The sequence below is a fragment of the Ochotona curzoniae genome, unplaced genomic scaffold (assembly GCF_017591425.1).
Source record: "Ochotona curzoniae isolate NIBS_2020 unplaced genomic scaffold, NIBS_Ocur_1.0 scaffold_4506, whole genome shotgun sequence".
Taxonomy (NCBI): domain Eukaryota; kingdom Metazoa; phylum Chordata; class Mammalia; order Lagomorpha; family Ochotonidae; genus Ochotona; species Ochotona curzoniae.
In genome coordinates, this window is record NW_024467119.1 from 60070321 (window position 1) to 60192216 (window position 121896).

At 46.5% G+C, this 121896-nt stretch overlaps 1 protein-coding gene and 1 pseudogene across 3 annotated transcripts; one reads left to right on the forward strand and one right to left on the reverse strand.

Annotated features, from left to right (window-relative positions):
* The first annotated feature begins 60762 nt into the window (after positions 1-60762).
* On the forward strand, positions 60763-121175 carry JADE1 (jade family PHD finger 1). 3 transcript variants are annotated; one of them, XM_040967493.1, is made up of 11 exons: positions 60763-60885; positions 81642-81719; positions 94179-94264; positions 97023-97180; positions 98832-99019; positions 101417-101628; positions 102976-103143; positions 105001-105117; positions 108716-109237; positions 114017-114134; positions 117476-121175. In XM_040967493.1, exons 2-11 carry the CDS (start codon positions 81668-81670, stop codon positions 118387-118389), a joined length of 2535 nt encoding a protein of 844 aa, XP_040823427.1. In that variant the 5' UTR covers positions 60763-60885; positions 81642-81667; the 3' UTR covers positions 118390-121175. The 3 variants fall into 3 exon arrangements, with proteins under 3 accessions (XP_040823427.1, XP_040823428.1, XP_040823426.1); XM_040967494.1 differs by having other exon boundaries at positions 98868-99019; XM_040967492.1 differs by lacking the exon at positions 60763-60885 and adding an exon at positions 61154-61257.
* Positions 69116-79548, reverse strand: LOC121147514 (annotated as a pseudogene).
* Positions 121176-121896: the final 721 nt, after the last annotated feature.

Sequence of the window (121896 nt, forward strand, 5' to 3'; positions counted from 1 at the left end):
GGCCCCTATCTACAGTCCACTGTTTATGGCTGCTGCCTGTTGAGCCACAGTCTCTGGAACCAACTTGCTTTTGCCCTGTGCAACCCCTCTGCAGTCTGTAGCTCAAGCTGTGTCTGTTGATGCTAGGTGAGACACTGCACTGCAACACGCTGGTCCTCAGGAATGTCCAATCTGTGCTTCTTTGCCCCAGGTCTTCACCTGCCAGCGCACAACCTCCAAAATAAGCTACATGCACCCTGTTGGACCAGTGTAAGCTTGCTTTCACAATCTCAAGTTCTAGAGCCAGGGATTTTTGCACAATTAGCCCCAGCATGGCCCTCATCTGAGGAAGGTCCCATGCAGATTCCACAGTTCCAAGGCCTCAGGTACTCTCATTGTAAGCCGCAACATCACCCAGGCTTGCCTGACAGGACAAAGAGATGGTTCCCTCTTTTCCATAGCACCAGAAACATGGTATAGCATCACAAACCTTGGTAGTGTTCATACCTAGCTCTCTGAAGACTGAAGACACACACCTATTGAATTCTACGTCTACTTCAAAGTCATACTAACACTTCTACAAACTACTCCAAACCAGAAAATTGACACTCTGAGATACTGCTGACCCTGGTTACACCTGAAGAAAGCACTACTGAGCACATCCAAAACTAAAGCCAAAGCAACAACCCAACTGACACCTTGAATTCTGTCTAAAAATAAAAGATTTTTCCACTGAAGGGTGCTCCATAAAAGAAAAAACATTACACAAGATACACCATGTCAACAGAATGACACAAGAAGCATGAAGATGAAAGAAAGCATGACACCTTTAAAGGAGCACAATAATTCTCCAGAAACAGATTTCCACATGAAAAAAACCTATGAATTGGCAAAAAAGAACTCCCAATAATGATCCTAAGGAAACTCAATGAGATGCAAGAGAATATGGATGTACAATTCAAAGACTCTAGGAAAACAATGCATTCTATGAAGAAGAAATTCAATTAGAGCATAGAAATCATTAAAAAGAATCCATCAGAAATGTTGGATTCATAAATGATAATCAATGAATGAAAAAAAGATGCAATTGAGAGCTCAGTAACAGAATAATTCAAGTGGAAGAAAGAATTCCTGATCTTGAAAATAAGACTTTTGGAATAACTGAGAAAAAAAATAAAGAGAAAAGCATTTTCAAATTACAAATGTCTATGTGACATATGGGATACTATTAAGCAAATATTCATAATATAGGGCTATCTGAAGGAAAAAGGCATGGAGAACCTATTCAACAGAAAATTGTTGAAAACTTTCCAAGTCTTGAAAAGGTCATGCACATCCAAAACTAGGCAGCTCAAAGGTCTCCAGCACATCTTGGGCGGTGGCACGTGATAACCTCAAATATTTGGATCCCTGCCACCCAAACAGATGACTCAGATTCATCCCAGTCTCCTGACTTTGGCCTGGCCCAGTGCTGGCTGATGCAAACCTCTGGAGCATCAACCAGCACATGTTAATCTGCTCTTCAAATCTTTTTGAAAAAGAATAACAATCTTTCCTTACATTGATCATCAACCTGACATCTGTACCACTACCTCGGATAAGACTTCAATTTTCCCATGACCAACCAGTCAGGAGAGGATACCAAATATTCAGAGTTACACACTTGGTGTTCTTCAGAATTCCAGGAATCTGTAGGTATATCTGATCCTATTCAAGTCATGGCCCTTCAACTGTCAAATAAAAATTACTCTGATATTTCTCAAAATGACAAGAAGGAATAGTATATTCAGTATAATTATAAATCTCAAACTCTTAGACTTAGAAAGTGAGATTGTGCTGAGCCCCGAATGCAACAGAGTATATAAGAATTTGTAGCCAACTCCCAGAGTTTGGGGATCAGCAGGTAGAAAATTTGTTAGAAGAAACATCAAAGGTAAGGACCCTCCTGTTAAATCAACTCCACATGTTTCTCCCTGAAGGCAGAACAGAATACCCAGACATCAGGATGATCAGATACCAAGGGTATGGGATTCTTTCCAAACTGTTTGAGCAAGGTTCTGATTACAGTAGGACCAGTAAGGATGGCAGTCTGGTTGATAAGAGAGTACAGAGGGTCCTGACTAAAGTTGGGTTAAGGTGAGAAACTTTGTCATTCATTTCAAGGGGATACTCCCATCCTATGAATTTCTTCATGTCATAAGGAATAGGATGTTAGTGGAAGATAAAAAAAAAAACACCATGAGAGGTTGAGAAAAAGACAATAGAAGAATGAAAAATGTTGAAAGTTTGGTCTCTTAATGGCATTTCACCCTGCTTTTTCAGCAAGGGGCTCTGTATTGTCATTCTGCATGGAGCGCCCCAGATGATGGAGCCAGTCCTGTGGGCAGCACAGTCTGTTTCCTTGAGATTCAGTTCTCCAGGTGTAATAAGAGGAAAGATACCTGCTGACCACATCTGTCTAAGCAAATACATATCTCCCAGGAATAAAACAATTTTCAGGCATGTGGTAGAAACAGAGATTATACAGAATATTTTCTCTCTGAAGAGGCTTGGTTTAGCAGATAATGCACTGACTGACATTAAACAGAAACTTGCTGGTGTATGGCTTCCCTTGAAGGTTGGGAACTTCCAGCCTTAGGTTCATCTTGGTAGGAGACTGAACAATACGAACCGAAGTGAGCTGACAATTGCTGCCACTTCTTAGCTCCCACGCCGAATGCAGCTGCAATCCCCCAACTCACAGTTTTCCAATTACAAGTACTTGAGTGAAGATCCAGCTTCTACTGGCCCCCCTGTTGGCAACAGCTTTTAACACTGTAATTATTATACTCTGCTCCTTGATTGCACTTTCATCATGCCTTGTAGTATGCACTTTGTCTTTGGGTCATGTTTTGTCCTTCAGCTGTCTTCTTTGCTTTCTCATTTGTAGAATGGGGTAAACTTCACAGAAGAAGTGAAAATGGGTAAGCTATTAAAGCTAAATTATTTCCCATTCTCTCCTTTCTGGGTACATTTTAAAATATTTATAAAAGTACATCATATCCTAGTTTCTGATCAAATGAAACATGATAACAAATCGGTTGAAAGTCTAGTGTTTTCATTTTTAAAAATTACTGCTTTATGAAAACTTCATCTGCACAAGACAGATAGTGTACAGACTGACTATTCATTCTAAAATCTAATCTTCTGCTTTTAAAAATATTGTAACAGAGGCTCTCTCCTTGCCCCAAATCCATACCTCCTCCTTTCCTTCCTTTCTACTGACAAGTTTCCCATTGCAGCAGGTCAGGCTGTCAACAGAAACATCTGGGCTTTAGCATTGTCATGCCTGAGAGTGGCATTGTGTCTGACATTTCATTTAGTTTTGAAGATATCAAAGTCTTAACCTCAGAACAGCAAATCGGTTTCTTCTAGAAGGTAACATCAACAGTTGGCAGTAGGTCTCCAGAGTGCATTGAAACGTATTGTAAGAACACAATGATTTTTAGTGAAAAGATCATGGTAGATGAATTCTGTCTGGTTCAAGGGTGGGAGGAAGAGCTATGGGCATGAGGGCCACATATTTTCTCATCTGCCTCTATTGGAAAGGAGGGTAGCCTAAAATATACACACCAATAAGAACTCTTTCACTTCTCTTTATGTACCTTCCCTCACTGATTTGTTTCTTTCTGATCAGAGACCTTATGGCTGTTTTCTTGTTGCCATGCATTGCATACAATGGAATAGATCACAGACAATTTTTACAAATATAAGGCATAAGTGATTCTGTCAAGAGTGAGTTTTAAATCCATTTTATAGGCCAACATGCCTCTCTGGGGCTATGAATTTCTCTGGATTTATTTATTGGAGAAGAAAGTGTGAACAGAGTTGAAGCTCAGGAGCTGGGTTAACAAGTTATATCCAAACATCCTACACTACTGAGCCTGTTCAGATGGTGGTGAGCATCCTGGCTAACAAGAAAGGGAGAAGGAAAAGTCACAAGACCAGAAGAAACTAATACAGGAGAAGTTCAAATTGTTAATAAAATGTAGTCTATTTTTTGTTTTGCAGTACCTATCTTTGATGGCTGGCAATGAGTTTCAGGATATTAAGTGGGAAATTATATAGCAATCTTTGTGATGTCTAGGTTTATCATCTGGTTGTTACTTTAATCTATCAAGATTGCAATGTTTCTTTGACACGAGTCTCGTGACTCTTTGGGTGGCTGGGTGCTGTTCCTCAGTGTTGGAGAAGCACAGAGGCAATGGATAAAGCCACTGTTTGTCAGCAAATTTCTGTTGAGTTCAAAGACATAAAAAGAATGAAAGTTCCCTTGCCACATTACAAAGCACACTGACAGGTTTGCAGGATGACTTTGGTGAGGGGGGCATTTCTTGGCCTACTGCAGTGGGTATTAAAGCATGTCACTATTGGGCAGGGACAAACAGAGATGTTAGCCTATGAGAATGTCTATCTCCGAAGTCTTCCATGGCCACCTCCAGAATAGGAGCCAGACTCCTTAGTTTGGCAGGCAAGGGGTTCCACGAAGTAACCTCTGTCCCCACTTTATGAATACGTTTTGACTTCTTTGCTTCTGCTCTACCCAGAAGGCCTTTTATACCATTCACTATCTTTACACTCTGGCCATGCATCAGGGTCCAGTTCCAACATCATCTCTCCCATGTTACCTTTCCAGGACCCACCAAATGATTTAAACAATAGAGTAAAATAGAACAGAAAATATGAAGGATTGAGGAAGGAGAAATCTTGTTTAAGAGATCCCAGGAATAAAAGTATAGCTTAGGTTCTATATTGAAAACCTTAGCCTATGGAATTGTATCATTAAAATAAAATAGAAGGGAAAAATAAGTAAATACATTGGTAAATCAGGTTTAAAGAAAAACCTTAATTGGAAAGCCTGCTTTTCAATTATGTTCAATCTGAGAATCAAATTCATTCTGACAAACTCTAGAGACCTCAAGATTGCTGGGGTTCTGACAAGCTGCTAACTGCTAGGAGACCCAAATAAGCCTGAAATAAACCGGGAAGCTCACACAGCAACGTAAAGCATCCTAACTCAGAAGCCTAAAGTGATTTTTCCCTTCCCAAGGTAAACTCAGTTTCCTTTAGAACTCACAGAGAAGCAAACCAAGCAGGTAGCAGGTGTCCAGTTTAGTGTTCTGGATGAAATATGAAAGTGTTGTGTTGGGTTAAAGGACATATCCTGTCACATTGTGATGGCTCTTCATCCAGTCTTTGAATCAGGAAGATTCCATAAGGAAGCCTCTCACACCAAGCCTCCAAGGCCTCTGTGATGGGTCATGACACCTGAGAAAAGCCACGTTAACTCATTATTCTCAGATATTTGAACCACTCATCCAAGAATCTGTGTGAAATACTACCAGAAAAATCCATCTTGAAAAGATATCCATAGGGCCCAGTGTGATAGCTTAGCAGCTAAAGTCCCTCGCCTTGAATGCGCCGGAATGCCATATGGGTACCAGTTCTAATCCTGGCAGCCCTGCTTCCTATCAAACTCCCCTGCTTGTGGCCTGGGAAAGCAGGCGAGGACAGCCTAACTAAAGTCTTGGGACCCTGCACCCACGTGCAAGACCAGGAAGAAGCTCCTGGCTCCTGGCTTCAGATAGGTTCAGATCTAGTTGTTGCAGCCGCTTAGGGAGTGAACCTAATCGGACGGAAGATCTTCCTCTCTGTCTCTCCTCTCTGTATATTTACCTTTCCAATCAATAAATAAGTATTTTTTAAAAAATCAGTAAACACTTTTTTTTTCCCATAACACATTACTGCAATAAAAAAGAGCAAATAGAAGAAAGTACACCAGCATCCCAAGTTTTTGTGCCCCATCCAAGTCTCCATGGAAAAACCAGGAATGACTTTAATGGTAGGGTGAGTTCTTGCACGCTGAGTGTGCAAAGCAGTGTGTTGAGAAAGCTTAGTGCTTTGAATCATCCAGTGCACTTTATACATTTATTTAGAGAATAATGGTTTTGTTTTAATTATTGATGCTAATAGCTCTCAGCGCACTAGTAAATGTCCTTTGGTGCATATTTTGTAAAAGTAATGAAGTCTTTGTTATATGAGCTTTCTCTTTAGCTACAAGCTTCCCCATTTTGCTCAAGAACCAGGACAAGAGTCTTTTTGTGTTTGTACACAGTTGTGTGAAGAAATTACCAGACTGGGGATGGGCATGGATGCAGCAAGACACTGTGATTGACACCCACATCCATGAGCAAAATGCTTAGATTTGAGCCCCATCTCTGCTTCCTATCCATTGCTGCTAACATGCAGGTGATAGCCCAGATAGTTGGCTCATTGCCACTCAAATGGAAGACCTGGCCAACGAGTCGTGGTGAGCTTTGCAGGAGTGAGAGAGCAGACTGGACTCTCTTCCTCTCTCTCTCCCTCTCAAATAAATTAGAAAAGCATTTTTAAAGCAGCCCAAGCTCATTTTTCAAAGTTATAAGGCTTGAGGTTTAGCAAGTTAACTGGATTTGAGGATTTATAAGACGCATTCCTGAATGTACTCACCACCCCATATCCCAACCAACCCTACTGCAGCCATAATTTAGCAACTTGACCAAGGAAAACATCAGCACGATAGCGATGAACAGCTACTATAACGTTTATTTCTGTTCTTCTTTCAGTGTTTTTCTGCTTGTTCTCCTCAATTGCTATAATCTTGTGCCACAAAGCAAGGGAGTAAGACGGAATATTTCCCTCTGGCATAAGTTGTAGAGACTGTGGTTTATGGATGAGTACGTCGAGGAATCTTCTCTCTTCTGCTGCTTCTTTCTGTTCTACTCTCTCTGTTTGGATTAGATCCCCACCCAACCCCCACCTCTGAAGGAAACATCTTCACACAAAAGCAGAAACAGTAGCAGCAGAAAAAAAAAGTCTGTTTCCAAGTGTTATCCATTTGGCTCAGAATTCAATCTGAAGAGCCAAGACCACCAAAGTCACAGTTTCTGCTGTATAATTTGTAAGTAGCCTACATGGTACCTGTTGGGGGACTCCCTGCCTAAATTCAGTAATAATAATCATCTATGATCAAGTTACAATGAATTTGAATAGAAGGAACCCCTGACAGACTTTGAGATAACATTTGCAGCATTGCTTTGCAGATGACCTGAGGTATCTTAGTGTATTAGAGTTTGAAATGAAAATTCTTATTTCACGGAAGTTTTATGAGCATTTCTTGAGAGGGTGCCTTACAGAGTGCTTCTCAAAAAAGCTTGAAAACTGGTAGATGAGAGTCATCATGCTAGTGAATAAATCTAGTCATGTTTTAATTATTGATGTTGGAGATTTGGAGACTCTAGAAATCTCTATAGAGTCCTTAAGTTTTTGTTATGAAAAGTGTATTTCAGGGCCCAGCATGATGGCCTAGTGGCTAAATCCTTCCCCTCGCATGCCTGGGATCTCATGTGGGGACCGGTCCTTGCCCCGGCTGCTCCACTTCCCATCCAGCTCCCTGCTTCTATCCTGGAAAAGCAATAGAGGATAGTCCAAGACCTTTGGGATCCTGCATCTGTGTGGGAGACACAGAAGAAGCAACTGGCTGCTGGTTTTGGATCGGTTTGGCTCTGGCTATTGTGGCCACTTTGGTGAGAGAATCAGTGGATGGAAGATCCTTATCTCTGTATCTCCTTCTCTCTCTTTATATAAATCTGCCTTTCCAATAAAAATAAAATCTTAAAAAAAGAAAATTATATTTCATTAGAGTCTTTAAGCTCCAAGACACAGATTGTGTGAAAGAAAGAAAAGAAAGACTTCTTTATCTCTTTTAAAAAGCAAAGTTGCCAGGAGACAGAGAGAAATCTTCCATTCATTGCTTCACTCTCAAAACAGGTCAGGGCTGGGCCAGACCCAAGCTGGGATCCAGACACTTTAATAAGTCTCCCATTTGGATAGCAGGAACCCAAATTGTTTTTGGCATTTTCTGCCACTTTTCCAGGCACATTAGCAGGGAGTTGGATTATAAGTACGTAGCTGGGAGTTGGGCTGGTACCCAAATGGGATGCCAGGGTTGCAGGTGTCACTTTTACCTACTATGCCACAACACTGATCCAAGGATCTCATTTTAAAACGAATTCTCACACAAATTCTAGTCACACAGAAAGGAAAACAAAATTAGCCAATTACAGAATAGAGATAGCTTCTGTGTGAGCAGAACAAACTGCCCAATTTTGGCCCAAATTCTCCTGCCTCCAGAAGAAGTCTTTGAGACATTGGTCATACTACAAGAGCTAACTCAGGAGGTAAAGGTAGTGCCAGGACTGTGAAGGGGCAATGTCCGAAGGACACCTGGGGAGGATGTCGGACTGGCCAGGCACCCTGCTCCCTGTGCATGGGCACAAAATGAGCAGCAGTCTCTAAAACAAAATGGCAGAATGATCAGCCAGTGATGTGGTAGAAAGGATATTGATCCTGGCCATGAAAAATGCCTTAATTCTTCTGTCCACAAATGTTTTCTTCAATAGCAAAGGAATGCTGCAGTACTTCATTGTCATGTAACAAGCATTCTAAAATATGACACGTTTATTTATTTACAACTTATGTTGAAACTTATTATTTAATAATGAGATCTTGCTCCTCCTCCCCCCAAAAAAACCACACAGATACAATGCCTTATTTATCAGCTTTTTTTTAATTAATTATATTTATTTTGATGATAATTGATTCGGGTGATAAGGGTTCAAGGGCTACATGAAGGTAGGTGAGATCACAATTTCCATATTTTCTTTTATTTTTCCTTCCTGTATCTGGGGAAAGTAGCAGGGTGGAGGGAGTGGTTGGAGGGGAGAAGCAGAGAAGCCACACCCAGCCTCCCAAACACCTCTGTACCCTGGGATGGTAGACAGCCACTTGACACCACCACAGAGTCCCTGATGTGGGGCATGCTCTGATGGTTTTGCTCAAGAGGTTTTGATAGTTCAACTCTTCTGAATTACTGCCAATCTTGCCACTCTAAGCACGATGAAATCACTCCAAAATCCACTGATTGATATAGTCCACTCTAGAGTCTCTGCTTGCCCAAATTTTCTCTGCCAACACTTGGCTGGGATGGTTGATCATTTTGTTCTGTCCTCTGTCATGGTACCAGGTGTCTTCTACAGGCTCTACCATACTACCATATCCTCCATATGCACCTGGATACGCTATTCACTGTTCCGTCTGAGCCACTTGAGGAGGCCCAGCTTTGACGCTGCACCCACATAGGAGACTTGGAAGAAGTTCCTGGCTCTTGGCTTTGGATCAGCTCAGCTCCAGCCATTGTGGCCATTTGGGGAGTGAACTAGTGGATGGAAGATCTTTCTGTCTCTCCCTCTCTTTGAATCTGCCTTTCCAATAAAAATAAAATAAATCTAAAGAAGAAGAAGAAAATCTCTACTTTGCTACCACCCAAAATTTTAGGGGACTCTCTTACGAAGACAAGAGTGCATATCTTAAGAAAATTTCTCATTCCAGGATCTTTGTTTTCTTTGGCAAAGCCTCTGAAAGTCTCATCCAGTTTGACACAGGCCTCAGAGAGAACAAGAGGGATTACAGAGATACAGTAACATAATTAACACTTTTATTGTTTCTGCTAGTGGTGCCTGACTGTTGGGTTGCAGGTGGTCGACCTTGCCCTTATCCTCAGATTAGCACTCAGCTACAAAGTTTCCCCTGACAGCCCAGGCCAAAACACAGGTCTTTTGTGCCAGTTCAGAGCTTGGATTTTACCAAGCATCCCATAAGACTTAAAGAGTAGCCCTTGGAGGAAAGACTGACCAACTTTAAGAAGACAAGAATTCTGGACAGTTCCCCTTCTTCACATTGCACCAATGTTAACCTAATTCATTGGAGAGTATTATATGCTCACCCCAATGTTAACTTACTTGATTGGGTAGTTCTTCATGCCAGTGTGAGCTTAAAAATCCCTGACAACAGCTATTTGAGGCTCCTCTCCTCTTCCACTTGCACTAGTATGGGACAGTCCACTGGCCCGTGAATAAAAACTCCTGAGTTTCTAAGAGTCTTATTGGGATAGAATTGATCAACTCACAACAACATCCCAGATATTTGATTAGCACTGCTATGAGAGCACAATATATTAGAATCCCCTTAAGTGTGTGTGAGAGACGCAAATAAAGATTGGCTTCCTCTTTCCTTCCCCATAAAAAAGAAGACAAGAAAGGAAGGGGGGGAAATATGTTGACCAAATGGTAGTCTCCTGCTAAATGAAACTCCTTTCCCAAGCCTGATATAGTCCCAGTTACACTCCTCAAACCCTGCCTCTGTACAGGTAAAAATGTGATCTGAGAGGGCACGGCTCTGGCCCAACCTGCAGCAGGTGCTGGAGCCTCTGAGGGCTAAGGTGTGCCTTGCCTGGCTGCTCAGGCTATATTAAGAGCCCGACATCCTCTGACCATTGGCAGCTACACGACAGCTGGCCAGGACTGGAGGTTCCGTTTGCTGCCACCCAAGAAAGCAAAGCCAACTGGGTCACATGAGGAAGAAACCTGAGCCTTTGGCTCCAATCAAGAGCAGAATTTCAACTTGTCTGCTGCTGTTGCAGCTATTTGGGGATAGCCCAATGCTGTGTGATGTAAACAAACAGCCAACTACTGAGACCCCACTGCAAGAGCATGAAGTCTTCTACAAACTTTGAAGAGTAAACTGTGCTTGTTTTATTTGCAAAGGAGACAGAAGAAAGTAGAGACAAGAGAGAGAAGCAGGGAGGAATCTTGAATTCACTAGTTCATTTTCCAAACGCCTGCAACAACAGCCAGGCTTGAACCATGCTAGAGCCAGGACCCAGCAACTCCATTGGTGTCTCCTGCACGAGTGGTGGGAGCTTAATGACTGAACCTTCATCTGCTGCCTCGCTGGGCGAGCATGTGCAGGAAGCTGCCTTACAGAACAGAGGCAGCACTCAAACCCTTGTGTTCTGATACAAAACTTAGACATACCATGTGCCATCTGAACTGCTGCTCCACGTACCGGCTTCCTAAAAACCTTTGAAGTCTGATTTAGCAAATGCCTAGTGAGAGTGATTTACAGTGTACGTGGATGAAAATAGATGTCAGAAACAAGGGAAGAGGTGTTAGAGGAGTGAATATCACAAAGATGATGATTTTCAGAGGGGACAAGATTCTGGAAGAGAAAAAAGTCTTTTCTCTCATAGTGTTCTTTTTTTTCCAGGTTCATCTCTTTGTTTTCCTTCTGGCGATGTTCCCATATGTTCTCTGATTCCTCTTACTGCTCTTTGATTTTTCTTCTCAATGTAGAACTGTGCTTCTTGCCACTTACTAAGCACTGCGCTACTCCCAGGTTTCTTTCAGAATACATAACTTTCTTGTTTCATTTTCTATCTTCCTTTGATGTAGGCGGGGAGGTAATTAGCAAGGAGGAGCTAAGGTTTGCCAACACCACCCTGAATCCCTGCCTGGGCTGCCCAACTCCCTCTTTTGGGCACCACCCACCCCCCACCTTCCCTAAACTGCACAAAGCGCCTTTCCTTGCACTGCTGACTCCTCCCCCACACATAATAGAAAACCACAGCTTCTTTGGTTTCACTGCCAGGGCTGGTTAAAAATATCCAATATGTCTGCAGGCTGCAACCCTATAATGGTCTCTAGTTCATTATAATGTCAGCATGATATAATCATCGTGGTCAGCAACACTCCCACCCCCATCACACACCTGATGCCACTTTCAGGAGTTCCACAAAAGGGCAAGGACATGGGCAGTACCAAGCCCTGCTCCACCCACTTTGAGCAGTTCCTTAAGCCCCAGCTCACACACCATGCCCCGTGTCCCAAGCTCATACAAAAGCATGGCCTTGAACCTTCTTGAGTGCCCAACACATTCTTAAGCTTCCCCACGCTCATTTGCTTTCCATGTTAATGAGTCTTTTTTTTTTTTTTTTCCTTTTACTTATGCCTCGTCTTTGGATTCCTTCTTGTAACTGGGAACAGAACCTGGACCCAGCTAGCCCATAACTCTTTCCTGCTTCCCTGACCTCCTCTTGATCAAATCTTGCTCTGTGGACGAAGAAGCTCTCTCCTCTACTTTCCCCTCTGCATTTCTGTACCTCTCTCTCTCTCTCTCTCTCTCTGAAACCGCAGGAGTGATTCTCCTCTTGCTCTTGTCCCCTCCAGTGGACGTCAAGTTCATGAAAGGATTACGCAGTGAGAGGCTCTGTGAGTAAGGTCAGAACGTGTTCTGATATGAAAAAGCTTCCATAGTAACAGCGCTTTCTTGGTGGCGCTTGTTGTTCCTTTTTCTCCTTCTGAGGCATTTACTGGGGATAATGTCGAGCTCTTTCTTCATTTTGCTTGTAAAATCTTGTAGGGCTCTAAATGTCAGTTTGCTTTTTCCCTCCTAACTTGCTTCTCAATTCTATTATCACCTGAAGTGGCATCTGCTTGAAGATGAGAAGAAAGAATTCAGGGACAGAAATAGAATAGAAGGAAAAATGACCCGTGTCACGTACGAAAAACCTGGCTTTGATAAAGCCACAGCTAAGTTCTTAGACACAGGTGGAAACGGAGGCGCACAGGAGCTGAAGCGTATGTTTTGATGATCATGGAGATCTAGAACTGTTATGAAAGGGGAAAGCTGCACAAATGGATGTAAAAATAGGGACTGTGCTAAATAATAGAATCATAAATTATTAATATGAATTAAAAAGGCTAAAAGCCCTTTATCAGCACCAATGTAAACATATTATATTTACTCATAATAGTGTCAATGAATTTATGCATAAGTACCATTGTAAGCCTAATGCTGCAATTGAGAAAATTGAGGTCTGCAAAGGCTAGATCTTGTACCCAGAGTTCCTAAGTGGCAGCTCTGGCATTTTTCTCCCAAGCAATCTTGCTGCATAGTTCATGTGAAGAAGCCATTGCATTTTAAAGGTTTTTTTTTTTTCATATAATTTACTTGCTTTCATTAACAAAGGTTTAAATAAAATTTACTTCTACAATATGTCAAAAGGATGAGTTTTAGGATCTGAGCAAGCTAAAGCATTCGTGGAAATTTTATCACTGGCAGTGGAAAGTCAAAAGCAGCCAGAAAGAGAAGGTGCCCAACGATAAGAATGCTTTTGGTTCTTAAAGGACTTCATTTTAGTTGTTGTCCCTAATTATTCAGTGTTATGCATACACCTAAGATAGCCTAATAACTATACCTTTGTTTGTATTCAGGATTCCAATAAAGATCGCTTAAAAATAAATCATATAATTTTCAGCAGTGCCAATAAAGAACTTTAGATAATTGTTAAATGATAGTTTTCATAGAAAACTATTGTGTGTGAAACTTTCTAAGTAGAACAGTAAAATTCAATATATTTTGACATTTTATAAAAGAATGAGAGGGGGGCTCAACACGTAGCCTAATGGCTAAAGTCTTCACTTTACACATTGTGGGATTGAACATGGATACCGGTTCAAGTCCCAGTGGCCCCACTTCCCAACCAGCTCCCTGCTTGTGGCCTGGGAATGCAGTCCAGGACGGCCCAAAATCCCAGGATTTTGCACTTGCGTGGGAGACCTGGAAGAAGTTCCTGGCTCCTGGCTTCGAATCTGCTTAGCACTGGCCGTTGCAGCCACTTGGGGAGTAATCAACGGACAGAAGATCTTCCTCTCTGTCTCTGCTCCTCTCTGTATACCTGACTTTCCAATATAAATAAATAAATAAATAAGAGTGAGAGAGCAGACAATCCTCCACCTGCTAGAGCCAGCATTCCAAATGGGTGCTGTTCATGTTCTGGCTACTCCACTTCTGATCCATCATCCTACTTATGGCCTGGGAAAACAGTGCTTGAGCCTTTGCACCCTTATGGGAGGCCAGGAAGAAGCTCCTGGCTCTGGGAAGCAGCTCAGTTCTAGCTGTTGTGGACATTTGGGGAGTGAGTCAGCAAATGGAAGATCTTTGTCTCTCTGTAACTCTGCCTTCCCAATAAAAATTTAAATCTTAGAAAAGCAATAAGAAAACACATGAACATTAAATTCTAACGTAATAAGAAATTAATGCATACACTGGAAGTAAGAAAATGACTTGACTTTAAAGTAATTATGCAAAGCTTAACTTAAAGAAAATTTAATATCTAAATAGAAGAATAATTTTAAAAATTCACAGATGGGCTGGTGCTGTGATGAAGTGGTTTAAGAGGCTACTTAGGATTCCAGCATCCCATAAAATGGCTGGCACCTGTTCAAGCTACCTCACTTCCAATTCAGCATCCTGCAGATGATCTGGGAAAAGTAACAGAAGATGGCCCAAGTGCTTGGTCACCTGACGTATACATGAGGGACCTTGATGAAGCTCCTGGCTTTGGTCTGGCCTGACCCTGACCATTGTCACTACTGATGGCAGATCTCTATTGCTGGCTCTCGTTCTCTCTCTCTCTTTTTCTTTCTCTCTCTCTCCAACCCCTCGACTTGTAACTCTGACTTTCAAATAAATAACTACACACTGGAAAAAAAAAATACCCAGAAAGGGTGGATGTTGTGGTTGAGCAGTTTAAGCTGCCATTTTGGATACACGTATCCCATAGCCTGATGCAAGTCCCAGTTGCTTCACTTCTGATCCAGCTTACTGTTAGTGCACCTGGGAAGGCAGCAAAAGATGCCCAAGAACTTGAGACCCTGTCACACATAAGTCACACACAGGGTGGAATTCCTGGTTTCTGGGTTCTGTCTAGCCCAGATCTGGTTCCTGCAGGTATTTGGGGAGTAAACCAGGGGAAAAAAGATATTTCTTTCTTTCTATTTTCATCTCTCTGTTTCTTTTTTTTCCTGCTCTCTCTCTTTTAAATAAATAAAATGTATTTAAATGTCTGCAAAAAAATGGAAATAAAAGATCATTTTATTTTGGTACAAAAATAATTTTAAATCCATGCATAGTTTTTCCATGCTATAAATTTTGTGAACTTTTTGAAGACCTTTTAACTGTAACAGAAGCATGCATGCTATTGATATATGTATGGCAGGTACACTGTCAAGCTGAAGTGATAAATTCACCAAGGCTGGCAGTAGCAACATTAAAATTTAGACGTGTAAACAGCCAAGTTGGGAATTACCTATCACTCAGGGATGGGACTATCTGCAAAGTGTAGGATCTTGACCAGGAGCCAGGAAAAGAGCTGTTGAGCCTCACTGTTAGCTCCTGTCTCAGTGATGCTACAGAAAAGCTGGCTCTCTCCTGCTGCTTATAGTGAAATGTCTATAATCTTTCAGTGGTTGGCAATGAGTTTCCTGGAATAGTTAAGTGACTGTCAGTTCTTATGCTCCATGGATCAATACTCTGTCATTAAACTTTGGACACGGGTTTCATTTGGCTGGGAAGGAAAGAAGCTGATGAAGTTGCTTTTCTGTGTGCCTCCTAGCAGGTGCTGAGGGAGAGTGAGCTGAGATCATGCCTCATGGTTAAATGTCCTTCCGACTCCTGAGGATTTCACCAGGACATCGAGGCTATCCTTCGCCAGAATGTAACTCCTGGTCTTCTCTGTTTGCATGATGAGTGGTTATGTGTGGCTTTGTAATTTTGATAAGACTAGAACATTTGATCAGTCTCTTCCTTAAAAAAAAAAAAAGCTAATAATAGGATTGAGTTAGTGGCATTACGGATCAAAATGCTTGGGATAGGGACCAGCATCCTGGGGAGTAGGCTAAGCCTCCACCTGTGGTGTTAGCATCCCAAATCTCTCTCTCTCTCTCTCTGTCTGTCCCTCTGTCTTTCCATCTCTGTGTAACTCTGCCTTTCAAATAAAAATAAATCATTACAAAGAATTATCTCAATGCTGAATATATACACACATAAGTGTACAATTGCACGTACATTGTTCCCTTTCCATGTCAAAAACATTCTGGAGATGTCTTCTACTCTTTTTTTAATTATTATTTTTAAAGATTTATTTTTATTACTTTTTTATTGGAAAGGCAGATATACAGAGAGGAGAGACAGAGAGGAAGATCTTCCGTCCAATGATTCACTCCCCAAGTGAGCACAACGGCTGATGCTATGCCGATCCAAAGCCAGGAGCCTCTTCCGGGTCTCCCACGTGGGTGCAGGGTCCCAAAGCTTTGGGCCATCCTTGACTGCTTTCCCGGACACAGGCAGGGAGCTGGATGGGAAGCAGGGCTGCCGGGATAGAACCGGCGCCCATATGGGAACCCTGGGCGTGCAAGGCAAGGACCTTAACCATTGCGCCACTGCGCCGGGCTGATGTCTTCTACTCTTATGTACTTACCAACTTTTAAAATTTAACCTCTTTAATTTTTACATAACAATTATATAACCCAGATTTTTCAAATGCCTGAAAGAAGTCTTTCTCCCCTGTCTATTCCCATTCTAACTAACCAGTTTCTATTCCTGCAAACAACCAATTTTCTCAGATTTTTCTGCATTCTTCCAGCTATACTTTAAACTTCATTTTGTTTGAGAAGCAGAGAAAAGGAAAGTGTTATAGACAGACAGAGAAATCTTCCTATTGCTGATTTACTCCCCAGGCAGTCTTATTATCAGTGCTGGGCCAAGCTGAAACCAAGAGCCATGAACTCCATTCAGGTTTCCAAGAAGAGCAGCAGGACACAGTTCCTTGATCCATCACCTGTTGGTTCCCAAGGTTCACATTAGTAGGAACCTGGAATCAAGAGGTGGCACCTAAACCCGGGAACTCAGAGGCAGATTGCCAGCATCTCATTGGATCAAACACTTCCTCAAACTTAATTTTTGTTTTTGCTTTTCCTAGTAGGGTTTTTCTTTTTAAATTTATTTATTCTCATTTTGTTTGAAAAGTGGAGACACAGAGAGGGGAATAGAGAGAATCCTACATTGTCTGGCTAACTTGCTAAATACCTGCAACAGCCAATGATGAACAGGCCAAGTCAACTAGGAGTGCAGGATTCTACTCAGTTTTCCCACATGGCTGGCAGGGAGCCAAGAACTTGAGCCACTAAGTGCTGCCTCTTGGGTTGTACATTAGCAGAAAGCTGGATTGGAAGCAGAGGAACCAAGACTCAAAGCAGACACTCTGATATGGGACGAGGCAGTCAACTGGTGACTAACTGCTGGGCCAAACATTGACATCCTACCTTAATTTTTATTGTACTGTTTTGTCTGCTTAAATGTAAATGCTCAAGAAATGTGATATACACACTTCTACCTTTTTGGGGGACAGAATCTAGCAGCTGTAGGCATTGCCTTGGTTGCACTATACCTAGACAAGTGATACTGGGAGAAAACCAGCTAATACCCGGCAGGCATTCTGGGCCTAGTTAATGCCAAATTTGTGTTATCTATACCAGTGTGCCAGTATAGTTGTCTATTCTATTTTTTTCTTTGTTTGTTTGTTTAAATGCATGGGGGTGGGGCAGATGCTGGCATGCCAGCAGACAGGGTCTGAGGACCCACTTAGGCAATCAAGGCCCCAGACCACCATGACACGCTACCAGAGGATTGGGTTTAGGGATCTGTGTGCTCACAGGCATGGGAGGCTATGAACTGCTCAGGGAAGGGGGTCTGGAGATGTGTGGGAGGGAAGACTGCTGGAAGAAAACATTGCAAGTGGCAAGTGACTTCTGGGGGACTTCCACCAACCAGGCTACTGCACTTGCAGGTGAATGAAGGGGGTCTGAGACCAGATGGTTTGGAGGGGGGAAACTACAGTAACTTTCAGGACCGAACCAATATACCCACCCACGTGAGAAACCTGAGCTGGGCTTGTTGGTATCAACCACCATATTTTGGCGCACACAAAAGCCATGGCTGGGGGGGCATGCCTGGCAAGAATTAGCCACAGAAACTGCCAGTGAGTGTTGGGGCAGAGGGTGGATCACATCAGTCTAGGCCACGGTACTAACCAGCATGTAACAGAACCAGGACTAGGGGCAGATTCTGAGGGGAATAGGTGGGCTCATCCCTGTGGGACTGTCATATCAGCTGGCTTGCTCAAGGGCTGGGGGTGGTGACAGGCCAAGCTAGGTATGACCATAGAAACCCCCCCTCCCCATGCACACATTCATGGGTACTGGAGTTGGGAATAGCTGGGTTGGTCCAGGCTGCAGCACGTGTAGGCACCCAAAAAGAGGGTGTGGAGTAGGCCGGACTGCAACATTCACCAGCACACACAAAGGCCAAACTGGAGGTAAACTATGCCAGATAGGGGCCTAATATCCATTAGCATATGTGAGTTCCTGGTCTGAGAGTAGGTCTGTGGGGTGGAGGGGAATTTAGGGAACTCCCTGGTGGGCTATAGCTCCCACTGGTAAGCTGGGTATTGGTCAAGTCGGGCAGGGTTACTTCACTTGTCAGACATGTATGGGTTGGCTCTGGGAAGAGGGGTGACAGGGCTGTGCTAAACCATAAAACACTGGCATGTTTAGGAGCCAGGATGGGGTGCAGGCTATGCAGGGCTAGACTAGACTATCACAGCTACTGATTCGCATGATAGCTAGACATAGCGGCAGGCTGGGCAGGGCCAGGCTGCAGCACCCACCAGCAAGAGTTGGGACTAGGAGTAGGGACTAGGAGTAGGCTGGGCCAGGTCAGGCTGCCGCATCCAATGGCAAAGTCCAAGCTGGTGGAGGTTATGGAGGTCACTCCAACTAGGCTGAAGTTCTTGCTGGCGTGTATGGAGACCAAGTGTGTGGTAGGCAAGGTTTGACTGGGCTAAATTAGGAGAATGGATTGAAGAGCTTTCTCTTCTTCACCATTACTCTGCCTTTCAAGTAGCTTAAAATAAATGAACATACTTAAAAGAAGGGGGGGAAGAGAGAAGACGGAAAGAAGGAAGGAAGAAAAAGAATTCAAACTGAAATAATAGCCAAAGATCACATCACACTGAGTCTTCTAGAAAAAAAAAATTAGCTTGGTTAATACCAGGTGTTGATGGGAGTACGTGCTAGCTGGAATTTGTACCAATTTAATTTGGGAAGGCAATTTTACTCTACTTAGTTTAATTGAGCATAAAGGTATTCCAAGATCCAGCAGTTCTGTTTTTGTGTACATATCTCTGAGAAAATCTCACACAGATCCATTCTGGTTTATGGACAAGGATGTTGGTTCCAAGTTTATTTATGACTGTGAGCAGTTGGAAGGACTGTGGGAAGTGAACAGATAAAACACACAGCTCCAGTCAGCAGTTTAGTACAGGTGCAGGTGTTCAGACATCAGAAATATAAGAAACTTTTCATAAGGTCATGAAAAGATGTTTTGGTGAAAAAAAAAAAAAGAATGAAACCATGCCATTTTTTCACAGGATACATTTTCTACAAAGATCCCACATATAGCTGAATTTGGTAAAGAATCAAATACATAATATGTCATCATTTGCAAAAGAATATCTGGGCAAAAAAATAACCTACATTTTACACTAATACGTACAGTCAAAATAAGAGATGTTAGGGTAATTTCCTGGGGCAAGGAAGAAAGAAGGAAAGTGGAGTTGAGTATTCATTAAAAGGAATAAATAGAACAAGAATAGAAATGTGCAAAGATTGTGATGATAACATCTCATGAACTAAGGAATTGATTAACTCCTCTTTCTGTGCCCAGCAATGGAGTTGGGGTGAACAGTGATACACAGACAACTGACATCTCTGGATGAAGCTAAACTGATGGGTATATTCATCACAAGACTTTAAAAAAAAGGATTTATTTTTATTGGAAAGGCAGATATAAAGAGAGAATGAAATACAGAAAGATTTTACGTCCATTGTTTTGCTCCCTAAATGGCCGCAACTAAGCAATCTGTAGCCAGGAGCCTCTTGTGGGTCTCCCACGCAGGTGCAGGGTCCCAAGGCTTTGACCATCCTCTACTGCGTTCCTAGGCCACAAGCAGTGAATTGGATGGGAAGTGAAGCAGCCAGGACATGAACCGGTGCTCCTATGGGATTCCAGGCACATGCAAGGCGAGGATTTAGCCACTAGGCTAACACGCTGGGCCCTTTATCACAAGATTTAAGATACTAGGCCCAGATTTTTCTAAGGAAATATTTCCTACTGGCCAAATCTTAATATTAATGACTAGCTCATATTCTTTCTTCCATGGGGGAGCCAGAACTTGAATTGGCACTCCAATATGGTCCAACTTTGTAAGTAGTGATGCAACCCACAACACCACAATTGTGGTCCCAAAGAATAAACTTGAAAAACAAACAAATTAACAAAAAATATATATAGCAAGTACTTTAAGACAACTTCCAAATCCTTAGGCGGGCACGAAAGCAACACAGAAGCCAGGGGAAGAACTCCGACAGACAGAGCTGTCTTCTTAATTTATTACTTAAGCAACAAAAGCATGAAAAACTAGTATAGGATTATAACTCCACATATCAATATCCACGAGCGCATATTGATATAAATAAACGATTGGATAAGTTAAGTGCTTGGGAAGATCAGATAAATCTCTTACGCACTTCTCCGGAAGCACCACCAGTCGTTGACGTCAGTGCTCCAATCACGCAAGCAGGAAAGTAAGCCGCACTTCTTTAATGTGAGCCGCGAGCAAGGACTTCCTCCCCAAGAACACAGAGTGAGGATGACTAAGGAGTGACAGCCACTGCCTCAGCCTGCTGATCCAGGCAACCTCAGCGCTAGCTCGCCTCGCTCTCTCTTCCCCTCCCTCTCTCTTCCTCTTCTTCTCCTTCTCTGTCTTTTCCTCTCCCTTTCTCTATCTTCCTGGTTTCTCTACCTTTCAAACTTAAGTAGCTAAATATCTTAAAAATATTATTCTTAAAAAAATGGGTTGTGATAGCAGTGGTCAATAAAATACTTTGTAAAATGTGTTTGAATTGTGCCCTCATAACCAATATGTATATTTTGTCTGCTGCCTAGAGAAGTATTTTATTTCTGTTTCCCCCTGAACACAGAAGAGGTGTTTAAACAGAGATACAGAAAGAATTTTCTTCAGCCTGTTTAGTGTTGTGAGTCTGCAAAGGTGCAGGTTGATGCCTTAGGATTGGTGAGCAGGCAATAGGATGACGCCATGTGTAACTTGTTGGACATTGACAAAGCCCCCAAGGCAGCTGAGAAGTGGCCAGATTGTACACTAATGGCCACCAGCTTCTAGAATGGTGTACCCACTCCTTCACAATCCTTGAAGCTCAATCACACGTAATTAGGAAGAGTCTGAAGCAATCTGCACAATGCTGGTGACTCCAGCTGTAGGCTTCCTGAGCACAAGTGTTCGCACAGGATTACTTGCCAGGACTGCAGGTTAGAGCAATATCTAACACCCAGTAGGCACTTTTTATTAACTAGATGACAACATGTCCCTAGAGTTCAATGTAGAGTTATGGTATTTCATATAAATTCTAGCAGAGAGCTGTGTGGCCTGGTAGGCAAAATAATTTTAAAATACCTTTTTAGAACTTGCTAATTCATGAAATGTGTCTATTACTAGTTCATCTACTGCTAAGTTCCAAACATCTGGATGGCAGAACCAAGCCTCTTATTACAAGAGATTGAGATGTATGTCACTTGAAATGTATCTTTTGGGCCCGGCACGGTGGCCTAGCAGCTAAAATCCTCGCCTTGAACGCGCCAGGATCCCATATGGGCACTGGTTCTAATCCTGGCAGCCCCAGTTCCCATTAAGCTCCTGCTTGTGGCCTGGGAAAGCAGTTGAGGACAGCCCCAACCTTTGGGACCCTGCACCTGTGTGGGAGACCTGGAGGAAGTTCCTGGCTCCTGGCTCCGGATCGGCACAGCACCAGTCGCTGCAGTCACTTGGGGAGTGAATCATCGGACAGAAGATCTTCCTCTCTGTATGTCTGACTTTGTAATAAAAATAAATAAATCTTAAAAAAAAAAAAAGAATTGTATCTTTCCCTGAGTATGTATTAACGTGCTAGCTGGGACTGAAACTGGTCTATCAGGAATGTTTAATGTTTCTCTCCTGAGGAACCTTGAAGCGATTAAACATTACAGGTTTTGTGTGTGTGTATTTTTTATTAGCTACAGAACCTTGCCAATTCACTCCTGCGAATCTACAAGTCCTGTAATTATCACCGAAAAAAAAAAAAAAAGTACTCTGGCAAATTAAACCCACTTCTCGGTGCAGCCTTAACAGGAAGGAGAGCTATTTTAGAAGCTCTATGGATTCTAAGCACTACTTTCCAAAACACACTGAAACACAGTTAGGCTTTGAAACACAGCCTTAAATAGTTCAACAAATCTGTCGACTTACAACGGGTAGGTTTCCCTTCTTCATTTTCCCCTATTGGTTTTATTACCTCTGAATGGACCTGGCTGGGTGTGGGCAGAGGGCCTCCTGGTGCTGTGCAGCCAGGGGGAGGGGAGCAGAGAGAGCTCCGTGTTCACGTAGGGGAGCAGACATCGCTGGTGACACGTGCGATTACAACAAGCTTCGGGGCACCGGTTGGGTATGGAACTGTATTATAAAGAATAAGATTTAAAAAACAAAAAGCAACGCTTGGAGTTCTGCACTGACTCTGTGAATTCAAAGTCACTAATAATCGCTTTGTGTAATCTAAACTCCACAAAGACCCGTGATAAAATGACTACAAAGACTAGAACAAAAGGCAGTCCTGGAGGTTTTGATCGCTGCAGCTGGAACAATAGGGATGCCCATGAAAGCTGATCTCTTAGATAGGCACTCACAGCACTCAGAGAGCAGAGACCAAAAGCAGACTTTTAGAAGAACTGACTTCAAAAAAGATTCTCTATATAATATGGGTCATTTTAATGAGAATGATCAAGCCTTCCCAGGGATTCTAGGTCATGCTTACACTGTCACGGTCAAGTTGGACACTAGTACAGACCTCGGAAGCTCACTCTTCCTGCTTCGTTCCCACGTAGGTCCCAGGCTTGATCCTTGAAGTTCCCCATTAGTCCAGTTGGATGGGCAGTGCAGAACAGGCCCCTTTAAACACTGAACTCCATCAACAGCACAACCGCTCCGGAAGAACTCTTGTGAAAGCAAGTGTCTGAGAGATCCCGTCTGAAGAGAACATGAGATAAGAGGAGAGTTGAGTCATTAGTCACCTCTCTTAAGTAACTCTGTGAAGTTCGCTGGCTTCACCCCAGACCTGGTGATTAACGGTAAAGAGATAGCTCTTGCAATTCAACTTTTCTGCACAGAAAGAAATTTAAAGCTTCCCCTGAGTATTCACTTCCTCTTTGAATGCTTCAAAACAAATCTCACCTTCCAGGCCACTGCCAGTTCTCATCTTGTGCATAACCTTACATGGCAAGAGGGAAAAAGACAGAGGCACTTTATTGGTCAGGCCCTGTGGTTCTCTGCCTTTCCACAGCCCTCTCTCTAAAAGATATCCAGAGTCACAAGGCCTGGAAATGTTAGCCCTGGGCCAAGTGTTGAAGCAATATCCCATAAGGGAGCTCCAGGTTCGAATCTTGGCTCTGCTGCTTTGCGTCCAGCTTCCTGCTGATGTGTGCTGGTAGGCAGCAAATGATGGCTGAATTGTGTGGGTCCCAGCAACCCAAGTGGGAGATGAGGCTGGGGGTCTGGGCTCTTCAGCCCTGGCTGTTGCAGACATTTGGAGGGTGAACTAGCAGTTGGAAGATCTTGTTCTTTCTCTCTCTCTCTGTCACTCTCATGTCAAGTAAATACATGTTTTTTTGTTTGTTTATTTTTTTAAGATTTATTTTATTTTTATTACAAAGCCAGATATACAGAGAGGAGGAGAGACAGAGAGGAAGTGGAGCTGCTGGGATTAGAACTGGCAACCACATGGGATCCCAGCACATTCAAAGTGAGGACCTTAGCCACTAGGCCATGCCATTGGGCCCAAATACATGTTTTTTTAAATTATTCCTAGGATGTCATGAACTATCATTCTAGAGAAATGAAAGCTACCTTCCATTTTCTAAGAGAATAATCTACAGTTTGTTCAATTATCTCTTATAAAAAAAGTAGCTATGTAAAAGTCAGGAAGACTCAATATGGAGAACGGTATTTTCCTCTGGCTTTGAAAAATTTCCTAGTTTGTAAGCAAATATCTAAATACTTTGTGGATGAACGTTTGGATTTTGGAGTCACGGTTACTCAGGTGGCAAATATGAGATGTAGAAGGTGCCAGACCCCACCTTACTCAGCTGCTCAAACGGAGACCTCAGATGCACGCAGCTTCCTCTCTCCTTTCAACCCTCATACCCAACTCATTCATTTCTTTAGTTTTTCCTTCAGAAGATTTTAACGCGTGCACTTTCTTCACTCTTGTGGCTCTCTCTGTCCTAAATTACATTGATGTCTCGTCCAAACTATTATCACAGCCCTTAAAACAGAACTTACTCTTGCCTCCCTACAGTCTATCTCATGGTAGCCAGAGAGCAATTTCAAAAGCATCCAGGAGTTCATCAGTAAATGTTCAATGATTTCCTAATAAAGGTTTTCGTGGCCTCAACCTAATCCCCAGCTTCTCTTCCTGACATGTTCCCCCAGTACCGCTGGCCTGTGTGAGCTCCCTGACTCTGCCAAGCTCTCAGTTGCTGCCAGGACTTTGACCTTGTTGCCTCGGGCTGGAATGCTGAACTTCTCATGACCTGTTGTCTTGTTTTCAGCATAAATGTCACCTCTACAGATAGCACCTTTCTGAGCAGGCAAAATAATCTTTCATTCCCTGGATATTCTCATTCGATTTCTTGTGTTTGGTTCACAGAGCTTACAATCCGAATTTATCCTGTGTATTCATTAGTGGATTATTGATCTCATCACTCAACAAAAGCAATGTTCCTCCTGGGCAGCCCCCACTTTCATCTTGGGACATCACTGCATTGCCAATACATAGAACAGTGCCTCCAACATACTAGCTCTTCACTGAAGACTTGGTGAGTGAATGAAAAAAAGAAGTAGATCACCAGGAGCAAGGACTGGGAAACTCCCACTGGAAAGGACCAGATGGCAAGTAGTTTAGTTTTACAAGTCACTTTGAATCCTTAGCTCCTATTGTTTTTCATTTAAAACGTACAGACAAGAAATCATAGGTTGGGTTTTGTCCAAGGGTCCTAATTACCAACTTCTGATATTAAAAAACCTCTATATTAAGAAAGACATTTAACTGCGATCTCGGTTGCCTCCAGTGCCTGATGTTGTCAGAGCTCCAGGCTACACTGAAGAAATGACAGCTGACACAGCAGGTATGACTTCCTTGTTGGGGATCTGTTTTCAGTGAGCCCACTGTTTCAGGACACTGTTCCACCTGATTCCTCAACCAGATGATCACTCTGTGGTTCTTGGAACCACTGAATCAAATCAAATCAATGCAATACTGCTAGACTCGTAGTATGACCCAACTTTAGCTGTTGTAGACCTTTGGGGAGTGAACCAGCTGTTGAAAAATGTCTCACTTTCTCTCTCTCTCTCTCCATCATTCTAGTTTAAAATAAATAAATCTTTAAAAAATAAGTAAGTAAAAATTCAATGTCTGATACTGTTTCTGTATTAACAAAACAGTCCTTCACAAAAACAATTTCTGCAGACCTGTGTCTTCTGTAAGTACATCCAGGAATTCATTTTTCTTGAACCGATATTTATAAAAATAGCACCTTTCAGGAATGTTTTCCATATAAGCTCTTCAAAACTGACATAGAAATAAATCTCATTATAAAGGCAATACGTTTAGAAAGATGTATTATTCTTTTAAATAAGTTTATAGGGTCAGCATGATGGCATGGCAGGCAAAACCACCACTTACGGGGCTGGCATCCCCCACGGGCACCCATTCAAGTCCCGGCTACTCCACTTCCAATCATGCTCCTTGCCAGTGTGCCTAGGAAAGCAGCAGAAAATGACCAAATTCTTGGGCCCGTGCACCCACATGGGAGACCTGGAAGACCTGGGCCTAATACCTTTGGCCTGGCCTAATGCTGGCCATTGCAGCATTTTGGGGCGTGAACAAGTTGCTGAAAAATTCTCTCTCTCTCTCATATAAGTAAAATGAATTTTTTCAGAAAAAAGTAGCTCTGCAAAGGCAGTAATTTTATCATGGTTTATTTATTGTTAAAGTACATTTTTGTCAAGCAAGTCCCTACCAATTGCTAGGGCTGGAGAAATGGAAGCTTCTGAGGGGCAGGAGAATCTAGAACTGTTACAGGCTGATTCCAAGGGCGCAGAAAGGCAAGAGCCAAGCCTTGGAGGAAATAAAGATAGGAACAGCAGGAGGAGTAAAATCGGCTTCCTGTTGAAGCAATATGTAGCAAATTCAGCATATCATCATACTTTGCTGTTCAGCCCTGAGTGGTGTTTTTCTTCATCCACTGAGTATATACACTTGAGTTAAAGGAGGATGTGAGTCGGTGTTCATGTGCCAGTACCGATGTACTAACTAAAGCATCATTCCCCTACTGATGTATGGGTCCGAATCACCTGGAAACCTGCTGGGACGCAGACTGTCTAGCCTCACTTTCAGAGCCTCCAGTCCTGCAGGTTCCAGGGTGGAGCCTCGTAATTTGCATTTTATCATGTTTCTCAGGATGATCCTGATGTTGCGATCTCAGGAACCCTACAGAGAAGCACTAACATAATAACAATTACATCTTGTCCCTAGCTTGGTCCTCCCTGCTAAATACACCTGGAAAGTCCAGGCTCTTTGCTTCAGTCTGGCCCAGCTCTGGTCATTCAGGGAGTGAACAAGTAGATGGAAGAATCTCTCTCTATTCAACTCTGTCTTTCAAATAAACAAGGGATATAATAAATCTTAAAAAAAAAAAAAAGAAAGAAAGAAAAAAGATCAGCCGTGCTCATGCTCTCTTCTTCCTCATCCCAATATGCCCATTGTCTCATCAGCAGGTGAGATCTTTTACTGTAGGCTTAGATTATGTCTCAAAGACATTGCAAAGGACTAATAATAACAGCCCTATAGAAAAAGGGGAGTGGACTCCCAAAATATAATGAAAGTTTTGTTGCCTAGTATTGTGAAAGAAAACATGTTGAAAAGCACAAAAAAGGCAAAAGATTAGTAAAACACTCACTAATGTGCCAGGGAGGTAGCAAATGACAGTGCAAGTACTTAGGTCTCTGACATCCATGTGGGAAACTTAGATGGAGCTCCTGGTTCCTGGCATCAGCCTGGTCCAACCTCAACTGTTATGGTTATTTGGGAAATGAACCAGCAAATGGTACACCTCTTTCTCTTGCTCATCACTCTGTCTTTCACATAAACAAACAAGTACATCTCAAAAAAAAAAAAAAAAAAGATAGCACGTCGACAATACCTCCTTTCAAGGGCTACAGGAAGAAGCTAGAAAAGAGTTACAGTGGGTAAGTCCTGGGTAGTGCAAGGCTGCCTGTGAGACACATAAAGAGGAACAAATGCTTCAGAAAATGGAACTTACCCAGAGTTGATCCATTAATTAATATGTTCAAGATGGGGCCAGTGCAGTGGCTCAAAAGTCTAATCCTCTGCCTGCAAGTGCCAGCATCCCGCATGGGTACTGGTTTCTGTCATGGCTGCTCCACTTTCCATCCAGCTCTCTGCTTATGGCCTGGGAAAGCAGCAGAGTCCTTGGGCCCTAGCACCTGTGACGGTTCAGCTCAGTTATGGCCATTGTGGCCATTTGGGGAGTGAACCAGTGGTTGGAAGATCTTTCTATCTCTCATTCTATCTGTAAATCTGCCTCTCCAATAAAAATAAATAAATCTTTTAAAAAATGTATTCAGGAAACGTTTGTAATAGCTCCAGTCACCATATTGGCATCCAGCCATACAAGTAGATGCCATTCAAACCCCCAGAAAACCCAATGTGCCCTGGGGGAAGTGGGCGAACCAGCAGTCATGACACGTTCTGGTGACTGCCATGGTTAACAGAGCTCTGAAATCAATGACCGTGGGGGCTCAGAGACAGTGATCTTCCTGGGCAGTGCGTCTTAAGCAGTTTTAACTATCCACTTTCAAATATGACTGTGAGCCCTTTTAGGGGAAATATTATGTTTAAAATGTTAATGTATATATTTTCATTCTATTTGAAAGGCTTATGTAGAAAGAAGCTGAAAGGGACAGGGCTTTCATCCACTGGTTCTCTTCTTAAAAAGCCAAGACTGGACCAAGCCAAAGCCAAGAGACAGGAACTCTTCCCAGGGCTCCATGTTGTGGCTGTCATGGCAGGCACCCAAGGATTTGGATATCACCTGCTACCTCCCAAGATGGGTATTAGCAGGAAGCTGAACCAGAAACAGAGGAGCTATGATTCAAACCAGGCGCTATAACATGGGGTAACCAGGTGTACCAAGCCAGGATTTAAGCCACTGTGCTAACCCCCCCCCACCACCACTCAAATTCAGTTTTAAATAAAAAATAGGCTATGACTAATAAGACAAGGTGGAGATAGAGTATGCTAGGTTATAGCTGACAGAAGATGGGGAGCCTCAGCTTTAGAAGGTACCTTTGGTGGCTAGCACAATAGGTCAACTGGTTAGTCCTCTACCTCCAAGCACTGTTACCTCATATGGGCACTTCTTCATGTCCCAGCTGCTACACTTCCCTTGCAACTCTCTGCTGGTAGCTTGGAAAAGCAGCAGAGGATGGCCCAAAGCATTGGGACCCTGCACCCATGTAGGAAACCCAAGAAATTCCTGGTTCCTGGCTTCAGCTTGGCTAGCTCCAGCCATTGCAATCATTTGGGGAGTAAACCAGAAGATAGAAGATCTTTCTGTCTATCCTTTTCTCTGCAAATCTGCCTTCTCAATGAAAATAAATCTAAAGGGAGGAAGGAAGGAAGGACAGAAGGAAGAAAAGAAAAAAGAAAAGAAAAGAAAAGAAAAAAATATGGCATTGTTCACAGGGGATCAGTTCATCTCAGGTGCCAGCATCTGCAGAACAGACCATAGTGGTCCTAGATTTCCCCAGGTAACTCTGTTTCTTGAGTCTGGTGACCTCATTTCCTCCTATTTCTCCAACACAACACCTTGCTACTGGTAGTGGTTTACCATGACCACTAGCCTCTGGGTTGTCCCACAATCTCTATTTAGTTCTTATATCCTCCATCTCCTGTGTAATCAACTCATTGTACTGAATGTCCTGGACTCCAAGGACAAAAACAAAGCTGATGGAGAGACATGGAAGGAGCCAATTATCAATACCGATTCTGACTGGGAGCTTCAATTAACCACGAATGGCTGGTAAGAAGAATGTGTGAGAGAGGAAAGAAAAAAATAAAACTAGAGAGGTGGGGTGTCAGGTGATAATACAATCAACAGGGAAAAATGGAAGATTAGGCAGGATATCTGACTAACATTTGGGAAGGTCACTCTGGCAGCAATATAGAGATTGAGATTGTTGGCATAGGCCATGAACTGATTAGCAGCAGAAAAATCATTCTGCAAACTGAATAATCCTGGTGAGGGATGACCTTGGGCCAGGTTTGGCAGGAGCTCTTACACATTTTGGTCTCAGGAACACCTCACTCCCTTGAAGATTGTAATGGGCCCCAAGATGACAGCCTTAGTTCTAGACATCACATACAGACCAGAAATGTGATGGAAGAGAGGCTTTCTGTTAATGAATATTTCTTTTGAGGAGCCACGATAACCTTCCTCAAAACTCCCTCAACTGTCTTCCAGAGTTGAAACCACTCACTGAAAAAAGAGAGAGGAAACATCCTGTTTCATTTAATCTAATTAGGATGCAGTCCCCCCGGGGGCCAGAGCTGGAGCTGAGGCTGGCCTTCTCGGAAGGTTATCCAGAAGGAGGAAAGCGGAGGGAGTAAGTGCTGAAGGGTAGGGACGATCAGAGGCAGCTGTAGGATTCGTCAGTGCTGATGTTGACAGTTCAAGTCCTATGTCTACTAATGAAGTTGAGACCCGAGGCCAGGATTGTAAGGAACACTGACAGGTAAGGAGTGAACGAAGTCAGGGGAAGCTCTGAAGCAAAGAGCTGGGGCAGAGGGGCTTGGCAGTGAAGAGCATGTGCTGTCAGGTCACACTGTCTGAGTTGGGCATTGCCAGCATGCTCAGCAGCCTGACCAGGAGAAATCACTTGGGTTTTCTAAAACTTACTTTTTTAAATCTATAGAATGGGAAAATGAATGTTATCCATTTTGTTAGTGCTATGAAAAGGGAGAATAATACAGGTGGCTAAAGGAAAGCTTTCTATTCTAGTCTAGTCTAGTGTAGCCTAGTCTAGTTTGTTTCATTCTATTCATTCTAGTACTGAAGAGAATCTGTTTGGGGATCAGGAGGATAGCCAAAGAAGAAACAAAGGGAGAGAAGAAGGAACCAAGAACAGTTTTAAATCATCTCTAAGGGCCAGTATTGTGGCATAGTGGGCTAAGCCATTGCTTGAATGCCAACATCCAGTATTACAGTGTCTGAGTCAAGCCTGACTTCCAACCCAGCTTCCTGCTAATATGACTGGCAAAGCTTTGGCAAATGAAACAAGAACTTGGGCCTCTTCTACTCATGTGGGAGATCTGGTTCCTTGCTTCCCCTGGTCCAAACCTGGATTGTATGGCCATCTGAAGAGCACAGTAGTAGATAAAAAATCTCTTTCACTCAGGCCCAGCATGATAGCCTAGCGGCTAAAGTCCTCGCCTTACACATGCCAGGATCCCATATGTGTGCCGGTTTGTTTCCTAGCTGCCCTCCTTCCCATCCAGCTCCCTGCTTGTGACCTGGGAAAACAGTGGAGGACGGCCCAAAGCCATGGGACCCTGCATCCATGTGGGAGACCCGGATGAGCTCCAGGTTCCTGGCTTCGGATCAGCTCAGCTCAAGCCATTGCAGCCACTTGGGGAGTGAATCAGCAGACAGATAATCTTCCTTTCTCTCTCTTCTCCTCTTCGTATATTTGACTTTCCAATAATAATTGCTTTCTCTATTTCTCCTGCTCTGTCACTGTATGTAAATAAATTTCTTAATCTTTAGTAACAAACATTGAGAAGAAGTCAGAATAAGGCTTATCAAATCTTGTTAAGAGTCTCCTTGGTAATATTTTTAACACTTACTATTGGGTTATATGGTAAACTAGTAGCCAACTAGTTCTGAGAAATTGTCTTTACGTAAACTCCAACCAAGCAAGTTCTCTCTGTGTATCTTTATAGCTGACTGCGGGGCTAGCAGTTTACGCACCATACTGTAGATAACTGCTGATTTTTTTTTTTTAGATTTATTTATCTTTAATGGAAAAGCAGATTTTACAGAGAGAAGGAGATACAGAGAGAAAAATCTTCCATCTGCTGATTTACTCCCCAGGTGGCTACAATGGCCAAAGTTGAACTGATACAAAGCCAGGAGCCAGGAGCTTCTTCTGCATCTCCCACGTGGGTGCACTACCCAAGGCTTTGGGCTATCATCCTCCGTATTCCCAGGTCATAAACAGGGAGCTGGAAGGGAAGTGGAGCAGCTGGAATACGAACCGGCACCCATATGGGATCCTGGCACATGCAATGCGAGGACTTTAGCCACTAGGCTGCTGCACCAGGCCCCTAACTGCTGATTTGAAGCATGGTCTAGTGCGACAAGGTCAGTTTGAATTCTTGATCATTCTTACATAAGGTGGTTTTCCATTGTTAATGTTAACTATACATTTGATGTGTGTATCATATGTTTATTCAACCTTATTGTAACAGTCAAGACATAAGAATGCTTTAAAGGAGAGTAACTTTTTCTCTAAGCTCTGTGCAGTATTCCCACCTGTATAATGAGTGTAGTTACATTTCTTTCACATACGGTTGTGATACGTAGATGCCTGAACTTGCCTAGCACTGTGTCTAGCACATAGAGAGATGCTCAAAAATTCCTCCTCCCTGTATCACTCCTTTCCTTCCTTTCTTTTTAAATTCTTTTAAGACATTGGGATAACATATTGCCTTGCTTATCAGGAGAAACTACATATAGACTGCAACAGTGCATTGAGATTCAATTGGATAGAATAGATTAAACTGAATTTCATACTTTGAAATGGTGGCAGTTCCCTAAAGTGAGGATAGAGGCATAAATTTACTTCTTTTTCCTTTGCTCATGATCCCTTTATCCCCACACATACATAATTTCCTCCTTTGGGTCTCTGCTCTATATCTCATACTTCCTCTGAGTCCCACATCCTCTCCTCCAGCCCCGAAAAGTAGATCACAGTCATTTCACTGTTAATGGAAAAGTACCCATGGAATACCCGCAAGGTGCACTTCCTCGGGCTAAGACAGTGGTGACTGAAAGCAACTTTTCTGCCTTTTAGGACCCAGTAACTCCATTACCTGGGCTCAATCCTCTTAGGCTATAGTCTCCATTTCCCTAAAAATCAACTGCCTCATGCTAACACCTGAGGGAAGGAAAGAACGCAAACTCCTTTAGGGTTTTTAGCCTCTTCCAGTTAATATTCACATTCCGTTCCTATATTCTTCATGCTGTCTTTCAACATTCACTAAGCCCTTACAATATTCTAGGCACAATTATAAATGTTAGTAAGGCAGACATGCCTGTGTTCTCTAAGGATGAACATCCATAGGGGACAGACAAACATACTGGAAAATATACAAAGGCGGCAATAGTGGAACTAAGCGTAACATTGAGCATTGGAGCAGATGAATTGCTAAGTGGTGTAGCGTGTTTAGAGTGAATGAACTTGGAAAGCCCCTTGGCTCAGACAAGAACTACAAGAGTCTGGTATGCTAAGAATTAAAGAGCATTCTAGGCAGAAGGAACACTAATATGAAGTCCCTGCCATGGGGATAGATTGCTGTGTTGAGGGGATTGAAAGGAAAAGAGAGAGATGCATAATAAAGTGGAAAAGCCCAGGGCCAAGTCACTGGGACGGGGCCTTGCCAACCCGAGGGTGCATCAGAATCTCCTGGGAGTATTAACAGAGCACATGAGGCCCTCTCCCAGGAGGTGCTGGGTAGTCACTGATCTGAGTTAAGGCCCAGGCATCCCAAGTTCGCAGGGAATTCCTGAGTGCAGCCGGTTTGAGGCTCGTAGAAGTCTGGTTTCACATGCCATGAAAGTAATTTGTCTTTTCCCCTAAGTGGGATGGAAAGTCACTAACAGGTATTAAGCAGAGAAGTGAAGGGATTTGAGTAATTCATTTAAAAGATTCCTCCAGCATATGAGAATGGATTGTAGTGGATCAAGAGAGGAAGCAGGCTATCATTGTCCGGTTGCTTTTGTAGACATATGCTCATTTCCCTTGGGTTAATCCCTTAGAATGAATTTGCTGGAAACCACCCAATGTCCATCAAAGGGTGAATAAACAAATTGAGATGTGCTCATACCATAAAATACTGCTCTGTAATAAGAATAAAGAATTACCGGTACATGCAGGAACAAGGTGAAGCTCAAAAGCATTATGTTGCGTGAAACCGCCCAAACACAAAACTGTACGTGCTGTATTATTTTCTTTCATAAGGTTTCAGAAGAGGTAAAACTAATCTATGATGGTAGCAGCCGCAACTGGCTGCCTCTAGGGCGCAGGGATTGGCTGGATTGTGGCTGCTGGGGACTTACCGGGATAACAGCAGTGGCCTACACCTTGGGTGTTCCTCCTGGTGGCTAATGCCAGCCTCACCCATCCCCAGCTCTGCCTTCTGACTCCAGCTTCCTGCAGGGCGACAGGGGTGGCTCCACTTAGCAACTTCCTGCCCCCCTGATTGAATTTCTGGCTTTCAGCTTTCAGCCTTAGCGGTGGCTCAGCCCTAGCCATTCTGAATATTTGGAGAGTGACCAAGTGAATGGCAGCTCTGTTTTGCTGCTTCTGAGCCTCCCAGGTGAAACAAAAGTTATTAAAAGTTCTACATCTTGATTGCAAAGAGGGATACATCTACTAGAACTTGTTAAATTGTATAGTTAGGACTAATACATGTCATTAGTTGTTCCTCCATTTAAAAAAGCACAAATGGGCCCGGTGTGATAGCATTAGTGGTCAAAGTCCTCACCTTGCATGCGCCAGGATCCTGTATGGTCGCTGGTTCTGGTCCCGGTGGCCCTGCTTCCCATCCACCTCCCTGCTTGTGGCCTGGGAAAGCAGTCGAGGACGGCCCAAGGCCTTGGGACCTTGCACCTGCGTGGGAAACCGGGAAGTGCTCCTGGCTCCTGGCTTCAGATTGGCACAGCACCAGCCGTTGCAGTCACTTGGGGAGTCAATCATCGGATGAAAGATCTTCCTCTCTGTGTCTCCTCCTCTTTGTATCTCTGCCTTTCCAATAAAAATAAATAAATGTTTTTAAAAAATAAATAAAATAAAAAAGCACAACTATACATCTACCAAAAAGACTTTAAAAAACACCCTGAGTGCGGCATAGAACTCATTCCTGTCTGAGATGATGGATATATTCATTGCTCTGACCTGATTATTACAGATTATATTCATGTATTCAAATGTTACACTGTCTCCATACACGTGTGTGTACAAAAAAAAATGTTAAATTATACTTTTTAAAAATATAAGATACTGGCGAAAGCAAGAAGATGGGAAAGTTTCATGTTATTGATGGGAATACCAAAAGGTACACTCACTTTAGAAAACAGTTTGGCAATTTCTTATGAAATTAAACAGGTCACATTCACCACGTGACCCAACAATCTTTATTTCCAACTATTTAATCAAGAAAGATAAAATGTGTTGCACGAAGATCTACGCATGCCTGTTCATAGCCATTTTATTCACAATACTCTTTTTTTTTCAAAAACATTTATCTTATTATTATTAGTTTTTAATTTGAAAGGTAACGTTACAGAGAGAAACAGAGAGTTCTTCCATCTTCTGGGTCATTCCCCAGAAGTTCTCAGTGGCCAGAGCTGAGCAGAGGAGCGTGGAGCTTTTTCCCAGTCTCCAGTGTGGCTACAGGGGCCCAAGGGCGTGAGCCCTTCTCTGCTGCTTTCCCAGGCCATGAGAAGGGAGCTGGATCAGAAACGGAACAGCCGTGACTAAAGAGCAGCGCCACCAGTAGAAAATTAGCTTGCTACACCATGTGGCTGCCCACCCCACCCCCACCCCCCCAGCTATTTTTGCTACAGAAGAAATTATCCCTCTACCTACACGTTCAAAATAATAGTAAAGGTTTACTGGGTCACTGAGTTTCTGTGCATCAGGAATTGGAGAGCAGCTTAGTGGATCTGGTGATTTTCTTTGGCTGGGGAGGGGGAGTGTCAAGATGGAGGTGCTGGTGTTGAACCAGGGTCTCATGGAAGGCTATAGTCAAGACGCTGGCTTCACTGGGCAGAGGGTCGTCTTCCTAGAGGATGATGTGCACGGTGGTGACCAAGGCAGGCTGTCAGCAGCAGACTCAGTTCCTTGCCGTGTGGACTCTTCCATAGCGTTACCTGCTTAGCTGGCTTCCTCCAGAGCAGATGATCCAAGAGCACACGTGGGAGGAAGAGCATTGCCTTATGACCTGGTGTCAGAAGTCTCTTTCTGTCCCATCTAAGAACTGGTTATGCAGGCTAGCCCTGCATGGGCTGGGACCATCTACCCACCTACGGGCATGACAGCCACGAGGTAGGAATGCCTGGGACTCACTTTTGGATGCTGGTTATAACTCTCTTAGAAAGTTTTAGAGTTGTGACAAAAGAGTGTAAAGGGAGGCAATGTTGCTGGTCACATCACAAGCAAAATTTCCTTGATGTTTGTCTCCAGATGTCACAGGCAATTCAGCCGGCTTTGGAAGATACGTCCTAAAGAACTTGAGAAAAAAAAAAATGTGCTTTTAAAGCAATTAATTAATTAATTAAGTTTTAAAGATTTATCTTTTCTGGGCCTAGCACGATAGGCTAGTGGCTAACTACTCATCTTGCAAGCACCAAGATCCCATAAGGGTGCCGGTATGTGTCCCAGATGCTCCACTTCCAGCGCAGCTCTCTGCTTGCGACCTCAGAAAACAGTAAAAGATGCTCCAAAGCCTTGAGACCCTGCACCTGTGTGGAAGAACCGGAAGAAGTCCCTGGCTCCTGGCCTTAGATCGGCTCAGTTCTGGCTGCTATGGCCATTTCGGGAGTGAACCATTAGAGGAGAAAAGATCTTGCTCCCTGTCTCTCCCTCTCTGTAAATCTGCCTTTCCAATTAGAAAAGATAAATCTTTTAAATAAATACATAAATCTTTAACAAATAAATAAATCTTTTTAAAAATTTGTTTTAGGGCCTGGCGCCGTGGCCTAGCAGCTAAAGTCCTCGCCTTGAACGCGCCGGGATCCTGTATGGTCACCTGTTCTAACCCTGATGTCCCCGCTTCCCATCCAGCTCCCTGCTTGTGGCCTGAGAAAGCAGTGGATGACGGCCCAAAGCCTGGGGATCCTGCACCCGTGTGGGACACATGGAAGAAGCTCCTGGCTCCTGGCTTCGGATTGGCGCAGCACCAGCCATTGCAGTCACTTGGGGAGTGAATCATCGGACAGAAGATGTTCCTCTCTGTTTCTCCTCTTTGTATATCTGACTTTCCAATAAAAATAAATAAATCTTTTTTGAATGTTTTGTTTTAATATATGAAGGCTAGTGTAACCACTATGGAAGTCAGTATGAAGAGTGCTGAGGGAACTCCACACAGATCTGCTATATGACCTGCTGGGCATGTATTCAAAGGAAATGAAAGCTGCACGGGAAAGGTATCTGTAATCCTATATTCACAGCAGCACAATCTACAATAGCAAAGACACAGAAATAGCCCAGATGCCCATGCAAAAAGGAATAGATAAATAAACTGGTATATCTACTCCTTGGAATACTATTCAACCATTAAAAAAGAATGAAGTTCTATCATTTTCAACCAAATGATTCAAATTAGAGTCAATTACACTCAGTGAAATAAGTCAATCCCAAAAGGACAAACATCATATGTTCTCTCTGATATAAGGCAAGCTTCCTGCAAATTTTAGGATCAATAGCTCTTTTAATACTGTTTTTGCTGCAACTCATGGATTTTGATATCTTTGGTTTATTTACATTTCTTGAGAATGCTTTCTTTTCTCTTATTTAATTCTTCCCTGACTCATAGGTCATACAGTAGCATCAATTTTTCCAAGAAAGCTTTTAGTTTTCTTTTTCATTTCTTCATCAACACATTGGCCATTCGGTAACATATTATTTAATTTCATGTCGTGGAAATTTTTAAATTTTTTTCCTATTGTTGATTTTATTTGTATGGCTTTTCATTTAAGGGAATGTATAGTAACTGTAGTAAAGACTATCATAGCCGTATGTGAAGCTGCAGTGCAGTATGCATTTCTATTTCCAAATCAAAGATGGACTCCCAATGAAACGATTAAAAACATCTTGATAATAGGCTGCTGGACACTGCCATTTTCTATACCACAATATTAGCATACACGTAAATAGCTGAACGATGGGCTTATCACTGCTTGTTTATGGAAACTATTGTTGTAATAATATAGGGGAAATCAGTTGAGGGGGAGAAGCGAATTTGGAGAGGGGGTAAGGGAAATCCCAGCGCCTATGGAATTGTATCCTTAAATAAAATATACAATAAAATGTATTTTAAAATTACTGGGAGGGCTTACAATTTAATACATGAAAGCTTAAGAAAAATCAAGCACACTGCATTAGGATTTTTGTGTAAAGAAATCTGTATATTTAATACTTGTAGTATTTATGATGTTTATGAGAATATAACTATTAGAATAACATATTACTAGCCACAGATATTTATTGAAAATGCACAATGTAATTTTCTTGCATTTGTGATTTTAAGTGGAAATATTTCAAACAGTAAATGCAATATTCATTCAACTTTTAAAATAAATTAAAATTAACATATTTATAATATTAAATGATTGGATACAGATGAATTACTTAAGTACTTGGGTGGCATTTTTGTCAGTCATACAATTGAGGTACTTAACAAAATAAATTGAATTGATTAAACTTATTGATATCAATAAATATGGGCCTGGTGTGGTAGCCTAGAGGGATCCCTAGTCCTGGCTGCCCCACTTCCCATCCAGCTCCCTGCTTGTGGCCTGGGAGAGCAGTTGAGGACAGCCCAAAGCCTTGGGATCCTGCACCCACATGGGAGACCTGGAGGAAGCTTCTGGCCCCTGGCTTCGGATCGGCACAGCTTGGCCATTGTGGCCACTTGGGGAGTGAACCAGCAGTTGGAAGATCTTCCTCTCTGTCTCTCCTTCTCTCTGTAAATCTGACTTTTAAATTAGAAAACATAAATCTTTATATATGTATATAAAGTAAGTAAACTTGCAAGTGTGAGCAAATGTTCATCAAGAACTCCTTTGGAATGATTGTGCAGGGGCAGCCGGTGTGGCACAGCAGCTTAAGCTCCTGTTTGAGACACTGGCATTCCATACAGGGCTGCTGGTCTGCATCAGGACAGCCTCCTGCTGCAGCGCCCTTGTCCTTGTGTCCCTGCTGTGCCTGTGGAGGATCTGGACTGACTTCCTGTCTCCTGATTCCAGCCTGGCCCTGACAGTGCTGCTGTTGTAGACTTTTGGAAAGCAAAACCAACAAATGGCAGGTTCCTCTCTCACACTCTACCTTCCAAATAAACAACTGTTTCATTCATTCATTCAAGATTTATTCATTTTTTTTGCAAAGTCAGATATACAGAGAGGAGGAAAGACAGAAAGGAAGATCTTCCGTCCGATGATTCACTCCCCAAGGGACCACAACTTAGGGAGTGAATCAAGCAGTCTATGCCGATCTGAAGCCAGGAGCCAGGAACCTCCTCCAGGTCTCCCACGCGGGTACAGAATCCCAATGCTCTGGGCCATCCCCGACTGCTTTTCTAGGCCACAAGCAGGGAGCTGGATGGGAAGTGGAGCAGCCAGGATTAGAACTGGCTGCCCATATGGGATCCCAGTGCTTTCAAGGCGAGGACTTTAGCAACTAGGCCACCATGCTGGGCCCTGTTTTTTGGTTTGTTTGGGTTTTTTGTTTTGTTTTGTTTTAAGATTACTTGAATTTAGCTATGTCTATAAAGTTTATCATTTAAATGTATATGTTTACAAGAAAAATTGCCTATGGACTTTTGATTTTGTGAAGTCAAACATTAACTTTCAAAGTAAAAAAACTTCAGAATCTTTTTTCTATGCATGAAAATCACAAGGAGTACATAGATGCACCCGGATGGCAGGTGGAGACAGGGAAAGCAGAAGCTGGCTGGTGAGCCAGCCCTGCCTGAGTAAGTCTGGGCCTGACTTTTGCTCCCGCCTGGCAAGCTAAGCTGGCTGCCCCATCCTTACCAGCTCCTGGAGCAGGGGGAAGGGAAGCAGGGAGCAGCCTTGTGCCTGTCTGCATGGGTCTGCTGCCCCTCACCCCCTTTGTCCTCAACGTGCTCTGTGCACGTAGTAAGTGATACATTGCGCTTAATACCAACGCACAGCATGGTGCTTGGTCTCTCCAAAGAAGCAGAGCCCGTGTATAATGGCCCTTCTTTATTAACTTGCTCTTTGATTGTCCAAGGGACTCCTAACTGACCTGCAGAGCTAATTGAGGCTGTATTCAGCAACAAGGACAGTAAAAACCTGCAGAGAGTTCTGAGCAGAAAAGCTGCCAGTTCACCACATCACAGTTACATAGCTGAGAAGTGCAAAACGAAAACATAACTAAACACTGATGAACGCTGGGGAGCAAGATCCTGTGTTTAGGTGCTGGTTGTAATCTTGTCATTTAAAAACCTGCTGTAACTGATCTTACCCCTGAGCTCTCAACCCAGCTGGGTTGTGGCCTGGAGTGCTCTGAAGTTTCCTATTACATGTGTTTTTCCATAGAAACCAACTCGCAGTTCATGTGACTTGCTTGCGATGGCAGAAAGGTATGGAAGGAAGCTTTGGAAGTCCCCAGGCAGGGCAAGTGTTGTAGCATAGAAGGTTAAGCCTCTTCCACCTTGTGACACCGGCACCTCGTGTCAGGGTACTGATTTCAATCCTGGCTGCTCTCCTTTCAATCCAGCTCCTTGCTAATGTGCTTGGAAAAGCAACTAAAGATGACCCAGATACCTGGACTCTTGTTACCCATGTGGGGGACCCAGGCTCCTGGCTATGGATGAACCCAGTCCTGCCTGTTGTAGCCATTTGGGGGTGTGAACCAGGGGATGGAAGATTGTGTGTGTGTGTGTGTGTGTGTCCCTCTCTCATTGTCACTCTTTCAAATACATAAAATAAATCTTACACAAAAGCAAATGAAATCCCAGGGGCTGCAATGAGGGGCTTCTCTGGCACAAGATAATGGAGTGACCTGCCATCCACACTAGCCTCTGTCCAGAACCTGGCTTTGCTGCACGCTGAGAGGTTTTAGCACCTACTAATGAGATACCAGGACCTGTCCGTCTCCCTGGGGAAGGCTCTTCACCAAGCAGCACTTGCTGACCTGGCCATCCAGGACACAGCCCCAGGGCACAATCCTGAGGCTCCCTGTACCTCGTGGCCCGCTCCTACAGGAGGTGAGGAGGTGTGGTAGCCTGAGAAAGGCTTCTCTTGGCTCAGGTCGGGAGTCCAGCCCACCCAGAGTCCTGAGGTTTTGCTTTCCTAACAGGGGACACAGACTAACTATGGAATCCTGGTTAACAAGATCTGCTCCATTCCTCCTCCCTTGGCTCTTGACTGTTGGGTTGGGTTCTCTGCTTGACAGGGACACTTGTCTGCTAAGCCTTAGCATCTTGCTCTGTCACACGGGCGAAGGTCCCTCTGTTCTTGTCCTTTACATTGTTCCTTTCCAGCTGTTCTTGTCCAGCTGATAATTTCCCTTTCCATATCTTTTGGCAATCTACTTTGGATCTTTTTATCCTAGTGTATCTTTGCTTTCTTTCCACACTTCTCAAGACCAGGATGGATAACGTGCTAAAAAGGACAGTCTTCTTGCAGATGCTGAGCTCCTAGGGCTAGCCAATACGACATAAGAGGGCTCTTCACTACAATGTCCAGTGAGGTGTGATTGGTCAATTGTCTGGGTAGACATGATGGAGTAAGAGAACCTGCAGGGACCATGCATGTGTATGCATTTATACTTCCACTGATACTAACTTTACATAGTGCAATTGCGTTTCTAAAGAAGCAAAAATAGGAATTACATTGAACGAACAGGTCCTACCTGTTTCATGCCAAATGGTGGACACTATCGACAAGGAACACCTTAGGGGGCAGGGAAACGCGTTTACAGGTGTCTTCACTGAAAGAAGAGGGCGAACGCTGTCAGAGGAGCTCAAAGGGAGCATCAAAGCTCTGCTGAAGCCCAGAGAGGGGTGGGGTGAGGTCAGAGCAGGCAGCTCTAGAAAGGCATTAAGAGCAATCACAAACAGCTGAGGCCCATTCAGGGGAAAAAATACAACAGCCACAGCCCTGCTCTTGAGGATCTGTGGTCTAATGGCAGAAACTGACAGGCTGTGTGGAACACATAAGCCACATCCATGGATGCCAACTCCTGAAAGACAGAGATAACAGAGGCAGAATCATTTCCAGGGAAGGGCATCCCAGGTATCCCACACCTGCCTGCCAGCACCACTCTGCACTCAGTGGCCATGAGAATCACCTGCTCAGGGAGGCCGGTCTTGGGTTTGATTCTGGACATCAAGAAAACCAGCTGAGTTTTTGCCCTTGGGTCCCCTGAAATACAGTTAATGTCTTACGATAAATGTTTCTTTCTTTCTTTCCTTTTTTTTTTTTTTAAGCTACTTACTCTGAGGTTTGGGGTCTATGGTTTGGTTTGCTTTTGGTTTGTTTTTGGACTCTGAAAAGCGCCTGGGCGATTGTATCCGCTTTCTAGGGCTATGGTTGCAAAGTGCCATAAACGCGGTGGCTTAAGCAGCACATGTTTCTCCTCTCACAGTTCTGGAGGGTAGAAGCCCAAAGTCATGCTGTCAGCAGGGTCAAGTTCTCTCTGAAAAGCTTAAGGAAGAAGTCCTCCTTGGCCTTTCCAGGCTTCTGGCGGCTGCTGACAATTGATAACACGCCTAGGCTGCAGCTGCCTCTGGTCGTTTCTGTCTCTTCACAGGGCCACATTCCCTCTTGGTATCTCTGTCTTCCCACGGCCTCCTCAGAACACCAGTGACTCGGCCCGCCCTAATCCCGTGGGAACTCATCTTAACCAATTAGACCTATCCAGTCTATTCTGTGGCTCTGGGTGACATGAACTTTGAGGCGACATGTTCAACCCCAGAATTCCATCCCAGTTCAGTGCACAACGACTCTGTTGCTGCAAGTTCCAGCCGTGTGTAGAACCAAGTACTTGGACACTTGGAGGGTGGTGCTAGGAAGAGAGGTTTGTGGTCTACACTGTGGGGAGGCGTCAAGGGCTCTGAGCAGGTTAGAATCATGATTAGAGATGTGTGGAGGATTGCTTCTGTCACGGTGTAAAAAGAAATTGGAGCAGGGAGGGTCAAAGAAGCAGGAAAACCAGTTATACTAACTGACAAGTCAGGTGAAAGGTAACATAGGCTTGAGTCAGGACAGAGGGTACAGGATGAAGAGAAAAGGGCTATTGGGATAAATGTGGCCTATTCACCATTTAGTAGACTCGATTTTTATTGTAATGTATAATGAAGCGACAGGAGCCTGGGTGGATTATATGGGTGATTCCTAACATCATTGGCTGCCAAGCAAGAACTGGTATCATCCCAAAGGCTGGTGTATACAGAGAAGGGTTGGGACATGAGGGTCCCACAGGTGCAGACCCCATCAAAATAGGAGTGATCAGAAGCTGAAAGTACACTTTCTCAGTTTGGAGTACTTCCAAGAATAGTATTCTGTGTTTGTCTAAATGGATTCCAGGGCATAGTTCCTGCCTACTTTTTACATTTTTTAATACCCTTTATTTACATACATTGGGGTCCTTGTCTAAATACTACTTTTTGTCTTTATGACTATGATTGTCAGACTGTTTTCTTAAAAGGCTGTGGCAATTTACTTTCCCACTGGCAGTGGATGAGAGCCCCCTTTCCTCCCTTTTCCCACCACCAGTAGGTATTTACACTCTGAAAGTTTGCTGCTGGAAATGTGATTTCATCACATCAACATACCATAAAGTACTTAAATGTTTCCTATTTTTGGATATACAGCTTGCTGACTTTTTTTTTTTTTTTTTTGCTATAAGAAAACGAAAAACCCAGAAATGGGTCTTTTATTCATAAATCATTATCCATCTAAGAGGGTGCTTACAGTTCTTCCTTGGAAAGATTACCCAGGTATAGTTTTCCAAGGTTCTTTGTTGCTTTCCCTCCTGTGTCTCTTTCTGTCACTTTACTACTAAACACATTAGGTAGACAATAAAGGATGTAAGAAAGGGAACAGGCTACTGCAAGTAGATTTTTAAAAATTATCTCTGAGATCCATTTATACGTGCTATTCCTGTCCTTCCTCACCTGACAAAGTCATCAAGAATTGCTATTAAGCCATTATGAGCTCTCTAATTTCACTTTATACATCAAGAAGTTTCTCAGCTTACTGAGGGAAAATATCTGCAAGCATCCTTAAGCACTGTCTGCAAACTACAAAAGCAGCTGCATGCTTTATTTTCCTAGACGGAGAAATGCTGAGATGCATCAACTTTTCCTTGCCATGCTAATAAATATAAATAAATAAATAATAAATAATAAATAAATAAGCTTTACATCCTTGTACCATGTGTAGTTTATATAATGTATGAGTGGATAAAGAAATATCTGTTTCTATTTTCTTTTTCCTTTAAACTTTAGCTATTAGCGTAAGAATGCTTCGATTGCAGAATTCTCACTTGAGCAAGGTTTTTATACAACATTATTCATATTCTTGGCCTTGGATGCCAATTAAATCTCTCAAGACTAAAATTGCTTTGTTTGCTTTTTACAGAAATCTGCCCACCTTACAGACCTACAAGTTAACTAACTAGCCTGTTTCTCCCCGCCCGGAGGACTTTGCGCTGTTGGTTTCCTGCCAGCTCTTTCTTTCAAGTTGAAATAGTTGAGTTTCTCTGTTTCTAGAATGTAAGAATTCATTACGTCTGGAGTTTTGCCAACAGTGTCCCTCTCATGTTTTTAAAACTAAGATGAACGTTACAGAGTGACCCAGTGGGCTCGGCCCACAATTAGGAGTCAGGGAGTGATGTATTGGATGTCCGCATGGATGTTCTGCTCTGGGTAATGGGGCAGCCTAGGAAATGGGACTCTGGGTGAGTGAGGAGGGCATCGAGGGTGAAGCCTTGGGGGATCAGTGTGGAGAAATATGCTTAGGTAAGAGTTGGCTGATGTGAGGCAAGACTTAGATTCTTCCCTTGACCTTGGGTCCCTTGGGGGCCTCGACCACAGACAGGGCAGAGTGGTTCATTCCTTTTGGTCATTCGAGTGAGAAACACAAAGCCTGGCGATAGAGAATATTTATAAAGAGATTTAGGAAGAACCATTTTATTTTTCCACCTTGCATGTTCCTTTTCTCTTTCTACCTCCACAGCACTGCCTTTCCCCGTGCTTCTCCTTGCTGTAGCAGAGTGGAGGCTTCAGGAAGGAATTCCTCACCATCACCTGGGGCCACGTGAGGCTTGCACTCCCAGGGTTCTGTGCACTGGCATTAGGAAATTATTTATCATTGAAGTTATTTTCTGGGAATACATTAGTGTTTACCTTTTCTCTCCTTCTAATTGGCTACACATAAATGCAATTAAACTTTCACTTCTGAGGTGATTGTAGAGCCATATGCTGTTACATAAGAATGAAGAGATTTTATGTATTTCATATCCAGTTTTCCCAAACAGTAATATCTTGTAAAATGACAGCACACTTTGGTCCAAATAAAGTAATAATTAAAAAAAAAAAACCGAAAAAACCTACAAAGTCAAAGCCATGAAAGTAACTTTGATTGACAGAGTCAAGAGTCTTAAGTTTCTGTCACCACCAGGGTGTCACCTGTTGCATTGTTATAACTGCATCCATGTCCCTCCTTCCCTGACCCCCTTATCATCACCTGGAAACTCCTGTTCTACCCTCTACTTTAATACTTTTGTCCTATCCCATTGTTACATCAGTGAGATCCTCCAGGGTGAAGCCTTTGGGCATTGGCTTCTTTTTTTCTCAGAATACATTCCTGGGCATTTGTGCGTGTGCTAATATTTGGCTCTAACATAATGATGTTTCTCTTAATTGGTTGCGTTGTGGGCTTCAAGTTGAAGAACTGCCTCACCAAAGATTCTAAAGGTTTCCTCCTATGATTTTGCTAAAGACTCCATAGTTGTACCCTTAAGTCCTTTGTCATACAGTTTTATATGGCCAGGCAGATCCTAGTTGCTGTGTCTGCTGCTTTAGTGAGCCTTAGCACGCAGAGTCCTTTTGTTCCCATTTTCTTTCTCAAGCATCTACTGAGTGCCAACCATGACTTAAGTCACTAATGTCAAATCCTGCATGCAATTCCTGACTAGGCCCATGACTGCTTTTGTAATGAGGCAGCTGAGTGATGTACCTAAGAGTATGAGCTTTGGAGTCCACACTGTTTTGGTTCAGACCTGTTGCCCCCTCTCAATAGCTTTTCCATCTTTAGCAATCTGCTTAATGCTTGGTGATCGCAACTTTTCACGTGATTTCACATTTGGATGAAGACAATGATACCTACTTTATAGGATTGTTATGAGAAGTAAGTTATATATCCAAGAGGATCTCACAAAGTTCATGGGAAGTGCATTTTATGAAAAATATGCATAAATTGGGCCTGGAGTGATAGCATAGAGGTTAAAGTCCTCACCTTGAACGTGCCAGGACTCCATATGGGCGCCGGTTCTAATTCCAGCAGCTCCACTTCCCATCCAGCTCCCTGCTTGTGGCCTGGGAAAACCTTTCTTCAGAATCTATCTTGAAGATAGCCAGACACTGGAATAAAAAACTATGCTAGCAAAGTTTATTATTATTAATTATAAAAAGAACAAGTTTTATGTACTTCATGGTAGAGTTCAAGAGAACAACCACTTCCCCCATTCCCCTGCTTTTCTGGATGCCCCTCCTCCTGCACTTCAACAGTATTCGCACAGACATAATTGTAGTCCACTTTATACTCACTGACTTAATTTGCCACTAATCATAGAATTCAGCAAGTAAAAAAATAAGACCATTGGACCTGGCAAGGTAGCCTAGCAGCTTAAGTCCTTGCCTTGCATGCACCAGGATCCCATATGGGCACCCCTTCTAATCCTGATGGCCCTGCTTCCCATCCAGCTCCCTGCTTGTGGCCTAGAAAAGCAGTCAAGGATGGTCCAAAGCCTTGGGAACCTGCACCCACATGGGAGACCTGAAGGAGGCTCCTGGCTTTGAATTGGCACAGCTGTGCCCGTTGCAGCCACTTGGGGAGTAAATCAACACATAGAAGATCTTCCTCTTTGTCTTTCCTCCGCTCTGTATACCTGATTTTCCAGTAATAAAATAAAATAAATCTTTTATAAGAAAGTAAGACCACAAGACCATACTTCCACTAGAGTATAAACATGAGCTAAGAAGGATAGTCATATCCCAATATGACCAGAAATGCTTCTTACATTCTTATTTGTAAAAGTAAATATTTAGGAAAATATAAATGTATGTTAAGAACAAAATCATGGCAAATTCCCCTTGTGTGGGATATTATACTATCAATAGGATCCTGTTTTTACTAAAATTACTAAAATATTTAGTGAATTATACCTGTAAAGATATTCATTATATAACTCTATAATAGCAAAAAAGTAGAAATAATTTCAAATTTCAAATGGAAATCAAAATTCAAATTGTCACAAAAATATGATCACATTTGCCTACAAATGTGAGTACATACAGATATACGTATGTAAACAAACAAACGATAGGAAAAATATTCACCAAAATTTGAATTGTGATAATCCTCGGCAAATAGCTTTTTGGTGATTTTCACTTTGAAAGTGCCTTCTCTAAAACTTGGCCATTGTGACTCTCATATTAAAAAAATAGTGGGTCAGCAGTTAAGATTCCTGTGTCATTTCTCACAGTGCCTGTGTTTGATTCAGCTCTGGCTCCCATTAGTGCGTTCTTGGCAGTGTTGATAACTCAGGTAACTGGGTTCTGGTCCCCCGCAGGGGACACCTGGGGAGTTCTAGGCCTGAAGGCTTTGGGAAGTAAACCAGCAGATGGGAGCACTCTTCCCCTCTTCCTCTCAAATAAATAAATGTGTTGATTAAATAAACTATAAATTAACAGGGGGGATGGAACAAGAGTCAAAAGCTATCAACTGTTTCCAGCAGTGTTGCAGACTAACTGCCAGCTGTTGGGTGGGAGTGGGGGGCGGGAGGGTGTTGTCTAAATGCCCTGTTCCAGGGTCTTGCCTCTTACTTTTTAAGTGCAGGTGCGAATGTGTCTTATAAAATGGTAAAATGTATTTCAAAGGTGAGACAATCACACAATGTTCAGCAACAGGAAAAGGCTGAAGGAAAAGATGGGAAAGAGAAAGAGAGTGTTTCAGTGCCCAGCCTCGCTATGTCCCTGGGAAGCCACGAAGCCCTGCCCTGTGGCTGGCCTCCGACCACATTGGAAAGGAGAGTGATTTTCGCCCACGGGTCCCAGGTGACTGGCGGTACATTCTGGGGGAGGTGTCATTAGATTGACAGTAGGCAGGTAGGATTACATGAGGCAGTAAGGTGTGCCCTCCAGTTTGATCTAGCTACCTGCTCTACCATATAACATAACTACTTGAATAAAATAGTCACTCATTTATGTCATTCAAAGCATTTATTGTCTCCCAGCTATTAGGTACACCGTGAAGAATGGGATTGTCTTTAACCATAGACAGTCTAGTGAGTGGGATCAAATTATAAAACATTGAAAGAGGTGACACCATAGGAGGTCAGGGGAGTAGAACAAGGCATTTTAGTTAGTCTTGAGTGATTCAAGGTCAAGGATACCTATTTTCAAAGGTCCAGAAAAGAGGACATTAAAGAAAATAAAAAGGCAAGGCATGGGGTTGGGGGGCTTGGGTTTGGAAAGAAGACAAATAAAAGGAAGTAGAATTGGTGGGCCTGGCGCCGTGGCCTAGTGGCTAAAGTCCTCACCTTGCACACACCAGGATCCCATAAGGGCGCCTCTTCTAATCATGGTGGCCGCACTTCCCTTCCAGCTCCTTGTTTGTGGCCTAGGAAAGCAGTAAAGGACTGCCTGAAGCCTTGAGACCCTGCACCCGCATGGGAGACCCAGAAGAAGCTCTTGGCTCCTGGCTTTGGATTGGCGCAGCACTGGCCGTTGCGCTCACTTGGGGAGTGAATCATCGGACGGAAGATCTTCCTCTCTGTCTCTCCTCTCTGTATATCCGCCTTTCCAATAAAAAAAATAATAAAAATAAATCTTTAAAAAAAAAAGTCACACTGTCTGTGCAGTAAAGAATGAATCAGAAGGAGGCAAGACTGAAGGCAGGGCACCCAGCCAGGTGGTGGGTTAGGTCACTGAGATAAGACCTTTCTTTGGCTGCGGTAGTTGGAGAGAGGAGACCTCATGGGGGCGTGATGTGATGATGGATTGTCCTAGTCACAGTGGCGCAAGTGGGGGTGGAGGGAGCAGTAGAGAAAGGGAGAGTCAGGTTGATTTGTTGGTTCCTGGGTTGACAACTGTGGGTGGCACCACAAAATGACAGCGGGGACAGATGAGGAAGCAAAGAGGAGCCAAGGTGAGTCAGTGGAGGACAATGAGTGTGAGATGCCTGTGGGAAGTCCACGGAGATAATCAGGGAGCTATTGGAGATAGGAGTCGGAGGTCAAGGGGCAAACTGGCTGTACAGACATCTTATTTGGAAAGCAGACCAGGGGGTAGATGAGATCTCCCAAGAGACTGACTAGAATGAGAAGACAGCTTAAAACTGAACCCTAAAGAAAACTACCATGTAAGTGCGTGAAAGCCAACTGACTCAAACCTGTTCTGGGGCAGAAATTTTTTGTGTGGTGCAATTTACAACTCCTTCTGGGAAACAATTAGCATTCCTGATAAAGTGTGTGAACAGTTTTCTGACAGACTTTAATAAGACTGAGAATTCCTTCTGGGAAGCTAGGGTTACCCACCCAGCTGATTGACTAGTCTAATAATCTTTAACCAGATGTTCTTTTTTGGTATCCATTGTAAACATGGTTAGTGAGCCATTCTTTTTTCTTCTTTTTCTTACAAAATGTTTTTCCCAAAATGACTTGTTCAACTGGATTTTTCCATGCTCAAAAACAATTTCTTTGAAGTTGCTTTAACAAAAGCAAAAGAGGAACTTACAAGACTTATTAGTCAACGCCAGAGAGACAGCAGAGAAACTAGAGCCCAGATTGTAGTGTGAGCACCAGGTGAAAATGGTTTCAGACAGGGACTGAACTATGGTGAGAGGGCAGAAAAACAATCATGAGAGCCTGCCAGGGCATTGGGCAAGGAGACTGCCAATGGTGAAGCTGGAAAGAGTGACCTGACTAGGGTGATGGTGAGCGCCTGCACCTGATTTCAGGGGGTCCAGGAGGACCTGTGGACCCTTCTCTGCAAAAGGATGGCTGGAGAGAGGAAGAGAGAGGAGCTGGGCTTTGCGAAGCTTCCTGCTGTAGGAGAACAAGGCTACTGAATGGTACTTGGGAAAGAGTTCGTTGGGAGAAAAGCAGGTGCCAGAGAGAGAGAACTATTTTTTTTCTTAATCTTAAGATTTATTTTTATTGGAAAGTGAGAGATACAGAAAGGGGGAGAGACAGAAATGAAGATTTTTGTCTGTTGATTCACTCCCCAAGCGGCCGCAATGGCCAGTGCTGAGCCAATCCAAAGCCAGGAGCTTCTTCCGGGTATCCCACACGGCTGCAGGGTCCCAAGGCTTTGGGCGGTCCTCGACTGCTTTCCCGGGACACAAGCTGGGAGCTGGATGAGAAGCAGGGCCATTAGGGTTAGAATGGGCGCTCATTTGGGATCCTGGCATGTACGGCAAGGACTTTAACTGCTAGGCTACTGCACTCTCCCTGGGAGAGCTACTCTTGAGTTAGAGACCAGAAAAGATGAGTTCCTGTCTACAAGATCACTGGGGACTGAGAGAAGATTGTCTGCAAGTTTGGCTCTGGAAGGTGGAAGGCCTGTTTGTGTAATGGCTGGCTCTGCATGTGGAGGTTAGGCACCCTGCTGGAGGTGCTGAGGTAGGTAGAGATGACCTTGACACCACCATTCAAGGATCCACGATTTTTCCCCAGTAGGTGCTTAGGAGTGTACCTTCAGGCTTGAGGGAAGGAGGCATCCTGGGGTTGCTCTGTAAGGAGTTATTCCAATATCCCACCCTGGACCTGGCGCCATTCCTTCTTCCTCACAGCTCACAAAATTCACGCCAGTCTAGCCATCCACCAATCAGATGTAACCCGGCATTCCACCTGAGAATCCCACCCCCAATCTTCCAGCCCCTTCTCCAATCCTGCCCACTCACCAGTCATCCCTAGGCATTCACCTGCAGGCACCAACCCCCTGAGGCCTGCCCTCAATCCCTCCCAATCCCCACTCCCCACACCTCTTCTTTGCTCTTCCCCTCTCTCCTCTGTCTGGCCTCCCTCCTGCCCTGCTGGAATAAACCTCCTAAGATACCTCCTTGTGTCTGGTGTTTTCAGCTCACGGTAAAGAACCAGGTTGTGGGAATCAGCTGCGCGTAAAATATCATAATATCGTATGAACTAGAACTAGAACTCTAACCCTTTTAAAATAACATGCTCCAGGAGCATCTGCAAGGAAACCATTGAGGCTTGTTCTGGCTGGCTTCTAAGTACTCCTCCTCCTTTGTATCTGACCTGGAGACTGCCTTCTTGCTGTATAGACACCTGCAATGGGTGGTACCTGCCCCTATGGTTGTAGTTACCCCTGTGCTCTTAACTCCCAATGCAGCCGCTGTTACCCACCCTTTCTCTCTGGCTCCCAACCCCGCGGTCTCAACTTCCCCCTGAACAGACGCTTTAAATCCTAAGGGTCATATTCCAAGAAGGCCAGAATTGGTCACCTTTTGCAGTCGCTGAACTCAGGGTTGAAGGAAAGTCTGCTGGGGACAAGGAAATGATGCATTTCATTCTCTAAACCTTTACTCCAAGTTCGTTAAGGCTACCGCCAATCCCTTCAAGTGTTGGCAGCAGCTAATACACCTTCTACACCAGCGCACCCACTGAAACAGTCAATCAATCAATCCATCAATCAATTTCCAATTAGCTTTAACAAGGGAATGGAGCGGCTAGACTTCCTTCCTTTGCTTCATTAACATCAGAACAAAACCGGTGGGAGGGAACCTCCAGGTTTTCTCTCTTCAGTTCACCCAGCTTGCTCTGCTTTAGAACGAAGGGGACCAGTTTTACATTTGCTAATGAGCGGGTCTCACGATATGATGGGCCATTAAGGTGTACTGTGGAAGGAAAGTGGGGAAATGGAACTTTCCGGTGGCGACTTTGGGGAGAGAGGGCGGGAAACGAGGGCGGCCCAGCATCTGGTCCAGGCAGGTGGGAGGAGCGGGCTCGGAGCAGGACTCCTGCGTAGGGCCCGAGTTCTCCCGCACCAGGACCTGAGCAATCTGAGCGATCCTGTCTGCCAAACTTGGGCTTGTTCGTGCCCCACTCCCGGCGGTGGGCTCCCGCCTCCCCAAGTGCCCAGCTGGTGTTCTCCCGGACCTGGTCCTCTAGAGGTCCAAGGCGGCCTGTCCCTTGGGGGTGGCCCTCCTGCCGCACCCCTAGAGTCACTCCCTAGACCTCCTCAGATCCGGGGTCAAGTTAAAGATGCCTTCATCCCAGGCAGCTTGTCTGCCTGGCTCCACTCCGGAAGTACCGCCACTGTTTGGACGCCTTCATTTCACCAGGTAACTGTCAAAGCCTGTTTCCTTGCTAGGGTTCACCGGCACGCCCAGCTCCCACCCAGAACCCTGAGTGCGGGGGAAACAATGCCTGCAGCTCAGCTCTTCAGGTTTCAGCTTCAGGGTCACATTGGCTTAGCTGTCCTTTCTGACAATTCTCCCACCAGGAGGCAGGGACTAGGTTACTTGCTGTTTTCCTTTGTCACTTGGGTGCTGTGCCTGGATCTGTGTTTTCTGTGAAATAACTGCTTAATAAGTATTTGTGTGATGCATGAGGGAAGATTAGGCAAGGTAGTTCAGAGAACAGGGTGGTTCCTCCGCCAGGAGGGGTGGCAGCCAAACCTACAGGTAGCGTGGCTCTAACTTGAGTGTGGACCACCGGTTTCAGAGGGCTTGTAAAGCACAGATGGCTGGTATTCACTGTGTCTCATTAAGTCTGGGTAGGGCTGCACATTGTGCATTTCTGAGAAGGTCTCAGCTGTTGCTGTTGCCGATGGTGGTGGTTACAGATGACGTTTAGATTTACCTCTGCTCTGCTTCTTGTAAGAAGGTGGATTAGGATGACTTTTCAGATAAAGGTAGGGTGCATGCAATTTGGAAGTATCAAAAGCCGTGTTCAGATTGGAGATATTTGAGTTAGATGGTAAAGGTAGCATTGACTTCCGATAGCTGACAAAGTCCAGGAGTGGCTACGAGTTGGAGCAGTAGTCAAAGATCAAAAGTAACAAACACTAAGAGAAAAAAGAATTAATGGGCAGCAACTTTTTGTCACAGCTATTAAAATGCTGCTCAAGCCATCCATTTGCCAGATCAGGTGCTGTAGTGAGGTAGGCAGCTAGTTCAGGGTCACGAGCTTGGAAGCCACTACCTCCTTCCTCCAGGTGTTCCCTCATGCCCACCTGTGACTCTCCCCATCATCACCTGGAACCTGAGAGAGGGGAGAGGAAGCAGTATTGCACTGTTGTGTGATCCCCTCACAAGCCCCTATAAAGGCTCATGATAGGGAGGGGCTGATCCACTTGGTCACGTGCTTCCATCACTCTAGCGCTCCAACTCTTGACTTCCCCAGCACCTGCTTGCTCTCTGGCTTACAACAGACAGACTGCGAGGACAGGTAGCCCCTGAGCATGGTCTATTCCTCACCTTCTGTTCACTGTTTGGGTGGGACAGTTGCGATGTTAATGCTCAGATGCTTTGTATTTCTAATGTGTGTAGTTCCAGGAGAGGTGCGGTCTAGCAGTGATGGAATGTGGGCAGAGAAGCCAGGGAAAGGCGAATGTCTGCCGCTTTGTGTGTCCAGGTTATTTGTTGCATGTCTCTTAGGATAACTTATACTGTTGGGGGAGCTGGGATATAGGTCTTCAGCTTAATGGATGGACTCCAGGGTAATGACCATTTGTTCCTCTTGGGGTTTCGATGAACTGGATTGCTATATGGATTTGTGATTTGCTATTTCTAGTGGGCCCTGTTATCACCAAGTTTAGTTAATAAAGACTCCTTCTTAAACTTTAGACGTGTCTGGTGTGATCTCGCTCACACCCCGCAACAGTGCCTGTTTGAAATTGGTTCCTCCACCACTAAACCAGCGTCCTGCTAACATGCATCCTGGGAGGCAACAAGTGAAGCCTCAACTACTTGGGTCCCTGTTACTCATGTGGGACATCTTGCCTGAGTTTCTTCCTGACTCCTAATTTGGCCTGGGCTAATTCTGGCATTTGCAAAGTGAACCAGAGGATTGCTAATTTGTAAAAGAAAGATAAACAAACAGGGCCTAGCACAATAGCCTAGTGGCTAAATCCTCACCTTACATGCACCATATGAACACCAGTTTGTGTCCTGGCTGCTGCATTTCCCATCCAGCTCCCTGCTTGTGGCCTGGGAAAGCAGGAGAGGATGGTCTAATGCCTTGAGACCCTGCAGCTGCGTGAGAGACCCAGAAGAAGCTCCTGGCTCCCTGTTTCTGATCTGCTCAGCTTGGGCCGTTGTGGCCATTTGGGGGAATAACTAGCAGATGGAAGACCTTTCTCACTCTTTCTCTGTAAATATGATTTTCCAATAAAAATAAATAAATTAAAACAAGTGAACATTCAAACCAAAAGAAAAATAGTACTGAAATAAAAGGTGTCATTTAATAGGAAAACTGTCAGTTGGAAAGTTTAGCATCATTCTAATTTTATTAAGGATACATGGGAAAAAAAATCCCAGGGGCCAGAATCATGGCTCAGCAGGCTAATCCTCCATCATGAAGTAGACATCCCAAATGGGTGCTGGCTCATTTTCCAGTAGCTCCCCTTCCCACCCTGCTTCCTGCTTGTGGCCTGGGAAGGGAGTGGAGGATAGCCTAAATCTTAGGGAACCTGCGCTCCTGTGAGAGAACCGAGAGAAGCTCCAGCTTCACATAGACTCGGCTTTGGCTGTTGTGGCCTTTTAGGGAGAGAACCAGCGGATAGAAGATCTTTCTCTTTCTCTATATCTGCCTTCTCAACGAAACTAAATAAACCTTTAAAAAAAGGGGAAAGTAAGTTTCAAAATTATGACAGTGTTTTATAATAATTGTCTCTGCGATTCAGTTTTATTTTCCATTGTTTTTCTGCAATTTCAAAACTTTTTCCATTCACATCCATTCCTTTTATGAAGAGACAAGTCTTTTTCCTAGTTGGGATCTCCTCAGCCTTGGACATTCCTGTTTGGCTAAATTAGATTATCTTCTCTCATTCAATTTCACACTGGTTTCTCTTTGACATCTAAATTTAGGCTGAAAAGATGAAAATTAACACAATGAAAGCAACCAAAATAATAAACAAAACAAGAAGAAGGAATCTCAGGAAAGATCATCATTTTCCTTGACAATCGGGAAGTGCCAGGGATGTTGGCGTTAGTCAGTCTTGCCGTTTATGAAGATGATGATGGCTTAGAGAGGCCACCAGGCTCTTCCGGAATGGTGACCACATCAACTGGCCTGATCTCGAACCTATCACTTTGTATTTACTCATGGCTTCACAGAGGTATTGAGTGTGTTCTCAACTCTTGTTCAAAATGATTTATCGAAATCCCTCTGAGTTAGATCCCACTCCCATAAAAGAATCAGAAGTTAGTAAGAAATTCTTTGCTTCTTCTGGTCCTTGCTTCCAAGATGAACAACAAAAGGCTGGACAGCAGTGCCACATGTAGCCTATTCACCACGTGAACATGGCGAGATGCCACCTGAGGACAAAGCTCTCAGGACGTTGGTCTTTGGAAGCCTCGTGAGGCTGTGGTTGTCAGGAATTTTCCTGAAACCAGCATCTTGGACCCCTGTGTGCTTCCCAAGTGGCGTGTGAAACTGCAATATTGTATGCACTGTGGCATTCATAGCAGGGTGGAGAGAAATTGGGCTTGGGAAGGTGGGAAGTACTTGCACTGTCACCCTGATTTAGACCTGCTGGGACTGTCCTGCAGCCTCCACCAGAGCCCATGAAAGGAGGTGAGTCCTTCAGGGCCAGAGCATAACCATCTCCTGGAAAATAAAGTACACTCAAACTTAGCCAAAAGGCTGAGAAGCAATGGAAAATAAAATAGAAATAAATATTTAAGGAAAAAAAATCTTCTCTATCACTTAGTTATGACTGATTTTTTTTAGAAGATTTATTCATTTTTACTGAAAAGGTAGATTTACACAGAAAAGGAAAGAGAGATCTTCTATCTGCTGGTTCATTCCCCAATTGGCTGTAATGACCAAGTTGAGCTGATCTGAAGCCAAGAGCCCCCTTTGGCTGTTTCATGCAGGTACAGGCTCCAAAGGCTTTCCACAGGCAGGGAGCTGGATGGGAAGTGGAGTAGTCAGGACATGAGCTAGCATTCTGACATATGAAGCCAGAGTCCCAGATAAATGCTTAACTAGCTGTACCATAGTGCTGCTCCCAAAATGATTTTTAAAAACTACTTGACAACCTACCACATAGCAAAATCCCAAACAATTAAGGTAGATGCAAATAAACTTTTAGAATAAAACCTATTTTAATAATGACAATAGCAAATTATGCTATATGTTGTGTGGACCAACTGGCAAGGGCATTTGCTGGTAAGAATTTCATGTTCATTCCCCTAAGGGAATAAGACAACCTAGGACTTCAGGCCATGTACCCCTTTATTACACATAGGAATGATTCTAAAATTTGTCAATGTCTTTTAATTCTTTTCCTTCAGAGAAGTAGATGAAATGACTAAACATTCAGAAGTTTATTTTTTAAAATTATTGTTGTTATTTTATTTTGATGACCTTTACATAGCTGATTAGGGTGCAAAGGGTCAGGGGCTAGAGGAAAGTGGGAAAGACATTGTTTCCACATTCTCTCTTTTTTTTTTTTCTGTATCTAGGGGAATGGGGGAGATAAAAGGGAGAAGCCCCACCCAGCCTCCCAACCATCCCAGGGTCCCCCGATGTGGGGCATGCTCCAAGGCATTTAGAAGTTTAATCATGAATGGTTTAAAATTCAGGTATATGATTGTAAATAACCAAAGTTTTACTTCATGAAACCCTTTATTATGGAAGTAACCAGAGATGTCCTTTCATCTCCAACAATAATGTCAATTACCAGAACCATTGCAGAGACCAGGGAACGGTCAACCCAAACTGAATGATTTTGGCAAGGTGAGCTGGTAACAGGCAGTGTGGAGTGAGAAACTCGCTTTCCTAATTGTCAGTTTAGTACTTTTTATTCTAGGCTGCAGTATCTGTGTTGCTGCAAGGCAAACTATGTCAGTGTCATTCCCATTTTAGAAATAAATTCTACGAAAAGTTTCCTTTGTGGTCTGATGGCATAAGACACTTATTTAAGAAATGCCAACTGCTGATCAGTAATGACAAAATGTTTTTACTGGTTTCTTCTGGATTCAAGTTGTCCCCCATTTCTTTTAATAATCATCAGTTTTTTAAGTTTGAGAAGCACAGGTAGATTACTGAGTGAAAGGGACAAGAGCCCTAGGTAGTCTCTTTCCTCTTGTCTTGAATGGAGTTGCTGGAGTGAGCAGTAAAGGCCCAGAGTCACTTTAGGAGCTCATAGGAGGTCGCTGACTTCCAGTCTCAGGCTGTGTAAAGCACAGGGCTCAGCTGAATGGTGATGGTATTCAAGCTATGGCATGGCAGACTGGGGCCTGGCCAAAGTAGCAGTGGGGAGAGTTTGTATGACAATTTACTTTGTTTTCCATCTGTTTATTGGATATACTTTATTTTGCCTGATGGCTTAAGGGAGGAGATAATCAGAAAAAAAGAACCAAGTAAAATGGTGAATGTGATGAAAGCATTTTTTTAAGATTTATTTGAAAAAGCAGGATTAAATACACACACACACACACACACACACACACACACACACACACAGGCTGAAAGAGAGAGAGAGAGAGATCTTTTGTTTCTATTATACTCCCCCAGCGCTGCAAAGGGCCTGGAGCAGGTGAGAGCTAGACTCTGGGAAGCATCTGTATCTCGTTTGTGGGTAGCAGAGACCCAGGTACTTGGACTATCTTTTATTGACTTTTCAAGTTCATTGACAGGAAGCTGGATTGGAAGTGGAACAGCCAGGACTTGAGTGGGTTCTCAATTTGTGAAAATTGGTTATGTGTTTTTACTTATTTGAAAGGTAGAGGGAAAGAGATCTGTCTTCTGCAAGTTTACTCTTCAAATGTTTTGGCTGGGGAGGTCTAAGCCAGGAGCCCAAACCCTCCGTGGATCTCTGCCACAGATGACAGAAACCCAGGGACTTGAGTCATGTATGACCTGCTGCCTCGCAGGATGCACATGCTGGGAAGCTAGAACCCAGAGCAGAGCTGGGACTGGAACTTGGGCACGCGAAGGTGGAGTGCGGGCATCCCAGGCAGTCTTAACCAGCAAACCCCCATGCCCACTTCTGAAAGTCTTTAAAGGAGAATGAGACAAGTAAAGCTGTTTGGAGCTTTAAAAAACTGCCATATCTATGGAGAAAAGATACAGAAAGAGGCAGACCCAAGGTGAGGAGGAAAAGCAAGCAAATTCTTACTGCTGGGGCCTGGGCTGCTGTCTGATGAGGTTATCTTGTTCCTCATCACCGACAGACTGCCACCGCCACTCAGCAGGGGTGACACTAAAAACGAGGAGGCACACTCTTGAGGGTCCGGGAAAAGCTGGAACCGGACCCCTCACTGCCAAAAAAGGCTGCATTTAAACCCTATCTCCGCTGCTCCTGTCCCCATTGGTCTAAGCTTTCCTCCGCTGCTGCTCCAGCATCTTTCCACCCCCTTCTTCCCATATTTCTTCCCGTACTTTCCCCGCCTCTTTTCCGCCACCCTCCTTCCAGCCCCCCAGTCTTTCTCGTCCTTCGTTGTCTTTCTGTCCATCTGTCCATCCTCGTCCAGCTTTTACCAGCTACTTTTATATCATTCTCCACCAATCACTTCTCCCCATGGGTCCACTTGGTGCTACGTGATAGGCCAGTAATCAGACGGGGCTTTAGCCTATCCCTGTGACTTCCTATTTACCTGCTGGCGAGACCACTCCGCCTCCTGGCCCTGGGCCTGCCGCCATCTTGCAATGGCCCCTTCCAATCCCAGGAGCGACTTTAGTACCCCGCTCCCCACAACAGACCTTTGGATTACAGTCCAGTTGTTCACCTCATTTCATCCCCATAGAACAAAGTGAAGCTTCGAGAAGTTATGCAATTCATGACCACACACCTTGACAGATGTGAGAGTCATCTTCAACATAGGGCCTGTCTGGCTATGAAGCTGGTGGTCTCTTTCTTTCTTTTTTCAAAGTTTACTTATTTGTATTTGAAAGGGCAGATTTAGAGAGAGAGAGAAATCTATTCTCTGCTTCACTCCCCCAAAGATGTGAAGCCAAGAGCCTGAAACTGCTTCTGGCTCTCTCATGTGTGTGCCCAAAGAATGAGGTCATCTGTTGCTGCTTTCCCATGCCATTAGCAGCTTGTTGGATTGGAAGTGGAGCCGCTTGAACTTAAAACAGTGCCCATATGAGATATTGGCACTGTAGGCACAAGCTTAACATACTATGCCACAGCACTGGCCCTGATTCTGACTTATCAAAACATTTTGTTTCATATATATGTATTTAAATCTTGTCTTTATGGAAAAACAAGAACAAGAGAGATTTCTGTATATAGACCATTCTTAAAAATTACATCATGGAAAAAAAAAAAAAAGAAGAGCAAGAGAGAGAAGGGAGGAGGGAACAAGATCAAGAATAAGGGTTATTTTCCATCTGCTGGTTTTCTTCTGAAATCCCAAATGCCCACAGAAGCCAAGACTGGGCCAGGCTGTAGCCACGAGCCTGAAACCCCATCTGGGTACCCTAGATAGGTGGCAGGTGCCCAAGCACTGAGCCATTGTCTACTGCCTCCCAGGTTCATTAGCAGAAGCCAGATTGGAAGCAGTCAAGACTCCAGCTTCACGCTGCTATGGACATAGGAGTCTCAAGTGGTAAACTAACCAGCTAGCTGTGCTGTAATGCCCATCCTTCATTATTATTAATATTTATTTGAAAGGCAGAGAGAGTGAAACACAGACAGAGGGCTTCCATATGTTGGTTTTCTCCTGAAATGCTTCCAAAGCTTTGCCAGGCCCAAACTGGGAGTTGGGAAATTAATCTGGGTGTTCCTGGCTGGCGGTGGGGTAGGGATCAAGCTATTGGAGTCATTGATGATGTTACCTGGGACGTATGTTAGCAGCATGTTAGCAGCAGGCGATGACCGCAAGATTAGTGAAATTCTGAACTCAGACACCCCCAAATGGGATACTACAAGCAGTGTGTTAACTTTGTTGTGCCAGATGCCTATCTTTGAAGCCTGTGTAACTTTTGCAGAATATGTGAAACTTGGACCACTGAAAGTAACAAACTGTGATGCAGTGTGTTACTGCTAACAGTAACAATGATGGTTAATGTTACTTCACCCACCAGCAGTTAAGTGGGCACATCGCTGGGAGTCCTTATACTCTTCATTAGTAAAAGAGGAAGAAAGAAAATATTGTCTTTGAGATGTCTATTGAAGCTTTGATTTCTGGAAAGAATTGAAAATAATTAGTTTTGTTTTACCATTTATCGGATTATAATGCTCTAGATGCGGGTAGGTGGGTTGGTGTGTGAATTGTGTGAAACCTGATATATTCAGAATTATTCCAGTGGATAAGTATGCCTTTTGGGCTTGATATTGAATTTTGTAATTAGTGATCACTGTTCCCAGGTACTGAATGGGAGTTTTACTTTGAAGCCGAATGTCACATCCACCCATGTTTCCTTAGGGACCCCATAAAAGATGTCTGTTACCCTACATTTAACAGGAAGTTTACATTCTGTGGGAAACCAGGAACCATTTACTTTTGCAATATAAGTACCCCCCAAATGAATCTGTTATGATGAATTTTGTATTACTCTCAAGTTCTAGTTTTAGCATTGCGCTTAATCTTCCTGTTTGGAGGGAGGAGGCGTTCACTCCTGGGTTTATCTGCCAGTGGTGCCAGTTTAGAAATGCTCACTTATCTCCTGGTGGACTAACGCTCATTGGCAATGGGCAGTTCCACGCTAATCTAGGTGACCACTCCAAGTGTCCCAGAATTGTATTATCTGCATTTAAAAGACCAATCCACAGCTCCGGAAAAATGTTACGACAAAAGAATTATTCTCCCGTTCCACCTTAAAAACAAAACCTTTCACCCACTTCGCACTGCTTAGCAGCCACCTCTTCACCTCCCCGTAGTGTTACTTTTTACCTCTCCTAATGTTACTCTAATTTGAAAGAATTTATTTCTGGAGCTCAGACAAGAGTTGGAACCGGGACGGCAGTTTGCAGGGCTCCTTTAAAAAGCCCACTCCTCTGCCTGTAGACACCTCAAGACTTCCCAGGCTTCGAAGGTAGGTGACAGCAGCGATCCTGCGAGCTGCGCAGTGCAGCTCTGGGCCGGCGTCCGCGGACAGCGGCGGGCTGCGGCGAGGGCCGCGAAGAGTTAACCGGGGGGCCCCGAGCCCCCCGCGCCGCGGGCGCCCCGCGCGCTCCCCCGCCCGCCCGTCCCCACCCTCGCCTTTTGGCAAGGGATTAAAGTGCTCCCCCCTGTGGCAGCAGTGACCCAGAAATGAGTTTGATTCACGCAGTCCTCCCTCCATCATAAGGCAAACGCCCGTCCGAGAGTGCCTCCGTGCGCGAGTGGCGGCTGTGTGCGCGCCGGCGAGAGCAGGGGCCCTCCCGGCTCCCCGGCCGTCCGCGCGCGGCGGCCGAACTCATGCGGCGCGGAGCCCGGCGCCTCGGCCGAAGCCCTCCGCAGCAGGTACGCGCGCGGGCCACGGGCGAGGGGCGCCGCGCGTGGGTCCGGCTGCGCGTCCCGGCCCCGCGGCGGCGGCGCGGCTGTGCAGGGCCAGCCCAGAGGCTCAGCCATATTTGATGATTTTGTTGCTTTGCTCGGGAGTTCTCGGGAGTAATTTAATGCCGAAGGTCGCTGCCTAGTGGAAATAATATAGTACGTCATTAATATGGCGCCAAAAGATTGGGTTCTCGATATGTAGCGAAGAGGGAGGGAGGCGGTCGCCGGGCGCCGCGTTACTATCCCACCAGCAACTTGGGCATTACCGGGGCGGGGACCGGAGGAGGAGAAGGACAGGATGATTTTTGGAAATCCTGAAAATTGACCTGTGTTGGATCTGTAAGTTTTATTGCGGTGGTGATTTTTTTTTTTTCCATATTGGGAGGCTGAAGACTCAGAGCTTTCTCTTTTTGGGAATTTGCGAAGAACATGCCGGTTTCAGGTGAATCGCTAATTAAACGCATTCAGGAACAGAGACCCCGCTGAGTTGGCTTTAGTTGATAGAATTTTCTGAAAAGCCAAAGTGCATTAGGCTGCATGAAAGTGGGAAGCATAGTAGCAACTTGCTAGACAGATGGCAATGGCAGAACGCAGGTTCGCGTACATATATGAATCCTGAGTGTGTGTGACCGCGTATGTATATGTGTGTGTGTGTGGGAGGGGCGGGTGGGGCAGGTGGTTGTGGGGGAGGATTGTATTTGTCCAAACCTGTGTGTAGGTTACATCTGTGTACGGTGGCCGCAGTCCTCGGTCTTGTCACCGCGTCACCACATGTCCAAAATATTCATTGCATCAATTCAAGGGCAGTGAGCAAAGGGGGTGGAGGGGCAGCTTGGCTATTAGATTCTTTTCCTCAAACGGGATTCCAGCGATTAGATCTTTTCCTTAACGGCCGGACTGCAAAGTGTAAAACCTACTTCATCGGTCTAATTGGGAAGGAGTTGCGTCGGGTCGAGCAAAGTACCGATTAATCATGAACTTAAAACGGATTGCAAATTGCAACCTTTGACACCATTTGTGAATTGTAGGGGTGGTAGGGAGGTGGTGTCTCTCAGCCTCTCGCTGCCCTAAATGAACGTGCAGTGTTGTATCCCGGACTGCAAGTTGCTGAGCCCTTCACGGTGCACGTGTCTCGTGCCTGTGAGATAGAGTGTGTGTGTGAGTGTGAGTGTGTGTGTGCGTTTGAGAGAGTTGGGGGGCTGTTGTCTGGTAGCCAGCAGGCTTTCCGGGTTGCTCGGCAGTGGCTTGCAAATGCGGGAGAGGGGTGGAATGTGGAATGTTGACCGGGGAACCGAATCCTGTCGGAACGGTCCCATTTGCTGGAGAAATTCGATCCCTTCCACCTCCTTCCCGCTCCCCACCCCCTCCCGCCCGCCTTCGGGCGGCGGGAGGCGGGGCCGAGGACGCGGCTGCTGCTCAAAGTGGCGGAGCGCGGCGGCGGGAGGCAGGTGCACGGCACCCGCCGGTGGGGGTGCCTCAACTTCCGCGGGCGTTTAAATAGCTGCCTCTCTCCCCTCCCACCGGTAATAGGTGATGTGGCGGCCGAGGGTGGCGGGGGGGACGGGGTCGGGGGAGACGCGGGAGCGAGCCTCCGCGGCACGTGGGCAGGTGCTGGGTGGCCTCGGGGCCAACTTTTGCAGCCCGCCTCTCGTGTGGGCAGAGAGGCGGCGCCGTGTGTGGAAATGGGGTCGGGCGGCGGCCGAGGCGCGGCCTCCCGGCCACGGCCAGAGGGTCACCTAACGGTCCCGGCGGCGCAGCCGGGGGGCCTCGGGTGGCGGGGCCGGCCGGGCCGCGGGAGCCCCGCACAAAGCCCGCGGCGCGGGGGTGGCCGCCGCGCCCCCGCCCCGGGAACGGCCCGCAGCCCCGTCGCCGTCCCCGCGTCGATTCCGGCGGGCGGCCGCGGGCGTTTGTTTGTTGGTTCCGCGCCCGCCTTCCTCGCCGGATGGCTTCCTGTGACAGAGGTGATACACAGTTTCCAGAACTGTCTGGGGGCGGGAGCGGGAGCGGGAGCCGAGCCCGCTCGGGGCTGCTCGCCGTCGCCGCTCCCATCTTACAACCGTTTCTCGCCGGCGCGCCCGCCGCAGCCCGAGGTGCCGCCCGGGAGGGACTCGGGGAGGGCGGAGGGGGGCACGGCGCGGCCGTTGCCAGCGGCGCAAGTGGCTTCTGGACGCGAGGGAGCGTTTGATTTGCGACTGGGGCCGTGCGGATTGGTGCAGCTGGCGGCGGCGGGGCGGGAGGAGCGGCGGCGGGGGGTGGCCACTTTCAAATGGCGAGGGCGGCGGCGGGGACGCGGCTGCGGAGGGAGCGGAGCTTGGTTGCGCCGCGAGAAGGTGTCATCACGGCACCGGGGTTGATTCCGGCGGAGGTGCAGGGAGTTACTTTCCCCTCCTCCCGCGCTGTTGTTTCTGTCGCCTCAGGAGGAGGAGGAGGAGGAGGAGGCGGGCCGGGAGGAGGCGGCGCCGCGCCGCGGCCCTGCGCACTCCCAGGCGGCCGGCCGGAGCCGCGCGGTGCGCTCCCGGTGCGGGATGGCGGCCCGGCCCTCTCGGAACCCCCGGCAGGGAGCCGCAGTTTCCTCCCTCTGGTCCCCGTGCACCCCGCTCCCTGCCGCCGTCCCACTCCCAGCCCACCGGCCCTTCTCGCTCCCCCCGGCTCCCTCGCGCCCGGCTCGGGCTTTTCCACCCCGGGCTCCCCCTCCTGGGCGCGCAGGGGCGGCCGCCAGTGCAGGCGCCGGTAAATGCAGCGACCAAACAAAAAAGCGGGCGATTTAAACGTGCCTTCGAAGCCGGTTTAAAAGCTGCCGGCTTTCCCAGTTACGTGGAGGCAGCCGGTTGTCCTGCCACACCTGGCAGGGCCCAGGGGGCGTCGCCTGCTTGACTTATTTAATCCCGGCTGGGAGCGACTTTGGTTTTCCTTTTTGTAAAACGAATGAATGAATGAATTTTGGGAACAGATTTTTTTTTTCTCTCTGGAGAAGTGGGAGAGGATTTGAAGTTTCCATTATTAATGGGAGTTGCTTAAGGGTTTCCTTCAGGTTTTTATAAGGTGAACTACTTCCTTTTTAAGGCGATCTGCCGTGAGGGCCAGCACTTCAGCTACTTGTAGCTGGAGGCTAGTACCTTTCAAAGTTGATGGGCTAGTTTTGGGATTGCGGAGACTTCCTGAAAGTTGATGTGGAGGTGTGTCACCACTTATGGTTAGGGACTCCATACTGAGCCACGTTTCGATCAAATCACTGCTAATAAAGATGTAATCACTTCTAGGTGGAGAAGGAAGGGTTCCGCGTAATCATATTTAATACTGAAAACACCTTTATAAATACAATAATTGGTGGTTTGTAGGGTAGGCAGTATGTGGGGGGAGGACATAAAATGAAGTGTTTACTAATAATGCTTTCTTAGTGTATACATGCAGTAAAGAGTTGATAAAATGTTTAGTTTCGTTTACTTGAAAGGTAGAGGGGGGGAGATCTTCCATTTCCCAACTTGGCTTCCCGAATGCTTTCCAGAGCCAGAGCCAGGCCAAACGCTGGAGCCTAGAACTTGTGGTCTCCCACGTGGGCGTCGGGAACCCAAGGAGCTGTGTTTGCCCAGTTGCCTCCCCAGGCCAATGGAGGAGTGGGGGCTGGAATTGGCCCACACTGTGGCTTAATGTGCTGTGTCCCAGCGCTCACCTAAGCAAGACAGAATGATTAACCACTGTTAGCCACAAAGATCCTGAGTACCTGTTACTGTCACTTTTAACCCTAAGTCAGTTGACTTTTTGATCCTTTCACCCTTAAGTGTTTGATGTGACATTATTCATTTCAACGCTTAGAAGAACACACTTTCAACTATTTAGATGATGGGCTCTTACCGCTTTTGTTCCTATGCTAACAGAGGAGCTTGACTGAAGATCCTACACTGCTTTCTAGTAAGGAAGGCTGGGATGAGTTGCACAAAGATTGTAACTTTAGAAAACTATAAGTTCCTTTGCAAGGAGAAATGCCCTACCTTCTTGGTTCTCCCATTATTTGAGTGGTTTCCAGTGCATACACAAGTCTTGACAGTGTGCCTGAGAGGGAGATCAGAGAGCTAAATCTGGCAAGTTAAGGAAATACTTGTTTCTAGAATTAAAACTGTTGCTTAGCTGGGCCTGGTCATGAGCTGAGACTGGTTTTTAGCGGTTTAAACAAGTCACTATGAAATTGGTGTTGGCTGCACAATGGTTAAAGTTAGATTCTACAGAGGCAAATCAAAATATGCTCCTACCAGTAGGGACTCACTATTGCCTTCCAGATACTTTTCTTTGTGAATGTGTATGTGCCATGTTACATGCCGTGGACAGTTGTGTAAGGAGTGTCACCTGTTACCAGGACATGTTCAGATTTTCCCACTTGCTGCCCCTACCTCCCAATGGTAGAGTAATGGTTGAGCTCTGAAAATCGCCATCTGATCACCGAGCACTTATTACATCTAGTTGTTTCCCATAAGTGATGGTACGCCTCGGTAGCTTGGATAGAACCTCTAAGGCAGAGAACGTAAGTCTCCTGGAGGAAAAGGACTGGAAATCAAAATAGTGTTTATTGTAATTCTGAAGTCTTAAGTTTGGAGTCTGTATTCACCCACAGACTTGTTGGAAAAGGATTCAGCAAATGTTTGTTTCAGTTCTGAGGAGGTTAGAACAGCAAGCAGGAAGACCGCCAACACTGATCCGCTTGGCTGTCTTCAAGGTTTGGAGGAAGGATGAGGCTTAAAAGTTCCTCACACTGCTGTTTCTTTGCCTTGGAGTTAGGGTGTTCACCTGTTGGGTTTTGTGTGCATCTGTTAGGCTGTGGGAAGCAATGGTCTGTTTTCACTCAGGGCTTATAAAATAGCTGGAGGGAGATAAAGACATTTCAACCAGTAGTCTTTTTGTTTGGATTGCATTGAAAGTTCTGGCTTAATTGTTACAAACAGAATTCTATCAGTTTTAAACTTCTTTCCTCCTTTCATGACTAAGCCTTTGGTACCATGTTCAACAATATACATTCCCTCTGCTAGTGCATGTATGTATGATGTATATGTATTAATACATAAGGGACGTGTTTGTTTGGATTTGCTAGCATTTTAGGAGTTATTAGAACTCTGGTAGCAATTTTCACTGGGAAAGTTCCCCCAATATTTATTTGAAAGCATTAAAGAGACAGGTTGACTCCCCAGTGCCACAAGGGCTTGTCCAGGCTGAAGCCAAGGAGCCAGAAGTGCCTCTGGGTCTCATGTGAGTGGCAGGGACCCACAGACTTGAGTTACCTGCAGTTGCTTTTCCAGGCTCGTTAGCAGATGCTCATGTGGGATGCTGGTGTCCCAGGTGATGGCTATATGCACTACAGTGCAACACCGGCCCTGGAAAAGTGTTTTAATTCCTTGAGTTATTTAGTGTTCAGTCCATTCTCTCTCTTTTCAAGATCTTTCTGTAGTACTGTATTTACAACTGGATGGTTGGAGCCAGTGATGGCTTTTGGATGCCTTGCTTCTGATTCCATGTTTTGCTAACGGGTGTCCTGGGAGGCAGCAGGTTGATGGCTCAAGTGGTGTGTTCTTGGTATCCATGTGGGAGACCCAGTTTCCTCCTGCCTTCAACCCAGCCCTACTCTGGCTGTGGTAAGTTTAGAGAGTGAACCACTGGGCGAAAGATCTGTCTCTGCCTTTCAAGTAAAGGAAAAAAAATAAAACCCACAAAAACAAAAAACCCCAAATTAGACAATGACTATTTTTATTATGTTGGTAAGAACATACCTCAGAAAGTTGATACTTAGTTGAGATTCTGTTATCATTTGCCCGGTGTTATGCAAAAGCTTTGGTTTGTGGTCAGGACGGTGTGTATATTTATATAGTTTTTGCACTTGATACCTCTGATGAAGCGTGTTACTCTGTCTTCCTAGTAAGTGCCAGAGTGGCCTCCAGGACCTCTTGCTTGGTGGCGGAAGTGGTGTTTTGCATGCTTAGCTGGGCCTCAGTGTCATGGGACAGAGCAGTAGAGGTTGGTGCTAGATGCTGTTGGTGTTGTGGCCTTTCTAGGCCAGGGCATCGCTGACCACTCAGGCTGGCTTTCCTTAGCCTTAAAGGAGTGGAGGGCATTGTCACTGAGGAAACGGGCGTCCTCACCTTCAGTCTTCATGACCTTTAGAACAACAGGTGCTTGCTTACATGATGTGCTTTTGATAGTTGGCGACTGAACTTTTGGTTACTCCAAAACCAGTTTAGTTTTTACTCTTTTTTTTCCTTTGGGTAGAAGGCATATATAAGGTGATTGAGGGCAATTGAAGTAAGTTTTGTTTCAAACTCTGGGTTCTTTGGGGTTTATTATTGAAGGAATTAAGTAGTTTTCTTTTGTTGAAAGTACTTAAAGTTTAGCAGTAATATATTTGAAATAGTGTTCATTTAATGTCTCTGGCACAGGAAATTGTTAATATGAAAATTCCTACAGTTTTTGAGACGGTTTCTGAGCACTTACTTGCGGTGAAGGTTTCAGGGCTCGGGGAGCAAGTTTTTTGGGGTAGAGCTATTGGATTTATTTTCCTTTAGCACAGAGCACAGCGAGCACCATTTAGAATTTCTCTGGATTATTCAGTCTACTAGCAGCAGAGATTTCAGTGTGGAAATGTTAGGACGCATGGAAGATGTGGACACCAAGTACGCAGGCTTGTTCTAAGATCTGAAGCCCCTGGCCATCAGGCTTCAGTGGGTTTCCTTAAGGGTACCCCTGGATTCCAGTTAAGAGTTTACATCCTGCCAAGTTCTTATTATAACTTTGCTCTGATCCTTTTACTGTCACTGTTAACCTTGGGTCACGATGAGCCCGCCTGTCTGGAACGATCGTTTTATTGGTTATTAGCTTGAAATTAGTAAAATAAGCTTGCTAGACATTTTCGTTACTTAGTGTACAGTAGCCCTGAGGAAGAGCCTGAAGTGCTTCCTTGTGAGGAAAGCTCACTGATGTCTACATGTGGCCTTTAGTTAAGTTGCTTAGGGTACAGACCCCCACCTCTCCAGGTTTCATTTTTTTCCCTTGGGAACCTTGTCCATTTTCCTTAGAGAGGGACTAATTTTTTTGGGGGGGTGGTTAACTAGGTGACATTGATTCTTTACTTCATAAGCCTTTTAAAGTCCTTGCCCAAGACCTGGTAATTGATTCACCTTTAACTAAACATACATACTGTTGCTTTACAAACATCATACTGCCAGTGTGTTGATTGATAAGAGAGTTCAGTACACTTTCTCTGTTAAGGGTCAGGCAGTCAATTTAGGCTTTGTGAAACACCTGGTCTGGCGCAGCCGCAGAGCTCTGTAGCTGTCACGAGGAAGCAACTATGGAAGGAGGTGAATGGACATGCAAAGCGGTGTTCCTGTAGAAACATACTTACAGACATTGACAGTGGGGTTTGATGGGTCCTGAGGTGTTCTTTGTGCCCCCCTCCTCACCTGTTTGAACCAGGCTGTGGAGCCCAGATTGGGAGTAGTGAGTAATAGCATTGGGGACTTGGTCAGCAGATTGGTTCTGCTGCTGACATAGTCACCTTTTCTTGTAGATGAGCTGAGCTCAGGAATTTGACAAGTGGGGTGGAGATGACTAGCCTGAGGGCTGTGCTGCCCAATTCTGGGGTTCCTAGATCACCTTTGAGGGTCTAGTGTATCGCTGGGGCCTGTGTACCCAGCGGAGAGCAGGCAGATACCCACACACCGCATCCACGGGGCCAGGCAGGACGCCCTGTCTAGGGGGTTATGTGTTGGCAAAGCTGACTTCAGGTTGGGTGTGTGACAAAATCCAAGGATATGTTCTCTTGACCCTTTGCGCCGGCAGGCATCCTGGGGGTTTGCCAGGAAACCAGCTTTGAGATTTGAAGTTGTCTGCTCCCTGATGAACAGATCGTGGGGTTCAGCACCTCGTTCCTTCCAGATTGAGCTCCAGGAGGGGAAGCTCCTGGCAGGTCCCTGAGGGGGGTTGGTGGCTGGCATGTCCTGGAATATCTGTGTCCACCCACAGAAGACAGGGAACCTCTGATTTGTTCTAGGCCTGTTTGTGCATCTTGGCTCAAGCTGCTCATTTTTACAATCAGACTGTGGGTCACATTTTTAAATGATCTGAAGCCTTTACCTTTCCTGGTACAATTTTATGGGTTGTGTTTGGGAAGATGTCTTTTTGTTGTTATTACTAGATATTTAATGAGCTTCTGCGAAATTCAGAGCATCAATGTGTGAGGGTAAACTCCGATTGTCAGGGTGAAGACAGGTCGCAGGTGGTCCTGGAGATGAGGAACGGCCTTGGTTTTTGGCAGGGGTCTGTGACTCCACAGCTTTCTGATGGACCTTGCACTGTTCTGTGATTTCCTGTTTCTCCTTCTCTGTGTTGGAGATCTCTCCCTCCTGGTGCGGTGGCTCCCGCAGCTGGTGCTGCTTGAAGTAGGCGTCAGTGAGGTGCTTCGCCATCTTCACACCCCTGATGTCAATCTTTGTGGAGGTGATGATCATGAATTTCTGGTGTGTTCTACACAGAGGAACCCAGTTGAGGTCTAGTTATAGCAGCAGACCCTGGCCAGCTGCTTCAGGAACACCACCCTTGCCTCCGGGTGCCCAGTGAGGATGATGAGGACGGGCCTGGGGGGTGATGCTGGCCGCAGCTTCCTCCCATGCTGGCTGAAGGGCTTCTTGCCTGGCTTAGCAGCTTCTGAAGCATGTCCTCAGTGGGATAGTATCTAGGCATCTTGCAGAACTTGACCAACACGCACCACTGTTCTTGTCACTGCCCTCAGGCTTTGTGATGGAAGCCAGAACCTTTTCTTCTTCTTCTTGATCCTGGATTGGGGGCTGCGTACTTCCTCTTGTACAGAGCTTTCCTGTAGTACGTGGATGATGCTCCTCCCTAGGACAGGGTTCTGGCTGCAGTGGGGGTTGGGGGGGCTCTTCCTGGCCTTCTTTCCCTTGATGGGCTTCTTTTCTTCCCTGAACTGCTGGCATTGTCTACCTTCTTGGCTAGGGGTTTGTTCTTGTCCGGCTTGGGGTTGGTGCTGTTCCACCTGCCACCTTGCAAGAGGGGAAGATGTCTTACAGACCAAGTCCACGTTTGAGAGACTCTTCTGCTTTAGCACTTCCCAGACTTTACTGCTAGATTTTGCTTTGTGTTTTTTGTTTGTTTGTGACCATAATAACAAGATTTGTACAGTTGTGATGAAATGTTTGTTTTCACATGTAACTCAAATGTTGTGTGAATGCAGTTTCTGTGGAGTGTGCTGTCCCTGCCTTCCAGTAGATACCAGGCACAGTCCGTCTTGTTCTGTTCTTTACACCACTACGTACACAGTTTCCGGTGACTTAACATTGTTAGTGGTAACTGATAGTTTCTGACAACTGGCTATAATCAAGGAACAGAGTTCCTTAAGACAGCTGCATTTCAGTCTGCGCACAGTGTAATTGTCATTAGCTGTTTGAGTCTGGTTTCTGCAGAAGCCTTGGTGTATATCCTGTGTAAGAACATCTGGTTTCAGCATTTAAAAAGCATAAGATTGCCCCCTAGACACTTGACATGTATGACATGTATTGGCTTATTCCACCAGAGGTAGGGTAATGGGTTAGAGTCCCTTACTGATCTGACCCCATCCCTGTTTATTCACAAGCTGTCTCCTGTTAACACTTGTTTTTCTGAAGTGTCACCGACATGTACCTTGATTGTGACCTGGAAGTGTGTGTGTGCATGTGTGCGTAGAAAACAAAGTGAATCCTGGTTTCGAGACTCCAGGTGGAGTGGAACCCAGACCACTGATCACTGAGATGCTTTAGGAAGTAAACTTTTACTTTTGTAAAAATCTGAGGAGATTTGTCTTACCCTGACTTTCTCTGGGACATTATGAAAATGTGAGAAAAGGAATAGAACGTGCATGGCAACTGGGTGATAATACTGTGAAGAAGAATTCTGAAATCATGTCTGAACTGAAGGAAAAGAAACCTAATGTAGTCTGCCACAGGTGGAGGGAATGGCATACTCGCCAGCCATCTCTGGATTGCAGTCTTTCTGTTTTTATTTCTTGCCTCCTAAAATAGTACTCTTTGAAATGGGTAGGAAGTTGAAACATGTTTATTCCTTAAAGGCATTTTAAACTCTAATTTTCCTGTCTGGGTTATTTTTTTTTTCTATTCTTTTTGTTCTTATTTTAGGTCACCTCCTACTGATGTTGACTATTCTTACATCTTTCCAAAACTTCAGCTTTTGAGGTTCACCGTGACCTAATCAAGCAGAATAGAGGATAATAATAGCATTTTAGGGCATTATCTTAGTACCTATCCTAATTTTTCCTTTTTCATCGTAATGTCAGGCAAGATGAGCCATTGATGGCTACATCTGGCGGGAGAGGAAGGGGGAGCATAGATGGAGCATTTGTTGATGGCTGCTCATTTTAGACTGGTAGTGAAGTTGTACCCCCACATCCTCTGTTTCAGAGAGGAAGAGGGGAGCAGGCAGGGACACATGCCGTGTTGTTTTAACTTCTCTGAAAGGCAGAGTGAGACACACAGACAGAGTACCATTTGCCATCTGCTTGTTCACGCCCCAAATGCTAGCGAGAGCCAGAGTTGGGCCAGGCTGAAGACAGGAACCTGGAACGCCATCCAAGTGTCCCACCTGGGTGGCAGGCACCCAGCACTTGACCCCGTTTACTACTTCCCGTCTGCATCCATAGGAAATAGGATTGAAGTGGGGCCGGGATCTAAACTTGCACTTGACTGTGGGACGCTTGTATTCCAAGCAGTGGTTTAACCCTGAGCATCACAATGTTCCTCCCAAGTGAGGAAAGGTTTTGGCTTTCAGATCTTTGCTGTTATTACCACAGAATCATGGTAGAAGGTTAAAGTCATCAAAGCGTTTCAACACAAGTACAAGTTCCCAAGTTGTCCCGTCTGGAACACTTTGTGTTTGTCAGAACCACAGTAAACCCTTTTCTTTGCCCATACATTTTCCATAAATAAATAAACAATTGAAAGCCTCCATTTAAAATATATAAGCAAGCCTGTATTTCAATTAAGATTATTTACAAGGCAGAGACTGAGATAAACCTTGATAGAGGCAGGCTGAGCTCTGTCATCTCACAGTGCTTGCAGTAGCTGGAGCTGGGCCAGGCTGTAGCCAGGAGCCTGGAAGCAGCACAGGTGGTCCACCTGCTGCCTTCCAGTGTGCACATGAGCAGGAAGCTAGAGTCTGGAGAAGAGCCAGGACTCCAGTGTGGGAGGTGGCCTTCACCATTGAGCCAACAGTGACCTCCCAGTATTCCCCCGTCCTCCTGCCTTGCACTTTCCCTGCTTGTCCCTCTTCATATGTTTTGGGCTTCTTTGCATAGCTGAGCAAATAGAGCTAACGGAAAGCAGTTCTGAGCAGATGGAAATAGGATAAGAACTCAGGATTGGAGGCCATGTTGAGTGACTGCCATTATTGTTTGGGTGCGAATTCATTTCCTCCTATGTCAAGGAAAGTTTCAAGTACAGATGATTGGACAGTTTTGATACAGCTGCTTTTATTCAGCTGTTGTGCCTTAATTGAGTCGGCAATTAGGGAGGTCCAGAAGGGATTTAATAGATTGTCTTCCGGCTGCAGGGCAGCAATTGGATTATTGATGAATTGGCAAGTGAGAGCTGCTTGTGATTCATTCACAACCACTCAAATTTATAAACTCCGTAAATTCCGAAAACTTCCTAATTGACTTCCTAAATCGGAATCAAAAAGTGACTTACAGAGAAGTTCTATGAAGTCATGTGTGGCACGTGGGCCTTTTAAGCAACTCTAATAGGAGTAATCATTGTAGTTTACAATGATCGGTTTGATCCGCAGTCTTGTCAGGAGGAGTTATTTATTGCTAACAGAAAAACCTCTTTTCAGCTGCTTATTTTCAACTTTGATGGTTTTCCAAAGGTTTAGTGTTAAGTGGTGCAGGCAGCGTTTTCTTTAAGTGTGATATTATAAATGCTAACATTTCTAAAAGTTCCTAATTTTTTGGTTGAAATATTTAGACAAGGTTAAAATTTAAGATCTAAGCCCTTTGTCAGTTAAATCTGAGTTTTTTTTTTTTTTTTTTTGGATGTAACCCTTTGGTTAAATTGAGAAATCTGGGTTTGAGTTATAGTCACACTAGTATTTTTAGACTGTGAGCATATGAATTAGATAATGTTGCCAAATTGAAAACTTGATATAGACAACTAACTTTTGCTTTAGAAACTGAGGTATGAAACCAGCTGGGTTCATGTTTGTTTGGAGAAAGGTGGACAAATTTTGCTGTGTACATTTGGGTACATGGAGAATACATATTTCATGGCATTTAAGAAAGTGACCTATTAAAATACATTCCCCCCCCCAAGAACCTTGATAATACATAATACTTTTAAAAAATACTGAAGCTATCAGAATTTCTCTTTAAGTCCGCCCCACTTCTGAAAACAGGTGTTAGAGTTTAGCTGTTTGAGACTGGAACACTAATGCATTTAAAACGACTATACTGGAGGTTATTCCAGTTAAAGGTCAGTGAGGCAATTGAGCAAAGGCATCTCAGATCCAGTAAAAGAGTGTGTGCATGGAATACAGTTTAGGTTCAGGAACCCGGTGTTTCTCCAGAAGGGTTATTTTGATATAAAGCATGGTGATTCATGGTAGGAGTGCTGAAGGCCTTCTAATTGCGCACCTTCCACAGCTCCTCGAGTGATGTGAAGGACAGCATGTGGGCTTCATACTTGGAAAAGGAAACCCGCCTCTTTGGATAGGAACCATAAGTAGTTACAAATACGAGGCTGTCATCATCACTGTGATAACCTAGAGTTTATCACCTGAAAGTTAGTCCCCATCCCACCACAGACAGTACTGGACACATTGCTGTCTCAAATCAGCCCTTTTCCTGGGGATTGCACTGAATAAACATCTTAATCATCTTATTCCCTTGTGAAACCCCTTTCCCCTGCCTCCTGAGGTCATTCCTCATTCTTTCTTGGAATAACATACCAGGCGTGCCGGCCACCACGCCCAGGTCACCAATGTTCACTCAGATTCCTGAGGCACCTTAGGGATGGGTTCTTTTAGCTACTGGCTGCTCTTAATTTACTATGTGTCGCTGCCACCTAGCAATGGCGACACTAAAATGACGAGGCACGCTCTTGAGGGTCCAGGAAAAGCCGGAACCAGACCCCTCACTGCCAAACGCTGCATTTAAACCCTAATCTCCGCTCTCCTGTCCCCATTGGTCTAAGCTTTGCTCTCCCGCTTCTCTAGCCCTAATTCCGCCACCCTTCTTCCCGTACTTTCTGCTGCATTTCTCCCTTCTTGTATTCGTCTCTCCATACTGCTTTTACTGCTACCACTTCTGTATCCCTATCTGCCACTTTTCCTCCCCGTACGCCTTGACTTTTCCACCTGAAGATCTAAACCCTTCCCCTCTCTGTTGCCCTGTTTTTCCCATTCCGTCCGTCATTCTTTCCCCAGTCTTTCTCCTTGTCGTCCCCGAGTCCTCTGTTGTCTGTCTGTCCTCCATATAGCTTTTACTGGCTACTTTTATATTGTTCTCCACCAATCACTTCTCCCTGTGGGTCCACTTGGTGCTATCTGATAGGCTAGTAACAATGACATAATCACAGTGGAGGCATTAGCCTATCCCTGTGACTTTCTGTTTACCTGCTGGTGAGACCAACTCTGTCTCCTGGCCCTGGGCCCGCCGCCATCTTGCAACGGCCCCTCCCAAATCCCAGGAACGGCTTTAGCACCCCGCTCCCCACAACTATGGTGAACTAATTTTTTCCAGTTCTTATTTGAGGAAACAGGTTTCAAGGTCTTGAGGTGCTTTGCTGCCCACCATGTGCACAAACAGGTATTGGTAACCGACTGGCGCTGGCCACACTGGGGCCACTTGCCCAGCGATTTGCTTACTGTCCATCCTGAGGGGACCAGTGGGTACCTGAAGCACTCTGCATTCGGTGTCTTGCCTGTCATATCTCTGGCAACCAGCGCCATAGAGTTTTCATTCAATTAATATATCGGCTAATGTACTGCATTTTAATCTGAGTGGTCTAGGGGGAGTGACCCACGTAGATTTAAACAGAGGCCCTGGGCCAGCAGGTCAAACATCCACGTTTTCTGAGGAGATGGTGCCCTGAGCACACTCCCCAGTTGCTTGCCTGCCTTGGTGCAAGTCTCCCTACAGAGAGGATTGTTTTTAGCTGATCCAGACAGGGTCTTTGGCTAGCCTCTGCCCGCCCCCCCAGTCTTCTGACTCTATCAAATTTGCTTAATAGTCTTCGTCATTTTTGGGCAAAATTCCAAGTGCTAGTTAATGTATACTTTTTGACTAGACAAAGAATGGAAAATGGACATCGCTTTGAGTCCACTTTGTTAAAAGCCCAGGTGGTGCTCCCATGAGTCGTGTTGAGGACTGTGAGCCTGGGGGGCTGTCCTGGGAAGCCTTGTTTTTGACCACCAACTGACCCTTCTGTGATACCCTTGCTTTTGTATTTAACCCCTGAGAATGTATTGTGTTCCTGAATTCCTGAATTTAGACTTTTTAAAAAAAGATTTATTTATTTGAATGGCAGAATTACAGAGGAAGAGACAGAGAGAGTGAAATCTGTCCACCGCTTCATTCCTCAGATGGCTACAATGACCTTGACTGGACCAGGCTGAATCAAGGAGCTGGGGTCTCCCATATGGGTGTAGGGGCTTAAACAAGTGGACTATCTTCTGTGGCTTTTCCAGACACACTAGCAGGGAGCTGGGTCAGAAGTGGAGCACCTGGGCTTTGAACTGGTGTTCATTTGGGATGCCAGTATTGCAGGCAGCAGCTTAGTCAGTGCTCCACAGTGCTAGAATCTTTGGAGGCACACACATGTGGACCATTTGAATCATGATGCAAAGCTTGACTCTTGACTAACCTCAGGCAGGCTTCTGAGTCCTGTTTAACTAGGCACTGCCTTGGGCTCCCTCCTCTGTTTTTGCTGAATCCATTTCTACAAGAATCCTGTTTAATCTGTATAGTGAAAATCCCCCACCCTTAGTGTCTGTTTTATCTCATTTTCCTGGCTTGCCCTCAGCATTAGTCATTTTAGCCCGAAGCCCCTTATCCCTGGGGTTTCCTCTTGGTGACTTTCCTTTCCTCTGGCCTCACATTGCTCCTTTATTATTAGGCCGCACTTGTCTGTGTTGAGTCCAGTTTCTCTGTCTTCTTGCAGATTGTAGCAGTGGTCCCTATACATATTAACCTGATTCCCCTAGAGGGAAATCTTGACATCCGATGTTTAGCAAGTATCAATAGCTTATTTTGTTAATACTGTTAAAGTGAGCCATATGCTGAAACACAAAGTGATAAGTTCTAAAAGAGGAAATCCGTTGAGCTGAGTAAATGCTTGGTTGTAGAATGGTGCATCACAGGAATTCAGTGGCTTTGAGCTGAACCCCACGGAAGACAGGAATTCAAGATGAAGTGGGAGGAAGGGACAACAGGAGTAGCATTGACAGGGATTGAGAACCGGAAGCAGTTTTCAAGGGATGAGGCCTGGCGTGGCTTGGGCAGTTTAGCATAGGGTTTGTTAGGAAGAGATCCTCCCATAGGAGCTGGTAGAAATCAGAACACCTCTAAGTGCAGCTGCACCTGTTCACAGCCTCGAGGAGACAGACTTGCATAGGGCAGTTCAATAGGCATGATGCATTTGTTGTAATAATTGGAAATGGGTAAAAATTGTGGACGTGGGGAATGGAAATGTACTTAACTCAATAAAGGTGTCAGTTCTTGCCTGTTTTACCACTGTTGTGGAGATTGGGAGCCCCACTGCACTGTGTCCAGGTTCTTGTCTTCCTACATATAGAAATACAACCCATAGAGGTGAGCAGGGAAGCAGGTACTACCAAAAGTCCCAGGCATAGTACACGCTTAGATGTGATCAAGAGAGAGTTGTTCCTACCCAGGTTGCCTTTTATGGGGTAAGGAGTGGGGGGCCTGGATTCTGCTCAAAGGGGGCAAGGTTTGGGGTTCGGGCTATAGCTGCACTTGGTAATCTCCAGGACGCTGTGGTGGCATCTGATGAGTGCTGGAAAATAAGGTACAGGTGTAAGATGGGAGTGAGTTTGTACGAGGTCATGGGATTTGGGTTGCATGTTACAGCTTGTGTGTTGATGGTCCCAGCTCTTCAGTACTCAATAGCTGCCTGCCTGCGCAGGTTGGTGCTGCTGACACTGAATGCCCTTGGCTGGGTAGTTTATTGACACTGGGAGTTTGGCTTGTAGTTCTGGAGGCTGCAAAGTCTAAGGTTGAGGGGCTTCACTTTGTGAGAAGCTTTATCCTGTGGCCAGAGTCCAATTAGGAAGAACCAGGCTTACTTTTTATTTTATTTTCTTCTCTCTCTCTCTCTTTTTTAAAGCTTTATTTTTATTGGAAGGGCAGCTTTACAGAGAAGGAGAGACAGGAAGATCTTTGTGGGCTGGTTCACTCCTTAAGTAGCCACAGTGCCTGGAGCTGAGCCAATACAAAGCCAGGAGCCTCTTCTGGGTCTCTCAGGTGGGTGTAGAATCCCAACACTTTGTCCATCAGTTACTGCTTACTCAGGCCAGAGCAGGGAGCCGAAAAGGAAGTGGAGCAGCCAGGGCACAAACCAGCGCCTATATGGGAGAATCCTGGTGCTTATACAGCAAAGATTCAGCCGTTGAGCTACCATGCTGGGCCTTTTTTTTTATATTTAAAGGGAAGAGAATGACAGAGGCTCACATGTGCACGTGTGTACACACACACGCACACACACAGGAAGAAAGATCTCCCATTTGGTAGTTCACTACCTGTATGGCTGGGAATCCAGGGCTTCCATGTGGGTGGTAGCAGCCCAAGTACTTGGGCCATCCTCCACTGCTTTCCCAGGCATGTTAATAGGAAGTTGGTCTGGAAGTGGAGTAATTGGCAGCTGACCTGTTATTTCCCGTATGGGATGCCAGCATTGCAGGCAGCAGGCTAGATTGCTGTGCCACAATGCAGGCCCCCAGACTTGCTTTTCTGACCAATGAAATTAGTTCCTAAACTACACCTGTTAGTTACTAACCCTCCCCTCCCAGCATTGTTGAATTGGGGATTAAGTTTCCAAGATGTGAACTCCGGGGAAACAGGCCATAGTAGCAGAAGGACAAAGTCATGGAGCAATTGGGAGAGTTAGCCTTGGCAAGAAGTGATATATGTTGTTGGAGAAATGGGTACAGTGAATGTTCTTAAGAGCAAAGTGGCACTTAGAGTAATAAGATAAGCGTATCCATGTTAAAATACTATGGGCTTTGTCCCAAAGGTGATCCCTTCTGTGGCATGTTCCCCTTTGCACCTCAGGACTGCTCAGAGTCCTCCTTTGACTGCCCCTCTGTTCCTGTGAGCCCTGTGCTGGCCACGAGGCAGCAGCAGTAATTACTCCAGCACCTCCTAATCTATCGATATTCAGATGTTTGTGGGATGCATTATATGCTGCCATTATCTACTTGCTGCTTTCCCTGGAGTGAGTAGCTCTTGTAATTGATTGTTTCTTAATCCTGCTACCATTTAGATAGGAGTGAGCGATTGCCTTGGCAGAGCCTGGAAAGGGGTAATGCATGGACAGGCTCCTGCGTTCTCTGGCTAGCTTTGCAGTGGACCAGTGTTGGTGTGCACTTAGTGAATTGTACCTCTGAAAGATCGTAACTGCTTATCTGATGCGCTGTGAGTAACCCTGGGTGAGATAAATCTTCCTATGTCAGGGTTTAAGTGCATCACGGTCCCAGTGCAGGAGAGCCTGTGGAGCCCCAACTGGCATTCCTGTGCCAGTTCCCCTGGAGGAGCAGAGTACGGCCTTCCTAACCGTGCTTCCTTGAGAACATGAGTGTGTGTGAGGATGGAATTCAGCAGAGTTTACTCCTTTACCTGCATAATTTTGCTTGAGAGGTTATTTATGTATGTTTGGAAATGTCATTCTATTTTGGTCAGCACTTACATTTTTTACTTAATGACTGCCAGAATACTTTCTCTGATAGTTTTGTTTGGAAGTTGGAAGGAAAGTATTTTGCCTCAAAAAGATCCTGAGTTCTGCACTCATGTATTTGGGTAAGTTTAAAGAAATATATTAGATCCTCTTGATTCTCTTCCCAGATCTCCCACCTAAGTCGTCTCCCATGTGAGTGGCAGGAGCCAAATCACTTGATTTTTATCACCTGCTGTCTCTTGGGGGTGCACATTAACAGGAAGCTTGAATCAGGAGTTGGGAATTAAAGCAGGTACTCAAGTGTGGAACGTGGGTGTCTAAACTGCCTTCTTGCTGTATGGGTGAATTTAAGCTGTCTGAGTCAGGGCAGATTCAGTAAGCCTTGTTTCCTTGTTTATGTGTTGGCTGAGCTTTCTCAGCCTCTTCCTTCTCACAGTTCTCACGGCTCACGAGGTGGCAAGCTCTGTCCTCTAGTGCTGCACAAGGCTGTTACTTCTAAGGAATTCCTCTTGAGGTTGTCCTCTTCCACAGCTCGCTTGTAACACGTTTTGGGGGAACTAGAGCTGTTATTAGAAGTGAGCTGCTTTTGCCTTCCTCCTTCCTTCTTGAATTTGCTGTGGAATCCGCAGAGGAGCAGGGGTATCTTTTCTAGAAAGGTGGAGGAGAGCTTAGGGACCATGCCAGCCCTTTTTTGGCATGCATACTGCAGGGAAGACAATCATTTCCAGCAGGGAGGGCAACACCGGTGTTTCGTGTTTGGCCTTTAAAGCGTTTGGTTGGAGTGGGCTGAGTTTTGTTAGTTGTGGGTGAGTGGGTTCAAGGACTGACCCTGCTATGGTATGAAACCCTGGCCCAGCAAGCATACTCCGAAGATAGCTTCAGACGCAGGTCAAGACTCACAGCTAGTTTTTTTTTTTTTTTTTTGGTCCATGTGCCAGTGGTTTTGGAAGAATCATTTGGGAGAGCTTCTTGGAAAGAAAATAAAGTGCAGCATTGCAGTTCTGGGTTGGGGAAACTGTCTTACTGAAGAACTAACTTCCTCTACCTCAGGTTCAGGTGAGGGTGCCCGTGAGTAAAATGATGAAGGCCAGGTTACAGAAGAGGCACACTGACTTGACTGGTGTTGATATTTTCACATAGGGGGCTTCCCAGCAAAGAAATGAAAAAGAAAACGAACGAACCGAAAAGGTGATTAGATCTGGAAACTTAGATACTATTTCAGCAGAATGCTCAATGGCCAGGTGACCAGACAAAAGAGGTTTGGGCTTCCAGGGAGGTTAGCTTGTGGAAAGGTGACTCGGAAGTATGTGAGGGAAGCTTAATTGTAGGTCAGGACTCTTTATGAATAATGGCCTTTGGAGGGGGACATTTCCGTTCCAGAAGGGAAGGAGGAAGGCAAGAGGGCCTCCTGTGTCTGGTATGTCATTTGCCTCCAGCTCAAAATAACCCTTAGACCAATCTGGCATTTTTTGATCCCCTTCGGCAGGATGCATTTTCTGAGTTTATTGATTACTTTTTTTACAGGTCCATTTAGAGTAGAGCTTTTTTTTTTTAATTGCTGTGTTTTAGTACAGTGATTCCCCCCTCCCCCTGTTCTTTTGTGCCAGCCTTTGCCTGGAAACATCACATTTTGCCTGTGATTTCCAGGGAGGAAGAGGTTGGGATGTGCTTTTCTGAGGGGCTGGGTGGGTAGATAATAGACTACCAAGCTTTTGCTAACCTAAGAATGTCTAACGTCTTCTTGGGGAAGCATCGCTCTGGCAATAAATTTGGGGCTCTGAAGGATTCAGGATGACCAGGAATTTTGGTTTGGAAAAGTTTTTTTGGTTTTGTTTCAAGAGCTGACTAATCATCTGTGTAAGATCAAAAACTGACCACAACTGAAGCCATCTCTCTCTCTCTGAGACTGGTGCTAGAGCCCTGCCATTGGCAGCTCCTTGGGTAGGGAATGGGGGAGGGTGATCTGACCAGGTAGGCTGTTTTTGTACACACTGATTTCTTAGTTCTGCTGGTTTGGATTTTATTTGTCATGAGAAGAGTTGGGGTCAAGTGCAGACAGCATTAGGTTTACAATAAGAAGCTCCAAGTCCACAGTGTGACCTTGGGGAAGTCACCACTGAACCTCATTTGGCTGTAACTCCCCAGTGAGTGCAAGGCCAAAGTTTACCTATGTCTGCGGTCCCATTTGGCTGTGGCTGTTGAGTTGCTGAGGGGCTGGGGATAGTCAGGCAAGACACTTGTATTCTCACACCCTGTTGGTTTAGTCTCTAGAACTGGCTCCTAGGGTTATTTTAGCTCGATTTGCAAGAGAAGCATGCCCAGTGTAGTGTAAATACTCACTTGTTCAGACACAGCATCCTCCCTCCCCATGCCAGCAGTTTGCCTGTGCACACATAAAATATGAATCTGTCTAGTGAGGAAGCACAGTGTTCATTGCTGTGGATTTTTTCTGCAGTGCTTGCCGCCAGTCAATAAGAGACTCCTGGAGTAGTTGTAGCAATAATGTCATAGGAATATGGAGAGGAGCCTGGCGCCTTTGGGAGACCTGGTGATACTGGACTTCTCCACCCCCTCCCTTGTTTTTTTTAGAACTTGGTCTGTTAATGATTACACCTAATTATGCATCTTTTTTTTTTCCAGTTGATGATTGAAATGCTGGTTAAGGCCATTTGCTTGCTTTTGTTTGCTGTAAATTCTGGGCTGTCATCTGAAGCCCAACTTGATGATTGTGTATGATCATCTTGGGTTAAGTGCTGTCTCATTGCTTTGCAGGCTGCCTGCTGTTTCCCGGGGAGATCATGAAACGAGGTCGCCTTCCCAGCAGCAGTGAGGATTCGGACGACAATGGCAGTAAGTCCTGCTTTGTTGTTCTTGGAAACTACCAGGGTTTAGGTCAGTGTAAAAACATGATTTTTTTAAATGTAGTGCTTTAAATAGCCGAGGCCCTTTGCGTATCAGGCAGGTCAGAGAGAGCCAAGGCCTGGGGAAGCTCATCAGAGAGTGATACTGCAGGTCTGTAACTAGATCTTTCTGGGGAAGGTTGACTGCAGGCAAGCATTCCCAAGGCTTCCTGTTTGTTATCCAGGGACGAATAATCCAGTTCCAAGAGTCACTGGTGTGTCTGTTTTTCTGAAACATCGTTTATGGCACTTTACAGTTGCTGTTTATGAAAAGAGAACTTAATCAGAGCCGAGTAATTATTAACTAGTCCAGCTCCAGGGGAGATTAATGACTGCTGGGTAGGGCATGGAAATATTAAGTACTGTTTCTTGATAGATCTGGACTCTCTGCTCTTCCCTGGGCTTTATTTATTATTTTATTTATTATTTTAAAATATCTGTTTATTTTCTTTTAAAATCTACTTGGAAGGCACAGTGACAGGGAAAAAGATTTCCCACTATCTGTTCATTGCCCAATGTGCCCGCAATAGCCAGAGCTGGGATCGGCTGTAGGCTTCGAATCCCAGAGGTCTCCCATGTGAGTGTTAGGGACCCAAGTATTTGAACCATCACCTGCTGCCCTCCTAGGCACGTTAGCAGGGGGCCAGATGGGAAGTAGAGCACCCTGGATGAGAACTGTTGCTCCGATGTGGGATCCTCCCGTCATAAGCAGGGGCATAACCTGCTGTGCCCCAACTCCCGCCCACCCTTTTGCTTTTAAAATGACACAGTACCGCTGCCTGCATCTCGGCTCTGGCAGCTTCGTGTTTTCACAGTGCAGCTGAGAAGCAGAAGTTAGTTGGCTTCCAGGCAGTCAAAATAAATGTCACACAGTGTCTGTGTATTGAGAAGCTAACAGACTACTCAGAACAGCTCCCCTCATAAAACAGAAGGAAATTTTGTACCTAGCACGGTGCCTGAGCTCTAGCCCCATTAGCTTGCATTTCACATTACAAATTAAACGCGGGAGAGACCGCTTGAAGGACCCTTGCTGTTCGGCGTGGTGGGGAAGGAACTGGGTCCTGTTTCGAGGAACTTGGCCTGAAATCCATGTAGGCACAGCTCTGATAGGCAGTCATGAGGGCACTAACAGATGTCTTTTGGATGTGCCATGGAAGCAGAGGACATCTGCACGCAAGCTGGGAAGAGGGAGTCCACGGAGGCTCTAGAGGAGGTGGCAGTGGCGCAGGTCCTGGAGGAGGAAGTATTTGCACTTTGCTGGTCTCTAAACTTACAGCAGATGCTGCATGTTAGAGAGCAAGGCTACTGGGGTGTCCCACTGAGGCCATAGAGGGTGGTGGAGGGGCCAGGAAGTTGAAGCGCAGAGTGAAAGGAAGTATTTTCATTGGTATTTCGGTGCAGTTGGACAGTGGTGGGAAGGTTGGCTGGCTGGTGCCTGGGGATGTGTGTGATGGTTGGAGGGACCTGAAGGGCTTCAGTGGAGCAGCCAAGGGATTAGGATTTGAGGCTGACAGGGGAAGCTGCTGGTATTGGGAGCACTGCAAGAGTGAACTAGGTAGGTGTTGTAAACAGGGGCTTTCCCCATATTTCAGTGAGAGACCCTGGGACCTGTCCCAAAGTGTGGGCACAGTGATGCCCTCCCTCCTACCCCCCAACCTTGGGTGGTGTGGCTTCTGAAGCTTCTAAGGCATTTGTCATCTCACAGCCTTCCTCCTTGCTTTCTTTGATGTTTGCAGTTGGAGGCAGTTTACTCCTCGAGGCAAGCCTGTGCCTTGGTGTTTCTCTGCCCCTCTGTGGTGCTGTCAAAGTGTCCTCAGCTTGCTGTGTGCTTGAGTACACAATTCTGTCCTGTAGGGATGGACAGAGTCTCAGAGTTCATCAGAAGGTTTTATAAAATGCCTCCACATACCCAGCAAAGGGACCAAGAGTCCTAATTTATCTTACAGATTCTTTTTTTCTTTTGACATTAAGCAGCAGGATCAAGCTCATTTAGTCTTGCCTTTTTTTTTTTTTTCCTTGCTTGGGGAGAGTTGGATTAAAAGAGATTCTAGAACCTTCTCTCAGACTGGAAGCCCTCCTCTTCCTGGACCAGTGCCATCCAGTAGGAAGGAAATGCTCTCATCCATTGCCAAAGAGTGAAATTTTTAAGTGTTACTAACTCAGATTGAGAAAGCCACTTGTGTACTTAGTGTGCTGTACCCCACATAGTTTAGAGGCCAGTTAAGGCTTTAAAAGATGAGTTTGGAACAAGGGAGGAGGGCACAGCCCACAACAGCTCTGAACAGTTAAGTGTTTCACCCAGAGCTCTGGTTGGAGAGAACAGAGGGACCCCGTGCAACACATATCCAAGAGCAGCCGCCTCCCTGTGCTGCACCGCTCTGTGCCGCCCCCATTGAGGAATCTTGGGGGCGGAGGATGAAGGTGAAATGTTTCCAGGGTCCTGGTAGGTTAATGGGATCAGAGATGTGAAGCTTATTCTGTTCTAGTCCTAGGACAGATGTGGCCATCTGACAGCGATGATGGCGCTGAGGGATGTGAATGGCAGTAGAAGGCAGGCGGCCTTTTGTCATAGACTTGGTTCAAGACAAAACATAAGGTTGATGTTTTATGGCTGTGCTGTCTGTCCAGGCTCAGTGATTTGATAATTACTGTGGATGCTGATCGTGGTAAACAAGCTGGCTCATTAAGAACTTTTGGAATGCCAGACCTTATAAAAATAGCCACATGTTCACGTGATAAAGTGTGCCCTTTCGATGCTCTCCTGGGCCAGCTAATTCTCAGTGTAGAGCCTGTGCCACGAACCCACTGGTGAGCTGTCAGACCGTCCTTTTGTATGTATGTGGGTGGGGAGGTAGAGGAGGCAAGGGACTGGTAGGGTGTGCCTTCTGCCCTTACTGTCATGTCCAAAAAATGAGCTTTACCTGGGATAGCTTCTGTTCTGCCCTCTTCTTCCAGCTGGGCCTGGGCATTTTTGGACAGTCCTTCTCATGGGGAGGGCTGGGTCTACATGGCCCTTTCCAGCCTCTCCAGCCTGCAGGTCTGACAGAATTTTGGCAGCAGTCTCTTGCCCAGTTATAGAACGTGTCCAAATGGGGAATGGCAGCTGCAGATGTCAGCATGGGGCCGCAGCCTCAGCCGCGGTTGGCCCTGTTGGCCTCTGGGTCTGGAACCCTTTGTGTCTGGAGCCCTCTGCCTTGTTTTCTGGCCTGATCCAGGGGAATACCAGCTTGGTATTTACACTTAGGGTTGCACGGGTGTCAGGTACCAGCGCTCATCCAGCTGCATCCAGAGTGGCTGAGTCCTCTCTCCAGGTGCCCTAGGGACCAAGCTCTGCTGTCAGCTGGCGTGTCATTTGGTGTCTGTAGGTGGTGTGTGTAGTTAACTCGGCTGCTGGGATGGGATGGCTCAGCCAGTCTCTGAAGTGACACATGGTGCCAGGGGATGGCCCCAGGAAAATAAGTCATTAATTTCCCACTTCCAGGTCAGGATCATCTGTCCTTGGGGGCTTTTGGTCAGGGGGTCCTCCAGCCACTTTGAGTATCTTTGAAACCTTCAGGAGATTTTGTTTGGTCTTTGGTGGAGCTGTGGAGGCTAACTGAAACATCAAGAGGCCTTGCTTGTGACAGGAATTGGCATCCATACACATCTGAATATATTTCCTGTAAGAAGACAAGAATTAAATAGTACTTAATACTGTTCATCTGGCACAGCTGCTTTTGCAGAACATGAAGTCTTGGCTGGGATAAAGTAGCTAAATGCAAATAGTGGTTTTGGTTGGTTTGAATTTAATGTTTGTATAATTTCTGGGGCAGAGAGGGAGAGAAGGTGAACCTTTTGCTGGTTTGCTTCTCAGATGTATATAATAGATGGGGTTGGGCTGGACTGAAGCTCAGTAGGGTCTCCCATTTGGATGCTGGGGTCCCAGCTACTTGGTCCGTCATTTGTTTTCTCTCAGCGTATGCATCACCAGCATGCTGGAAGTTGGGAGCAGAACTGGGACTTGAACCCAGGCACTCTGGCATTGATTGGGATGTGGTGGTGTCTTAACTGTTGTATCAACTGCCTGTCACTGTACTTCCCCAAGATCCAGAGAGAAACTGTTTGCCTTTTGCAGAGGAGGTTACGAGAATGCCAACCAGTTACAGGCTTTTCCTTGGTGGCCATGTTGGGGAGTAGGACTTGCTGTTGCTGTCTGATCTCCTCAGTTTCAGGGATGTGTTGCCCTCCCACAGTGGGAAGAAGGCCTGGGACTTTTTCATGAATTTATTTAATTTTTGATAATGTTTACATAGTTGAGGACACATGCCCGTGTGTTCCAGTGACTAGGATGGGAAGGGTCTAGGAAGGGAGGAAAGTAGATGAGATGATTACTTCCAGCTTTTCCATTAGGGGAGAGCTGGAGAGGATGCTCCCAGTAGCCTAATCGTATCAGTACCCGGGGACAGTCACTGGATGTCATCTAGCTCCCTGATGTGGAGCATGCTCTGAGGGTACTGCTTACATGATTTCAGTAATTCTGAGATGCTGTCGATTTGATTGCTCCACGGTTGAGAAAATCCTTTCAAAATTTGGCTGACATCATCCACTTCAGAGTCTCCACTCGCCCAGATACTTGCTGTCAAAGTTTGGCTGGGAGAGTTGTCGAATTTGTTCTGCCTTCCATCCTCTGCCATGGTCCTAGATGTCCTCTGCAGGACTCTGTGATCTGTCATGTGTGCATTTGGGCATGCCATCCACTGCACAGGCTTAAGCCACCAAGGAGGCCCATTCCTGACACTTGCATTCCATGGTCAGACCACAGATCCTGTGATTTTCCCCTTGTTTGGAGTTTTGAGTTCAGCAGTCCGGTTAGTGGGAGGTCCCCAAAGAAACCTCGCCATAGGTGACCCTTCCAGACCTGATTCCCTTGTATGCCAGCCAGTGTGGGATTCAGTTCAGTCCATCATCATCTATATCAGCTTACCTACACACTGGTGGTTGCATTTGCTGGGTCAGTTCTGTCCCCTGCCTTATCATGCACAAACCAGTGGATGTTGCTGCGCAGCCCCAACCCTTCCCACCATACACTCAACCCTCAGGCACACCAGCAGGAACTGCAGTGTAGTCGGAGTTACCCTTAATAACCCTCACCAGGTCCGCCCTGGGCCCTGGTTGCTATGCATGCTGGTATGTGCAATAGGCTGGTTTAGTCCATCCTGCATCCCATTCTGCTCTTGCATACATCAATGAGTGTTACAGCCTAGCTCAGCCCAACTGACCACAATATCCAGCCCACACTTGATGTCACCCCCAGCCCTGGTGCTCATGCTCACCTATGGCAGCTGCAGCCCATTAAAGAGAGGTGGCCAGAGTTGACCTACTAGGCCCACTCCAAACCCTGGATCTTGCACTTTCCAGATTTGTCCCTGCCCCCAATCCTGGCACTTGTGTGTGATGCTGCATCAAATCCTGACCAGCCTGTACTTTGACTCAAGCAGGTACCAGTAGATGTGGTTGCTTAGCCCAGCCTGCCTCTCCCCCTAACCTAGCTCACATGTAGGCAAATGAGTTTTGTAGTCCTGCCTAGCCTGTTCAGTCCTCAGTCCCATCTCTCACACTCACTAGTGGGGACAATGGGCTAGCAGGGAAGCATTTGCTTTCCCACTATTAGGTAGCCCTTCACCCCCCGCCACCCAGGCAGGTCTTGAGTGTGCTGGTGGGAGCTGTGGCCCTATGTGGCATGGTCCACCTCACCTCAGCATTTGCTGGTGGGTGCTGCAGCCTGGCCTGGCCCAGCCTGCGCGTCAGTCTGGGTCCTTTCTCTCTATAGATTTCCACACCTGAGCTCTGCCGGAGGCTGAGTACTGTCTCCCTCTAGTTGGGAGGCTTGAATTCAGGTCTGCATCTGATAAGGAATGGGCAGGAGACAGAAGGTGGGGGTTAATTTAGGGCTTTTGCCATTTGGTATTGCAGGTTGATGAGAAACAACATCAAGATCAATTAAAACTTCTGCTTTTCTCTGCTTTTCTGGGCTCTCTGTGGCTTTATCCGCTTGTCCCCTTAGGACAGTGCAGTTGATGGAGTTGCACGTTGTTTGAGCATGAGTGTTCATTTGCTGATGTGCAGCTGTTTGCTTGGCTGCCTTCATAGATGTCTTCCTTGGCTTCTCTTTTATATATATATAAATATATATAAAAATACCACTGCCTCCAGGTGTGTTCCTGTTTGTACCTTTAATTAGCATCTTTCCCCCTGTCATCTGTGTCTTGTAATACCAGGGAGTTGGAGGATTTCTTGACACGTGGGAAATTTTGGCTCCCACGCTGCTGAGTGTGTATTGGGCCCCTCTGTCCACTGGGTGCATGGAGGTGGCTCTACCTGTGGGTGGACCTGCATCTTACAGCAGGCAGGGTACAGGGAACTGAGCAGCCAGCAGGAAGTGTTCTCGTTCAGAGACTCCTCTTCTCTGGCCCCTGGACTTACGTCTCCCTGGACGTGCTGGGTGACTGTGAGGTGTCTATGTGTCGGTCGATTGAAGTTTCAGACATTTCTAGACCAGTTCTCTGAAGTCCGTGTGAGACCTTTTGCTTTGGAAGGTGTGTGGGAGGGGGACCTCGTGACCACAGGTGTGGCTCAGAACTCACTTTTGGAAACTGAGGATGGCAAAGTACATTAGCAGCTGTGTTTAGGTACTGATGCTCGGGGACTCCACCACCCAGAGGCTAACCAAATCTTGACTTCTAGAAACTTAAGATAGGATGGAGAAGAGCTAGGCCATGGAAGAGCTTTTAGGTCGGAACCTCTGATATGAATAGCAGTATTTCAGATGCTTTATCTTCTGTTAGGCAATGCAGGCAGGGAACCAGCAACTAGATTGAAAATTTGCTTCATTCCAGAAGAGGGTTTATACAGCGTTGCTTCACTTGCGCTGGGACTGAGTTGCTTCGCCTTCAGGCAGCACGCAGGCTTGTGTGTCAGGTCTGTGCCATGTGTCACAGCCTGCTGGACTTGTAACCTGCCAGTCCTGAGCATCATCTTGGGTCAAGCTGCTTCCCACACCTGGAGACACCAGTGTATCGTGTATCGTGTCACATCTGGGAGTGGTGTCAGAGACAGTGGAGTGGCATTGGGTCACTGGGGAGGTGCTTTGCTAGCACTGGGTGGTGGTGTGAATGTCAAGACCGCCATTCATTCTCATTTCTGGAACTTTCTGCGCCGCACATGAGCTTCCCAATGTGAAAGGCATGTGCTGAATGCATTAGATTTACTCCTGAGGTTTTCCTTATTTTAGATCTAGGGCACGGCAGCATGGCTATTTTTAATATTTCAAAGGGAAGTGTTGAAGATGTCTGTCAAATAGGACTAGAAAGCCGCACCCGGATGCTGGGCACTGGTTGGGTCTTGCTGGCCCAGTGCCGCCACCACCAGCCTTTGTCACTTTATATCAGCTCCAATGGTTCTGTTTTGATGGAGGTTGGGGATTTGGAAAGAAGAAAAACAGTTTCCCCACTCAGTTCTTTTCAGTGTTTTATGTAACTTACTGTAGTTCAGAATTGTTCTTACTCATCCAGCACATGTCAAGATTTGAAGTTACTTAAACTTGTCATGAAAGGTGGACTTAACTATGATTTGTGGGTGGCAATAAAATGGTTGTAGACTTTACTACCAGAGTTTTAGAATTCTCACCTCTCTTGAAAGCAAAAAAGAATGAAATTTTACTTATCCTGTTTTTCTGGATTGGGCTTGTTGTTAAGTATCAGCGCTTGGGAACCTGCAGTGGAGTGAGAGCAGCCAGCATCATCTCGGTGCGGGGTCTGTGCCCTGGCTGGTGTTGTGCTGCGGCGTCATTCACTGTCTCCCAGGCTTCCTTCTGCCATTTAACATCTGCTCATTTCTGGTTTGAACGTCCTGCCAAAATGCTTTTCCAGAAAGTGCTTTGTAAAAGGCATTCATGTCTATATGTATGTATGTATCTATCTGTGTACATTTTTAATTAAGAGATGCGAGAGGGCTTGGCACAGTAGCCTAGTGGCTAAAGTCCTCACCTTGCATGTGCCGGATCCCATTTGGGCACTAGTTCATGTCCTGGATGCTGCACTTCCCATCCAGTCCCTGCTTGTGGCCTGGGAAGGCAGTCGAGTATGGTCCAAAGCCTTGGGATCATGCACCTGCATGGGAAACCCGGAAGAAGATCCTGGCTCCTGGCTTCAGATCAGCTGAACTCAGCCAATGTGACCACTTGGGGAGTGTACCATCAGACAAAAAATATTTTTCTTTGTCTCTCCTTCTCTGTATTATCTGCCTTTCCAATTAAAAAAAAACTTAAAAAAAAAAGCGAGTTACTTTAACTTTATTCTTCTGCCTTTGAAGTACCTTGAGGGAGCCTGGTTCTGACAGTGAGGGTGCAATGAGAATGAAACAGTTTTGAGTCTCTGGCCTCTGGCTGCTTGCGCAGATACGGTGCATTTTAAGTGAAGTAGTTGCTGAGAAACTGCTGGTCCAGTGCTGGCTTGGCCGTCGTGTGTGTTGTGAGGTCTGTCTCATATGATCGATGTGGCCACATTGAGTGCAGTTAGTCACAGCAGCAAAGAAAGGGGTGGTGCGCAGAGCCATTGCTTGGTCCCTCCCGCCCCTTGCTTCTGAATCCCCACCTGACTCAGTAGGTATTGTTGAGATAATCCGTGATATTGCTATTTACTCTTAATGGTGATAGCTTAGTGGAAGCTCCTGGCTCTGGACAAGCCTAGCCCCAACTATGGCCACCATCTATTGAGTTCCTTTATTGAGGGTTAATTGATATACAGTTAGCTGCATGCATTATGTGTACATTTTGATATGTTTTGACATGTCTACATCCACGACATCATCCAAATCCAGATAATCCCTCCTTGTTCCCTTTCCCCAATCACGGATTAACTTTCTGTCACTATGGATTAGTTCGCATTTTACAGAATTCTGTATAAACGGCATAACAGGATACATTTTTGGAGGGGATGGGAATCTGGCTTCATTGACTAAACATGTTTATCTACATTGCATGTGTTAGCAGCTCATTCCTTTTTTTTTTTTTGTTTTTAAGTACTGGGTGATAGCATTTCACTATATGGGTGTATGGTACTTTGTTATAACAAAGTCTGGATCTGCAGTTTGTTTCTGGCTTTTTTTAAAAAAAAATTTTTATTATTTGAGAGGAAGAGTTAGCAGAGGGGGCAGGGAGAGAGAGACACATTCCATCTGCTGGTTCACTCCATAGATGGTGGCCATAGTCGGGGCTAGGCTCGTCCAGAGCCAGGAGCTTCCTCTGGCTGTCCCTTGTGGCTTCAGGGGCCTAAGTCCTCGCACCACCTGATGCTGCTTTTCCCAGACGCATTGACAGGGAGCTGTATTAAAAGCAGAGCAGCTAGGACTTGAACTGGTGCCTGTATGAGATGCTGGTACTGCAGGTGGCAGCTTTACATGCTGTACCACAGTGCCAGCCAGTTGTCTGTCTGTTTATTTTTAGAGAGAGCGGTATTCATCTGCTGGTTTACCTCTAAGACATTTCCAATAAATGTGCTTGAGCCTAGCTGGAAGCCAGGACTCCGTTTGGACCTTGTGCTTGGGAGTCAGGGACTCATGTTCTAGGGTTGCTGGCTACTCCTCAGGCTCATTAGCAGGGAGCTGGCTGGGAAGTGGAGTAGCTGGGACTTGGATGGACTCTTTAGTATGGGATGCACGCACTCAAGTGGCAGTCCAGCTCGCTGTGCCACACTGCCCACTTGGTTTGGGCTTTAGTAAATAAGCTGCCAAAAATGCTGCTCATGTTAGCGATAATTTAAGTCTCTTTGAAGTTTCTTCTTTTCTGTAAATTGAACTTAGGATTTTTCTTTTCCTCCTATATCAACACTAAGTAAATTAAGAGGAAATGGGATAGACTATTTTTAGATAGATTTGTTTCTCTTTTTTAATACTAGTTCGATGCTAAATGTGCACGATTTTTGGATTTTAAAAATTTTATTTTTAAAATTTCACTTTCTGTTTGACAGAGACAGAGTGAGATAGAGAGGCAGGTAGGGAGAGGGAAAGATCTCGTGTCTCATTCCCTCCCCAGCTTTCCGCCATGGCGGGGTCATGCTGAAGCAGGACTGTCACCTGCTTCCTTCTGAGGTACGTTGGTGGGAAGCTGGATCAGAAGCGGGGAGGAACCTGGACTCGAACCAGGTACCCTGGTGTGGGATGTAGGCACCCTAAGTGGTGGCGTCCCGGCTGTGCCTCTTGGTAACTTCTGGAAAGCAAAGCAGTACATTAGTTTTTCAGATTTTTATAAACAGTCCTAGGAGAAATTGTCAAGGGGAGGTATTCTTTGTCAGCAAAGCTGAGGCTTCCTGTTTGGGGGCAGGGGAAGAGAGCTGCTCCCAGCTCCTGAGCGGAGATGAGAGGGTCACACAACTCAAGCACAAACTGACTCTCAAAGCATTTGGCTCTCGACTCTGCTCCTGTGCCTCCTGTTAGTTTGTCAATCTTTTAGCTGCATTCCTAACCACTTGTCACCATTTCTGTGGTAGTTGAGAGTGAAGGAGCTCTTACCTCCTCACCCTGCCGCTTGTCCGTTGGAACCTTTGCCATGTGTGCTTTGCCGACTTGCTTCTTTGAGGCCTCTGGGGCCAGCAGGTGTGAGAGATGTTAGCTGTGAAGATGTTAGCAGCTCCCCAGCCTCTCTCACCCCTAGGGTCCCCACATGACTTCTGCTTTTCTTGTAATGACTCCTATAGGCCAGGTCCACCCTAGTGTGTCCAGGATCTTTTGCTCAGCATGCAAGTGTAGTTTATTTGGTTGTTGTTACATCTGGAATATAAAGAGGCACAGTTTTGCTACTTTAAAAGAATTTCTGGAAAGATTTGCCAAAGTGCCAGAGGTCACTTGGAGGGAGCCTGAATTGCTGACATGACAGCAGCCAGCCGGGCAGTGTCCCTGTGGCTGGCCTCAGCCCTGGCGCTCATGAGCAATGTGGGTGTTGTCTTCCTGTCTGGGAGGTTGGGCAGGTCCCTGGTGTTGGGGATCATCCTTGCATGTCTGTGGGATCTGTCCCTCGGTGTCCCCCATGTCACTCTTGGGGTGTTGTGATCCTGTCACTGGGGTCTGCAGAGAGAAAAGCATCCTCCTTGGGCTGACACGTGGCTCAGTTTCCGCATTCTTCTGGCTTTTTGTCTATTGTGTGTGGGGGGGGACGTTGTTCGGTGTTGGCTAGGATTGTTGTAGCTGGGAAGCCCAGGTGAGTCATTAGGCACTTGGGCATGTCCTGCAGGTGGTTTTGAGGGCCCTTTGTGGTCTCTGGCAGCAGCGGGCTACCTGTGAGGAGGCGGCCCTGTAAGGCACTAGCAGGAGGCAGTGGCATCCGGAGGCGGTGGGAGATTGAATTGCTATGTCTTGGCCTCTGACCATGTCTGTCCTGAGTGAGAGGTGGTAACACTCATCAAGGTAGGGTTGTGGGAGGAAAAGCATGCTGGATGAACTTGAGCTTGGTTTTTTAATAATGCTGAGGTGACAGATCTCAGACCACCTTAGCTGGTGGCCAGTGTGAAGATGGGACTGGAGCTGGAGCGTGGGAGGGAGGTTTAATCCAGGGCTGTGGCTCTGTATTCTCCTCCTGGCTGTGCCAACTTAGGCCTGTGGATGTGGGTGGGCACTCCCCAGGGAGAGCATTTGGAACAAGAGGATCGAGTGTGGGACAAGCACAGTGTTTGTAGCTACAGAATGGGGACATCAGGTGTCAGCACGTCAAGCAGGATGGAGGCAGAAGCTTGGGCTCAGCAGTTAGGAGAGTTCAGTGTTGGTTAAGAGCACCTTGGGAAGAAAGGTTAGAGCTACACCAATTGGAATTTTCATGGAAGAGGCATTAGCAGTGAGCTGAGTTGGAAGTGGAGAAGCTGGGACTTGGACCAGTGGTCATATAGGAAGTTGGATTGAGAGGCAGTAGCTGACCACAGTGTCAACCCCAAAGGTGCCAGCCCCAGAGGTCCCTATTATAGTGAATGCTGTTTATGTGTAGAGTCGGCTTCTTTTTAATATTCTGATCCTAGTATTAGAAGACCTCAGAAACCCCAGGAAGGTGATTTCTTTCCACTTTGCATTTGACAGTGTGGGACTTTGAGTGCTTGCAGTAGTGTGGTCCTCCCCGGGGGGGATGCTACCTGCATGAGTTCCTGTGTTCTGTCCCCTTCCATTTGCTGAGCCTGGGACATGGCATCCCTGCACCCCAGAGTGCTGGCCTGCACTGGGCTCATGAACGTTCAGCTTTGGGTAGGGGCGTAGTTTGGGCACCTGTGGGGAGTGGTGCAGGCTGTCTGCTGCTATAGTCCGCAGGTGAGCCCTGATGATTTGGGGAGCATGGAGGGGGGCATGTGGCGTGGGCCCTTTGTAATGTTTCCTGTTTGGATCTCTGTTCCTTTAGGCCTGTCAACTACCTGGTCCCAGAACTCCCGATCCCAGCACAGGAGAAGCTCCTGCTCGAGAAATGAAGATCGCAAGCCGTCGGAGGTACTGCCTGGGTGCTAGGCTGGCGGCGTGGCATGTGTGGCTGTGAGGGGTCTGTGCTGCCCGCACACCCCCGGCTGCCTACCACCTTTCCATGTCTGTGAGGCGAGGATGACCCTGCAGGTGTTGGCCTCCTGGAGTCTTGGGAGCTGAAAACGCAAGCTGATCAAGTACTTAGCGCTGGAAGTGCTGGCCGTCGTCATGAATCGCATTTATCTGCTGCCAGCCTCCAGTTGGTTTTGGCCATGACCTTGTGGCTTCTCTGGCACCACCTGGCTTTGTTTTAGGGATTGTACTTTAGGTATTTTCCCCTCCTTCCCTTTTGCTTTCCCCTGCTCCCCCTGTATCCTGCGGTTTCTTCTTTAACATTGCGTGGAGCTGCGTTTTTTCTCTGCTGGGACCCAGCCCCTCGTGAGAGCTGTTTTCCCTGAAAACCTTTGCTGGCCCCTGAGGCTGGAAGGCACAGAAAGGGATTTGGCTGGGTATGGTTTCACGTGAGCAGCCCATGGGAGTGAGAACGATTCCGAGTAAGGTGACTGAAGCCCACCCATTGGTGTTTCCTGAGATTGGCAGGTCTGGTGGGGGGAAGAAGGAGTAGGCACTGTCGCAATGGAGGTACTCCCCCCGTGGAATTCCATGTTCTACAAAGGGTAGGTGAGCATCCTTTAGAGTCACAGGAAGCCACAGCAGGGGCCACTTCAGCAGTAGATTAGGCTCTTGGGTGGGCACCTGGCTGGGCCTTGGGTTTTGTCTATCTGAGCTGGGAGTGCTCTGTCGCTGTCTTTCCCACAGTTGTGGAGCGTGTGCCACTCTTCACTATGTCGTCCTTGTGCGGTGTCCCTAGCTGTATACACCAAGGCTTCCCTTGCACTGACAGGCTGGCCGTTAGTGCAGCCCTGCAGGACAGGGGACACTCTGCTTAGGGGTTATGAGTTGGTTCGCAGCGGTGGCATTTGAGCCCCACTTCTGGTGCCCGCACCAAGCCACAGGGAGGCTTGAGGAGCACAGACCCCAGCTGGCCTTGTCCCAACCCGGGTAGATTTCCCTGTGTTCAAAACAACCTCACACACCAAGTGCCAGTGTTGACCTCTGTCACGCACTGTGAAGCTTGCACCCTTCGTTTGAGGGTTTCTGTGCCAGGCTCTGACCAGTCTTTGAACCAAGTGTTAGAGGGCTGTCTTTTCTCATCGCATTGCTTCAGTTTGATCTTCTTCTCCAGCAGATTTCCTTGTTTTTTTTTGGTTTTTGTTTTGTTTTGTTTTTTGTTTTTAACTTGCACAATGTCTGCTTTGATCTGTTTCTCAATGGTGTAGCCCCACCTCTTAGGTTTTAACAGATGTTTCCTGGGACTGGGGGTCGGGAGTCGTCATGCTGGGCACCTGCTTTAGGGGCTCCAGGCTTACCGGGAACCTGGTGGTCTCTGTGGAAGGAGCACAGCCAGGTTCTTGCTCATTAGTGGGACTTTAAAAATAAGGAATTGGGGTACAGATTGAAACACTGGTGGTACTCAAAAGGGCAGCCTGGAGAAACGCCTCTTTAAAATGCAGATGCTCCCCTCAGACTTCATGAGGGTGAAGTTTATTAAAGTGATCAACTGCCTGAAAAGCCACCAGCAAAAACAAATATGGACCTATTAGCAGGCATATGATGTGAACTGTGCTTTGTAGCACAAGAAAGAACTCCCTGTCCCGAGAAGGGAGACTTCAGCATTGTGACTTGTGTAAACAAGAGAGGGCAGCATACGGATGCAGGCTCACTGAGTGCCAAATACAACTCTGGGCTGGCGCCCGTGCCAAGGCCAGCTCTTCCTTATGTAGCCTTCAGACGGGAGGAGGGGCCAAGGCCAGGGCTTGGGAGGGAACCAGCTGCGCAACCCTGGTGGGAGGCAGTGCCTGCTCTGCCCGGATGGCAGGCCACGGTGACCGTGAATGCCACAGACCCACGGGTCTGCAGGGGAGCAGGTGCCTGGAGGGCTGCGCCTTGCCGGGTGAGGAAATGGGCAGGTCTCTTAGCAAAGGGGGCACTCTGAGTCTTGTGGCCCTCCTCCCCATCCTCTTTCCCCACAAACACCGCTTTCTTGGTAGAAAGTTACACCATGAAGGCATGCAAAGCAAACAGTCCCTGCAAAATCTGTCCTTGACACGGCACCCCTGAGGCCCACTGTTGCCTCATTCCTGTTTTTTTTTTTTTTTCCCAAGGCCTGTGGGTCTGCCTGGGCCTTGACCTCACGAGACACTTGACTACTGTCTGCCTGGTGCTGTGCGAGGCAGGGGTGGGTTGGGAGAAGCCTTAGTTTGCACTTGGGGGTTCTGGTGAGTCTAGAAGGGTTTGGCCTTCACATGTATGGGACTAGCAGAGTTGTATTTCTAAATATTCACCCAAGGAACACCCTTGGGTGCAGTAACGCTCCCCTTCCAGGGGCCTTGCAAGTGTATATCTTCCACATCCTTCTTGATGAAGTTCCTTAGAGGTTTCCCAAGCAGGAGGCTGCCGAGATGTCTTCTGTTCTGCTGGTGTTACAGACACTGTTGCACACGCATTGTTGACTGAGGGTGTGAGGGCAGTGCTAGCAGATGTTGTCTCAGCCTGGGGGAGGGGGAAGGTGTGTCAGCCACAGGGTTTCTGTAATAATAGGTCAGCCTTGTTCTTGGTGGATACAGTGAGCTCGCTACATGGCAACTCCATGGTTACCTGCAGCTACCCGAGCTGTGGATCCAAATGCAAATATCAAGTGTCCGTCTCCGTTTCTCTCCCTTTCCAGGTGTTTAGAACAGACCTCATCACCGCCATGAAGTTGCATGACTCCTATCAGCTGAACCCAGATGAGTACTATGTGTTGGCAGATCCCTGGAGGCAGGAGTGGGAGAAAGGGGTTCAAGTGCCTGTGAGCCCGGGGACCATCCCTCAGCCCGTGGCCAGGTAAAGTTACCACTGCACCTGCCCTCACCTTCTTGCCCCCACAGCCACACACCGAGTGGGCGATGAAACAGTGTGACGTCCCGAGTGGTGCTAGAGATGTGGTGGAGAGAGCCCTTGCCTGCACCAAGCAGATCGGTTTTGGGCACTGCAGCCATCGTGGGGAGTTGCTGCTGCTGCTGGAGAGCAGAGCAGGTGACAAGCCACACAGAGCAGGGACTGGCTCAGGCAGGAAATGGCACGTTCATACACTGCTGCATCCCAGGACACTAGGGTCTAGCCTCATGGCAGCCAGCAGTGTGGACTCCCCATGCCCGTGGTGGTGGGTGGCACTGCTGGAGGACAGGTGTGCTTAGATTTGCCTGCCTGCTGCTCTTGGGGCTATGCACTCTGGGTTCCCTGACAAGCCACTTCTCTGCCGCATGATCCCTTAGGGTGTTCCATGGCTGATTGCCCCCAGGATCAACTTCTGCCCTCCTGGCTCATCTGACATTCCCGTGTGCTAGGGCCTCTTGGGGAGAGAGGGTTGTGTACCCTTCCTGGTTTCTCTGCCAGACTGTCAGTTGGTACTGCGTTGTGAAGCCAGCTCTTGCCATTGCTGAGGGGGCGTCACTTCCCTGTTGGCTCCCAAACATTTATGTCTGTTGTTGTTTTGAAACACCTGAGAGTATACCGTAGTGGATCCCATTGCTGATGTGTACACTCAGGTGGCCAGTCGGGGGAAAGCGACAGTGTTTTTGTCAACAGGAGGCCAGAGTAGCTGCGGTCAGTAGATGGTGGTAGATCTGGGCAGTGTCCTAGGAAGCTGGTTCTGTTAAAAGTGAAAGACAGGACCTGGCGCAATAGCGTAGTGGTTAAGGTCCTTGCCTTGCATGCGCGCCCGGGATCCCATATGGGCACTGGTTCTAATCCTGACAGTCCCGCTTCCCATTCAGCTCCCTGCTTGTGGCCTGGGAAAGCAGTCAAGGACGGCCCAAAGCCTTGGGACCCTACACCCGCGTGGGAGACCCAGAGGAGCTCCTGGCTTCGGATTGGCTCAGCTCCAGCCATTGCGGCCGCTTGGGGAGTGAACCAGCAGACTGAGGATCTTCCTCTCTGTCTCTCCTCCTCTCTGTATATCTGCCTTTCCAATAAAAATAAATAGATCTTTTTTTTTTAAAAAAAGTGAAAGACAGAGTGACATGGAGAGAGACAGAGAGCTTTAGTCCCCCAGATGGTTGCAACAGCTAGGGCCTGGGAGCCCAGTGTGCCTCTTATGTGCGTGTCAGGGCCCAAGGACTGAGCCATCTCTCTGCTGCCTCCCAGTGAGTGTCTTAGCTGTGAGCTGGATTGCAAGCAGAGGGGGAACTGGATCCTGGCACTCCAGTATGCCCTGGGCGGATCCCAAGTGCAGCCTGCACCAGGAAGGTTGCCTCTGAAGCTCTGGCAGCATTTTCACTTAGATCTGTTTTCTTGGCAGGGACTTTGATGGCTGGTGAGTTTTCATGGGACTCTTTTGGACAGTGACATTTGGTTTTATCTGTTTCCTATGAACCTGGTTGTGACCTGGGGTGGAGGGTTGGAGAGGGGTTCTGTAGCTGGAGCCTTCTAAAACCTCCTCCTATGTGGCAGAATGAGTAACATGGGTGCCTTTTTTTTTTTCCTTGTTAACCAGGGTTGTGTCTGAAGAGAAATCCCTTATGTTTATCAGGCCCAAGAAGTACATTGTCTCGTCGGGGCCTGAGCAGCCAGAATTGGGTTATGTTGATATCCGGACGCTGGCTGACAGTGTGTGTCGCTATGACCTCAATGATATGGACGCCGCCTGGCTGGAACTGACCAATGAAGAATTTAAGGAGATGGGTGAGGGCCACTGTCCTGATGAACTGGGAGAGGCGCATCGTAGCATCACCTGGTCCCTGCCTCAAGGGTTCTTTGCAACATGGCTTGTCCTCTAGGGGTGGCTGATGAGGGCTTTTCACCTGGAGTCGGGCAGCACAACTCCTTTTCTCATAGGCGGTGTGCATTTCCTATCCGTGCTCTGGGCTAAGCCCCTCACTGATTTACTATGGAGAATACAAGCCTAGGGGAGCTGTAGTTTCCTACTGTGCCCCCTCCCCATGCACTGTGGTGCTGTTATTAGTGTAGCTAGAGATGGAATTTTTGCACCTCGGTCACCTGTGTGTCATGGTGTTGGGACTGGAGCGACGGACCGAGGTCTCAGCTCTGAGCAGTTGGAATAGCCAAGGGTTTCCTTGAGGACTGTGTGGGGCAAGATAGTGAGGTCCGTTGTCCTTTGTGCTGCTGTCATGGAAGGCCTGATGTTGCATCATGCATAGAGAAAAGAGGTGTGTTTGGCTCAGGATCCTGACAGCCAGCAGGTGGAACAGCTTGGTGGAGGAGCAGAAAGGCAACTGGAGGTGTAGGGGAGGGACGTGTGTACTAACCAGGAAGCACAGGAGCAGGGAGGGACCAGGCTCACTGTGCAGGGACAGTCTGGTCCCTTGAGACCACTCCTTCTGATCCATTTCTAAGGAGGAGCCTGTGACATCATCATCCCACCAGCTGCAACCTCATAGCTTCCTCAGCCCCCCCGGACCCCACCAACCAGGCTTTCTGTAGGAGACCTCTGGAGACACCCGAGTTGGATCCAGGTTGTTGCATCCGGTCTGGGGCTCGGTGTCAAAGACCATGAAGAACAGTTTATGTTTGCGTGGTTTGCATTCTAGTACATAATAGTCATAAGCTATTTGGTGGTGGTCCATGCTGAAGGTCAGAGACTGTTTTGTCCTGGAGCCCAGCAGAGGGCCAGGACTATGTTAGATGCTTTGTCCTGCCACTCGACTCCAGCCTGGAGTGTGTCCTGTCACACACTCCAGCCGGCTGGTGCGTGGGATCCATGGCTTAGGTCAGCCGAGAACGCTGTTGTGGTTACTGAGGTATTTTGACAGACCAAGCGGATCCCCTTCCTTGCTTCAGGTGGCCGGGTGCTGTCCTGCACCATCTCTGCTCTGCAGCTTTGCGGAGCTCTCTTGGAACTGAATTCTGTAAAGCAGCTCCAGAAACAACAGAGTTGTGTTTTGTCAGCAGCCTTAAGGGTAACTTGACCGACAGGGCGTCCCCAGACAAGTCCGAGGACTCAGCCCAAGCACTCCTGGGCCTCCGGGAATGGCTTAATTATTAGAAACTGGGCTAATGGTCAAATGGACAGATAATTCTGAATAATCGTGCAGGACACTACAGGACACATTTGTGATTGTATAGCATAATCTGAACACATGCGTGTCTTAGCTGTTACTAGGACGAAGGTCATCGAGCATGTGGTGGTGACTTGAAAAGCCAGTGACATTGCAAAGCTTTCGGAGACACTGGTATGTGCTGGCATTGGAGACGTCGTCTAGTTGATCATTGATGATGGGGGTTGTTTTTGAATGTGTTTAAGGCTTATTATTACAGTGTCGTGGTGTGTTCTTCAGATTTTTAAAAAATTTTTTTCAGTCAATTTGGTTTTAAAATTTATGATAATGCACACAAGTTGTTGGAGGCTCTAATGGCATTTCCGTTGTTTTCCTTCCACTTGAGTGTCCTGTTTGAGTAGGTCTTTTATAGCTTGTTTTTCCTCTCCACATGAGGATTTTCAGCGTAGGAGGTTTAGAAAATATCCACAAAGAGGAGACAACAAAAATCTTGTCCTAATACCAGCCATAGCCACAATAACCACTTGAAGTCTATTTTTGATCATACTTGCCTAGGAGTGCAGTTCACCGGATTCACAGTACGCTGTCTGCTTGGCTTGAGTCACGTCCTTGCGTTTCAGTCTTTTCACAGGTCTGATCAGTTATGCATCTCAACTCGGTACAATTCCAGGGATGAGGGGGGATAAACTAGTTAAGCATTTAAGTACAGACAGTCAAATCTGGCTTCAGAGTACTTTGCAGTGCCAAGAAAGGAACATTGTTCAGAACTACCCAAACTCTGATGCGCGGTCATGCTTTTGAAGTCACTTAGCATGGTAGTTGCTATGTATAACAAATATGACTGAATAACTTGCTTAACTGTATATGTTCTCAGTATCCTGTTCTTTTGATGTTCAACCTTTGCTTTTGTTGAATGGAGAGCTCCTCCCTTTTATTAATTTAGAGATCAGTCGATCTTTGTGGAAGGATCTGAAAGGCATATTCTGTATAAATATTTTTTATCATGGTATATTAATGTGATTTATTAAAATGGGCCTTGTTTTTCCTTCCCCCGGTTGTGCAGGAATGCCTGAACTAGATGAGTACACCATGGAGAGGGTCCTGGAGGAGTTTGAACAGCAGTGTTATGACAATATGAATCATGCCATAGAGACCGAGGAAGGCCTGGGGATCGAGTACGACGAAGACGTCGTCTGTGACGTCTGCCAGTCTCCTGATGGCGAGGACGGCAACGAGATGGTGTTCTGTGACAAGTGCAACATCTGCGTGCACCAGGTACGGGCCTGGCCGTGGACTCTGGCTGCCTCTGGGAGGGGGTAGCCGCCCGAAGCCTGGAGCGCTCCTCCCAGTGGTGGGCTTCATTCTCCGTGTCCTAACCTGTGGATCCCGTGACCGTTTGAAAGCACTGTGAGAACTGGTCGAACTCTCCGTTCTGTGAAGGAGCTAACGGGCGTCAGGGTCAGAGGGAGGGTTGGCAGCCCGGGACCCTCACGTCTGGAGCTCGGGCCGCCGCTCCTCACATCTGTCCTTTCCTTCTGTGTAGTCTGCCCTGCTTCACGTGGCGCTTTGTTCGCCTTCGGAGAAATCCTTCGTGGCTTGGCATTAAGACACCTGTGCACTGACTCCTGAATGGTCTTAGACCTGCATTTCCTGTGTAGAAACGACTTCTGCAGATGGACGCGACTGTCCAGAAGGCCAGATACAGACCTTCCTGGTGTCGTCACGCTCCATTAAAACCTGTTTTTTTCCACTCGGTTGGTGTTGACAGTGGCTTATTCACGGCGCCGCCCGCGCTCCTGGGCTCTGGGCGAGTGTGCTGCGCCTGCCCGGCGCTCAGCCCTGTGGTTTCCACTTCGCCTCCCAGCCTTCAGATGGCTTGGCTGCTTGTTTTTTCTGTCTGGAGGGTTGGAGCTGTGCTGCTGGGACTCGCGGCTTCCTGACTTCCGGGTCACTTGAGGATAAAGTTTGCTCTAGTTTGGTTTCTTGGGGCCTCTCTTAGTGTGTTCCCAGTGCTGCTGCCGTTCTGTTTCTCTACTTCTTGAACACTTGTGCCTTTTCTCCCTACCTCCTCAACTGTCTTAATTACCTCAGTTGCAGAATGCTTGATTTCTGTATTTATTCCTTTTTGTGGTAATTTTGCTGTCTCGTGCAAAACAGAGACCAGATCCCTGTGTTGTCTTGAGTGTCTCCGTTTTCTGGCGTCCACCGGGCTCCCTGGAGGAGAGGGGTGGACTCTCTGAGAAGGGTTGCCGACCCTGGGACTGCCTGTCCTTCCTTGTCCCTGTTGTCTTTCCAGCACTGTCGTCCCCCAGCAGCCTTGGATCCTGTCCGCTCTGGCCTTCTCTTCTGGCGGGCAGGGGAGCAGACCCGGGGAGGGGAGCTCCCAACTTGCGCCCTCTTAGCACCAGAAGGATTTGTCACTCAGCCCTGCACTGGGAAGGGCTCTGCTGGCTGCTGGAAGGGCTCTGTGTCTTCGGAGTGCAGCCACCTTGGGATGTGCGGGTGTGGGCGGGGTCCTGGCGAGTGTGTAGTGTCACAATCATTATGGGATGTAACTGGAGAATCAATCCTGTCTTGTTTTTGCTCCCCCTCCTCCCCCGCCGCTGTGCCATGGTATCACAGGCCTGCTACGGGATCCTCAAGGTGCCGGAGGGCAGCTGGCTGTGCCGGACGTGTGCCCTGGGGGTTCAACCCAAGTGCTTACTGTGTCCTAAGAAGGGTGGGGCTATGAAGCCCACCCGCAGTGGAACCAAGTGGGTCCACGTCAGCTGTGCCCTGTGGATCCCTGAGGTGAGTGTAGGCCTGCTTGGCAGCTCATCCGAAGAGCCTGCCTCTTTGGCCTGGGATTGGGTAGGCCGGGAGCCATTCACATGTTGGGGACATCATGTTTTGTGGCCAAGGGGGAAGGGACCGCTGTGCTCACTGCCCCTCAGACTGGCCACCTTTCCACGGTGTGGTGCACAGGCAGATGTGGGAGGTGGAGATCGGGCTCGGTGGCACCCACAGTTCCTCTCCACCTCTGCATCACAGCCCCACCATCCCCATGTCGGAAGCCACACCCAGGAGCAGACCTGGGGCAGCTGAAGATGGTGGCTCGGGGGTGGTGCCTGTGCCACTCGCCCAGGAGAGGCCGGGAATCCTTGTGCTTGGCCTGCTGGGGGCCCCACAATGGGTAAAATCAGGTGCCACTCTAAGTCACCCTTTCATTTAAATCCTTCCTCAGCTTCAACCTGATGTAATTTATTTCAAGTCTCAGACCTTGACTAGTTTAATTTGCATGGCACACTGTGAGAGTATCATTTGGGATTCAGGTTTCAGCATTTTGGGGCTGTGATTTTGTTGCAATTTTTTCTCCTGGAGGGAATTCTGTGGGCAGGATTTGGATTGAGGCTCCCTGATGCCGGGCACGGGAGCCTCGGACCCTGGGGTTTAGAGTTAGCATGAGTCATGTTCACTGAGTGGGGCTGAATGGGAGGATGGTGCCTTCTTTATCTTGGTATACTTCCACTGTGAATAATGTGGTTCTGTTTTTTTTGAGAGAGAGGATTAAAAATAGCTAATGTTTACTTCATGGCTGAAAACCTATTGAACTACATTTAAGATGGTGTGTTGAGTCTCCACAGATCCCTAGTGGGCTGGAGGGACACTTAGACTGCTCTGTCCTGAGACACAAGAGTCCTGTACCTCAGGGGCCAGCAGGGGCCAGCAGGGGCCATTGGGCCCAGTGACACAGGAGCACTGAGTCATTTTAGCGTTTGTGCCAACGAGATGGCTATGGCAGATGGGGCCTGATCCCTGGGCTCTCCCAATGGCCACATTTGGCTGGCCCAGGGGCTGCCTGATAACTTAGAATATCTTTAAATGTTGTTTTCATAAAATAAATTATAGCCGCGTTAGAAAACTTTCTATTTACATATTTTAAAGGCAGAGAAAAGAAGAGCTGCAGACTTCTTCCATCATCATCTGGTTCACTCCTGAAGTGCAAGAATGGGGCTGGGCTGGGCCAAAACCCAGAGCTGGAACTCATTCTGGAGTCTGGCACGCAAGCACTTGAGCCGTGGTCTCCTGCCCCCCGGGGTTGTATATTAGCAGGAAGCTGGATTGAAATGGGGCAGCTGCTACAGCCCAGACTGTCCAGTGTGGGATAGAGGGTCCTATGCAGTATCCCAGCGGCCACGCAGATACCCACTCCCTGATGCTTTTAAATGAGGGGTTCTCTTGCTGTAGGAAAGGGGGAGTGTTACTTGCCATTGCATGGAAGGAGGGAGGCAGGAAGTTCATGAGTCAGAATTTCTGTTAGGTGGCTCACTCCCAAAGTGACTCCACAATGGCCAGACTTTGAAACCAGGAGCCAACAGCTTCATCTGTGTTTTCCATATGGGTAGCAGGGACCCAAACACTTGGGCCATCTTATGCTGCTTTTCTCAGACCACTGCCAGCCAGGGAGCTGGGTTGAAAGTGGAGCAGCCATGAACCAGTGCCTGTGTGAGATGCCACAGTATGACGTCAGCCCCAGGAGTGGGTCTCGGACCCTGGGGTTGGGAGTTAGCAGGAGTCATGTTCCGTGAGTGGGACTGAATGGGAGGATGGTGTTCTGTTCATGCTGCAGCCACTGATGGCTGTGCTGCCCTGTGTTTGACCCGCCAGGTGAGCATTGGCAGCCCTGAGAAGATGGAGCCCATTACGAAGGTGTCTCACATCCCCAGCAGTCGGTGGGCGCTGGTGTGCAGCCTCTGCAATGACAAGTTTGGGGCTTCCATACAGGTAATTACCTGGTCTGCTTTCCCACACTGTAGGGAGTGGGAGGAGGCAGTGTGTGGAGAGGGGACAAGGATCCAGGAGGTAAGGCCGGGTGCTGGCAGCCTGTCCAGAGTTCCTGAGGGAGGTCTCTAGCCCAATGGGAAAGCCTTTCACTGACTGTCCAGTGTGGCCAGAACCAGACCCTTAATGTCACCAGGTAATTCATAGCCTACCCAGGCTGTGACACAGTTGGTCTCTGGGTCTTCTCTTTCTGCCTCAAGTCTGGCAGCACAACTTCTTTCCACAAGCAGACACATCCTGGGAAGGACCAGGGTCCTTGGGAGTCACTCATTGGCATCTTGAGAGCTGGCTTTCCTCTCAAAGTCAGTGGCTAGCTGCTGACCCTGCATCCCCCCCCAAGGCTGTCTCCTAAGAGCGCCAGCTGCTGAGGGGTGTGCACTCCTGTTTATAATCACCTGGATCCGCAGGTGCTTTGACATCTGGAAGAACAGAGAGCTTCTGGGTCGTGGAGCGGGGAGCTTCTGGGAGGCGGCATCCGCAAGGTGCTTCTGCAGGTGCTCTGTGTTCAGGCCAGTACCTGGTCTGCACTTGGGCTGGCTGTGATACTTTAGGGCAGGGAGTGGTGGTCGTGGTGGTGAGGGGTGGAGAGAGAGGGAGAGAATATGTGTGTACCTGCTTGTGAAAGGATGTCCTGCACTGGTATTTCCCAATACAGAACCTTCTAAAAGGCACGAGACGGGGAGAATGAAGACCATGTGCTGCCTGTTCCCCAGGTCATTGATAGGTAGACGTTTGGGGTTTGAGAGCATGTGGACTCTGGCCCTCGAGGGTGAATCAGGCTTTCCCTCTGCCCTGTGGCAGCCCAGGCTGTGGGTGCTTGATTCTAGGGCAGCAGGGAACCCACCAGCTCCACTCACACTCACTCATTCCCACTGCAGGGAACACATCAGCTCCACACACTCAGCTCTCACACTCATTCTCCCAGTGTGGTGTCACTGCCAGTCATGATCTCGTTGGGAGAATCCTTGTGTTTTGGCTGATAAATATTTTGCTCTGTAAGGTATCTAAACCACTGGCTGATGATTTTAAAAGATTTTCACTGTTTCACTCTATTTTTTAAATAATTAATTTTGATGATCGCTTCTTCCAGTGTTCAAGATTACAGACTAAAACATTGAGAGGGTGGGACATGAGACAGATTTGGGGGATTTGCAAATAGAGAAATTTTTTTTTTTTTCTGGTATGGACACAGAATCTTGTAAAAGTTAAACATGAACAAACCACTGGCCTGAGAGTCAGGCTGGAGATGGGAAATAGAGGAGAAACCGCAGAAGCGTCGGAACAGTACACACATGCGTGGGGCTGTGCCTTTGCAGGGGACAAGCTGAGGGAGGTCTAGGGAAATGGCAGCCTTCTGCCTTCCCGATGCTCCTGAGCACCAGCGTGGGGCACTTCCCCTGAAGGTGCCCATGGTGGTCAGCTGCAGGCGTGGCTTCCTTCTTGAGGAGCCACTAAGAATGGCTCTTCTGTTGCCATGGACCTCTTTTTTGCCCCAGCACATTCATTTGTGGGAGAAGAGGCCGAGGCAGGCTGCAGATTTTTCATATCTTCACAGAATGGATTGGTCTTATTAATATTAGAATTCCACTCAGAAATGTCTGCAGCTGCAAGGGCTCTGGTTTATGTTTCTGTAACATCTGTTTGCTGAGTCAACCTGAATCGGAAAACCCAGAGGAAGGCCATTTGGCATCCTTACAGGGTCCTGTCTAAGTACTCTGCAGCAGCTCATTGCTCTTTAAGGTCAGAGCGCTTGGCTCGGGCATGGTTTTAGCCAGGCCCTCTTTGCGGCACTCGCCCCCCCCCATCCCCGCCCCCAGTCTTCTGCCAATGGGCTGTGTGTTGCAGGGAGGGGTGCCCCGCCTTCAAGGGATGGTGGCCAGGTGTGTGCACGTGTGTGTTCTGCCACCAGAGCTGACTTCACACATTTCTTGGAATTGAGGTTATTTATGGATGAACTTACAGATTTATGTTAGTTCGTGCACTTGAGGTGTCTGTGATGGGGGAATGGTGAAGGAGCTGTAAGGTGCTTTGGGTTTTTTTGGGGGGGGGTACTTGTGAGTGAAGGAGACTTTAGTGTTGGAAGAAATTTTGGCTGGCAGCGAGTCGCCTCTTAAATGCTGAAAACGATGAGGAGCGAAGGCCCTGGCTCCGGCCTCTGCCTTCCAGGGAGGTGTGATTCAGAGTGCGGTGAATGAGTTTAATGAAGCTTTGGAGTTGGCCCACAGCCACTGGATTCTGCTCCGCTCCTCTCCTGTCCTTCCCTCTCCGCGGCCCTGGTGCGCCCCGGGGATCACTTGGCCTCACACAATACAGTCTTGCTTTTAAGGTATTGGCTTCAGTCACCACCACGAACCTCCTTCCAGGGATTTGCTCAGCAAGATCAGACGGGCAGCAGTTAATCACTTTGCTCCTGCCAGGCCAGAGGCCTGCTGTGTGCAGGAAGTGTAGGCCTGCCTGGGCAGGGAGAGCAGGACAATGCTTGACCTTGGGCTTGACCCCCTCTTTCTCCCTCCCTCCCACCTCCACTGTGCCCCACAGACTCTTGCATTCCTGCTGCCACCCTGGAAGCCCAGTGTTCATGGCCCTGCCTGTGCTGTGGCCCTGCCCGCTGGTGCCACGTGCCCCCTTGGCAGCTCAGGTGTGGGGTCATTCTTTGGTTGGATGCTGCTTCAAGCCACTTACAACCAGAAACTGAACCCTGTAAGAGCCAGATACTTTGAAAGGAGACAGACATTGGAAGATAGGTTTATTTTCATGCAAAACATTGTTATTTCCAAAAGTTGAATCTAGAATTTTTTTTAAAGGTTCAGTTTATTTTCTTTTAAGGAGACTTCATTCGCCAAATGACCACACTAGCCAGGGCCATGCCAAGCCAAGAGCTTCACCCAGGTCTTCCCCAAATGTGCAGAGGCAGGCCTTGAGCCATCTTCTGCTACTTTCCCAGGCAACTGGATCCCAGGTGGAGCAGCTGGGATGCAAACCAGGGCACATAAGGGATTCCGGCACTTACAGGCAATAGCTTAACCTGTTACCATGTTGTTGGTGCTGCAAAAATACTTTTGAAGTCTTTGCATCCCAGGGATCTCAAAATGTTCATGCAGAATGCTTATTGTGAACAAATCATACATGGATTTCCAACATTTTTACACCGAAAAACAGTCCACTTTTAACTTCACCTTGCATGGCATTTTTGAAGTGCTGTCGCCTGTCTGGTGCATAAGGAACTTTTGTTCTTCTGAGCAGCATCCATCTTCTCGCACACACGCCTTTGTGTCAGTAGGTCTGCTCCGAGGGGGTTCCAATGCCATCACTTTGCTAAGAAACTTATGTCTTGCTTTGGCTTGGGAAACCTTCAGTCTGAGAGTCCTCTTCAACGCCAGCTCTTACCCCCATTGAAACAATTTGGCCCGCAGGGTTAATTCGTGGAAATCTCGTGCTGGCTCTGCCGCATGCCTGTGTGTCTGGAGGGCCGCGTGTCACCTCAGGGGCTCTTGCCATTGCTGCTGTCTCATGATGTTTCTCTCCTGTGGGTTCTTTCCAGTGCTCTGTGAAAAACTGCCGCACGGCCTTCCATGTGACCTGTGCGTTTGATCGGGGCCTGGAGATGAAGACCATCTTGGCAGAGAACGATGAAGTCAAGTTCAAGTCCTACTGCCCGAAGCATAGCTCCCACCGAAAAGGCGAGCAGAGCCTGGGGGAGGGGGCTCCACAGGAGAATGGGGCCCCCGAGTGTTCCCCCCGCGAGGCTCTGGAGCCCTTCGCCAGCCTGGAGCAGAACCGGGAGGAGGCCCACCGGGTCAGCGTCCGCAAGCAGAAGCTGCAGCAGCTAGAAGACGAGTTCTACACCTTCGTCAACCTGCTGGACGTGGCCAGGGCCCTGCGGCTGCCCGAGGAAGTCGTGGATTTCCTGTACCAGTACTGGAAGCTGAAGAGGAAAGTGAACTTCAACAAGCCCCTGATCACCCCAAAGAAAGACGAAGAGGACAATCTAGCCAAGCGGGAGCAGGATGTCTTGTTTAGGAGGCTGCAGCTGTTCACGCACCTGCGGCAGGACCTGGAGAGGGTAATGATTGACACTGACACCTTATAGTGACTTAGAGAAGAAGATGCAAAGAGGCGAAGGCTTGCCCAGAGCAAGAACCAATAGCCAGTGCTCTCAGACCCTTGTACACACCGCAGCATGAGGTTGTGTTGGTTACACCTATTATTGTACACACACACACACACGTGCAGAACTGCCACAAAGGGGGCAGCTTCTTTGTGATATTTTTAAACACTTTCCCATTAATCTTTACTGTTATGCAAGTTCAAGTGGGGTGTGTCTTTTTTTTTTTTTTAAATCCCCCTCTTCCCTTTGTTCTAGAGCTAGAAGGAACTGACCCCCCGGGGAAGTGGCCACAGGGGTTGACCCAATGCTGTTCCAGGCAGATTTAGAAAGCCTGAATGGATTGCATGGTTGGGGGCACAGGCAGAGCCAGGATCATCTCATTTCAACCCAGGGAAACCCCAGGTGCTGGTGAAGGGCTCATTCCAAAGAGCTAAGCACTGCCTGGCCCTGGTGCAGCTTCACCTCTGGGCTCGCTCACAGGGGCATTCCCAGTACTGTCATGGAGCAGAGCAGGCTGTGGGTGCTGGTGTGTGTGCATGAAGCTACACACACGTGCAGTTCTGTCGCCGACAATCCTCGTGGCAGTGAGGTGCTATCACTGAGGTTGTGTTGTGTCTACACATATATAAACACACACATGCGCGCACAGTGTGTGTGCACATGTGTGTCCCTCCTTCCATGTCTGTCTGTGGATGTGACTCCTGGTGCACGGGGCATCAGACGTGCTGCTCGGCATACTGCAGACACATGCAGTGCTTGTCCCATGACTGCGTGGCTGAGTGTGGTGGCTGCTGGCTGCTTGATTGCACAGCTGTGTGGCGGACTGTGGCTGCTGGCTGCCTGGAGCCTCAGCCGCTAGCACGACTTTAAGCTGTTGCTGCTTTGTGCTCCCCAACCCTCCAGTCCCGTTGGAGTTCCGGGCTGGACCTCCCTTCCCACTATAGGAATAATTAGGAGGGGGCTGTCTAGCCCCGGGGACCGCCTGTTCCCCCTAGGTAGCTCCTTCCTGTCTGAGGCTTGCTAACTGGAGATGAGTGTGTGTGTGCCTTCTGCATCGACTCCCCGGATTGCTGGCTACTGATGAAATTCGTTAGTGTGAAGGGGATGGGACTCAGCTTTGCTGGCCCGAAGCAGCCTGTACCAAAAGGCACCCAAGCGGCCTGAAACGGTGAACGCATTCCCACAAAAGCACCTTGCATTTGGCAGTGGGGAGTGGTTCACCTGTCAAGGGGAATGCGACTCAGAGTTTGGAATGAGAGTGTAGGCATCTATAGGTTCTACTAGAGAAGTCCTGAAGGGCCCTGGGAGGGATGCTATGGCAACAAAGGTATTTCCCAGAGATCCTTTCAGGGCATGACCTAGTGCCAGTTTATTGGGACACCCGCCCTAGACAGGTTAGGATTTCCAGATTGGGGAGCAGGGATCAGTGTGGGTCTTGAGGCAGAGTGCCCACTTATGCCCCCTGGTGGTGAGTGTAAAGACCGACCTTGCATCTCAACTGGGTGTGTTGGGAAGGGGGAAATAGAGGGTGGGAGTGTGTGTGCTGTTCTTGTTTTTAAGTGATAAGAAAGGGACTCAAAAGGATAAACTGGAACTCGGGTGAAAAGCCATCACCCCACCCTGACAACTGCTGTAATTGGGCTGCATGAGCTGCGAAGTCAGATAGTCCTTGGGAGGGGAGGACGAGACATTTACTGTTTGGACTGTGTTTGTCTCACAATCACCACAAATAAAAATGTAGAAAATGCTTGTGGTGTACTAACTCTTTTCTGTATCTCAGTTACTCAGATTAATGTGTACTTTGAATTAAATTCTAAACATTTTTTTTGAGTCATTGCTGTTGCTTTTTAAGCAGAACAATGTCAATGCTGTATGAGAAATAGGAAATAAGTCAGAATTTGTGTGTGTGTGTGTCTGGCATTACTTGCATTTTATTCTGTTAAACAACGTAAGGTGTCAGTGAATTTAGTGTCCGTTTGTGAGGGCTGAGGCTTTAAAACAAACAGCAAGTCTTAGCTGTGACGCAGAGAGTTCCACAATAAGAGTGGTCAGGCCAGGCACGCAGAGGGGCAGAGGTAACAATCAGATGAAATCGCAAAAAGGCTACTAACTTATTTCCTCCAGTCAGATGAGTTCTGCCTTAAGTCACGATATCCGTTCATGGCAGACCCCCAGGCCAGCTAACTGGGGTGGCCGGATCCAGGCATGCGGTCATGCCCACGCAGCCCGAGGAGGGCCTTCCTTGGGAAGGCAGGCGGCTGTGCGTGATGGTGGCGGCTGGTCCTGGCTGCAGAAGGACGCCCTGGAGCATTGCACACCCGGGCACAGCCCTGGAGCAGAAGGTTGGGAGTGGGATTTCAGGAGAGCTGGGAACCCACAGCCAGAAGAAGATGTGGCGACCGCTGTGGTGGGTGGCCGCCTCCTGGCCCCCAGGTGCCTCTGCAGGGATGCTTTTCCCTTGAATCATGTCATTTCTGAAAGATGCGGTAAATGAGTATTGGTTGAGAAAGAGACTGTGGCATGGGGCCAAGTCCGGGGCACAGTCCTAACGCTCCTTGCTCGGTGGAATGGTTACCTCTGAAAAACTACTGGCAGCTTAGTTGTCCCCTGAATAAAAGCCACGTTAGGGTTTAGCACTGCCAAGTGGTGTGCGGGATCCAAGAAAATGCATTGAAGCTATTTTGGGATTCCTTAGGGAAGTGCTTCTTGGGATGGAGGCCGTGTCCAGTAGGCACACTCCCTGGAAACCCTAGTGGGAATGCAGGTTCTTGGCACCGGTATTCATTTGGCAGTCACTGTGGAGGGGTACGTGTGAATGTGTGTTCCCGTGCTGTGAGAGTGTCCTGTGAGCTGTGCTTTCTCGGGTTGGGCAACCTCTTGTCCCTGGCACTTGGGAGAATGTGAAGCATGAGAGGAAGTTGGAACCGTGTCCAGGAAGGGACCGGTAGGGTGTGTCTGCAGGGTGTCAGGAGCTTGGCTGCAGCCCAGTTCCAGGCAGTGGTGAACGCTGGCTTTGTGTGAACGGGAGGTCAGGGTTAGATGCTCCCTGCTCTGATGGGTGGGCAGCCAGCATGGGACTTGTCAAGGGCTGCCAAATCTGTGCTAAGGAGAGTTGTAGCCTTGGTCTCTAGGTTTATAGTTAGGTATTCTCATCAGAGATGGTGAATGAATTTTTTCCCCCCCTACCAGCCATAGTGAAGCTCTTCCTGGGGGAAGTGGTTCATGCCACCCTGGCTAGGATCAGACATGAAGTTCAGATTTCCTGGGATCTCTGTGTCCATGTTTCATAGACAACTTCCAGTGGGTGAGGTTGTCCAGTGGGTGTGTTTGCTAGGCATCTGGAATCTCAGGATGGCCCCCTCCACTCCTGGCATGTAGCAGTTTCCAGTTTACATTAAGACTTTGGTGTATGTTCTCCAAAAGGTACAAATCTGTGACCTGCGTTACCAGAAGGACAAATCTGCCTGCTGCCTCCACAGCTGTGCTGTTGGGGTTTCCATGAGGGGTGCTCCCAACTTCCTGGCTTGGTATGGCTGCCAGAGAACAAAGTACCCCAACCTGGCCCAGGAACACTGGCATGGCAGTTACTGAGACAGGGAAGGTGATTTTCTTCTCAATTGTTTAATTAAAAAAGTATACAATATTTTAACAATAAAAGTTAGTAATGCAAAGAATTGGTGTGAGAAATAAGCCAGGAGGATGCTGCCAGTGCGTTGGGGAGGGTCAGGATGATGGGGCGGTTTCCTGCTTCAGGCCAGGAGGTACATGCGTGAAAGTGAACGCAGTGAGGTCCGTGTCCTTAATGTGTCCATTAAGGTCCTGCCTTAATGCTAGGGGTGCTTTTGGGCTGTGGGGGCCTGAAGGCTGTAGACAGGTGTCTGGAGGGAAGCCAGAGCTTGCGTTGTGCGTTTGAGGCTTCCTGGTGCCCTCGCTGTTAAGAGGCTGGTGAGCCTTGGTTCCTGTGAGGTTGGCAGCATGCGGAGGGATTGCTCTGGAGGCTGCAGGGGGTTTTAGGAGAGTGTGTGCTGATAGTGGGGGCTGCACTGCTGCAGAAATGATCCAGGTGCTGCTCGTCTCCCTGACGCATGGCTGAGGTATGTCTTTTGTGTCAGTGTTTTCAGGCCTCGGCCATCTCGTCAGGTTTATCGGTAGGTTTTAGGGCCGAAGGATTTTAATGTGGTTTAAATGACCGATTCTTTAAGCTCTGTTTCTGCATTGAGTGATGGCAGGCGGCTTTGATGGACGGAATGGAAGTGTTGATGACTGCTGGGTAGTGCACATGGGGTCTGTGCTTTGTGTGGTCAAAGGTGGCAGAACAAAGCCAGCATAAGTAGAGTTCACGGGCAGGAGGTAGTGTGCTAGCACGCGGAATCCTCTGGCAAGAGACGGTGACCTTGGCCTGGACACAGCCGGTCTTCGCCGCCTTGGCTGGGCTGGGCTGGCCTGGGCTGGGCTGGGTGTGGTGGAGGGTCAGTATTTTCCCAGGCTCTATAGGGCTTCCTTCTTGTCCGACTCTGCTCTGTTGCTGCTGCCCACCCTGTGGGTTTGATGTGGAATCCTTGTTACCTACCCAAGAGATGAAAGGTGTGGATAAAATGCTTAAAAGTACGTTTTCATTTCAAATGACTGCCGAGGCCCTAGTAGGACCAGTTACTTGCAGGTAAAGAAAATAAGAGCACTGAAGCACTGTTATAATGTATTACTTACTTAGAATCTTTATTCTCTATATTCTAGGTTCGGAACCTCACTTATATGGTGACCCGCAGGGAAAAGATTAAACGATCTGTGTGCAAAGTCCAGGAACAGATTTTCAATCTTTACACTAAGCTCTTGGAGCAAGAAAGAGTTTCAGGTATGCGTTAAACCTTGGAGGTCAAAATATAGGGCAGGGGTTTGTAAACCATGACATTGTTAGGAAAAAAAAAAACACCTTAGCCAAAAATACCCTCTATCCTGTGTAAGAATCTAAGAAGCATAGACTTTTCATTGAATGGAGAATTTAGGCTTTGGGGGCATCCTGGTATAAGGGGCTATGATTTTGGCCTAAAAACTGGGTGGAATCCTATCTTCCAATATTGACCAAACAAAAGCAAGTCCATTTTATCTTCCTTTTTACTTTTATAAATGGGAATATCACCAGCTGCCTCCTGCAACTGTTACAAGATTCACATGAAACTGCCGTATTGTGAAGCACTGGATCAATACATCATGGTGATATCTAAACAGATTTATAGTGTATCCAGCCTTTGGGTATACTTTGGTAACCTGTAGCTAAGATTGTCACATAGGTTCATTACTTAGGTTATGTTCACAGAGCACTATTTTTTGGTGTAGGTAGAACTTTTGAGCATTTCTGAGATTGAACACCAAGTAATTATTTTACAGGCTCTGGGCTAAGGGTGAAGCAAAACAACACAGAACAAAAAACTCAAACCCAAAACAAAAACGATAGAAAAGAAAGCCAGGATACTTATCTGGAGAACACAGTGGTTTCTCAAAGATCAAGTGCAAAGTTGGGCAAGTTGTGGAGCCTCCCTGTGGTCCCTTTAATCTCTCAGGCACGTGGGGTTTAGATTCATGATGCCTGAATCACTGCACAGAATGATACACCCCGCCCCCAGAGGTGGCCCAGGGGTCCCCAGGAGAGCTGCTGGGTGTGGATCAGGTGGAATCACGGAGTCTTGGGCCTTTGCTGCATGGGAGCCAAGGGCTGCTCTCCTGCCTTGGCCGCCCCTCAGGGACAGTAGCTGCGTGCTTGGGGCTACTCACAGCTGACTGGCCTGCCACTTTTATTTCTGTTGGTGGCCTTTTGTCCTGGTCTCTGTATGATTACAAGACATTAAACAATAAGGATTTTGTTAAAACTTTTAGGTTGAAATCCAAATTCTAGTTCATCTGTAACTGACCACGTATCTGCGCCCATTGAACAACAGGAAAAGATCTAGAGGGCTTTGAATATGGAATACTTTGAGTGAGATTCACTTCTTTATCAGCCTCAATGTTTACTTCCCATTAGCAGTTTGCAGAAGTATGTAGCTGGAAGCTTGGGGTTTAGTTGTAGTAAATTTTTCGAGTGTCATAGGGAAGAGCAAGCAGGTTGATAGATTCTATAAACTTCCATCTCTTCATTATCCCTGCTTGAATACAAGTAGGGTTTTGTTTGTTTGCAAGCCTTTGTATCCTCATGTAACTTACCCACAAGGGAGATTGTTCTGGTGTGGACCACTGGGCCCGCAGCCAGGAGATGCCAAGAGGGCTTTCTGTGACTTGTTATGTAATGAGCGACTGCCTGTAAAAATAAGCTGCAAAAGGCATTGCTATCAGATTTCATGAGTCTATTTCCTGGATATTGCAGGTCACTCTTCCTGTTTCAAGGCCAAGGTTTTTACTTGAGTGAGTGAATAAGATTGTTAACAGGGTTAGGAAGTGGTTTGTGTTACAGCTGTAATGTACAGCTACATTCAGAGGAAAGGAAAAATCTTCCCTTCATAAGGGGTTCGTAAGAACCATCCTGAAGATGACCAGGTGAAGGTGACTTTCAGCCTTTCCATGGGATGCTGCAGGCAAGGCAGTGAAAACCCTTTAGAATGGCTTTTATTCCACAGACTCCCTTTCAGTTGGGTTCTCATTCATGGCTGAAGTCCACCCCTCAGTCTCAGAAGGTCACAAGTCCAAGCGCAGGAGCCGATGGCCGTGTGTTGGCATTCCGGTCCAAGGCTTGACGTCCGTGGTGTCGTGCTAAGCGCAGTAGAGGCATCCACTGACTCCTCAGACAGCTGGAATTGGAGTTCAGAGAATGTGAGCCCCACTTCGCCCATTTTCCGTGTTACTTTTGGTAAAGATCAGCATTTATGTGTGGTTGAATCTGGGCTCTCATGATCGATTCCAGGGAAAGCAGGCATTTGGAAACCAGCAGATGCCAGAAGATCGCTGCTTCATGATAGTGGCAGTTCTGTCTTGAGTCTCTAGCTCCCATCCTGCATGCTGGGAACCGCCCCTTTGTGTGCTTGGTGTTGTGTACTGTGCTAGAGACGGGGGGCATGAGGACTGCGCTTTGTGGGTACTCTGGAGGCTTGGGTGCTTCATTGCACTCTAGTGTGCTACAGTGCACCCTGTGTGCTTGTGCTTGGGCTCCCGACTCGTTCGTGAGCTGTGAGGTGATTTCAGTGGGTCGTGGCTGGCGTGGGAAACAAAGGACATATCAGAGTGTGCTTTGCTCGAGGTGTGGATTAGCAACATTGCAAGGAGCGAGGCTATCCTGTGATAGCTGGGTAACAATTCAGACAAATCCCACACATGCATCTTGCTGGGTTTTTGTTTTGTTTTGTTTTTAAGAGCTGTTTCACTTTTATTGGAAAGGCAGATTTATAGAAAGGAGAGACAGAAAGATCTTCCATCTGCTGGTTCACTCCCCAAATGGCTGCAGCCACTGGAACTGAACTGATTGGAGCCAAGGCTTTGGAACATTCTCCACTGCTGTCCCAGGCCACAAGCAGGGAGCTGGATGGGCAATGGGGCAGCTGAGACTTAAACTGGCACCCATAGGGGATGCCAGTGTTTGCAGGCAGAGGATTATCTAATTGAGCTCTCTTGATGACTTTGGATTTTGCTTGTAATATTGAACATTTTGGGAAGTACATCATATTGACAAGTATTCATTTTAGATATTTCTACTCACTTATCCTCAAAATAAGCTCGTTAGGGTGTAGACAGTGGAATAAGAAGCTAACTGCAGAGGCCCATGTCCCTGCCCCCAAGTCCCCAGTTAAACTAGGGAGGAGGGATCCCAACACGGTCACTAGGGCCCGGGAGCAGGTGCTGTTCTGTGGTCAGGGAGAGGGAGAAGGGGCAGCCACCTGCCACCTGTGCCTTCTGCGGGGATTCCCCTTTGAAGATTGGTTGCTTGGTGGGAAGAAAAAGGTATTCCTTGATAGTGTCATGAAAAGTTATGTGAACTTCAGCTATTTTAGGAAAACAAAATTGCAGCCCATTGAGTATGCAGATTAAATACAAAATTTTCAAGGTTGGTCAGCCTATTTTGAGACAGGATAAAAGATGAGCTTTTAAGCTGGGTGATTGCTGATTGGGCTGCCACGTGGCAAGTTCGTGTCATTTGAGCAACTCAGATGGTCTAGATTTGAACTCCTTTGCCTTTGCTTATGTTATGATGTTTCTTTTTTTTAATGTTCCTAGGTGTGCCTTCTTCTTCCTGTTCCTCCTCCTCACTGGAAAGCATGCTTTTGTTCAACAGTCCATCTGTGGGGCCTGATGCGCCCAAGATCGAAGACTTGAAGTGGCATTCTGCGTTCTTTAGGAAACAAATGGGGACTTCGTTGGTTCACCCGCTGAAGAAGGCCCCGAAGCGGGAGGCGCTGCCGAGCAGCCCGGGGAGTGAAGGCAAAGCCAACGCGAAGCAGCCAGAGCCCTGTGGGAGGCGGGAGGGAGGTGGGGTCCCTGAGAGCTTTTTGAGTTTTGAAAAGAGCTTTGCAGAAGCGCGTCTCCTCTCAGCAGCACAACAGAAAAATGGGGTCGTCACGCCAGACCATGGGAAGAGGAGAGACAATCGTTTCCATTGTGATCTCATTAAAGGAGACTTAAAGGACAAATCTTTTAAACAGAGTCACAAGCCTCTCAGGTCCACGGACGTGTCCCAGAGGCACCTGGACAACACAAGAGCTGCCATTTCCTCTGGTGCGGGTCAGTCTGCACCTGGTGCAAGGAAGGAGGTGGCGCCCAAGTGCAATGGCTCCCTCCTCAAAGTACACTATAATCAGACTGCAGTCAAAGTGCCTACAACACCTGCCAGCCCGGTGAAGAACTGGGGAGGATTCCGGATTCCAAAGAAGGGGGAGCGGCAGCAGCAGGGAGAGGCCCGCGATGGGGCCTGCCACCAGCACTCAGAGTACCCCTATCTGGGCCTCAGTCGAGTTCCAGCCAAGGAAAGGGCCAAAAGCAAATTAAAATCCGACAACGAGAATGACGGGTATGTCCCTGATGTGGAGATGAGTGACTCTGAGAGCGAGGCATCAGAAAAGAAGTGTATCCACTCCAGCAGCACCATCGGCAGGAGGACAGACATTATCCGGAGAAGCATCCTGGCCTCCTGATGGGTGCTCGAGGGGGATAAGGGAAAAACTGGGATTCCTGAGCTACACACACATTCACTTGCAATTCAGATTGAATCTTTTTTTTTTTTCCCCAGAGTCATTTCTAAATCATTGTTGTTGAGACATTTGTGTTATTTGCAACTTGTCAAGGAAACAGAAGAGGAGATTGTAACCCTAAGACACTGCTGAGACTAGACCCTGGACTCAACACTACGGCAAGGATGAATTGAGTAATGCTCAAGGGAGCAAGGCTTCAGGACACTTCCTGAAGTTTCTTTGCTCTCTGCTTTCTTCCCAAAGCACAAACTCTTTGATAACTGAGTCTGCGGAGTCGGATGGTCCCGGAGACTCTCCCATGGACTGTCCGTAGCCTGTAAGGCTTCTTGCCTAGGACTGTGGTAGATGGTGACATCATCTTGGCCCACGAGGCTGTTCCTGTTGCACGGTAGCACGTAGGCAGCAGCTCTGAAGCTTCACTCACCCTGCGCAACTCGCGCATAAAACCAAGGAAGACAAAATCCGAAAGGTGGTCATGCTTGGAATTGCTGAAGGAACAGGGTACAGCTGCTGTAGCTTGGGGGTGTAGGGTACACCCCGAGTGGGGTGTACATGTGGGAGAGTGAAGCTGTGAGGAAAGTTCTATCCCTGAGACAGGACAGTTAAGGTCCAATTTTGACTAGTTCTCTGATGATCTTCTTCCTCTAATTCCTGGCTCGCGGGCCAGCTTGGGAGTTCCCTGGCCATTGTTGGTTCCTGGCCATTTAGCTGCCAACAGGACAATGGCTATTCCAGTTTAAGTGATGAACTTCCAAACCCTGGTGACTCACTCCCCAGAGCCCGTCACTAGTGCATATGTCCGGGTATCTGGGTTTCCAACCTGAATGGGTTCCTTAGGAAATAGGAAAACAAGAGAAGGAAAAAATGAAATAAGTTATATTTCAAAAAAAAAACAATGGAAAGGCAATAAGTTGTGAAAAGCTCTTACCATTCACCAAGGTCACACGGGAATGAGATTGAAGTGTACCCTTGAGTAGTTTTCTGGAATTCTGCACTGTAATTCATAACTTGGACTTTCTAATTGCAAATGGCAATAAATAGTTATCAGCAATAATAAATTTAGCATTAAATTTGAGTACAATGTTGTTTTGCACTCACTGTAGTGCGTATGTATTAAGACAGTGGTTAGCGTTAAGGTCCTGTTAATTTTGTTTTGGAATTCAATGTAGTTGTGAATCAAACTTAAGAGAAGGAAAGTTTAAATAACATTATGGGCATTTGGAATTAGCCCGCCTTCCCCTAAATTGCCCCTTAGTTTGTTAATATCAACATTCAGATTCCTACTTGATTTATACATCTCTTTCCATGTGGCAGGGACATTCTAGTACCTGATGAGTTCAATGCTTTGAGTTCTGTAGTTAACTTTCAAGTCTTCCAGATGATTGTTGACAACACAATAGGCTTCTTGAATTCCATCTTGCTATGCAAGTTTGACCAGATGATCAGACAGTAGGTCTGATGCATCCCTGTTGTATGTATGACATTCTCAAACCAAGTCTTAACTTTTGGAGTACATTTTAGTAGCTAATTCAGGGGAGGGGAAAAGAATGACCCAGGTTTTTAGATTGACTTTTTGAGTGACGGGGCTCAGTTTAAACGGCTGTTGTCCAGATCAGTTTGTTGCTACAAATATAAGGAGATTCTTAGGAATCCAAGTTGTACATTCACTTGTAGCGTAATTTAAAAATGTGTGTTTTTTTTTTCCTTTCTTGCAAAAGAGCGAAAAACCTTTTGCTGGTTATAGGAGAAGGTTGGACTCTACAGTTATCTTGCGATTACAGCAACAGCTCTGGGTGAGAATAGAATTTATAGAAGGATGATTTGTCAAGCCATAGAAAGAAAGTCTAAATTAATCTAGTAAGTATATGACCTCTCACCGTTTTAAGAGGTACCAGATTCATTTGCACTATTAGGAATGCTAGTTTTGTGCAAAAGTAATGCCTTACCTGTTCTTCCCAACATTTAGGTTGAAAAGCTTTCAAGTGTTCCAAGTAATGCTGAACCAAAAAACAAAACAAAACAACAAATACAAAAAATAAAACCCCACACAAAAATAAAACAAAAAATAAAAGGTCCACTTTTTTATTCCTGCTTCAAAATGCAAATGGTATAGAGTACAGTTGCTCTGACAGTGTAATGATAGCTTTGTAAGTTAGTTTCATGTCATGCTGGGAATTCTGTATGAGGTGGCTGTGAGCAGCAGCCAGCCTAACCCGATCACATTCTATTAGAATGGAACCATTTGCCTTTTTTTTTTTCTTGTGTTAAGCTTTATCTTTCCTTGTGCATCCTGACCAAGAAATATCTTTGATTATGATCAAATGTATTATGTCAAAATGTAGACTAGTTAAACTTTTGTAAAGTTGCCTGGAATGTCATTTGTTAGGGTTTTATGTGTTGTGTATGGATCTTCATTTTGAAATGGACAAACCTGTCATGACATTTGTAACCTTGTACAGAGGATTTTTCACTATGTGCCTAGCTTGGTGTCCATTCAGCTACAGTTGAAATACAAGGTGCATGAAGAGTTAAAAATCAGAAATTAACAAAGTATATGTAGAGATGACTATTTTATATTACATGGCCCAATCCTGTATTTATTTCTACCCCCCTTTTTGAAAGTATTTATAAAACTAGTTGAGGACAGCTGTATTTTTTTGTTGAACTATTTAGTAGAATTTGTGCCTTTTTGTCTGTATGTGAATAAATGCTGTACATTTTGCAATACATTTTTATGTGTCTTGAAATCCACTTTTGGTGAAATAGCTAAAAGTGTAAAATAATTTAGCAGTTCTGAACTGGTGCCTGTGTATTGTCCTGCGGTGTAGATCAGAAACGCGAACAGCAGGGAACAGATGAGAACCGTGGACGAGCCGGATTTACTAGATGCTTTCGGACTTCGAGAAGAGACTGTAATGATAATGGCTTGAGCTTAATCTTCCCCATCTCCGTACTTTAACAGGCTTATAGAAAATGCAGATATGAGAAACCTAGGGATTACTGAATCAATTCTTGCACCACAATACACTTAAATATCTGATTTCACGTTTCCATTAACTTTTTGAAATAATTGTGGAAAAAGCTGGATCAGAAAACATGCTGCAGCAACGTGGAGTTGAGGGTTAGAGTCCATGGTTGGATGGCTGAACCAGGTTACCAGCCACGTGAATTTGGCTACATCATGTAGCCTTTTTTAGCCTTGTTTTTCTGTCATGACTTGGTGTCTCAGTGTAGTTATGACAGTGATGGCAAGTCCCTGGAGTGGCTTCTCCTCCAGGGCATGCATTAGCTTATTAGCTACTAGACACTGCACGTGAACGGATGAGGAACGTTGCATTTATAAGTGGATTTAGAAAGAAAGGTTTCATTCACTGCTTTCTTTGATCACAAAGCTCTGGAACACAGGACAAAGGAGAGATTGCCTTCCACAAAGACAACCTGCCCAAGACC

Coding starts and splice junctions, on each gene's coding strand:
- JADE1 (XM_040967493.1), top strand. CDS start 81,668: ATGAAACGAGGTCGCCTTCCCAGCAGCAGTGAGGATTCGGACGACAAT. Junction 94,265..97,022: donor AAGATCGCAAGCCGTCGGAG/GTACTGCCTGGG, acceptor CTCCCTTTCCAG/GTGTTTAGAACAGACCTCAT. Junction 99,020..101,416: donor TGAAGAATTTAAGGAGATGG/GTGAGGGCCACT, acceptor CCGGTTGTGCAG/GAATGCCTGAACTAGATGAG.